The sequence below is a fragment of the Rhamphochromis sp. 'chilingali' genome, assembly GCF_963969265.1.
Source record: "Rhamphochromis sp. 'chilingali' genome assembly, chromosome: 8".
Classification (NCBI taxonomy): domain Eukaryota; kingdom Metazoa; phylum Chordata; class Actinopteri; order Cichliformes; family Cichlidae; genus Rhamphochromis; species Rhamphochromis sp. 'chilingali'.
Genome location: NC_137935.1, coordinates 5,303,347 through 5,405,488, shown reverse-complemented (window position 1 = coordinate 5,405,488; position 102,142 = coordinate 5,303,347). Strand labels below are relative to the sequence as shown.

At 41.7% G+C, this 102,142-nt stretch overlaps 5 protein-coding genes across 13 annotated transcripts; 4 read left to right on the top strand and 1 right to left on the bottom strand.

Annotated features, from left to right (window-relative positions):
- The first annotated feature begins 347 nt into the window (after window positions 1-347).
- On the top strand, window positions 348-8,410 carry LOC308401636 (uncharacterized protein). The gene is made up of 4 exons (XM_080889939.1): window positions 348-3,951; window positions 4,932-5,296; window positions 5,457-5,526; window positions 5,641-8,410. Exons 1-4 carry the CDS (start codon window positions 3,555-3,557, stop codon window positions 7,233-7,235), a joined length of 2,427 nt encoding a protein of 808 aa, XP_080746065.1. The 5' UTR covers window positions 348-3,554; the 3' UTR covers window positions 7,236-8,410.
- Window positions 8,411-9,887: 1,477 nt separating this feature from the next.
- LOC308401637 (uncharacterized protein) lies at window positions 9,888-14,859 on the top strand. Of its 3 annotated transcripts, none has more exons than XM_080889940.1 (4): window positions 9,888-10,078; window positions 10,638-11,145; window positions 11,992-12,066; window positions 13,130-14,859. In XM_080889940.1, exons 1-4 carry the CDS (start codon window positions 9,950-9,952, stop codon window positions 14,596-14,598), a joined length of 2,181 nt encoding a protein of 726 aa, XP_080746066.1. In that variant the 5' UTR covers window positions 9,888-9,949; the 3' UTR covers window positions 14,599-14,859. The 3 variants fall into 3 exon arrangements, with proteins under 3 accessions (XP_080746066.1, XP_080746068.1, XP_080746067.1); XM_080889942.1 differs by lacking the exon at window positions 9,888-10,078 and adding an exon at window positions 10,226-10,257; XM_080889941.1 differs by lacking the exon at window positions 9,888-10,078 and adding an exon at window positions 10,268-10,509.
- A 404-nt stretch (window positions 14,860-15,263) lies between these two features.
- LOC308401173 (uncharacterized protein) lies at window positions 15,264-21,931 on the top strand. Of its 2 annotated transcripts, none has more exons than XM_080889294.1 (8): window positions 15,264-15,698; window positions 16,414-16,512; window positions 16,594-16,795; window positions 17,061-17,131; window positions 17,331-17,453; window positions 17,866-18,145; window positions 18,617-19,362; window positions 20,361-21,931. In XM_080889294.1, exons 1-8 carry the CDS (start codon window positions 15,531-15,533, stop codon window positions 20,625-20,627), a joined length of 1,956 nt encoding a protein of 651 aa, XP_080745420.1. In that variant the 5' UTR covers window positions 15,264-15,530; the 3' UTR covers window positions 20,628-21,931. The 2 variants fall into 2 exon arrangements, with proteins under 2 accessions (XP_080745420.1, XP_080745421.1); XM_080889295.1 differs by having other exon boundaries at window positions 15,356-15,686.
- A 3,016-nt stretch (window positions 21,932-24,947) lies between these two features.
- On the top strand, window positions 24,948-84,422 carry mark4b (MAP/microtubule affinity-regulating kinase 4b). Of its 5 annotated transcripts, none has more exons than XM_080888574.1 (18): window positions 24,948-25,372; window positions 50,907-51,104; window positions 52,080-52,133; window positions 65,634-65,682; window positions 65,767-65,832; window positions 67,775-67,845; window positions 68,087-68,143; window positions 68,366-68,602; window positions 69,048-69,167; window positions 69,330-69,429; window positions 69,761-69,870; window positions 70,159-70,348; window positions 70,445-70,665; window positions 71,106-71,209; window positions 75,254-75,532; window positions 76,734-76,816; window positions 80,936-80,980; window positions 82,634-82,847. In XM_080888574.1, exons 1-18 carry the CDS (start codon window positions 25,331-25,333, stop codon window positions 82,696-82,698), a joined length of 2,091 nt encoding a protein of 696 aa, XP_080744700.1. In that variant the 5' UTR covers window positions 24,948-25,330; the 3' UTR covers window positions 82,699-82,847. The 5 variants fall into 5 exon arrangements, with proteins under 5 accessions (XP_080744700.1, XP_080744698.1, XP_080744699.1 ...); XM_080888573.1 differs by lacking the exon at window positions 24,948-25,372 and adding an exon at window positions 28,716-29,790; XM_080888572.1 differs by lacking the exon at window positions 76,734-76,816 and having other exon boundaries at window positions 24,951-25,372; window positions 82,634-84,422.
- A 1,746-nt stretch (window positions 84,423-86,168) lies between these two features.
- On the bottom strand, window positions 86,169-91,170 carry ckmb (creatine kinase, muscle b). 2 transcript variants are annotated; one of them, XM_080888577.1, is made up of 9 exons: window positions 91,018-91,170; window positions 89,509-89,621; window positions 89,200-89,296; window positions 88,616-88,770; window positions 88,228-88,360; window positions 87,955-88,126; window positions 87,355-87,478; window positions 87,065-87,254; window positions 86,169-86,738 (listed from the first exon to the last, which is right to left on the bottom strand). In XM_080888577.1, the coding sequence occupies exons 2-9, from the start codon at window positions 89,599-89,601 to the stop codon at window positions 86,560-86,562; spliced, it is 1,143 nt and encodes a 380-aa protein (XP_080744703.1). In that variant the 5' UTR covers window positions 89,602-89,621; window positions 91,018-91,170; the 3' UTR covers window positions 86,169-86,559. The 2 variants fall into 2 exon arrangements, with proteins under 2 accessions (XP_080744703.1, XP_080744704.1); XM_080888578.1 differs by lacking the exon at window positions 91,018-91,170 and adding an exon at window positions 89,987-90,005.
- Window positions 91,171-102,142: the final 10,972 nt, after the last annotated feature.

The following is a 102,142-nucleotide window of genomic DNA, read 5'->3' as shown; positions in this document are numbered from 1 at the left end:
CGGACACAGGAACGCTGCTGGGCTGCAGAATGAAAGATTCCATCTTGTGTGTCTGTGACTTAGAAATTGTGACGGACTCCTCCTCTCTGCTTTTTATTCTCCTCCCCCGCTGCAGTCCCTCCCACTAAAAACTTTTTTTCCCAACAACAGATGGCGCTCTTCCGGAGGTTTCCCCCCTCCCTTCTCAGGATGCAATTCGACACGCTTAGCAACAGATGGCGCGCTTCCGGGGTTCACCCCCCTTCTCAGGATGCAATTCGACACGCGGGGGGTTTCCCACCCCCCTTCTCCGGATGCGATTCGTCACGCTCATTACACACTTCCGGGGGGGAGGGGGGGAGGTCAAAAGGTCGTGATTAGGGCCATCAATCACTTCGGATTAAATTTTGTCATAAGCTGTATGGGATTATCTCTCTTATGTGCAAGCCAGAGAACATTTGAGTTTAAAGTTCAAACTAAAGTTTTCTTTGTACTTAATGTTTTGATTAAAATGTGTATTGGATTGAAATAATTGTTTTTTTCCAAATTCTCTTGGCATAATTGTTCAAATTTCCAGTTTTGGTTTGAATTTAACAATTAAAATCAATAATCATAATTAAGTATTTGTGTTCATATTTTAAGATAATCTAGTCAAGTCAAGTCAAGTTTATTTATAGAGCACATTTAAAAACAACCAAGGCTGACCAAAGTGCTGTACAGTAAATACAGATAAAAATACAATAGAACACAATTTCGTAATAACACCTCGCTGATAAAAATAAAATAAAAATATATAAAACAAATAAATTAAACCTTTCTAAAAGCCAATGAAAAGAGGTGAGTTTTAAGAGCGGTTTTAAAAGTTTCTAGGCTTTTGGAGAGTCTGACGTGAGGAGGTAAACTGTTCCACAGTCTGGGTGCAGCCACAGCAAACGCCCTCTCTCCCTTTGTCTTTAATTTATACCTGGGAACATCTAAAAGCATCAGGTCGGCTGACCTCAAAGATCTCCTGGGGCGATAAGTACTAAGGAGTTCTGACAGGTAAGAAGGTGCAGTGCCATTTAAAACCTTAAAAGCCAGCAATAAGATTTTAAAATCAATCCTAAAGGCAACTGGGAGCCAGTGGAGAGAGCAGAGAACCGGAGTGATGTGGTCTCTTTTTTTTGAACCGGTCAACAGGCGAGCGGCAGCGTTCTGCACCAGTTGAAGGCGATGTAGACAGGAACGATCTAGGCCAGCATAGAGGGAATTGCAGTAGTCTAGCCGTGAAGTAATAAAAGCATGGACCACTCTTTCTAGATCGTTCCTGCAAAGGTAAGACTTGACTTTGGCTAAAATCCGCAAATGATAAAAAGATCCCTTAACTACAGAGCTGATTTGTTTATCAAGTTTAAAAGCATTGTCAAAAATAACACCAAGACTCTTAATGGAAGAAGTGCAATCGGAGGTTAGGGGTCCCAAAAAGTCAAGAGAGAAGTTGGGATCTTTAGGAAGCCCAAACACAATGACTTCAGTTTTGCTTTCATTAAGGTGTAAGAAGTTAAGAGTCATCCAAGTCTTAATGTCAGACAAGCAGGAGAGTAGCGGCTGCAAAGAAACATTGCAGTTCAACCTCAGAGGGAGGTAGATCTGAATATCATCGGCAAAGATGTGGAAGGACACATTATGTTTACGGAGCACATTGCCCAGAGGGAGCAAGTACAGAATAAACAACAGGGGGCCTAGTATGGACCCCTGAGGTACGCCACAGGTTAAAGGAGCTCTGGGAGATGACAGTTCACCAAGGTGAACAGAAAAACTCCTATTATTCAAATAGGACTGGAAAAACTTTAAGACAGTGCCCTTTAAACCGACACAGTGTTGAAGGCGGGATAGCAGTATGTTGTGATCAACAGTGTCGAAGGCTGCTGTCAGGTCCAGGGTTACTAAGACAGCAGCACAACCAGAGTCAACAGTTAAAAGCAAATCATTAAAAACTCTCAGAAGGGCGGTTTCTGTGCTATGCCGAGCTCTAAAACCAGACTGGAACTTCTCATAGAGATTGTTATTGTCAAGAAATAGCTGGAGCTGCGTGAGGGCGGCTCGTTCCAGTACTTTAGACAGAAAAGGGAGGTTGGAAATGGGCCTATAGTTAGAGAGTAGGGATGGATCTAGATTAGGCTTTTTAAGGAGAGGTTGAACAACAGCGTGCTTGAAGGGTGTTGGAAAACAACCAGAACTGAGGCAGGCATTGATCAGGACCAGAAGGAAAGGTCCGACTGAGTCCAGAACCTGCTTCAGAAGCCGAGAGGGGATAGCATCGGTGGAACAGTTGGTAGTCTTAACCTTGCAGACTATTTCATGCAGCTGAGAGAGAGAGATTGGTTCGAACTGATTAAAGGCAGAATGGCACAAAGACAAAACACAGGGATTGGAAGGTGAAGATGGAATGACAGACTGCAGGGAGGAAATCTTGTTTACAAAGAACTTTAGAAAGTCATTACAGGTAAGTTGTCACAATCTAGTGTGACAACTTACCTGCCGATGGGGCAAATTGTCACAAGTGCACATTCTCCTTTCAACAGTCTACAACTCCGTAATGAGATAAGATATGAAAATGTAATCAATACATCATATGTGCCCGAGACTTCCGTCTTTCATTTGGTGAAACATTTATTACGTTGTGATGTATGGTGCTCAGTAAAAGTTAGTCAGTGTGAAGAGTGTGACAACTTACCCCGCTCTCCCCTAAGTGTCCCTTTGAAATTTACATCAACAACAAGTTTAACTGTTAACAGACCCAAATGTGGTTTTCTTATTGTTTCTCTGCACAGTGATCAATGAGTACAGTTCACTTTAAATCTAAGATTGATGCAGAAAAGGGAAAAGTGGGGAAATATGACGTGGTCAGAATTTAAGCCTTCAAAGTGCTTTTTATGAATTAAAAAAGGAAATATCATTTTAAGATATGTAAATGAGGTAAGTGATTCGACAATGATTTTATATCTGAATGTGTTTGGAGAGATCCTAAAATGCACAAATATGAGTACTAGCCTAATACAAATAAAAGACGTATTTTGGCATCAGAAACTACAGATTATGCTTTATACACTTAAGAATTCGGGTCTTTACCGTTCCGAAAAAAACCCACAGTTATTATTTTAAAATTTTAAAGATTAATTATGTTAGTTCATTCACTCAATTTGAATGTGTTTGGGGCTTTTATGCACAAAAGTGTAAAACATTCACTTGAATATTATGAATTAATAAAAGCATTATCTCGGAAATTCACTGAAACTTTTAATTAAAAAAAGCTGCTACTTTTTATTTTAGTTATTTTAAGTTAGAATCTTAGTTGAATAAACGAGAAGTAGATAGAAGGGGCTTTTATTTTCTAAGCGTGTGTGGCCCCGGAGGCGGAAATGCAACACGGAAGGTTTTCAAAGGTGCACAGGGAACGAAAGGACGGGACGGTTGATACGGAAGAAGGAGTTTTGTGTTTTGAGTCCAGCTGGACCCGGTTTAACCCCTCACTGGGGCTCAAAATGCGCTGCGGAGTTTCGGACACAGCAGGCGGAGAGTTCATGTGAACAAACATGGAGCCGAGATTCGGCAGCGAAGTGGCGTCGATTGTGGAAGTGGCCATCCAGGCGACTCTGTCTGTCTTCAGGGATGTGTTGGCGAAAGAGGCGCCAAACACGGAGTGGGAAAAGGCGAGGATGGGTGAGATCCAAGAGATAGAGAAGTCTTTGGTGGTGCAGATCCACAAAGTGTTTACGGAGTTCTCCTCGGAGCTATTCGAGGAGAACGAGGCTTTGCGGGCCAAAGTGGAGCAGCTGGAGGACGTGCTCCAGAGGAAAGCCGGGCAGCTCGAGCAGGAGCTGGAGGCCAGAGTGGGGCAGCTGGGCAGAGACATGAAGCAGCTGGAGAAGGAGCTGAAGACCATCAGCGAGGGCCCGACTCACGTCCTGCTGCAAGACGGCTCAGTGATGGGTGAGAAGCAGTCACATATCAACTAATCGATCAATCATTCTGATCGAGATTGATTTCTGAAGGATCATCTTTGAGTTGGGGGGTATTTTCTCAAATTCACCCGGGAAGTTCAGATCACATCAAGGGCCAGATATATGACTATACACACGCTACGCATTCTCATTTTCTTTTTCATGTTTCGTTTTTCCAGATGGGGGCCACTAAAAATATTGGGGTGGCACACCAGAAACATAATTTCCAGTTTTATTTTGCTGTTGTCAAATATAGGGTTAAGATTATGGCAAAAAAGAAAGAAAAGAATTAATGTCTAGTTAATTTCCTGCTACAAAAGTTGATATAGCTGAAAATGTGTACATATGATTAAAGTTTTAACCCCACATGCTGTTAGTTTAGCACACGAGCTTCAAACTGGGCCTCGAGGCAGAGTCCTTTTTTAATTGGTGTGCTGATTAATTGTGCAATATGCAGTAAAATGGCAATTTACAATAAGCCAAGTGATTCGGTTTCTAAAAGTGAATCACTTGTACATCTGATCCACTCAGACACAGTTTTAGTAGCGAGGCTTTATTCTGTCTCCTTTTTGTGTTTATTTATCTCAGGATTATAATTCTGCCTGTTTATTTATGCTGTTAATGAATTTAAAACCATGTCTCTTCCCTTTGAACTCAACATGTGGTTGGAAAAAGGGAATTTTGGAGGGGACACCAGTTAATCATGTAGGTAAACATTTATTTTAAAGCTCATCTACAAGGGCAGCTGTTCCTGATGTGGAAACCTTATTGTAACCTTCTTCTAGATCGAACCTCTTTAGCAAGTCATCTCAGCTCGAGTTCAACTAAATTACAAATAAATTAGAGTTTTTGGGATGATGATAAACATGTTAAACATAATGTCGATTATCATATATTTCATAGAAGAAGAAGCCAAGTAGTCAAGTGAGTTCATTAAATAACAATGTGTAACTTTGTCTTTAAATGCAGGAGGTCCAGTGCTGTCAGTGTCCACCAGTCCAGACGCCCCAGAATCGGCTGCAGAAGAATCAAATCCAGACCCGCTGCCCATTTCTGCAGGAGCTGCTGAAGTCGTCCCCACCTCCACGGCTGCATCGGTGACCGTCCCCAAACCTGCGGTCGCCCCCATGGTGCTCGTGGGCAGAGTCAGCTCCGCTCCCACGGTGCTGTTGGTTGGTGCCAGCCAAATCGTAGCGCAGTCATCGGCCGTCTCAGAAACGACGGGAGCTGCAGCAATCGTGCTCAAACCAGCGGCCTCGCCGGGCTCTACACCTCAAAATGTCCCCAGTCCCGACTCCAGTACTGTCAGCGGTCTCGACTCGACACAGGAGAAGGTCGGATGTTTCTGTTTGACACATTCATGTCTCCATTTGGAAAACAGTAGATCCTAAGGCTTGTCAGCTGCATTCACAGATTCAGCGTGTTAGGATGTTTTAGTTGAGAAGCTTAGAAAGTCTTTTCATGCAAACTCAGATTTATTCTGTTGTGTCACAGAAGTCTTTGGAAGGAGGAGCTTCTGGGAGGACAAGACGAACGAGAAGAGCACCTGCTAATAGTGAAACAGGTACCGGTGTTGCTTTCAGATGTGACTATAAACATGTTGATTTGAGATTTAGGAGGGGGTTGTGTGGGTGGAAATGGATAATAACAATCTATACATTTGCGCCTTAATTTCCAGTTTCCGTTGACAACGGCAGCGAGGAGAAACAAAGCAAGTCAGCTGAAGAGCCTGGCAGACGACTGAGAAAGACGGATTCGCAGACAGCGAGGCGGTTCTTCTGTGAGCACTGCGACCTCGGTTTTCACTGGAAAGGCGAACTGAAGAAACACATGAAGGTCCACAAGAAGCCTTTTCCTTGCGATCAGTGTGGCAGGAGTTTCCTAGAGAAGGCGTCTCTGGAAAATCACGTTTTGCGCCACGAGGCAACTAAAGCCCCGCTGCCCTTCCCGTGCCCTCAGTGTAAACGATCGTACAGGAAAGAGGAGTCGCTTCAGAACCATCTCAAGCGTCACCAGCGGTCGAAGCCTCCGAAGCCATTCTCCTGCGATCAGTGCGGGAAAACGTTCAGAATCAAGCAGTCTCTGGAAAACCACCTGTTACGCCACGAGAAATGGAAGCAGCTGCTGAAGTGCCAGCTCTGCGACAAGACCTGCAAGACGTCGGTTCAGCTCAAGTGTCACATGGCCGTGCACTCGGAAGAAAGGCCCTTCAGCTGCGTGACATGCGGGAAGGAGTTCAAGAGCAAAGACACGCTTCGCTTCCACCAGATGGTTCACACAAACACCAAAAAGTATAAATGCACAATGTGTGAGGAGACCTTCAAATATGCCCACTCGCTGACTGTGCATAAGAGGAAGCACACAGGCGACAGTCCCTTCGTGTGCTCCGTGTGCAACAGGTCGTACAGGACCGGCACGGCTCTGAAAAGACACAGTGTGGTCCACACGGGAGAGAAGCCCTTCACCTGTCACATATGTGGAGCGAGGTTCAGCTTGAATAACAACCTGAAAAGGCATCTTCGTATCCACACAGGAGAGAAGCCATTCAGCTGCCAGGAGTGCGGCAAGAGCTTCTCAGACAACAACAAGCTCAAGTCCCACATGCTCATCCACGGCGCCAGAAAGCCGTTCATGTGCGATCTGTGTGGGAAGACCTTCCTCTTCAACTGCAGGCTGCAGATACACCAGAGGTACGTGCACGCCGACAGGAGCGAGCAGTCGGACGGCACGCAGAATTTCTTCCAGACTCGACGGCAGAACAAGTCGCTGGTTAAACCGTACAGCTGCAAAATATGCCTGAAAGGTTTCAGCGCCGCGTGCTCGCTCAAACTTCATGAAAAAGGCCACAGCGAGCACAAGGAGTTCAACTGCGGCATCTGTGGGAAGTCCTTCCACAACAAATACTCTTTCAGCTATCATCAGCGGAGCCACACGGGCGAGAAGCCGTTCGTTTGCGACGTGTGCGGGAAGCGGTTTTTCCACGCCGCGAGTCTGAAGCAGCACGAGCGCATTCACACGGGTGAGAAGCCGTACAAATGTGACCAGTGCGGCAAGGCCTTCAGAACGGACGGGAACTTCTACAGACACATGCGGATCCACACGGGGGAGAAGCCGTTCGAGTGCGTGTACTGTCAGAGGAAGTTCCACCAGTCCAATCAGCTCAAGTCCCACCTGCAAATCCACACAGGGCAGAAGCTCTACTCCTGCCAGCAGTGTGGCCGAGGCTTCTCTGATTCACGGCAGCTCAAGAAGCACAGCTGTGACGGGTCGTAGGTGACGTGGGGCTGCTATCACCTGATAGCAAGTAGGACTAATAAATGAAATGGAGGCATTAGTTACCCATGGCCCGGTGCCTTTTTGCTTACAATTTTGCTCAGCTGAACAAAGCTGTTTTCATACATGAAGTCCAGAGAATCAGGCGGGGCGTCATCTGTAGTTTAACTGCAGCACTGAGCAGGAAATTATTTGCCTCGCTTTTCTAGAAACTCGCAGTTTAGTGAAGCAGACCGGACGCCTGACCTCCATTCACTCGCTGTGAATTCACTGGACAATTGTCTGCTCTTCTCTCACATGCACCCCATCACACATCATGTGGACTCTATACTGCACAGACTGCATCAAGCACCTCCATCAGTTAACCTCTTCTTCAACCACCTGGTCGTTGCTTTTGGTTAGCGGTAGGGTTGAAGTTTGTAACATCTGTATGCTTGTGCAGCTTAACCCTAATCCTACTGCTAAATAACTCTGCGGTGACCTTGGTGGTTTTTAACAGCGCCCTCTCTGTAAATTCTTGGTTAAAACTGTCGAACATCAACTAGAACAGTTAACAAAATGTTAAAAAAAACAGCTGTTATGACTTCATGTCTGAAACATCTGAGTACTGTGTTAAAGAGGGATCAGCTGGGGTCGTACTTTTGTGTAGTGTGAATTTGTACCATGAGCCGATGCAGCGACTAAACCAGGCAAATCATTATGAGGCAGTGGCAGCCTTGAAAGTGCAAAGCCTCTTGAGGAAAATGTGAAATATCGAAAGTTAGAAGAAGAGCAGCTCACGTCTGAAAGCACAGTGAGACAGTGCCCCCTGGAGGTTGGTTACAATTTGCACATGGGTATAACAAAAAGTACCCAGAAGAGGTACTGATCTTGGCATGTCCTTGGTTAATAGAGTAGACATTTGAATGTTGCCGCTCTTTCTAAATGGTGCCGGCAATATTAATCATTTAAACTAACGTTATCTTTTATTCATTTAATGCCAGTTAGCTGTTGGGTCTCACACGGCACTGTATTTCAGCTCTCGACGTCTCTCTATGACTGAAAGATGGATGGCAGCCCCGCTAATCAGCACAGTGCTGTACGACTTTGTACTACAGGAACGGTTATATGTTGTGTCAGATCAAACTCTGTTTCACTGGGGCGATGCATAAGCACATTCTGCACAGGCATGGTTTCACAGGTTTCACAGCCACCTCTGGATGAATCTGGGCTTTTATTTTGAAGGTACATTTATTGACTCACCTGTCAAATCTGTTTTTAAAAAATTGCTACAAAAAGCTTTACAAGCTCGGTGTTTGCTCAAGGGTTCAAGCCAGAGTCTGTTTTCTGCTACCAGACAGCTCTGAGTTGATTCAAAATGCAAACAGTAACTCTAGATATAACTCACAAGTATGCTAAACTACATATTTGCTACAGTAATGAGTAAACACATGTGGCTGCTGGTGTACAGCTGTTGATTGGCTCTTTGGACCTCTGGCTTTGCAAAATCCTCCCACTAATTTTTGTTAAGGAACTTTTGACTTATCCTTATGCAGCAAGTCTGCAAAAAAACTGAGCAGAGTTTTACACGGTGTACGGTGTCACACATTTCAGTGGCATTTAAATAATTTGTTAATTGGTTCAAATGGCTCTTTAATACAAATACAACATTTGTAAGATTAATGTTTATATTCATCCATCAGATTAGTTGACTAGTTGTCTTCTATTCTCGAGTTTAATCAACTAGGAAATCAGTTGCAAGCTGCAGTGCATGTATGAAAACGGCTCCAGTGTGACACAGAAATAACTTAATAAAATGTACTGGGAGAGCTGGTAGGGTTACCTGTGATTGAAGAGGTATTAAAGTTTTGGTGAAATCCTGGACCAGCAACTATGTTAAAACCAACTAATGTTAACTAATCTGGGCATCAACAAATAACTTGACTAAAGGTTTATGCCAGCCTAATATAATGTAAGACAGACACTGATGTAGATAATTGTCCTTGTGTTTGCTGATATCAGCTGATACTGATCTGTGCATTCGTCCTTATGATGTGGGGAAAGTGGGTGTGAAAAACAGCTATAACACTGGCACCTCTCACCCTTTAGATGTTAGGGTTAAGGGAATGATTAAGCGTGATTTAATAGCTGTCAATACGATATCAGCTTTTTTATCAGTAGAGGTTAGCAGTATTGTTGTGGCATTTATGTTTTGTATTATTATTTTGTTTCTTTAACCTCAGCTGTTTAAAAATCTGGTGAAACATGAAAGTTACTTGTATGAAACCTAAAATTTGAGATATTAAGGTAGATTACATCTTCAAATGTTCTGAAGGTAATGTGGGAGTTTGCCAGTTGAAATTTAAGTGAAAATTTGGGCATTTTAATTGATTTTTTTTTTTTTTTTTTTTTTTTTTTTTTTTTTAAGAATTCTTAAAGTAGTAATTTATGTTTTGTGAATTCCCAAAAATCCCAGTGAAAGGTGTAATCATTTTTAAAATAGAAGTCGAAGTGTAAAGTGACTTTCTAATAACTTTATATTTCAGTTCTCTGAGATATGTCTATTTTTCTTGCTCGAAATTGCAATTAAATAACATTTGCAGTCAAAGCGCTTTGTATGAGTTTTATTTTGAAATTTCTACAGTTGCACTACTTCCATTTCCTGAATGAATGGGGCTAACACAGAGGCAAGTTCTCTGCGCTTGTAGCGAACAGTTTTTATCCTCAGAGGGAAAATGTCAGAAAACTTGGTGTTTTATTCAGAAACAAAGTGTATCATGGAGACTGTTATCCGGGTCGCTGTCGATGTTATTGGAAATTCCAAAGTAGAAAATGACGCAGAGGAACAGACTATGAACCGTAAGGTAAGTCAGCGGTTAGTTTATTATCAACGCACACCAGATACGCTAAAAACGCCAGAGACGCTGTGCTCGGGTGAGAGTGGACGGATGGAGTAAAATCACGAAGGGCAACGACGCCAAGCAAAACAAAGATGGCGGACGTTCGTCAAGCTGAAGCTAGCTAAAAAAAAAAAGCCCTCAAAGTTGTTTTTGTTTTGTTTTGTTTTTTTTTTTTAATAAAGTGAATGTTATCGTAAGATTACAGGAGCCGGATTATAGTACTAGGTTTAAATCTTTGCGTTTACTTTGTTCAAATATTTCCAGGGCTGCGCAGTTAGCTTTAACTTCCGGCAGTTTTTAAAACAAGATTGTAGTGATTAAACAGTGATGTGCTGCGATAATTCTCGCTTTTCTTTCAAGATTTACTTATCACGCAGTCAGGGATAAGTAGTGAAGTAATTGTGATTATGGTTTTTATCATAACGCTTCATACAAGCTCTACTGATGTTGTGTTTACACTGATAACATGTGCTTTGGTTTAGTTCCTAAATAAACTTTGTTTCCTCTGTTTTAATCCTCACAGCTGGATTTTGACAGCACTCTGGAGATGTTAGCATGTGAGGCAACAAGAAAGATCAGCACCGTTTTCTCCCAGGTGTCTTTGCTGCTGCTCGCTGAAAACAGGACTCTGAAGGCCAAAGTGGGACAGCTGGAGAGTGAGCTAAAGACCGTGACTGAAAGCTTTGAAAATGCCAGAGTGTGGAGAGAGAACGTCCTGAATGGCTGCCCAGTCCTGTTTAAGCAGAGCGGGCAGGTCTTTACCCTGAAGCCACTGGGGAAGTTAAACATAAGGACAGATAAAGTAGCAGAGGGAGGCAGTGGTTCTTCACCAGCTCCTGCTGGAATTCAAAGAGTCGGTCATATATGTCCTCCTGCTTCTGCAGCTCCTCCAGGGGTGCAGGGTTTCACAGGACCACCACCTCCTGCTGCTGCTGCACGAGTGCAAAGAGTCAACCAGACATCTGATGCTGCTGTGCAGAGCGTCTCCACATCATCTCCTGCTGCTGAAGTGGATGGTGGACACGATGCTGGTAAGTTTCCATGAAAGGTCCCAGATGATGAAAATATGGGTTATTTCTTTTTTTTCAGTGGTACATCCCATATTGCTCTTCAGACTCACCCTGCATGCTGCAGGTGTCTCTCCTAGAAACACAGAGTGGTTTTCAGCCTGCAGCAAGGGTCATAAAAAATCTCCCAAATTTAAATATCCTAGCAAAGTAAGTTGGGACATTATCTCCAATCAGATAGCTTTTATTTTTTATATTTGTTTGTTATTTTGTAGCTTTGTCACTGTGTGACACAGACCAGTGGTGGATTGGAGCTTTGCCTTTAACTTGCTGAACAGGTGCGTTGATAAAGTAGTCTTATTGATGTTGATTACAGTAACAAGTGCTGCTGCTGTCCTTTCAATAAAAGGCTTCACTGTCTCATCACAGCTTTAAGTGGTCCTGAATGCTTTTCCCAGTATACACACATCTATTTTAGTCACAAATCCCTGTGAAATGCTTGCACTGTGGAGTCCTGCACCATTGCCGCAGACTTCCTGCTTTCCACTGCACCAAGAAAAGCCTTGTTATTTTATTTTGAAAACATGGTAGTGAAGCAAGAAAGAAATTGCCTGCTAATAGACAGTTTGTTTCACAGTTGACATTCTGAAAGCTGATCGGTGGATACATTTGTTGATGAGATACATTGAGCCGCCTGTTGTGTCAAATCCTGGTTCAAGGTGTAAATACGAGCCCTGAAAATCTTACAACTCTCGTCAGCTGCCAGCTAGACGGGCTTCCTGCACAAATTCAGTTTGAAAGGAAAACAAATTTTCAACCTGCAGCTGATTTCAGCCATGGTTAATCTGTCTTTGTTTTCATTCTGTATAGATTCTTCAGGTTCAGAAGGTGGAGAGGCGATGGAGGAGCTGATGGAAGCAGTTTCTTTACCAGGCAATGGACCGGGTGAGAACTTAAATGGTTAATATAGAAATTATTTTCAGTAAAACAAACTAACAAAGACTCCGATAATGTGTGATTTCAGATTTTAAATTAGAAAATAACCAGAAACATGACAAATTGGTCGTGGGTGAGCGTTCACACTAAGAGCAGTTCAGATCAGATCTTCAGACATCCCCTGTGCTGAGTATAAAAAGGTCCAGCGTACCCTGCATGGGACCTGTTTACTGTGGTCCTACCCACGAGCCTTTGTGGGGTAGAGGGGTCTGGTTTTAGCCCATGGGGCCGACAGGAAGGGTTGTAGGGTCTGGTGATTTGTGGATTGGGTGGAGGTGGAGGTTATGGCTCTCTGATCCCTGGCTTCCAAAATCACCTTGTGGCACCTGGAACATCAACTCCTGAGCAAAGGAGCATGTGCATGATGTCAGGAGATACTGACAGGATATCGTTGGGCTTATCTACCACCCAGATAGGTGGTAGAAGATGGTTAGATGGCTGGATGGATGACTTGTAATGCTGTGGGGCTGGGCATCCTAACCTTAGACAGCATTAAATTAGCCTTTGGGTCTTAAAAGTAAAGCCAGTGTGCAAGCTGCTAAAACTTAGTCTTAATGGGAAAACTTGGGTTTCCCGCTCTGTGACATCTGTAAAGACTTTAGTGAAGTCCTCGTTTATGAGCTTCAGGTGGTCAGAAAATGAAGGTAACTTTGTAAATTATTCTCATTATTAAAGTCAGACGGGAGGCCTAAGGAGCTTGGAAAGAAAAGCGTCTCCACCATTTGACCCTAGAACTGAAGACGCTTCTCGGATGAGAGGTGAAACGTCTTCAAGCAACTTAAAGAAGTCCAGACGCTTTTCTTTCCAAGCTCCTTAGACTACGATGACCTGGATGACTGAGAACCTTCACAGACATATTGCCGTCAGACAGGAGGATTATACAGAGTCTGCTCATTAGCTAACAAATCAATCACGAATGTTTGGCCGTGATGATTTCACAGTAAGAAGTGATGATAAATGAGCTTCTTCTCCTGCATCATATGTGTGAACTTCGATCTTTCCTTTTGTTTAGACGCCACAGCAGATTGTACCTGCGCGGACTCAGCGGAGCCCAAATACACCGAGAGCCAAAAGCGTCTGGAAGCAGAGGTTTTGAAGAAAGGCAGAGTGTTTGTGTGTGACATCTGTAACAAGACTTTTAACCGACTCTTCCACCTGATGAAGCACATGAACATCCACAAAGAGCAGCGGCCTTTTACCTGCGACCAGTGCCCGAGAAAGTTCAGGAACGCAGCGACTTTTGAGTACCACCTGCTGCGACACGAAGAGAAGAAGTATGCCAGCTATGAGTGCGAGCTCTGCCAGAAGAAGTTCAAAACAAAAATGGGGCTGAAGACGCATCAGGTGGTGCACACGGATGAAAGGCCGTTCGCCTGCTCCACCTGCGGGAAGGGCTTCAAGACCAAATACAGCCTAAAGTCCCACCAGCTCGTGCACACGGCTGAGAAGCCGCACAAATGCTCCGAGTGTGGAGAGAGCTTCAAATACGCCTTCACGCTTCAGTGTCACAGAAGCATCCACACTGGAGAGCACCCGTACAAATGCACGGTGTGCGGCAAGGTTTTTATAAAGAGACGATCGCTCAGGACGCACCAGGCGGTCCACAGAGGGAAGATGTTTACCTGTGAGACGTGCGGTGCTGGCTTCACCCTGCCTCAGAACCTGAAGAGACACATGCACATCCACACGGGCGAGAGGCCGTTCAAATGTAAGGTGTGCGGGAAGGGTTTCATTCAGGCCAACAAGCTGAAAGCACACATGCTCCTTCACGGCGCTTCAAAGCCGTACATGTGCGACCTGTGTGGGAAGACGTTTCTGTACAACTGCCACCTGAGGAGACACCAGAGCGTAACTCATGACGAGAAGCACGGGCAGGTCACGAGGAGACGGGAGCAGGGCAGGCGCAGAGTAATCTACCGGCAGGACAGGACGATAGTGGACGTGACGCCGTTCAGCTGCGGCACCTGTCACAAGGGCTTCGACACTGCGTGTTCCCTGAAGAAACACGAGCTCATTCACACGGGTCACATGCAGTACCGCTGCGACCCGTGCGGGAAGTCTTTCTTCTACAAAGCCACCTATGACTACCACCAGCGGGTCCACTCGGGAGAGAAGCCCTTCGGGTGTGACGTGTGCGGGAAGAGGTTCATCATCCGTCAGGCGCTCAAGATCCATAAGCTGCAGCACTCTGGAGAAAAGCCGCACAAATGCGAGCAATGCGGCAAGGCCTTCCGCATGTACACGAACTACCAGAGACATCAGCTGATCCACACCGGAGAGAAGCCGTATGAGTGCGAGGTCTGCGGCGTGAGGTTCAGGCAGCTCGGGCACGTCAAGTTTCACATGCAGACCCACACGGGGGAAAGACCGTACTCCTGCAGCAGCTGTGGACTTGGATTCTCAGACTCAAGGCTCCTGAAGAAACACAACTGCAGCGAGAAATTCCAGAAAATTTTGGGGGACGCACTCACAGCGTCCTGATGGCGTCGACTCGAGCAAACCAGTCATTGTCCACAGAGCCAGATGAGTGATGCATTCTGGGAGCGTTGCTCAAGGCTGGGCCATTATTCAGATTTGTATTTTCTTCCATTTTGCCTTCCAGTGATTGTGATATAGTTGGCAGTCTTTTAGTGATCTCTCAGCACGATTTAAAATATGAAAATTTTGTATTTATACATTATATATTTATATTTTCACCTGGTTTAAAGTCTGTTTTCCTACAGTATTGAATAAAATGGTCAAGACAACAAAAATCTCTCAATTGACTTTTTTTTAAAATTTTGAAATTAAAAACAGTGTGATCAGAAGCACATACCACCGCCTCTTACCCGTGTTTGCTTAATATAGCTTGATAACATGGAATTATATAAATGTTTACAACTCTGTTAACTTCAGACTGTGAATACTCTGACTGTTAAAGGGTAATTTTAACGTTTTAACGTCTCTGCTGATCGTGGAATTGTAAGTGTTGTAGTTACTCACTTTGACCACTGGAGGGAGGTTCAATGTAAACTCGATGCTATACCGTTTCCGTTAGGGCTTTTCGCAATAGAATCAAACATGGTATACGGTATATTGAACAAATAGGATGGATACATTTTTGTTACTTTTTTTTTTTATCCAAATAACACAATTCAAACAAACAAAATTAGTGTGGCACGTTTCTTGCAAGTTAATGCAGTTAAAGCTGACAATATAAGATAAATGATATACAGTCATTAGCATTTAAACTGAAAAGACAAATTAGAAACGTGTGATTTTATTCTGAAAAGTATGAACTAGGAAACAGTACTTGGCTTCGTGTTGTGAATGATCGGCATGAGTTTTTTTTTCACCATAACAACAACAGTGCGGCAGCGCAGAAGTTTCATGACGCATTTGTAGATGCGAAATAAACATCACAATCAGTCAGCATGGCGGACCTGGAGCCGCAGGTTTGCGCCATTTTGGAGATAATGGTGAACGCGGCGGTGTCAGAGATGAACAAAGTTATCGGCGCCTCGGATCCTCCGCGTCCACAAGAGACATCGTGTGTGGCCGAAGACACGCACGGGTCCCCGGAGGATAAGGTACAGGATAAGGTACAAGGTGGTTTACGGTCGTCAGGTATCCGGGCCGGTTCTGGTCCCCGCATTGGTCCCGGTTTCTCCCGAGCCGACGCTTCCTCCAACTGTCGTCCAGACAACCGGCCGAGCATAGAAATAGAAGAGCTAGCAGTTAGCTCCGGTTAGCTGCGAAATGGCAGCAGGGTGCCGCGCTGTCCTGCTGTATGGAGCATGTGTTTAGGCTAAACTTCGCGTAAATATGAGGGGCTGGTGCACGAAGTCTGGGAGAATCCACCTCTGGGCGCCATTTTGGGTTGGGCAGCAGGCCCGGGCTTATCTATCTAGTGTATGTCTAGAAGCGCCTCAGCTACAGGTTTCCACAGAGCGCAGGATCGATCTATCAGCTGATATCTGATCAATAACACACTCTTCTGTGATCATAATGACTGCCACATAGTGTTACCCTGTTGTGCGGTTTTGGGGTTTTCCTTGTATACTTGTGATCCCGGGATCTGATTGGCTGATCAATATATCACATCAGTGTTAGACCTGCTTTTTCAGGTCAGGACAGGAAAAGTTTTACCATCTTGCAGCGTGACAAAGTGCAATGTCCTCTTCACTTCATTACATTACTGAACAACGCTGTCTCAGATTTTCTGATTATCTTTCAACTTGGAATATTTAATATACCTTCCAGAATGAGTTTAAATCAGGTTCATTATTTGACAGTGGCCTGTGTTCTTCCCATCAGGTGATCCAGTTGAGCGTCTTCATGTCGTCTCTGGCTCAAGAAGCTGTGGAGAAGATCTGCCAGCTCTTCCATGAATGTTCCTCTGCGCTGCGGCTAGAAGTACACGACCTTTGTGCTTTATTAATTCATCCACCCACTAACAGTCCAGCAAGAAATCCTAAAGTAGTCCTTGTTTTGTAGGTGACGCAGGGTGTGGCAGAGATCGAGGACCTGAAGAGGAGACTGGAGGTCGCGGAGACGGCGTTGAAGCTGGCGCTCGAGGGCAGCGGACGTCAGAAGGACGTGGAGGAGCTGACGGAGGGAGGCAGCGGGCAAAAGGAGGGGAGGGTGGACGTTGAGGTTGTTCAGCTTGAGCAACGCTCAGGGAGGAAGAGTCGCAGAAGTGAGGAGTTCTTCCTTTTAAACACATTAGTTAGCTTTTGTATTCCACAAGTTTTTAGAGAAAAATATTTTAAATCAAACTGCATCAAGTCAAAATCAGCTGTGGTGTTGTTTTAAAACTCAAATTTCATGACTGAAAGGAAAATATTTTTAACCTTTTCCCCCTGATGTCATTTCTCTTGCCATCTCCACTCTGTCCCTGTTGTATTTGACGAAGCAGAGGTGACCACAAACCGGTTCTGATGTTTGTCTTTTGTTCTGTGTAGGTGTGGTTAGCAGGGACGCCGGAGTGAAGAGATCGCCCATAATTCATCTGTGGAAAGGCAGAACATATGATGTAAAGTCTTGCGTTGTCCCGCCTCTTCTTCCCATTTCTGTTTCTCATCTTCGCATCACTTGAACATGTTTATTCACTGTTTCCAAATTGCATAGATTAGTCAGAAAATCTGACCAACTTAAAAATAAAGCAGAGCTGAACATCCTGTGTGGAGGGATCCTGCCAACCTAAATTTGTCCTCATCCTTTCTTCTGGTCAGGACAGCATCCAGCCTGTTATAATAAAAGAAGAAGGGTTTGAGTGCTCAGCCGACCGGATGTCGTCTGACTCTGGTCAGTACAGAGATGAGTTTTGGCAGGATGAGGACGACCCTGACTACCAGGTTGGCTTCATTAATATGTTTTTATATTAACTTGTTTCTTTTTTCACCTTGCAGCTATATTATTTCATTGCATGTGCTTTTAAAAATAACTTTTATATATGCTTTTAGATACAAGTTTTTATTTTGTTGTACTGTATTAAGAGATAAGTCCAATTTAATGTCAGCTGATGAACATTTTAGACAGAGTTGGGTTTTTTGGCATATTTCTTCACTTATACTAACACCCTTTTATTTAAATAAGAATTTATGATACCCAGAAACCTTTCAAGCACTGGAAACAATTAGTTTATTCACTGCAATATTCATCGCCCATAAAATTGAATGAGCTAAGGTAACATTTGATGAGCTAAACCTGACAATCAACAACGTTTAAACGAATAAACATTTAATCATCCCTTTTCTTCTCTGGCAGGCGGAACCAGACGATCCAGATGATGCTGACCCAGGATACACCACCAGATCCAAGCGTGTTGCAAAGGGAAAGTCCCACCAAGCTCAAGCAAAGAAGGAGAGTCAGAAGGAGCAGCCTCTGAGCTGCAAACACTGCCGGAAAACCTTCACCAAGCTGCTGCAGCTCAAAGCCCACCAGGCCGTCCACGGGGCGAGCGCGGAAAAGCCCTTCCAGTGTTCTCAGTGTGGCCGAGGCTTTGCGTTCCAGCGAAGCCTCAGTGCTCACATGTTACTGCACACAGGTGAGCTCCAGCTTTATCCTTCATACTAAAGCAGGCACAGTCTGTACGACGTACCCGTGCACACCGTGAAGGCAGGTTTGTTGATGAACTTGGAGCAGGAAGAATCCACAAGCTGACTGACGTCCATCACTAACACACTCTTATGTCTTGGTGAAATTATGTATTGGTAAAGTTAAGTTAAACTAATATTGGCTAGTTTACAAAATCAAGAAAATCTTAGGGAGACAACAAGACAGCCGACATTTAACTGGAGTTGCTAGGCTAGACAGCTAATTTAAATCAGTGTGTTGATTTTTGTGGACTCCCAGAAATGTTTGGTCATGCCTCATGTAAAGCACGTGACTGTTTTTGGAAAATTGTTTCTTTACACTGATGAGAATAATGAGACTTATTCGGTTAATCTGCTTAAATTACATCAGAATTTACTCATCGTTGTTTGTTGGTGAGCGTGTTTTGCTTTTCTGCATACAGGTGAGAGGCCACACACCTGTGATGTTTGTGGGAAAGGTTTCACCCTGAAGCAGCTCCTGAGAAACCATCAGCGTCTCCACGCTGACGTGCGGCCATATCGCTGCGAGCAGTGCGGTAAGAGCTTTTACCGGGCGCACGGCCTGAAGATGCACCAGATGGTCCACACTGGGGAGCGTGCCTATAACTGCCAGTACTGCAACAAACGTTTCACAATACAAGGAAACCTGCAGCGCCACCTGCGCATACACACGGGCGAAAAGCCGTTCAGGTGCGAGACTTGCGGCAAAAGCTTCAACCAGGCCGACACTCTGAAAGGCCACCAGCGGATTCACACCGGCGAGCGCCCCTTCAGCTGCGACACCTGCGGCAAGCGCTTCATCCAGAAGAGCGCGCTGAAGATGCACCAGAAGACCTCTCACGTGGACGAGAAGTCGCTCGCCTGCGTCGCGTGCGGCACCACGGTGGCCTGCGTCGACTCGCTGCGCAAACACCTCCAGACGCACGCGGCGACTATTCCGTGCACCTGCGTGCTCTGCGGCCAGCGGCTCAGCTCCATCACCGAACTGCGCTCGCACCAGCAGCATCACACGGTGGACCGGCCTCACAGCTGCGGGCTCTGCGGCAAGAGTTTCAAGTCGTCCAGTTACCTGAAGATTCACCTGAAAACGCACAGCGGGGAGAAGCCGTTCTCCTGCGACATCTGCGGTCGCATGTTTACACAGCAAAGCAGCCTTAAGTCCCATCAGGTGGGTTTTTGCTGCTTGTTGCACAAGGTGAAACTCATTCATGCAAATAAGTCCTCAACATTAGGACGGACACCTTAGCAATCTGTCAGCGTGTCTGAAACCCAGACTCCAGCCCTTTAAGCTGCAAAGAGTGTTCAGATAGAGAGTAGTGCTTGATGATTTTGGCTTCCAGCTGTTATAAAAACTGTGTGATCAGGATATAGTGATTACTTTTTTGCATTAATTTTTGCAAAAAAAATCTGCTCTCCAAGCAGAGCTATCATTAACAGCTGCTTTTAAACATCTCTGATATGGTCTGCTTTCGGCACAGCAGATCCAAGGCACTAGTTAACTAACGGCTTTCCATGACTCGTCGTAGCTAACGTGCCAGTCTCCTGAGGTGCAGGTTTGCTGCTTCCGTTATTGTGTGGTATCTCAGGCTGGCAGGGACCAGTGGTTGCCCCTTGCGAGATGGGTTCTGTGGATGAAAACAACCACTCTTCTGGGTCTAAGTCCCCACCAGACAACTTCACCCGCGCCAACCTTATTTTTCCCTTCTCCCTTTGCTTTTCAGAGTTCATTAAATGTGCATTTGCTGTTAAATAATTGAGATTGCAGTAGTTATAAGTATAATTGGGATTATGGTTTGTCCCATACTTGAGCCGAGGGTGAACTGCAGCTGCATCAGAATAATGAAGCTCATTATTCATTAGTTATGATGGAGATAAAAAATAACTCTTTGCTTTGTGGTCCAGTAATCAAGGTGTGGTTAGAGGCCCAGATTGAAATGCTACACCCTGAGTAACCCCGTAAAGTGACAGATGATTGTTAGAATTAAGCAATACCAACCTGGTCTGAGATTAACTTCATGTGTATGTTTATGAGTACACTTTGTGTAGATGTGTTGCAGTTCCACCTTCTGCAGCAGCTGTAGCTGAACACGTCTGCTGCAGTGGAAAGAACCTTGTGGGTAATTTAGTAAAGATTTAAACATGTTGTTTCAATGTTCTCTGCCAAAGGTGGTCCACACAGGAGAGAAACCTTTCAGCTGCGACACCTGCGGGAAATGCTTTAGCAACACCGGCAACTTGAACCGACACCAGCGCATCCACACGGGGGAGAAGCCGTTCAGCTGTGACACGTGTGGGCGGAGCTTCAACCAGGGCAACAGCCTGAAGGCGCACCAGCAGATTCACACCGGGGAGAAGCAGTTCATGTGCGACAAGTGCGGCAAGAGTTTCTCCTACCTGAGGAACCTGAAAGACCACAAGTGCTTCTATGTCTGAAGCTAATCTGTGAGGCGATGTCAGCTCCTGTAAGCTGCAGTCAGGTTAGCTGGGACCGAGTTAACACTGAAAGCGATTTTGGTGATTGTAAAGCTGGCTTTCCCAGATTTCTTCTGTCACTGCCAAGAAAGTGATGCAGGTAGATACGGCGTGGAATTTGTAATGGTGGAAAAACAATGTGAAGAGTGTTACAGCATCTGTCTGTGAGAATAGCTGACAAATTGCATTTCCAACGTTAAAACTGAACGGACAGAGAGAGTTTTAGCTCCTGATGTGAGTGCATTTATCACTGAACTAAGAAAAGCCTGGGTCAAAATGATCTTCAGCTTCTTGCCTTTTGTCAGCGTGATGTAACTGAAAAGCCAAAAGCAGATTTTTACCACCACAGTTGGTATTAACGAGCCACAGAAACAGCTGATCCTTATTAAAGACGAGGCATTTTGCAGCATTTTGCCCTTTGGTAATGATTTCTTGTTATCGCGACTCACTCGCAGATGGACGGGCCAGATGCTTCAGCTCAGTGTAACATTTAAAGCTCTTTGCCAGGGAGACTGAAGTTTGGCTTTTCTTACCTAGCGAACACATTTTGTATTGAAACGTGAGTGAATTTGTACCAACTCACCGATAGTGCTCGCGATGAGGATGGGCTGTGTTTACATTGCATCACGTGCAGCACCACCACAGCTCCTTTTCACACGTGTGAAAGCAAGCAAGTTTCACTATGCATGAGCAACACGTGCTCGTGCTTTCAGAGGTAGCATGAACGGTTTTACTTTCCACAGTTACAGTTCTGTCGAAATAGGATCGCAAGTCATTGATATTTGGCGCTGTGGCTCTGTTTGAGGTCTTCCCGTCCTTCCGCACATATACATGGAAAGCCTAAAGGCATTCAGTTTGACTCTGTGGCCTGTTAGAAAAAATGCTGTGCTCGGTATAGCGGTAATCTGTGGGCAGCTGTTACATTATATTCCTCATCTGGGCTGTATAATGTGTAAAAATGGGACGTCTGATCTCGTTGTGCGGCTGATATTTATAACGGTGCAACTCAAAGAGTGCTTTTCTGTCTTTTTCTCTTTTAACATCATCTCACATGATGACCGTTACTACGTAAATGCCTTGTATGCATACAAAGAACCGGTGTGCTGAGAACATAACAGACTGAAAGTATTATTTTGTGAAAATACTTTATTTGTAACTTCTCTTGTGGAGATGATATTCACTCAACCTTGTAACTGAGTTCAATTCATAAAACAGTGAAATGTAAACATGCTTCCTTTTTGTCTTTCTTAATGATTAAAGAGCTTGAAATATGTTTGTTTTTGATCAGAAAAAACAGTTTTACAGGAACACATGCGTCGCCTTCACATCCTTACTGAAAGAGGTATTCAATTTAAAGTTTCTGTTGCCTTTGAACAAGAATACTTTCAAGTCAAGAGCGGAAATGCAAAGAAAATAATTATATATAATAATTTTCAGAAGAAATGTTTCTTAAACCAAAACAGATCTGAGATCAATTCAAAACTGTTTCTCTTAGTCTTAAGTCATATTAATTAATAATCCCCCACTGATCCAGTTTAACTGTTCATGAATAGATTTGTGTGTAGCTGATGTGGTATCCCACAAATAATTACAATATTTAGTAATTTAAGCCGATGTTCACGTTGCTCTGCTGGGCCTTACTATAACTGTGCTGTCATCTAATCTGTTCATGAATAGATTTAATTTTTTTTTTTTACTGTCTATCCTGGCAGGACGTCACAGAGCAATGAGACTTAGAAGAAAGCTGCAAACTGCACCATCCTCAAGATGTTTGGCTTTGTTGTTGTTATGTTCACCTCTTTGCCAAGAGGTGGCGCTACAAACTAATATTATAGTCCAGATAAATCTATGGAGCTTCTTGGATGGCACTCATTTCTCCTCAGTGTTGCAGAGTAGGTCCAAAGTTCCTTTTCAGTTCTCTTTCGCCTTTTTGAGGGGAACTTTATTTTCAGTTATTTTCCTAAATGAGTGAAGAGGTGTCTTTCTGTTTAATTCTTCCTTACGTTTCCAGCATTTCATCTCTAGCTTTTAGGTTTAATTGCAAACAAAGACTACACAACACATTTGAACTGTTTAACCCTCTGGGAAAGCAGAAAGCGGGCTTCATTAGCTACATCATCAGGGTTTCTTTGGGGTTTTTCACAGACAAGAACATTCAGCCTGTCGTGACTGCTTGTTAAAAACTGCTCTTTCTGTGAATTTACTGAGAAAGACCAGTGTTGTTCCCTGGTGGCTGCTTTTCATTGTTTCATTGGTACCTCCTTTTAAATCCATGTAAATGACGTCAGTGTGCACATTTAGCAGCTGGCTATGAGCTCCGTGCTGCACCGACTGCCTGAGCAGCCACAGGGCTGTACAGTAGGTCAGACTGGCTGTAATCCCTTCCAGATTACAGTCCAGGGTATCGTGGGAGGAAGTGTGGGGGATTGGCAGAGAAACAACTTGTTACAGCTGGCTTCCTACCAAAGAGGAGATAAGGAGAGTCTGTTTGTTTTGCTTCTCATGTTTGGGTTCTTCTTCTTTTTTTTGAACGCCTTCAGGTTTAGGAAAATATTTTATTCAGTAATGTTTATACGCTGATTTAAAGAAGGCTGAATATTTTTCATATCACACATGGGAGAAATCACACCTCCCAGTTTCACAGTTTTTAAAATATTGATTTTTGATCATTTGTTAATATTCTCTTTTTGTACAGTCTGTCAATACACCTCAGGAACAAATATTTATATTATAATATACACCTTATATAATACATGTTATTACATGATATACATTTTATATGTTACAATGTGGATTTTAGGGGTTCTTTTAAAACAATAATCAAATTTAGTGAAACAGTTTTCACTAATTTAAAAGTGTATGTTTGTACTTAGTATAAATGAGTCTTAGGTTTGCAGAAAGAACTCCACACTGTTTTGCCTTAAAGTTCAAAGAGATAATTTGGACTTGATTGATTGATTGATTGATTTTTAATCTTAGAAAAGTCCTGACTATGATGTTTGCAGATCACATTTTAGTGAGAGTTGGGAGCAGGTGGAAGAGAGTTTGGGGAGGTGGAGGTATGCTCTGAAGGGAGGAGAAATGAAAGTCTGTAGAAGCAGGACAGAATACATGTGTGACTGAGAAGAAGTTGGAGATGCAAGGAGCACAGATAATGTAGAAAGTTAAAGGAGTTTAAATACCTGGAGTCAACCAACAAAGCAATGAGCAATGCACAAGACAGGTGATCAAGTGGGTGGAGACGAGTGTCAGGGGTGATTTGTGACAGAAGGATAGCAGCAAGAGTGAAGGAGATGATGGTAATGAGACCTGCTATGATGTGTGATTTGGAGACAAAAACACAGGAGGTCGAGCTGCAGATGAAAATGCTAATGTTTTATTGGGAGTGAACAGGACGGGATTAGAAATGAGTACATCAGAGGGACAGCTCAGGCTGAGAGGCTGGAGACAAGGTTAGAGAGGTGAGGCTGAAATGGTTTTGACATGTGCAGAGGAAGGTTGGAGATTTATGGGACAAAAGGATGTTGAAGATGGAGCTGCATCGCAGGAGGAAAAGAGGAAGACCTCAGAGGAGGTTCATAGATAATCCACTGTGACAACCCCTAAAGCAGGGGTGGGCAATTCCAGGCCTCGAGGGCCGGTGTCCTGCAGGTTTTAGATCTCACCTTGGGTCAACACACCTGAATCACATGATTAGTTCGTTATCGGGCCTCTGGAGAACTTCAGGACATGTTGAGGAGCTAATTTAGCCATTTAAATCAGCTGTGTTGGTTCAAAAATTCCTAAAACCTGCAGGGACACCAGACCCTCGAGGCCTGGAGTTGCCCACCCCTGCCCTAAAGGAAGCAGCCGAAAGAAGAAAAAGAAGAAGCACATAAATCTTCACCTGCAGAAGGAATTCCTGCAAAGTGCTCCTCAAAGGATATCGTACCATGATGATATAAACATGAGAAATTTCACCTTTAACCTTTGGGATCAAAAAGAAGCCTGTATGACTGCAGAACTGTGCTTCTATCTTGTCCTTCTGTCTTTTTTCTTGCTTTAGACCCTAGACTCCAAATCTTGGGGGTTATCTACTGGTTTTTGGATTAAGATAAGAAGTAGGTTAAAGACTGAGAAACAATTGGGTTATGAGTGATGTTGTGGTAGTTCTGATGCCCTCGGGGCGAGCATGAGTCCCCGCCTGTATTGATCCCTGCTGACGCGCTCAGAGCAGCACAAATCACTAGCTGTTATCCACACACACAAACAAGCCCATCACGCCACACAGAAACACATTCACACACCACCACCGCCACCTTTTCTGTAGCCCATTAGATATATCGACAATTCCACATTCACTTTTGTTTTTGTCTTCTTTTTTTTGCTCTAATAGGTTTATGCACAGCTGACCGAGCAGTAACACTAATGCTGCCGGTATACTCTGTGACATTGCGTTGAGTACAGGCTCTCCATGGAAATACGGACTGCTGCTCTGGTTGTTCTTTCCAGCATCGATTCGCGTGCAGTTGCAGCAGCAGCTCTGCCTCTGTTCTCCGAGGGATGCCAGTGAATGTGCCTGTGTGCCGCTCACCTTTCCCTTACAGTATCAGGCCCTCAGTCTGCAGGGGCTCAGGTCACTGAAGCGCTCAGTCTCAACCAGGAAGGAGCAGTGCTGAGGAAGGATGAGGCCCTGGGTTCGCTCCAACAGGTCCAGATCAGTCCAGGTAAGGTTTGTGCTTCTAATTCAAAATGTAAACACGTGACACCTTGGGAGATAAAGATAGTCTTAACTGTCTTAAATTAGAGTAATAACTAATGTAGTTTAATGGAGTGTTCAAAAGAATGACAAATTACACTACAAGCTTTAGTCAGCGCTGCTATTAGACTATTCAGAAAACTCCTGATTAAAGTGTACAAACATCAGCAAAAAAATAAAATCAAAATAGAAAAATAATACTCTGTCCAATCCCATCCACACCCTCTACAACACAAAGGTCATAGTAAAGATTAAAGTGTTAAAGGAGAGAAAAGAGTACTCCTTTAAACGGCTTTACCAAAAACTGAACTTTACAACCTTCATGAATGCAGGCTTTGCTGCAGGACTTAGTCTGCATTAGCTTTAGAAAAAAAGGTGTTTGGGCTCTTTCTGTGAACACACTGCAGCAATAAATCTGCTTAGCAAAAACAAACAGCAGTAACCGGCTTTAAACTGCACACATCCCCCTCCTGGGCAGATGAGCTCATTAAATCCTGAATTATATTGTTTGGTGCATATATCTGTTTTCATATTTAATTTGCAAGCTTCCATAAAAGTGTCGGGTTTGAATTCTGCTGCAGATGCCTCTCTTTGCAAATCTTTCCTCATTATAACTGCGGCGGTAGAGACGATTCACAGTGGAGGTAAAGACGCTTTGATTGAATCAGCATGATACGAGATAAAACGTGAATTTAAATTGAAAACAAAACAACACAGTGTACTGGTGATCATTGGGGTTCAGTGTAGAGAAGCATAAGATGGGCTTCTCTCTCTACGTGTGATCAGAAGTGAGCTGGGCGATGACCATGTCATGTCCTCTAAAGACTGTGTGAGCCAAGAGGTTTAGATGCTTTGGTTTATACTGGAGGCATCCTGGCGTGCTTACCTCTGGCTCTAAGCATAAAAACTCCTCAGATCTCCCATTCAAAGTTTTGTCTACTATTTGTGCATATATGACATTTTTACATCATAGGGATGACAATAAAAGGTCTGCAGTACAATTCAAAGCCTCCACTGTGGGGTAGAAAATGCCCTCAAAACCAGTAATGAATCAATATAATGCTGTAGTGCACTGCAGCTTGATTATGTAGAGGATAACATAGAAAGTGATAATATTTGATTTCCTGGGGTTTTGATTATCTGTCAATGAGCTCTTAAAGGGGGCATGTTTTCAGGTTTAGTATGAAACAGTTTTATTTGCTAATAGTTCTTGTCTGTTAATCAATAACAGCAAAGATATAACAGGAGACGTGCAGCAGCTGTTCCTTTCGATTGTTATTTTTTACTTGTTTTTAACAATGAGCAGACCTGCTGTTTAATTCATACTTTAAATTATCAACAAATGTTACTTCCTTTGTGATTTTCAGCAAAAGCAGAAACAGATTTCTGGTAATATTAGCCTGCTCTCTCTGTCTCACACACACACTCACACACACACACAAGCATGTCTGTATGAATGGAGTAATTGTGCCTTCATGCACACTGGGGGGGAAGGGTGTTGTGTTCTGATGCTGTTGGAAACGTGGTGTTTTGTTTTAGCTTTGCATGCACATGAAACACAGAGCTTAACTTATCTGGGTAAATATTTCAGCCTGCATGATCAGTGTCTTCAAATTTCAAGCAACCACAGAAATAAGGCTGGTGTATTATTCGAGCTCTCATTTACAGCCAGAAAGGGGCATAATAGGTCAGGACTAGTGTATAGGATGGTGACCTCAATTTATCAGAGGTCAGTCACCATAATGTGGTTCAATGACTTTTTAGGAGCCGTATCCTCGACATGGTCCCCAAAATTTAGGGTCCAGTTTCTGCAAAGCTCTGGCTTTTGGAAAACTACAGGCTAGAGGGATTAAACTTTGCCTTATCCCTATTTATTTTTCACAGTCCTTTCTCAAGTGTTTCCCTCTGCCTCACAGAGGCTGGCTGCAGATTTAGATATTCAAGAAAACAACAAATCCACCAGTGTCCTCTCACTTGTGCCAAACAAACACACATTTCTGTGCCTCACATTGAAAGGCTTGGAAATGCAACAAATTCACTCACTATTGATTTATAGTCATTAGTTAGTGTGTCTGTGGGCCATGCACATAAAACAGCCCTTTGTATGTTGTGTGTAATTTGTTAAAACTTACTTTAAATATACTTGTTATCTAATAAATGTTATTTTTAAAGGTACTTTTTGTAAATACTATCTATACAATTTAACCCGATCTTCCACCACCAGGGGGCGGTGTTTCACAGGTGTGCTTTTGACTTTCAGTTTTTAGCCCTGCCTTTTTTCATAATGACTTGCCTGATTGAATCGCTGCACCGTGTTCTAGTATAAATGAGCAGAAGTACCGATAATGACTCTTCCACAGTTATCAGCAGTTTTAATTATTCTTCAATGGCTGCCCTTTCTTTTTTTTTCTTTTTTTTTTCTTTTTAGAATTGATTTTAAAAATTTACTTGTTTCATTTAAAACACCGCATGTCTTGCCTGCTGCTTCCATAACAAAGAGAGGTTTTCAGCCAGAAACCTGCTTAATTTCCCACCTCACACTTATTAGTTATTATCATATCATATTGCTTTAAAGAATTTAAATAACTTTTACATTTCTTTCTGACTTCTCTTTTGTTTTGAAGGTTTAGATTATATATACTTAAAGATGTCATTTCTTAGCTCACGAGTTACTTTTAAGAGTTTCTCGTACGTTTTGCGTGGCTCTGTTTCAAACTTAAATGGTGGAACTTTTATTTATTTATTTTTCATTTTGTAAGACGCTATAAAGGATGTATCTACGCATTATGAAGTCACCCACTGGTTTATAAAGCCCAGAGCTAAGCATTTTCACCACTGCCATCTTAGTGTTTTGAAACTGGATGTGATATGTGAGTGGTGAACCTGATTGTAAAACTCCACTATCAGTGAGTCGTTAGTCGTGGGCCTATGTGAAACACAGAATGGCCAAACCTTTTAATTTTCTATGCAATATGAGATGAAAATAGCGACGGAGCCCATAAACGCACCAGGAAAGAGTTCACTGAGGTAAGGGTTGTCTCCTGCTGGTCATTACAAGGAATGCAGATAAAAGACACTTTTCAGGCCTTTTCTAATCAACCTTTATTAACACAATATATAGCTGTATGGGACATAAAGTCATAGCGGCTGTTTTCTTAAATCCTGCTGATAGCTTTTCTTCATCCTGGAAAGTTTACCATGGGTATCTTTATTTTCCGAGCTCTGATAGATTGCCGGAAGACAGATTTTTTTGCGGGGTCTTGAAGGCAGCTCGACAGATGAGAGAATAGCGCGTGTCTGTGTGCGCGTGCGTGGAAGGCAGCAGCCCTGCCTACCGTTGACGTTCCCCACTCTTTCTCTTGTCACTGTTTTTCGGGAGGCGAACTGGGGGAGAGGTCCGCTCTTCTCTCGTCTTTCTTAGAAAACAGATGGTGTGTTCGTGACCCGGCGGAGACGTATCTTCGCCCTCACACGCCGGCGACTTCTTCAATTACCGCTGCAGCACTTTTAACCAAATCAAAGAGGAGAGGAGCCAAGGGCGGACTGGACAGAGAGGAAGAACCAACCATAGGACTCACACACTGGGAGGCTGCACGTCCGCCTGCTCTCTTCAATACATTGATTTATTTAACCGGGCCCTGAACGTCTCCCGGCGTCCAGAAGTGCTGCCTCAGCCGGTTCCTGCTTCCTTTTAAACTGACTGCGTCTTCGTGGACTGTCCCCAGAATTATTCAGCAAGCTAACAGGAACACACAAAGTCCCCTGCTTTTTTTCTTCTGAATTCAGACCGTGGTGGCCAGAGGGACACTGAGTCCTCGCCTCTGTTTCCTCTTATCAGCCCCTATCGGTTGCTGTGTTTTCCACCGGCTGTGCGCGCTTTCCTCCTTTCTCAGCAGAAGACGATGCAGGTGGAGGTAAACCGGTGACCACAGGGGCTGTTTTGTTAACTATCCAGCAGCGTGTCAACAGAGATGAGAGGATAGCGTCTGGGAGGGGATTTGGGGGAAAGCGAAGCGCTAAGTGGGGGGTTCAGTGTTGGTTTTCCTTCTTCAGATGAGGCAGACACACCATAAAGACATGAAGTGGATGTAGCCAACCGGTTCAGTTTTTTTTTTAAGCATCAGTTTAAGCTGGATCACTGTCTTGGTGATCTGTGCTGCCTTCACGGACTGTGACAATGAGGATTTTATGAGAAGTGAAGCCTTTCCCCCTCTATCTACATACAGCCAGGCTAGTCTGGGGTGGCATTTCTTTCTTTCTTTCTTTTTTCACCCGGTGTGAACACAACCCAGACTTTTTTTTCTCTCCTGGACGGCGAAGCTCACTCAGGGACAAAAAATGTCTTTACGCACAGCACTGCCTGGGAACGAGCGGAACCCGGACCATGTAAGTAGATAATTAAAAACCATAGGCGTCTGTCTGTGAGAGGTTGCACTTAGGTTTTTATTATGCTTTTCAAGGAGCTGATCATAATAACCCCCGTCAGCCCGCGGGCCCAGAGATTAGTCTGCCATGTGCAAAGAGCAGCTGCAATCAAGCAAGGCGACGTAGACGCGCTAATCTCCCCTAGCTCATTTGGGACAGGGTGCAGTTGGACACACATGCTGTCCAGGATGGAGATATGAAGATTAGACTTTCACCTCCACCGGTGTTTTCATTGCGCATGTTTACCCCCCCTCAGCTCTCAGCTGATCAATAATTAATGCATCTGATGCAAGACCACCCAGCCAACCCTCACCTCCACTCCATCACCTCCACCCTGTCTGGCCCGCCCAGTTTCCACTTTAATAAAACCGCGACAGAAAGCTCAGTGGGCAGCTCAATATTGCAAAATCTGCTGTGTCAGGCTAGCCTGGTCCATCCTGCTGATAGCCTTCTGTGTCTGTGGCAGCGTGGGATTTTGGCAGACTGTGTTTGAGTTGTTCTTGATTCAATTTTTAGTGTTTGTAAATATTCTTGTAATTACTGTGAACCTCTCTAATGTCCTATGACATCAGTTGAGCAGCTGTGCAGAATATCCCCACCTCTGTCTCAAGGGCACCCAGCTCAAAGCAGCTTCTCTTTTTGGATGTGAAGGTCTAACAAAGACCACTTCCTCTTAGTGCAGCTAACAAAACACTGAATACTTCCTTTCCTGCTTTTTAAGGTTATTTAAAGTGTATGCTGTCACTGCCTCAGGCCCTGGATATCTTTTGTTTAGATAGGTGCAAATATTTCCAATACCAGTAGTGTCTCTCACTGAATTTTCCTGCATCCAGGGTTCTCAAAGTGCAGACCCGAGGCCGGTGGTGGCCCTTAGTAACAAGGAATGATAAAGCATACACAATGTTTCCCACATTTCACAGAGGGATTGTAGGTATTGGTAATAAATAATTATTGCAAACGTGTGGAAGATTTGGACTGCTGCACTACAACAATAAGAATGCAAGACCTTTAGAAGTGTAGCTAACAAACGACAGCTTTTAAACATGTAAACTTGAAGGGTTGCAGACGTGTATCAGTAGCTACTGATGAGAAACCTGCTTAGTGAAACAGCAACTGACATCCCAAGGAAGTTAATGTTAACAGCATCCATCCTCAGGACACTCAGACATAATAGACAAACTTTAGCCTAACTGACTCAGGATATATCAGAGGATCAGACTCATTCCAGTGAAAGGAGCTGAAATATATGATGCTGAAGTTGGTGGAGAATGATATACTGGAATCTAGGCAGTTTAAGACCTGAAGTTAGGCTCACAAACAGCATTCCTGTGAAGGTGTACAAATCTTCGAGCATTCAATGGGCGAATTAGACTTTACTTAGATGCAGTGCCTCTATGAATTGACAACAAGTGCATTATTAGCAGGACTGCAGCCAAAGATCATTTTGGTAGTCGGCTAATCTGCCAATTTTTCTTCGATTAGTCAACAATTATTTCAATAACTCTTATCTCCTCTTCCTGTGGGCAAACCTGTTCTAGGCTCCAGTGCCTCACCTCCCCAAGTCTACCCACCTGTGAATATCACCCTGTTCTCTCTCTCTCCCCACAGATTAGCTACTTAATGTTAGGTGGAAAAGGTTTGCTATAGTATTAATGTGTGTAAAAACTAAACAAACAAACTAGGAGACAGTGTAGCTATCTCTGTTTATTGGTTTACAATCGCATTTCACTCATTAGCTGCCAAAAAGAGATTTTTCTGCCAAAAACTGATTTCTAGTATTTGCCAAATATTAACTGCCCGTATTTAAACTGCTCTAAATAACGTTTTGGCCTATAATTTGTGAAACAAATGTCAAATGACCTATCAAGTCATCTTGAGCCACAAACAGCATTCCTATCAAAAGGTGGAAGCCCAAAAGTGACGTTTATATCCTTTATTTATCCAGTTAAAATGTCTCATTGACGTTAAAAAAAATATTTTTAAGAGTAATCTGACCAAGAGGATCGCAGAAATTGCAACAAATATAATAATAGGTTTAAAAAGATGTCTTATGTGGCCAAAAAGAACCGGATTGGTTTGAATGTAGGTACAATAACACATAAAGTCATAAGATACTTGGAAAACAGGTAATTTTTACATTTTATATATAATCACTTTGTAAATCATGTTCACCAAAGTCCTATTTACCAATATAAGTAAAGACATGACACATAAAAACATTGGAAATCAGTTTTAAGCAGATGATCATTTTTTGGCACAACAGCGGCGTTTTTAAATGCTTGTGCACTGCAGTAGTGCTGTCTCTGCTTTGCACTGTCTGTCCTGATGAACAGAATTAACTGTTTGGGATTTCCTTACCTGGATCATTGAGCATGCATCAAGATCTTCTTCTTCGTTGGTATTGAGTGCATTCTTGGCAGATGATAAGGGCGATAATGGCCACCATAGCTTCCTGCAGTATATTACAGTTACAAAAACACATTTATGTGGTATAGTATATGACGCATCGACAATAAAATTCTGCTTCCGCGTCATCGAGTATGTTGATGAATCGTTGTAGCCCTAATTTTTAGTAGCATTTTTTTTAATCCATCCAAGACAACACTGTTATTGATTCATAATTATGCAGTCCTCTTGCTCTTATTTTAAAAGAGGATGCTAAATTGAACTTGCTAGTGTCTCCAGTCTAGTCTTTCCCTGCTGGGTGGCTTGTAAGGATGTCGTTGCTCTGAGCTGTCTTTACTGTCCGATCCATTGCTCAGACAGATTTGAAGTCCATTGTCTTGGATTGCAGCTGCCGGCAGTAATCTGGAACCTGCACCATATAGAAAGATAGTACACTACACTAAGTTCACAGAGTACCACGATTGCAAGCAGCAGTCCAGGACCATGGACTTTGAGTCCATAGACTGGATAAGAAACTAACTGGAGAAGCAGCTGACTAGTGCTCCATCATTTATTGCCCCAGTTTATATATCATTTTATAGCATATTAAATTATCTAAGTACAGTCAGTGGGAAACACTGATGTAGCAATGTAGAACCAAGGGAGTGTTGCTTTTAAATGTCACTTCCTCTGTTCTTGCCATCTTAAAGTACTTTTGTGTCGAGACGTGTCTAGAAATACTTCCTTGCTAATGTTTAAAAATTAGAAGAAGATTAAAAATGATAAACCATTCTCTGAACAGAAGCATTTCAGACACTGTAAGGCAGCGGTCCCCAACCGTTTTTGGCGCCACGGACCGGTTTATGCCCGACAATATTTTCACTGACCGGCCTTTAAGGTGTCGCGGATAAATACAACAAAATAAAACTAGTACCGGTACCAAAAAAAGAAGATTTAATCATAACACACGTGAAAAAACCGAGTTAACGATAAAACGATAACAAAATAACGCTGAAAACCGATTTAAAAACCCTGAAAACCATACATTTCACATCTGAGCCTCAACTCTCGCGGCCCGGTACCAAACGACTCACGGACCAGTACCGGTCCGAGGCCCGGGGGTTGGGGACCGCTGCTGTAAGGGATCGACTGCTTGTGACAAATAAAGCATTCATTCATTAGGTCACTCTGGTTACGATAATTTATTGCACAACTCATTCTGGATTGTAGCAGTTAGGTGTTTATTGTTTATACCGCTTGCTGGAACGCTGAGGTACTTTTAGAGGTGGCAGAATCTTCTTTGACTTTTATGCAAACCTGTTGTAGCTGGTTTGGACATTTACACCACATCCAAATAATAAAAATTCAAAAACATTAAAGTTAGATCGAGGCTTGTGTTACAATAAAGATTAAGACTAAAGAAGCTCAGTCTTCACATTGAGGAGAATCTGTTTTGTCCACACTGTGAGATACCAAATAAAAGCGAGAGCCACTGGTGGATTCTTTCCCCTGTTTTTTAATAACTGCAAGAGTCATAAAACGATTTCTCCTGAAGCAGAGCAGTAAACTAATAATAGAGCCTGTTAAATGCTTGATGCAGTCTACTCTTGTCAAAAATGATCCTTGTAGAAATGCATATGTAGCATTAAAGCTGGTGAGAATTCAGCATTGCAGGGAATAAACCAGAATGATTGCTGTCCTTGCTCAAACACAAGCCTTTTGTCTTAGTAACCTCACCATGGCTACAACATGGGGTCCTGCACACCCCACCCCCACCTTCCCATTATTCCTCACCCTCTCCTGTCCATTTTAACACACACACACACACACACACACACACACACGTTCACTCGCCGACTTTGTGCCTTCAACTTACAGACCTTATCCCATTTTGATTTATAGCGACGTCCGTCCGGAAGCAAGTTTAGCCACTTGGCAGATATCTCGACAGTGCATCCTGGCAGCTGTTTTAAGGCCTTTATCTAAATGAATGGTCAGACATCAATAACTTATATTTCAGGCTTCACTGCATCTTCGCAGTCACCCGGGTTTGCTCGATTATAGAAAAAATCCCAGTCACAATTATTTTGATCAATACTGAAATCATAATTGACAGGATTACTTACAGACTCTGGAAGAATAGAAGAGTTATGGAAATTTCAAAAGTGGATTTCTTTGTTCTTTCATTACAATTTCATTAGAAAGAAAATGTTAACTGAACCTAACGTGCTGCAGCTTGGCAGGAGTTTCCTTGGAAATAAAACGGTCGCTCTACAAGAAAACAATAAGAACATATTTGACAACAAGCCAAAATTGTAATTGAAATTAAACGTTATCAGTTTGCACAGCCCTAGAATCATCATTCAAATCTGCTGAATGATGCTCGATTATTGTGCTTGGTGCACCTTCCTAGCAAAGTAACTACATGTCGACACAAATCAAAAACAGCTGCCTACAACTAGATCCGCTTGGTGTTAATATGCAGTGCAAACACAATATGTTGATTAGCACAAACATAATCACAGTTCAACACAAGGTAATTGGCAGTAAGTGTCTCTCACAAAGCTAATGCACAAGCTAGCGTTCTTCCAATATAGACATATGCCATTTTCCCATTTTCATCGCTCTGATAGTTTAGCTCCATCACCTCTGAAGTCTTTCTCCTTCCTGTGTTGTAGTAAAACTGTTGTTCAATATTTATTACCTCCAAGTCCAACAGGATTAGCCCTATTTCACTTGTGATTGCACCAGCGCACAAGTATAAACGCAAGCAGTGATGTTGCTCAGTAGGTGTAGGGGCTGCTGGGCTTTGATGCAGAACTCTAAACCCACCCAAGAACAGTTTCCAACACTGATTAATTAGAAATGTTGTTTGTGCTTCGGATCTTCACGTTGAATGCCAGATTTCATTACAGGGTAGTTACAGATGGTGGTAGAAAGACAAATAAAAGTAAATGGAAGTTTTGAATGCAGCACACATGTGGTTGAACATGTTGGTGCATGTATTTGTGTGTTCTGCATGTAAGACAGGAAAGTCTCACATGCAAAAGGCTCCGAGACCATCACAAATGCGCAGCGCATGATATTATCATGCTGTGGCTTCGTCTTCTGAGATCATCAACACCACATTGGCTTATCATTCAGTCACATCACACATGACACGACAGTCTGCACTTTCACGCCACGCTCTGCAATTTACATGTTCTTACTCTCTGTTCTCTGCTTTGCTCTCTTCTCTTGTTCAGTCCTGTCATTTCCTTTAACCTCCCCGTGTATATTTCTGACTCTGTCGCAAAAGTCACCGAAACCAGAACTAATACCTGACATGTCCTCCATCCTTTTCACCTTTATACCCCAAAGTTAAAAAAGTCCCTGCTGCTTTTTGTACTCTTTAACTGCTGTAAGTCCTTATAATTACTCTTCTGTATTTTATTGTCTTGTGCTTTTTTTTTAATCAGAAAATTGCTAGTTGTACAATACTTCAAACCTGAACAAACCAAACCAGAATATCCATAAGGGCAGGATTATGCTTCTCTGTAGGCTGTGAACATTTTAGTAAAGAATAACTGACAGAAGGTACGTCAACAGTTTGCAGTAGGCGACATGAATAGCAAATAATTTCTAGGGTCACCTTTCAGGACGAATGAATAAATTACATTTTGCTTTTTACTTCCACTCTTATTTTGTGTGCTATGGATAATTGAATTGTTTTCAAGGACGTTGTTAATATTTTACATCTCTTTGTAACTTACTGAGCTCAGTCTTGAGCTTATTGTGACAGTTTTACATCTTTAATCTAAGGGTACAAAAATAAAACGACGTGAAGCAAAAACGCACTGATATAGCACTTTTCCCCAGTCAGGCAATCATGCATGTATTTGACCAGTACAAAGAAGCCAGAACATGCAGGAGCAAGCTGCCAGGATTCAAATCCTTCTTGCTATAGGCTTGTATTTAAATGAAATAAGGAAATGACAAAGCTTTAAATTGAAAATTAATATTTTCACTAATATTTTTGTTAAACTTATATGAGGTGTTATTAAAACGTTCCAATAAATCAACGTGATCTGTTTTGAAGTTGCATCTGTGTCAGTGTTCATCTCCCTCTGTAGTTTCCTTGTTTCCACATGCGGGTGACTTAACCCAACCTGCTAAACCTGCATCTGCAAACGGCCTGTGAGAATTTTCATAGAATCTTAAATTTTTTATTTAATCACAGGATCTTTTCTCCTCTTTAACTTTGTTTTGCTGTGTATTTGTGTTTTTAGAAGAAAAGGTTTCGTGGGATTATCTCTTGAGTTTAGAATATTTTAAAATCTCAACAGCGAAAGGTAATTACAGGTGTAATAAACGGGTTTTAATAAACAATAAACAGGTTGCATTGCTCTTCTTAATGCTGAACTGTGGGAATGGGCACACTTTTTTGCTTGGGGCTAGTCATAAGGTTTTAATGTGTGTGAGAGAGAAGGAAGTCGTATAGAGGGTGTGGGTGAGTGCTTGTGTGCACATGCACAGCTGTGTTTTCTTACAAAAAGGCCAACATGTCTTTCAGTGCACGACTGCAGGGCACGGCGAGGCTTTTGTGTTTTCCTGGACAAGCAAAAAGATTCAAGTATTTGCTGTCCAGACATGTTACCCAAAAACTGGCACCCTCCTTTGATGCCCACGTTGGCATTCATTTCACCTAGAAACACTCCAGATACAGTCATAAACAGCCTTAGGCTTTAAATTATCTGGTCCGCCGAGGCCAGCCGAACCATGCATGATGGGTATGAAATTAAGCGGGCTGCTGTTAAATTGCTTGCCCAGTTTTATAGAAAAATGTGAAATAGTCATGAGAACTATTTGTTTGTGCTTATAGATATAAACTGTCATGTTGTTTTGTGACAGCACAACTCTGAAACTGAAATTTTTCAATAGGAGGTATATTTTGTGCACGTAGCACATATGTTGCCTAGATTCTTCAGCCAAGACGTGTCACTGAGGCTAACCGACCTTTAAAAGTCACGAAAAACTTTTTGTTTTTACCAAACCACAATCTTTTTCTAAACCTAATCAAGTTAATTCCCAACCAAAACGAGTCGTCTTTAATAGCCTGACCCTGACATAGTTGTTTTTATTGTCTGAGCCGCTTCCAACAGTAACATATTTGAAATTAATGACACTTTAAAAATAAATGAAAAACAAATGAAATGGAAAGATTTGTTATTCTTGTAGCACTTTGACTGAGGTTTCTTGTGTGAGCAGCAAAACCCCACGAAGCCTCCGCATGTGGACCTTTCTGCCCTTTAAAAGTGGAAGACATCATTAGTACACATGAAAATTCATGCCCAGAAATACAAATCTGCAGATGAAAGCTTGTGATTATAGCACAAGGTGCATTGAAACTCTGTACTGATCGCAGTGCCTTGCTGATGTTTACTTTTTTGTAACCTTGCCAACTGAATCCAACTTAAAGGCGTTTTGGATTACAGCTGCAACAGCGGACCCAAAAGGTCAGAGAAGCAGAACACTTGGAGGGAAGTTTCCAGCTCAGATCCCTGGAGACGTGATTGAGTTACCCTCTGTTTAGCCTTAACAGCTACAGCAATGTTGCCCATGAGCGGGTCACAGAGCCCCCAGTTTCCCTGGTTATATTTTACAGCGTACAGTAGTAAACAGTGAAACTGCAGAAGCATGAGTGTAAAGCAGGGCAGCATCAGGAAAAGAGCTTAAGAGCTTACTGGACCTTCCTGAAAATGGCTTGCTCAAGAGCCTCTCAGTGGCAGATTTTTAAGGAAAATTTAAGGATTTGCATTCCCTGCTCACATTACCGGCTTAGAGGCTAATGTCAATAGTATTTATCTGTTGTTTTTGAATTGCATTTTCTAAATTACTTTTCAAACACCCAGTGTGCCATTCAATGGGCCGTATGGTTCCTGTTGGTTTCATTTGAGCAATTTCTGAAGATTTTTTGGGGTTTCATTTGTGCCCATAGCTACTGTTAGAAATGTAAAATCAACAAAAGCTACCTATAGTCTGATAGAAATGTAGTTATTTAAAAAAATGCATTGAAGATCATCATTGAAAAGGTCTTAAATTAACGCTGAAATGGGGAGATAATAATTGGGATTAGCTTTATGATCATTCCAAAGAAGGGACGCTGTGTTAGATGCAGGTTAAAGAGCCTAAGCCAAAAATAATAAACACAGTGATTAAACTTTGCTGGCACCAAATCCAAAATTAACTGTCTTGGCATTTTGTCAACACAGATTGTTTTCTCTCCAGCAATTATGTAATTCTAGTTAAGTGGTTAGGCAACAAACGCTGAACAGGTGGCGTTTTCTGGAGATCAGGCTACCATGTGCAGAATGACACTTTTCACGGAGCCTATGCTAACTGCCAAACGCTCACAAAACGAGACAAGCAGATTTGCACAATTACAAAATCTGAACCAGGAGACAAGAAGAAAAGACACTCAGATATTCATAGTCAGAGCACACAGTCAGGCTGTTGTGTTCATTGTGTAGAGGGCCTCTTCGGCTGTCAGGTGTCGACTTACTGTCCTCAGTGTTTCTCCTCAGGCCTCAGCTGCTGCAGTTTAACCAAAAGCCCTTTTAGTTAACAGCCATCCAGTGTTTTTCAACCAGAAAGACCAGGTCGCTCTCCATGAGCTATAACTGCAGTTTTAGTGCTCGCTGGGAGGTCTCATCAAATTTGCAAAACTTGTGTGCCCCTTGAAAAAAATAATTTCATGCCCAATTTGGGTGTTCGAGAGGAGCCATAGAGCGAGCTGGATGTTTGGGAGTGAAGGTTCGTGTGATGTGTCATTCAGCTGCCTTCTTTGGCATCTTTTTCCCACGCCTGGTCAAATATCAGACCTAAAATATGAAACTCTGGTGGTTTCTACACAACTAACAACAGTTGGTCCTCATGTACTTAAGGCAAGGAGTCTGAGGCTATTCCCGATAGTTCTGGCCCTAAATTAGTGCTTCAGTTAAGAGAAGTGAGAAATATATCTGTCACATTTCTGGTGGTTTTTTTGGTGGAAGGCCAAAAACTCTGTGTGTGCTATGATGTCTTGTTTACAGATGAAACTCTGCTTACCAACTTTTTAAAGTTATTAAAAGCTGTATGTGATTATGATGGAATCACATGATTTGTGTGTGCATGTGATAATGTTTTAGTAACTAAAGTAAAATATTCAGCAGTCCAACATCTCTAGCTCATACCAAAAGTAGTTGGTTTTTTTTTTTTTTTAAATTGTGGTCAGTATAAACGCAGAGCCTGTGATGCAAGCTTTGTCACAATACTTCCTGTTCCTCTGTGTGTTTTTGTTTGAGCTAAGCTGACTTTTTTGCATTTATCATCTGGTTATAGACAGAGAGCTAGAAGTACATTGCAAGTGTTGTCAATAACTATAGTATGACTTCCCCTTGGCAGTGTGGTTAATAGCTTCCTGCAGCAGACCATAATCTCAAAGAACACTACTACTAACATTGACATCCATTATTTCACCCGCTTAGTCAGAGGGTCTGCAAAATTGTTGTCTGTGAAGCCAAACCAGCAATTACATTTAATTTAAGAGATGTTACCAAGCAGGTCATGTTTCTCTCCGATCAGTGTGCATGGTTTCGTGTTCTAGACAAATTGCTTTGGGCATGAGGAACAAACATAATTGTGAGAGGTTGTGTAGGTCTTGTAATTTTACATTAGGTAACAAAAAGGCCAGAAACAAAGACTGAGCTGTGGGAATGATGGAAAAGGGAGTGGGTAGAAGGTACTGAACAGAAATTAAGAGGTCAACTGTCAAATGATTAAGAGGACCTGACTCAAAAGTGTATGCTTATTTGACATAGACTGGTATGAATGTGGAAGTATGCCGCAAACTGTGAGTAAGACGGGCTGCTAGTTTCAGATTACAAGTTGTCTTGACTAATCCAGTAATGATCAGCATCATAAGTTTTATGTATGAAAGGAAGTAAATATTTCATACGATTTGCCTAGTTTTAGCAATTATCACTCCCACCACTGGTGGTGGTCAGAGGGCCCGGTGGCGCCAGTGTCCGGCAGCCTCGCCTCTGTCAGTGCGCCCCAGGGTGGCTGTGGCTACAATGTAGCTTGCCATCACCAGTGTGTGAATGTGTGTGTGAATGGGTGGATGACTGGATATGTAAAGCGCTTTGGGGTCCTTAGGGACTAGTAAAAGCGCTATATAAATACAGGCCATTTACCATTTTACCAGAGATAACACTCGATCGCACTCATCTCTGACATTACTGAAAAAAAGCCTGATGAGCCGCTAGCTCAGAAAATGAATTAAAAATTAAAACATTATTACAAAAATCTTTCAAATGGAAACTATTATTATGGTTTGACTTCTATTCTGACTTTCACCCTGTGTACTGAACCTTCCATTATTACATGTCCACAGTTTTTGCTTGAGTAATACTGAATACTGCCGTATACTTAAAACTAATCTTAGTAGTCAGTGTTTCCACTTGGGTGATTCCTTTGGTGAGGGTGGGGGGCTCCCCAGCTTTTCTATTTAGTACACAAAAAAACAGATGATACAAAAGTTTCTTCTGTTGCCACCTGGTAACATCTGGTTGCTATGGAAAAATGTGCATTCTCTGACCTGTTGGTGAGTGGTTGCTGGCTGTTGCTAGGTGAAATTGGTTGCAAAGAGGTTGCTGTACCATAAACCTGCTTGTGATTCCTGTGATCACTAGCAGATCGCTGCGGCTGTCGTTTGCGTGGAAGATGCCGACTTGTCTGAAAACACTTTTAGATTAATTAACACATGTTGGGAAGTTTTCAATGTATTTGCAGTAGGCTGTCATGAACCATGTGCTGTTTTCATCTCACCGTTGTACCTCCCTTACTGTGCATGCTCAATCCCTCAGTCCTACCACAAACTATGAGAGAAATGAATGAGATCATACATGACTGCAAAAAGCAGCAGAGAGACTGACACTGTGAGGACATGACTGAAATGGACAGTAAATTTTTTCCCAAAGGGAATTGTGCCTTTTCTTTGCATTTATTGATGTAAATTTATACAGTGATGCAGGGTTTAGAGAGAGAGGAGCTGAGGTCTAGCCAAGGAGTGACTCATCTCTTTAATCCGCTGCTGTTGATCCAAACAGAATAAATCTGACCCTTACTCAGCCTGTACTGATGATTACAGAGCAATGTGGCACATTTCCAGAGGCAAAAAGAAAGCGTGTGTGTACATTTGCAGTCCTGCCTTGTCCAGACAGAGGAATCCAGTTACATTTTGCATACTGTGGGGTCAGATGATGTCACACTGGAGGAAGGAGGCTGCATTTAACCCACAGTGTTGGGTAGTTGTCCTCTTAATATTTGTGCTGTCCGCTTCATGTAGGGGATGATATTTAAATGTCTTCTCTTAAAACCTCTCCGAGGTATTTCAGCCTAAGAGGGTAATGGATTTAACAAAAGGGGCATTGTGGTGCAGAAAACAGTAATTTATTCATATTCGGTTTGATTTTTTTTCAGCACAATTACTGCTTTTAGTGAAGACTTGGTCATCACAAGATGACTTTTTTTTTAAATGGGGTGTTTAATAACAGCCAGAGTAGCTGACACTTAACAGGGTAGTTAACATTGTCTTGATTTTTCAAATTAAGGTCAATTTAATGATGATTTTAAGCCTTAATAAGTGTTATAATCAGGGGTGCACATAAGTGGTCCGCAGGTGCGCATTCGCTGTCAAAATAAAAGATGCGCACCAGATAAGAAGTTGCAACGTGCGTTTGCGTACATATAAAAGGCACTGTTTTTGTCCGCTAGAGTGGGATTTTCATGGCACATTCTGCACCACATCTCTGTGCGTTCATCATTTGTTTGAAGCCAGCTCACCTCCTGCATCCACTTTTCCGAGAATACGTGCTTCTTTTGCGGTTCGGACTCCTTCTGACATTTCTTTGGAGGTGGAGGAACACCAAAGTAGTTGCTTAAAGGAGCTTGCTTCTTGACATCTTTAAGAGTTCTAACCAAATGTCTGTCCTCCTCCAGAAAAGCTTATGTACACGAACGCGCATTGCAACTTCTTATCTGGTGACAGCTAAGACAGCAAATGTGCACCTGCAGACCACTTATGTGCACCCCTGGCTATAATGTACTTGGCCTGACCCGAGGGCCCAAAGAACCAGTTTTAAGCGTGTAAAAATAAGAAAATGCAAATCTCAGTGGAATCAAATCAGGCTGCTCTGAGTGAGACTGCTAAATGCCTTGCTGTATTATTGTATTTTGATCATAAATCAGAAGGTTAACATTGGACTTGCCATAAAAGACAGAGAGGGAGAGGAGCAACACTGGTCTGACTCAAGTCTGGGCTAATGGTATTGGTAGGAATTTTAGTGACTGTGGCAGAAGCCAACCAATGTCTATCTGCTTCTTTGCTTTAGTCATCCGTGGATAATCTGAAACACAAAAAATGCTTTAGGGATGTTCTGTTTGAATATCAGTCATTTATGTTGTTTAAGGGGCAACATGTGGAAGCAATGCTTATTAGTCACAGCGTGAAATAGTTGTGGGTTATTTAGACTCCCTTTGAAATAAAGTCAATTCTTCTTTCCGCTCTCATTTATTCCAAAAATACACACATTTTAGTCCAGTTTGACCTTCATCTATTCATCATACTCTTCTCTCACACATTTCCTGCCACTCTTTATCATCTGTTTACTAGTACAGCAGAAAGTGTTACAAAATGATTCATGAAGAAATATCAACTCCAAAAGATTATTTCCTGCGATGAACACAACACGATGGTGGTGACACAGTATAAGTGCTGAAATGTTTGAGTAAGGACTGATAATTACGCTACATAAATACTGTCAGTATTAAGTTAATTAGAACAGAACTCTTGAGCTTTACAGCATAGCTTTGAGTGTTGTGAAATAGATGAGCCATTAGGAGATTTCTTTTGTATATTGATATAGACTTAATATATGCTTTTTATAAAATGGAGCTGGGTAGTCTTATCCATGATGAGGGTGTTTAACCCTAACTGGCAACCAACACTGAATGGACATCAGCTAAACGACAACATTTGCCTCGACTTTCTTTACTTTTATTCTTCCGGGCTTTAGTTTTACTAACTTTGCCATGTTGTTTTTATATTTGCGTATAAAATGGTTGTGTTGTTCCTTCTCCACTCTTCACCGTGCCTTTGCCACCAAGACTTGAGTCTTTCACGCACAGATATCTATGCCTCGTGAGACAAAAATGTTTAGGAGAGGATGTAAATGACTGTCTCTGCAAGTCCACGGTTAACCACCCTCTATGTATGTTGCAGTTTGCATCATTTTCTAGCTGATTTTAGCTCTTTGGTTGACACTCTTATTTATCACACTCTCATATGTCAACGTGTATGGTCCCTGAGATTGTCATCTGTTAGTGCAGTACTGTTATGAACGGCAATATCTTGGAGTTTTGGCTTTAAAGTACTGGTTCCTCTTTCGTTCTCAGAAATAGATGCAAGATGACTAATTCGATTTTCGCTCCTTTTTGTAAGCCACACAAAATGCTTCCTGCTTTTTCAAACAAATCCGATCACATTATGAGGGAAGTGAAGCTCCAGCAGCTGGTTGAGCTGAAGCTCCATTGCATCAGACAGCTTGTCTGTTATGGTCACTGGCATGGGTTTTTTTTTTTTTTTTCAGCTCTTTCTTCCTTTTGGGGCCTGCCAGGAAATGCTCGCTGAGTGTTGCAGCTCAACATGTGACACGTCTGCTGTCATCGCTGTGACATCTCTGTCTCCAGAACAGGATGTGATGCTGGTTAAGTTCATGCAACTTCCTGCTGCTTTTGACACACACTCCTGATGGATGAGTGAGATGTGACAGGTTTATACAGGGATCCTGAGCTCTTAGAGAGGAAGAGGAAGACTGTCTTGCGAGCGTGGACAAAGCTAATATCTTTAATGTGTACTCCCACTAGCAGTTAGACTTAAAGTGTAGATTGCCGGTTGCATGAGAGGAATGTAGAGCTGCCAGTCAACCTCAAATTATATGATCTGGGGCCAGTTTCACAATAATAGAGTTTACTATGGCTTAGATAAGGGAAATATACTTAAAATAGATGTGTAAATTCAGACCTTAAGACCTTAACTTTCTTAAGCAGGAGCACAATTAATAAGTAAATAAAGATACTTACATCAAAAATAATGGCACACTAAGTAGCTTCTGCAGAAATTGTTAGTCTAAAAAAAGGAAGAGGGACTAAGAAGCCTAAAAAATGCTGCTGAGATAGTGGGTAGTGTAACCCTCGTGTTGGTACTTTCTAATGGTCGAGTGGTTTATGTAGGCTAATTTTGATGTTGGGTGCAGCTGCTTGACTAATCATTTAACGCAGCTTAAAGCAGCTTATTTCAGTAAACACCATAAATTGGATTTGATAACAAAGTAGTGTTTGTTATGTGTTTATTATTCTTAGCAACACATGATGAGTCATGTTGGGGTTTTTTGGGGGGTGCTTCTTCTAAATGTAAGGATATAGTTAGCTTGGCTTAAAATAAGTCAATCTTTATTTTTAGTGGCCAGAAACCAGTGCTCCCCCAGTTGAATTCTCGTTGAAACAAATGATAGCATAAGGTCAGTGTAGACCACATGCTGTGACTCAGTTATCCACAGAGAAAAGCACTGCCTTGGACTAATGCATAGGAAAAGTCAAAACTGTCTCGGTGAAACTAGCACCTGGTCGGCTACATTCAAAACAACCTATTGGAATAAAGTCATTGTGGGACTTTCCTATCACTGCAATAAGTATGTATTTCCCTAAACTGGTTTGTTTCTTTGTTTCCCTTTAAATACCTTTAAGTTTTTCCCTCCTACATAGTTTACAGCTGAACATGCTTTAACCTCTCGGGCAGGACAGGGAATCTAACATATCCAACTCACTGTTACTGACAGCAATTTCTCTTTCCTTTTTTAGCATAAGATAAGAATCCTTCTTATCTCTTTGTTTTTTTTCTGTTATGTTATGGAGATGACGTGTCTGCAGTCATGTGTAATAGAGCCAGTGACGTACCAGTCTGAGGCCGAGAGCCTCTGGAGCAGAAGAGGAAGCTGTAGTGTAGGTCACTGTGTCTGTGACGATGGCTGAAGGTTACACCATTCCTCTGCTGGGCATAAGGTCACACATCCTGTCTTTACTTAGTACCTCCCTACCCAACACACACACTCAGAGCAAAAGTAAGTCCAAGACACCTCCCTCAGGGTGTGGTCCATTGTGTGGAAGCACATTTGTATTCGTCATAGTGGGTGTCTTGACGTAGTGTTGCCTGCCTCGCCTTTACATTCCTCCAGTTTAATTTAAAACTAATATAACAGACCACAGAAAAATCACATTTTAATTCTGCCTTTGCAACAATGAGCTGAGTCTTTTGAGTTATTTATGAGTCCCGCTACAACATATAAGCAATAATCCCTATAACAACAACAACAAAAGTTTAATTTACAGAAGAGAAACAGCATCCAGAGAAATGATAAACTAGAAAAGATGACAGGCATGTTCCACGGAGTATAAAAGAGGAAAATGTTCCTCAGGCAGATTAGGCCCATATTGAGAGTAGATGAGATTCATGAGTTTCCATTCATCGATTCATATCCATTTTGTTTGGCTCTACTCCCACACAGATCAGTGCAGATGGAAGATAACTCCTGTGCTGTACAATAGCCAAGCCAGACATGCAAACGTGTATGCCACCGCAATGCCACCACATACCTGAGCGAAAACTTACCTCTTATTGCAAACTAAAAGTGGTTTCCTGTGATTTGTAGCTCATATCTCTGTAGTTTTTCACAGAAAAAGACGGGACCAGAATGCTGCAGATCTGCTTAGAAAAACCAGTTAAATGTGTTAGTGTTAAATCATTTTTTGCTCTTGGTTTAAGAACAGATCTTTGTCTGCTTTGTTGACACCTGATCATGATCATCATCCTTCAGGCATGTCACGCCATCATAAAGATCTGAAAATGTTGAGAAACTGCACAAGAGGCTGTAGTTTTATTTTATCTTATTAATTATAAGATAAAAATTATTCTGTTATAGCAGCCAGCTTATATTAAACTAACACAAAATCTAATAAGAAAACATCAGCCAAAAGCAAATAGCTCCACAAAATCAAATTACTCTATACAATAAAATGGCTACATGAAGTAAATTAGAGAGTAAAGCAGAAAACTGCAAACACCAGATCATATTAAAGTGTCAGAACAGAGAGTGTAAAGTGTAATGAGCACTGCAGGTTTGGAATAAAACCATTAAGGTGCTCGGACATACATGTGGTGTTGCCTGATGTGGGGAAAATGTCCTGCACCTGTGTATATAAGCTGATTATAGACGTGGATGACTATGCATAAAGTGTAGAAATTTCTTTAAACAACTTTTGGCAACTTTTCAAGCTAAAAGTCGGCGTCAGATCTTTCGGCATCATGTCAGGCCCTTTGGCAGCTACGCTCACACCTTCAGCGCATTGTTGTTTAATTGACATCAAGCTGTCATTCGTGTAAGCCACACATGAATTTATAGGAAAAAGCTGGCATGCTTCCTTTGTTGAGTCATTGACAGGAGCTTTGCCTGTCAACAGTGTGTTCCTCTGTAAGATGATGTCAAAGGAATTATTCAGAAAGTAACAAAGAACATTTCAGCTTGTTTTTTCTTCATAGAGACTAAAGTGTAAACTGTAAAATGAGAGACTAACAAAACACCAGAATCTCACTCAAGGAAACTGAAGCACAAACTTCTTTGGTGGTCTTTAAGAGTCAACAAGCTGTATTGTCGGATAATTTAATTAAAAACGCTTCAAGAGGCACCAACAGTACACAGTGGAGCAGTCCACTTTAGTGACTAATTTTACACCTTAGCAGCATCCAAGTGGAGTGAGTTCTGAAAATAGCTTCCCACTATGCAGCTGTTATCAGCAGGGTTCAACGCTTTTTTGAACCAGACCATAAATGTGCTTTTAATGGTTCAAAGTTGGGAATTTTAATACTGGGATCTGGGGATACCCTAAGGAGTTACCCTAAGGATCATTAGAGGAAGTGGTGTTTTTGGTACTTTATCATTTTTCAGCTCCGGAGTATGCATACTGGACAGAAGCAAAATCTGATTTTGTAATAAGGATAAACATTGTATTGGTTTAACCTCGCATACGTTCTTGCTACGATTTAACGATGCAGAACATGGACACCAAATCTCAGTGCTTTCAGTCTACAAGGACAAGGTGCAGCTTGTTTGCTGAATGTGCAAATCATTTAGCAACAACCACCACACACACACACACACACACACACACACACACACACACACACACACACACACACACACACACACACACACACACACACACACACACGGAGCCCTTCATCCATCTTCTATATCAAATGTCACCTTACACCCATACTGGAGGGGGAGGGTGGAGGCATTAATCGCCCCACTCCCCACCCTATGATATCTTTGCTGCTGCAGTCTACCAGCAATATAGACTCCATCACATCTTGCTCAAGCACACACACATGCACGGGCCTGCTTGTGAATGAAACTGCGTGGTAATCAGCAGGATTGGGTGAATCGATAGACTGCACTCCCTGAAGATGGGGAGATGGCGAGATGGGAGTAGTGTGATGGAGGCCACCGGGATGCTCAAAATGATGAGAGGTCGCTGAAAATGAAGATAGCGTCGTGAGACAAAAGAGAGGGCGTGTCCGGGCATGGCGAGGAGAATAGAGGGAAAGGAGGCAAATTGATTTGTCTGGGGGAAGGGATGAACCAGAGGAGAGAGAGGAGGTGAAATTAAAGGGGGGAAGGGAGAGGAAGAGGAGAAAATGAAGGAACACATTTGCTTGGTGGCTATGGCGTTTTAAATATCATATTCCAACTCTTTAGTTATAATCCTTCAATAAAATATTAGTTTCAGTTTGTACTATTTTGGTCCGAACCTTGATGTGTGATCAGCTTCAGAAAGAGAGATGAAAGAATATCAGCTGAGGGCGATTTTTATTTGTTTTCTGGTGTACTGATTAATGTTGCAGACAGTCCACAATCAAATTTATTCTTCTAAACAATAAACTCGACATTTTGTTTTTTTACATGGTAGTTTAGCTTTTAATAGTAATTTCTTCACATAGCATATGAGCTAGAAACATCTCCTTTCTTCATTTACAACCAGTTAATGCCCCCCAGGGATGTAGCACATTTCTCAAAAACCTGCTTTTCTCTTTGCCTTTGCTGTTTTGTATTAGAAATATGATGGAAAAATGCCTCAAGTGTTTCAAAAAAATGCATTTTGGAAAGCTAATAAAATCTAAGAATGGAAGTCCACAAAGAGAACGACAAAAAGGAGGCGCGATGAAAGCTTTTTGATGTCTGAGAGATGCAAACGGGTAAAACAGGCTGGGTTTAAAAGGTCCTAACAGCAATAACCGCAAATGGTGATACAGTCTGAGGTGGAATCACAGATCTTCTTGACTTGAACCTCATTTGTCTGCAGATTCTTCTTAGGCAACACTCTGCCAGTGATATTGCCTAATCTAGAAATTTACCAGTGATTCACAGAATATGTTAATCGTGATATTGCTTCTGTGGAAATATACTAACACGGCAACATTTACCAGACAACAATTATTCTCAAACCCATGGAAATGTGAGTTGGCTCCTGAAACGAGAAGCAAATATGTTCCTGCACTACTGAGTTGGTGGAAATAGGGTCGGCTGTTGAGTCATCTAAAAAAACAGACATGATTTTTGTAGAAATCTTTGGGTTTTTGTTTTTTTCTTTTTCTACATCACTTAACATCCATGGTGCTACAAGTCTCTGCAGTTTCTTATGACATGTAGTTTTGAATATTGAGTAATTCTCATTTTTCTAAAAGGTCTCATCTGACAGGGCTGGGCATGAACTTTTTCTGGCACTTTTTACTTTTTGCTTGTCCAGGCAGAGACGCCGCTAATCTGGGGTAGAAATGAAAGCAATTCATTTCAACTGAATTTAAAGAAATCAGGTGGGAGAAAAGAATTGCTGTCTCAGACGAGTGAACAGATCTTAATGCTGAACTTTGACATCTGTATGGAGTACTATGCAATTTATTTGAGCTTTTTCATTTTTAATTGATTGCAATGACGGGGCACTTTTTCGTCCTTTGAAAATAATGCTAATTATTCATGCTTTGCATGAAATATCACCCTGTAACACAGTGAGTAATGAACATTTAGTTGCTATTTACAGTTTTCCAAATGAAGCGGTCTATAGCTGGAACATTTCCTGATGGCTTTCACAGAGAAAAGTGGTGATTTGCTAAATATAGTGAAAAGTGTAGCAAGTCATTTGCAGGAAGGACTGAATCTCATTCGCCTTTGAGTTACAAGGTAAAAACTGATACAACTGTCAGGAACAAGGTTCTGCATCATTAATTGATTGTGAAAGTACTTTGTAGCTAACAAACAACATTTAATGCTGAGATTTTACAATAGTAATGTTCACCCTTCATTCCAGATGTTTGTTTTCATTGTAGTCAGGTCAGGTACCTGAAGCTTCCTCTATTTTCTTGTTTCTTTGTTCCGCATGTCATCCTTACTGCAGATGGGTATTTATGTGTCCATTCAGTGCTCGGGAAAGCAAATGGAGAGATTAAAACTTGAAGTAAAGCGGTCAAATAAAACCGACAGTCAAGTCTGGGAGATAAAACAATAAAGATAAATGATCAGAATACATTTGACTCCAATTGAAATATGAAACATGATCAATGTAAAGTCAGTAGAACAAAAGGCCAATGATAATAAGAATAGCGCTGCACTCATATTGCTGGAGTAGAGTTGGGTCTGGCTGACACACAGAGCGTAACATTTGTCAGACCTATATTACCTGTCTCTCCCTCATCACTGTGAGAAAATGACAAAGGGTTGGTTGGTTGGCTGTCGCAGTTACCCTGCTGTTTCACTCACCAATCTATTCTTTAAAGGGTGATTAAATTCAGACTGTTGTGGTAGTTTTAGATATGAGCATGTTGTGAGTATCAACAGACGCTCAGGTATGAAGGCCAGATCGGTTTCCCACCACCATCATTAGGAACACGAGTCTAACGTCACTGACCCTGCAGCCACACGAGTGTGCTGAATAAAAACATCGAGGGGTGCTGGGTGCTCTTTCTTTTCAACTTCTGGTGTCTGGTACAGGCTTGCAGTTACATAGTCAGTGTCACAAGGTATCTATAGGCATGCAAATCATTTGGAGCTTGTGACTCTCTTTCACTCTTTCAACATCGGTGCAAGTATTTTAAATACGTTCGGTCTGCTACTAGTTAAATTTCCACTTAAATAATAATTTAGCCAATTAAAGGTGAAAAAAATACTTAAAAAATCAATAGGTATAAAATTTAATAGGTATATTCCATCTACTATGATTTATTTTCAAGGGAGAGCTGCACAACTGAACTGTTTTGCTTGAAAAATTTAGGGTTTTTTTTTTTTTTTGTTTTTTTTTAACCATTCAGCTCTAATGTTGTTTTTATTTAACGAACTGTGAGTGGGAGTCCTCTTTCAAGCAAAATTTGTTTTCTCTTACAGTTAGAGAGTATCACATCTAAGATTTCACATTGGATACAGTTCTTAAGATTCCACTGTGTTGTTCATTAAGAATGAATGGTGTCAGTCACAGTAGTTTATGTATTTATCTCTCTCTTTCTTCAGCATACCTCCCTGTCGGCCAGCCGCTCAGAGAAGGGCACGGGCTGGTCAAGCCGCTCACTTGGTGCCAGATGTCGTAACTCCATCGCCTTGTGTTCAGATGAACAGCCACACATTGGAAACTACCGACTGCTCAAAACCATCGGCAAAGGCAACTTCGCCAAGGTTAAACTGGCGCGACACATATTGACCGGCAGAGAGGTGAGTTCAAAGAAACAAGAAGGAGAGAAAAACAATGCACAGAAAGCAAAAAGCAGAAAAAATCCTGATAATTATTACGCTGAAGGGCAGCCGTGCACAGTGGCTCATATGAGGCTAAAAGAAAAGAGTTTAGGGGTTGGAGCAGAAGTAAATACTGCAGATCCTTGCAGCGCAGTCAAGGCCTTTAAACCTTTTGAAGAAAGACAGTGTGTGTGTGTGTGGGTGTACGTCCATGTGTTTAAATACACTGTAGTCTTTCTTCTCATAAAACCCTTGACCTACATTAGCTCAGTTGATAACTCTGGGCTCAAGAAACTTTGTGTGTCTGCCACTGGCTTAATCATGTGATAGCTGCTGTTTCCACCCACATAAAGCAGAAGACAAATATGGTGGTTTAAAGTTGTACTGGTATGTCCGGGTCAACACATGCTGTTAAACCTCTTGCTTTATTAAGTAAGTTTTAGCTTTTATGTCTTTTCTGTGTTGTAAAACATGGCGTGGTTTGAACTCTTTGGCCTCATTACAGTTTGTTTTGATTCACTTGTATTTTCTCATTTAAGACTATTGGATTGTGTTGTGCTTGCTAGTAGTATTACCCAATGCTAAAGATTCTTCAGATTATTCTAGTTCAGGGTTTATTTAGTCCAGAAGCTGGAGTAAACTCATCATCTAAGCATATTTTTCAGTAGCCATCAAGTGTCAGACTGTCTTGACTGTCAATATGGACACTGAAGTGGCTGATAATAAATACAACTCAAAAAAACAGCAAATTAATTGATTAAAAAATGAAAGCAGTGGAAATTAGACGGGAAAAGCAAAGGGCCACGGATCGGACTCGAACTGCTACATTTCAGCCGTGTGGCATGCGATCACCTACTCAACCAGTGAGCTATGCTGGCGTTAAATAAGCCAGTTTTTGTTGGGCAAGTGTGATAAATTCTCTGTATTTATTTTGTTTTTGTTTTTTTCTCCCAGGTTGCAATAAAGATCATCGATAAAACACAACTGAACCCAACCAGCCTTCAGAAGGTGAGTGACACATTACTGGATCAGCCGGTGTATATCAGTTTAATGAGCTGGCCACTTAACGTTCAACTGAACTCTAGATTTAATTGTTGTAGTAAGAGTGCAGGATTTTTTTTCTTTTTAACCTGTGGCATCCTGTGTGTGCTTATTTGTGATGCCTTAGATTAAAACTCTCAGTTGAGCTTTGTGTGCTGTAGTCATCTGACCTTTTACCTTTTGGTTGTTATGCGGTTAAAATGTGAAAAACACAAAAGCAACAGTTCGGGGAGAATTTAAGCACTGAGGCATCTGCGTTGGCTTTGTCAGTGGTTGCAGGGAAGATTCATCTCTCCATCTTCAGCTCTTGCAGTGCTGCTTGATAAAAGGCTTGCCTGTCCAGTTTTATGGGTTATTTATATCTTTTGTGAACTCGGTATAGTATATTCATTCAAAGAAGCCAGCGAAGCAGTGACTTTTGCTTTGTGTCATTGTAATGCATCCGTCACATGTGCACTCAGTCCTCCAGAACAAAGCCGGACAAAGACTTGGAGTAACGTACGTCACCGTATGCTTCTGTGGTGACATTTAGGGTTATGTATTAACTACATGCGTTGCATTTGTGTCCTTAATGAGATTAAACCCTTTCCTGTCTCAGCTCAGACTGCTTGCATCTATTTGTGTTTTTGTGTGTGGTGCATGTGTTAATTGAGCACAATCTAATGAAACAGAATCGACCACTGCCTCAGGGCTGTCTTCTGTTTTCAAGCAGTGAAAGTTGCAGTATTTTCTCATTCAGCTATGATGGTGTTTAATAATACAGCACTGAATTATTAATGTCTTCACTGAGTGCATGATTTTATTATATTTTGCTCCATGTGATTTTATTGTGGTGTTGACCTCTTAGATAGTTGAGCAGTAAAGTTAATCATTATTCACTGGACTATAGTATCATACCTCCATTGTCATAATATCTAAAGCTTGACTGGGTAGCTGCTGTGACGTCACCCAGTGGTTAATAAAGTGTGAACTTTCACCGTTGACTAACCAATCAGCATACAGAAATATTCCTCCTTTCTGACTCCTGTAATGACCTTAATTTACAAAATTAGCTTCATGTTTTATTCAGTAAAACCAGAAAGTCGTGACTGAGCCCATAAATCATCAGGAGACTGTTTACCAAGGTCAGAGAGCAAAGGAGCCCAGGGCTGTTTTTCCATAGATTTCTATATGACTGCAAGTGTTTGTGCTACCACATCAATCGCCCCCTGTTGGTCACTTTAAAAAAATCAAAATGCAGATTTAAAACACTTAAGCATTGGCTATTTTTCCAGACCCAGAGGCTGCGTCCATATTTTTTACTGCCTATGCTAATGTCAAAGCTAGACTGTGGTTTAGACATTGGTTCGGTTATCGGTTGCATGTAGTACTAATATGCGGTTTTCACATGTGAACTCCAGACAGTGGCAGCTGAATCAGCTTTGCTTTCCCACATTTAGCCAGCAGATAGTTAACATCAGATCTTTTCTCACTAATGGAAACAGTTTGATTTAGGTGTTGGTTATTTTAGGACCACTGGCTGTGAATTCACCAGACAATCAATCAGACATCACATGGACTTAGTAGTATGAAGCTGGCAGGCTAAAGACAGTTGACTGTCTGGTCTCACATGCAGCTTCACCATTTAATGTCTAAAAATTGCTTAATTAAACGTTTGTAATTTAAAAAATACAATGAGTACTATAAAAAAAAACTATGGGTTGTAAAACGTGCTGCTAGTTTTTGTTTGCTCTGTTCTGGAAATGTTAGTTGGTTAAAGAAATGTGCTACTTATTTCTTCACCTTCAGACATCTGAAGTAGGAAATCGTTTTAATAGACTAAAGAAGCAGAGCTGTACCACAAGCTTTTATTCCCCAGATTGGCAGCAGGTTTTTCTGGCTGTTCATTTTGTCATTTGCAGGTTTAACCTTGTGTATTTGTGTGATGGACTCACAGCTGTAAGAACCGTTCCCAGAGTTTAACAAGGGATTTCTTTGTATAGCCTCAACCCTGCTGACCAACCTTTGTCCTTGTTCAATTATGACTTTACTTTATCGTGCACAACAAAAAGCACACTCTCTCACCTCATCTGGATCAATACTGCACCACATACACACATACAAACTGGCCTATTGATGAATTCTCAGCTGGTTAGGTAACTAGTCCAGGCTAGGTTTGGCTCAACTGATAACACAAAGTTGTGTTATTGGTGACGTATGGTTGTCCGTGACTATTGGTCCACTTGGCCTAGATTCTGGCCAGGATGACTGATTGATGACGCTGCTTCTCCACTTGTCAACAAAATGAAAACATAAGTTAGTTGGTATCCCAATCCAAGTCCTCCTATCAGTAATTAAAGGCAATTACTCTGTAAAATTCACCAATTTATTAACAAAAATTGGTGTCTTTTCTTTTTTGTTTTTCAAAAATGTACATTAGTATTTGGTGAAAGATAAATAACTTTATTAGACTGCTGGTGGCTTTCCTTTTGCCTCTGACAAAAACCTTTTTTTCAGGGGCTGCAAATAATTCCTCAATGCAGCGAAAAAGACTGTGTGTGAATCTGGGGGATGAATTTGTGGATTGTGTGTGTCTGCTGGGAACACAGACAGTGGTTTTGCTGAACAGCAGTCATGAGAATGGCCGGGCTTTCATAGAACAGAAATTGCCTTCGGTTCCGGTGGTGATACGCCGACTTAATCACACCATTTATCTGCTCTTCAAGTGTTGAATCTCAGATCCTGGTTTTATAAGGCGTGGTTCAGAGCTGTGTGTGTGTGTGTGTGTGTGTGTGTGTGTGTGTGTGTGTGTGTGTGTGTGTGTGTGTATTCTGCAGCCTGGTTGTGGTGTAGTGCTGCATAGCGCAGCTGTATCGGGGCAGGGGCTGCCCGTTACGTCCTGTCCTGTCAGCATTATTGTAGCCGGTGTAGGACAATATGCATGCTGCCAGGTGACACTGTCACGATATCTCTCAATCTCTTTCTCTGTCTGTCTGCCACGTTCCCCCTCACTCACTGACTGCCCGTCTCTTTCTCCAGTTATCAATTTCTGTGTGTGCTGAAAAAGTGTTGAATTTCATTATAAATCAATTTCAATGTTATGTTTATATAATATAAAGCTCCAGCTTATGATAAATTAGTAATAAGTCGAACTTTGTTTGGGTTGGACAGTTGTGTTGTTAGCAAATATAAAATTTTACTGTTAACATTTACAGGTCTTAATAACCATAGGGGAATAACCTTTGGTACTTTTCAACATTCTTGACCCCTCATAACTTCCTAAATAGGGCTGCCACGATTAGTCGACTAGTCACGATTATGTCGACTATTAAAATCGTCGACGACTAATTTAATAGTCGACGCATCGTTTGAAGCTTTGTAAGATCACAAAGGACGCAGGAATGAGTAGTAGGATTTAAGAGTGTAATAACGGCCTGAAACAGAAGATGGCAGCACTGCATGTACAAGGATGCCAGCTGCCGTTAAACCCCGAAGAAGAAGAAGCTGTGTCCCAGAATTCATAGCGCAGCCCAGCGCAGTTGTCGACAATGGCGGCAGCTAGTTAGTTTTAACTTTACTCTTATTATTCTTTCTGGGTCACAAAATAAACGTTTAACATATTTTCAGGCGAGAATGTAGCTGTGTAAACCTCAAATATCTGCTCAGTTTATCAGGACACCACATATTTTCAAAAGCGCTCCGACGTTTTCGGAGACGTCTGTTACCCACTAGCTCGTTAGCTAGGCGGGGGCAAGGCTAACTAGAGCCGTGAGAACACCGGACTCCCGGCAAATCGTTTTCAAACCCACCGCCGTCTTTCGCTAGTCAGGTTAAACATATATATAAGTCACTTAGATAACTTAAAAATGTTAGTTTGGCTTTCTTTAGTATTTTATTTGTTCCTGAGTAAATCGGTTTGGCTGAGATTAAAGTTATAGTTTTTGCACAGCTAAAACTGTCAAGCAGACAGCTGATTATCAGAAGTGTGAGACGCTGGAGAATATACTCCGGTGTCCTGTTATATTTTAGAAAGCAAGGAGTTTATTAAACTTCACCGAAACAATCTGCAAATTTCATTAAAAATTAATAAACTACCATCTTGTCTTTATTTTTAGTTAGCACAAACACTTCAAGCTGTAAGCTAATGATAGTTATATAAGACCAGATGCTGCTGGTGCAATAAGCTGTACGCTGTACGTCCAATGGATGATGATCTGATTAGTCGACTAATCGCAAAAATAATCGGTGACTAGTCGACTATCAAAATAATCGTTTGTGGCAGCCCTATTCCTAAAGACATCAAATATCCACAGGTATTAAAATGTTGGTTTAAAAAAGGCCTTTTATGTGCTGTAACTTGTTTTGATCAGCCAGTTATCACATCTGGTGGTAGGCTCTTTAGGCGTTTTTACCAATGAAGACAGATCAAACATTCAGGGTGCCGGGGTTTCTGTTACTCTACGTCACTGAATTGGTGCATTAAATCGAAACTATAGTAGGGGAGACCGGGGATAGTTGTAACGTGGGTCAGTTGTAACACTTCCAATTTCTCCAATCAGGGCTAAGTTTCAAATGATGTGACTCATCCTGTGCATGCCTAACTCAGTTCTGCTATCACATGTGAAAAATCAGCACATTTTGTCAAACACAGACAATTTAACATGAAAAAAAGTAATTTGTATACCAAAAAGTAATTTTTTCTACTTTATTTCAATTTCTAATAGCATTATCTGCTTTGCAGTTAAACTCATCAAACTTAAATTATGTTATTTGTATGTCTATGGGGATATATTCTGTGTAGGTCTTTAGTGCTAGTGTTTTAGCCGTTGGCTGTAATGTTAGCTAGTTCATGGCTATAGGAGTCTGGGTCAGTTGTAACAGCAACAGTCTGGGTTAGTTGTAACAATAATGCAGATGTTACAACTTACCACAATATTACTTTAACTTATATTAAACAAGTTGGGGCAATGACATCAGCAGAGAGAGGTTCACTGGTCGCTCTTGTATATGCGGTTAATGCCATTGGCAACACAATTCCTCCACTGTTTGTGTTCCCACACATACATTATGCTGACCACTGTGTCAGAGATGGACCAGTAGGAAGTACTGGTAGTGGAAATAAATCAGGATGGGTGCAAGAAACAGATTTCCTCATCTTTCTGAAGCACTTTGCAAACCACACCAAGGTAAGCCATGATAAAAAGTAATGGAATTGCGATGCTGGTGAACAACTACATTTTTTCAGCTTCATTGTTATGTTCAAAATTGGTGCAAGAGTTGTAGGTTATAATGCCCAATGAGCCAATGAGGCCAAACTCAAGGAAGACCAACCAAAATTAATGAAATATTCAGTTGCAGAAAATTCCATAATTTGTCTTTTTGGGGGGTTGGAATATGTTCAAAAGCTGGATTTCTGCATTCTGTCACACACACACACATAGCTACATAAATGGCTCTAAGTGCATTCATGTGTTGAATAAACAAAGATTACATGTTAATGTTTTGTTAGTACCCTTATTTCATTGTGTTACATTTCACCCCAGGATATGTTACAACTAACCCAGACTATGGGGTTAATTGTAACATTTCACTCTTTGTGTTTGAGGCCATACCATGCAATGGGTAATTGTGCTGCAGAGAAAATAGCTGCACTATTTAATAGCAGAGACATGTAAATACTTTGCATTACATTTTGAATCCACTACCTTAAAAGAGCTTCAATTTACAGACAGAAATGTCAAAAATGTTACAACTATCCCCGGTCTCCCCTATGTTCATGATATTGATGTTCAGAGTTGGTTATGATTTTGGCCTTAGAATCTAACTTGAAGTGGTTTTACTGATTCTGAAGAGGTCAAGTTGGGAGGGCCTGATTGATTTTCCATGGAGTGACACATAAAATGGGAACACTGTAAATAATGTTTTTCATTATTTTTGTGGATAAAAATACATTTTACTAGCTAAATAATGTGGTTCATCAGTTGACATGGTTTAAGTTTGGCGAATGTCCTTGTGAAACTAGAAAATGTCAGAACCTTCACCAATATGTCATCCTTTAAAGGAAAATAAGAAGTAAAGCCGTAGCTCAGAGTGAAGAATATTTGTCAATATTAATCAGTCTTTTGTCTTCCATGGAAGATTGATTGAGTCGCTTTAGTGTACCTAGTGGAAAAGCACACAATTTGCATTTTAATTTTGACAGAATTAATATTCAAAAGTTGTCGTCTTCACAGTCGAGTTGAAATAGAAACACGCACGGGCTTCTTCCAACGCTTTAATTCTCTCCACGAAAGCTCTTCGCTTCATCTCGGTCTTCCTAGCAGCTCACGCTGCGGTGCCTCAATCTATGTTTTGTCAACTGTAGCTTTATGCCTCACTTACCTCTCTCTTCTCCCCGCTGCTCCACTTTCTCTTTTTTCTCCTCTTCGTCATCTCTTTATTTTGTTCTCTTTACTGTAACACTGCGTCCCACTTTTCCTGCCTTTCTCCCCGGGCGGTGTGTTGCAGTAGTAGCTCTACTGTAATCACAGCTGTACTCTTTGCCATCTGTAGTCTACAGTACACTTGTTTAAAGCTACAGGGACACAGGCACTGTCATGTTATGAGACTTTAAAAAGCGTATCCTGCTTCTAGAGAACTGCCAAATTTCCACCTTCACTTGCAGCTGACACACAACAGATCAACCACATGACTGATGCAGGCGTGATAAATAAAAGGATTAAAGCAACAGCTTCAGATTTCATCAAAATCAGATGCATATCTGTCCAACTACCTGAAGTGGCATTGATATATTAATGTGCAGTTAGACAAAAAACATTTAAGCACTGCGTCCTAGACCGTTATATCTCAGGGCGTCTTCTTACTGTTGTAGATGTTATTTATTTTCAGTTACTCTCTGTGGAGCATTTTGTAACTTTAAGAAAAGTGCTGTATAAATAAAGTGTGTGGTTATTGTTAATATTATAAATCCAGGTTTTCTGTTGTTGTACCCGCAGGCTGTGGCCTTCAGCAGATTGCAGATCTCTGCCAGTGTTGCTTCTCTGCAGAGCTTTTCCAAATTACAAAGCTGCACCCTCTGTAAACAGTTTATGTTAGTTCAAAGTTTTAGGTGTTTATGGTCTTAGAAGAGATCGTATAATGAGGTGGAAATCATGATGCCAGACTGAGTGTAGCAGAACATTTACTGACATTTAAAACTGCACATTGGCAGGAAAAGAAGAAGGTCTTCCAATGATTTTTAGATGAATCTCCTTGTGAGTTTTTGGCTGTGGACTCCAAACAGTCTTGTGTTTGTGTTCATATCTTTGAGTTCTAATAGCAACATACAGGAACAAATGTCATTGTCCTTGTTTCCCCTGTGGTGTGTGTCGTTGGATAATCACCCAGACTATGCAGGGCCCCACAAAAAAGATTGGTGTTACTTTAAGAACAGGAGAATTTTGTGGGCAGCCGCTCAACTTTGTGAGTGTGCAAAAAGTAAAATAACTGTTTGAGCCACTATCTAATGCTGTGAAGTATGTTTTGTCCCTTGCCCAGGCCCCTTCAGCCAGGAGCTAAATTCCAGACAGGCAAACAAAAGAGGCCGTCATGTAGGGATGGGGAGGTGGGGGTGGCTTTGGGGCACTGGAGCAGGAGCAGGGACCCTAAGAGAGACAAGATACAGAGCGCAACTGAAGACAACAGACGGTGTTTGTATAAGACTACATGGGTTATAACAAGCAGATAAAGCCACTGTCCAAAACACTCTCGGCTCTGCCTTTGTATGCATGTGTAATGCCATTATCTGGATTGCTACGCTGCATATTGTTCCTGTGTGGGTGTCTGCGCATAATCATATTGTTGCTGCTGTATGCATTGTTGTTATTGTGCCGGTCTGTGATGGGAATAATTAGACAATAAAGGCACAAGAGGGCGGGCAGACCAAAAGCAGAAGGTTTTCTCACAAGTGCTCTCCCTCCGCTTACTGTGTCTGGTTTAGACAACCTCTATAAAACTATATGTCTCTGTTTTTATTAGAGCTGAGCCAGGATTCCTGTGATCTGGGTCAAACACCAAGCAGTAAAAGGCCAGAATTTAACTCCAGCGTCTCTTCATTAATGATTCATCTTCTCTTATCAACAGCCCTGAGAGCTCCTATTACTGCTGTGCATTCAGTGAATGGGGGGACTGGGAGGTGCTCATTTAGCAGGAGTTTAGTGGGAGCTTTTCCTTCAGGATCAATGATACGCAAGGTCAAACATGTATGCAAATGTTCCCTGGCAATGAGCAAAAGAAGCAAAACCCTTTAGCAGTGCAGCTTATTAGACTGTGTTTGCTTTAAACCGTGCTACACAAGCAGCCACGCATGCTGAAGTGCTTCATTAGCTTCAGGCTTTTTCTCAGATGTTTGCCTGGACAAACTTGATTTAAAATATCTCTAGCAAATCACTTTATCAGGTCCAAAGTTGAGATTGTTTATAGACATGTTTAGTTATCCAGATCTGAAATGATGCTGCTGCTATTATTATTATTATTATTATTATTATTATTATTATTTCTTCATCTGAAAGAGAAAACACTTGGAGTCCACACACATCAGCTGTTACCTCAGCCTTTAAAGCAAAAAACCCAACTTCATCTCGTACAATGACCAAACATTTTGTAAACGAGGGGCAGCTAATCAGAAATTAAAGTGGTTACAAGAGCTTGGCCTTAAAGGGGAAGAAACTAAAACACCTTGTTCTGAACTGAGGAGCTGCACCAAGATCCAGTACAAGATGAACAATGATTATTTTGAACTGTGAATCATGCAAAGCTTCTTCAGTGCAATCAGAAAATACAAATATGAAGCTGGACATGAGAGAAAGAAGTTCCCCTTAAGCTACAAGGCTAAAGTGTCTTTTTAATACATCAGCAGCAACAGTATCTCAACAAACTGTTGCTAACACATCAGGAACACCAAATGATCTGTAGTGTTTTGTGCACATGGACCGCCTTTGATCGAACTGTGCCGTGCTGAAGGGCAAAATGGCATTAATTGTGTGTTTTTGTTTGAAGAGGGCTGGTGCCTAAAAGCCTGTGGGCGTGACACAAATGCAGTTTTTGAATGTGTTTATTTCACGCGGACAGCTCACGGTAATGGATTTCAGTATAAAATAATACGATGTAAACATGCCAATTTGAGCTGAACTGTGGGTTACGTAAAGCTTTACAGTTAATATACAGGGACACGACAGAACGCACATAAACACACAGACGATGCATCGTGCTAAGTTTTAGAGCGAATAGTTCCCAACAACAGACTGACGTCCATGTTTCATGGGCTCAGGAGCGGGGCTCTCTCATTCAGAGTGTTCACACACTCACAGATAGAGGGTTATTCACAGCAAGTACTCTGACGTGGGAGTGGAGAGTTTATTCGTCACCATCATTCTGCTGCTCTTTGTCTTTCACTCTCTTCCCTTTTTTCCCCTCAGATTCTCTGGTCTTGTGATTGGCTTCAGCTGACGAGAGGAAGTGTGTTTCATGGTCTGAGTTCTTTAGTGTGTTAAACTGTACACCCTGCGGTGGATATTTGAAGGGGCCAGTTATCAATACCTCATTTCTCTATTTCAGCTTGTTTGCTTTCTTTCTGCTCCTTCGCTAACTCTGTGTGTGTTTGTGAGAGCATACTTGTCCGGATGGTTAGGGGGAGAAAACAGACACCCAGCATGGATGAACTGGTCAAAGGCTAATAGACTTGGCAGACCAGACACATTAATCAAAAGTGTGCAGTACTCCTCACATTATGAGAAAGAGTAAAAATCTGTAGCAGTGGGTCATTAAGTTGCTTAGTGTAAATCCTCAGAAAAGCAACACTGAATTCTGTGTCCTGGCAAGGAGAGAGAAATAAAGGGTGACAAAAAATGCAGAAATGCATTTAAGAAGAAAATAAAGCTGCTTAGAAAAAAACACAAGGAGAAGGCAGGGAACGTGAAGGCTGCATTCAGAATGCAGATTAATTTCCTGTGTAAATATTTGCATTTGGCGAACAATTCGCTTTCTAAACCTGAAAATTTTAGACCCAAAATCAATATTTTGCTATAAAAGGACCATATGGCAGTAGCTGTGGGTCTGTGTCTTCGCATGTGTTTGGCATTTCATGACTTCCCACAATCCCCTGGGCAGCAGGAGATCCAGGGATTATTACCTGGGTTTGCATGGCAACTGTGACGCGGAGCCATCACCGTGAGAGAGACCCAGGAAGTGATTAAATGGAGTATGAATTTAAGAAGGCACACAAATATTGAAATTAATTATGCATTTAATCACAATCCAAAAAAACCATTATAACATTACGCTAATTCTTAGTAATCTTCAAAATGGACCTAAAGTGCAATAAGAATCTTCATTATTGCCTCTACAGCAGCACAGCTGAGGATTAAATGGATCAATACTGGTGACTCAGCAATTTCCTGGCCAGCTGCTAAAGTCTCCTTTCACACATACCCCCATTTTGGAAACAATTCCCAGATGTCATTCACATCTTTAAATATGCAACATCTCAGCAAGCAGCGCTCACAGATTGATTTCTCACTTGGAAGACCGAGCAGGCAAGAAAAAGGAGAGAAAATGTGGGAGAGCGAGGGTTAGTTGAGTATGGAGGAGAAGGAGAGAGGTGAATGAGTGTGCCGGTGAGGGAGGATAGGCTTAACTGATAATACTTCTTAAAGCTCAGATGAACAGCTGATGCACGGTGCACCTAATTCAATTACACACACTCCCACTGGACTCACTGTGTCTGTGTTTATGACAATGCAGCTTCCCATTTTAGGAGCACAGGATAGATAAAATATCTAACAGAAGAAGAGAAACTCGTGTTAATAACACATTAGAGAACATCCTCTGTGGTTCTTATGTGTGAATGCGTCTCCTACACAGCGTGGCTCTTTGCCACACACGTTCACATCTGAGAGCTGTTTCTTCGAATCATTAATACAAATCTGTTAACAGTTGCACTTCATTATCAATTGATTAGTCTGTCATGTTTCTTTTCCAATCAGTTAGTGTCACAGCCTTGGTTTTATCTTAAGGTGACTTATTCTGTGTGACCGAGGATCCAAAACTCAAAAAAAGTGAAATTTCAGATGTGTTTATGATTTAGTGTTGTTAGGTGTTTTATTGCTTTTTATTCATATTAATGCTTTCTGTTTTATGTCTCCTTTTCCTGTTGTTTTCAACTCTGTTTACTGTCATTGCATGTTTGACATTCATATCCAGTTCTTCCTGTGTGTCAAAGCGTAAACTCTTAAATTAGTTTAACACTTCTTGCATCTTGGCTGTTAGCTCTTTGTCACACTTTTGACCAGTCGACAACAAACAGGAAGCTTCTGTGTTGGCTGCTCTAATGCGAATCAGTCTGTGAGTGGACGTCTTCTTATGTAGGCAAACCAAAGTGTTTATTTTCTTCTGGGTCCACTGGCTACGAGGAATCTCTCCGACACAGGTACAGGCACGTAAAGCACTGCTGCCTCAGGTGACTGTAATGTCGTCGGGGAACGTTTTTTATCGCAATGTGAAAAAGCAAATTCCTGGGATGCATGTCTGTGTAACCTCTCAGTCTACCAGGTCAAGTAGTCTTGAGAGCTTAACACCTCGGCTCATGTGAAGACTCGGATGATCGATAATGGGTCGATGACCCTCAGGACCACCTCTAAAGGGGACAACCCCGACCACGGGCTAAATACTTGAGACTCTCGATGATTTGTTTTTAGCAGTAAACCAGCCTGCTGTAAAATTGAATTTCTGTGAATCTGCAGCGTATGTAGATAAATGTACACAGACTAATCCCAGGATTACTGCATAAGTAATGGTTTTAAATTGAGAAATGTGTTGTTGTTTTTTTAATTCTTGTAAGTAAGCAAATGTCTGTTAAAGATTTATGTGTAGAAACCCATTGTTTAGTGTGTAATATGACGGAACGGTGGAGAAAGCAGTACAAAATGTCAAATTATACGTGTATTCATACTTGCAGAAAATAGCCGGTATGCCATCTGAAATATCCTTCGTTTAATTATGTATTGTTAGATGAAAAGATGCTGAGATTCAAAATGGAATTATAAGCCTGAAGCTGACGTGAAAACATGAGTGGCGTTGGGTTTTCTGTTCGATGAAAAGTCAGAGAGTGAGAGGGCGAGATAAGGGAGGAGCGCGTTTCCCAGGGCAGCTGAGGTTCTGCGACCAGAATGAAGGCATCGGAGCATTCCTGTTTTTGTATTCTGGTTCTTTTCACTGGCTTTGCTCTCTGTCTTTTGTTCTTTTTCCATGCTTTCACTTTTTTCACTCATGTGTAATATTTTCTCAAAGAATTGTTAATGAGGCAGGTTTGCGGCAGCGCTCTGAATAGGGAAAATGACACAAACAGTAATATATATGTTTCTATACCTCTGTTTAGTTTAGCATGTTTTCTTAGCTTCGCTGAAACACTCCTGTCAGTGAAGCCCCATTCCCCCTTCATAGTTAGAATCTCTCATTTTGTCACGAATAACAAAATGAAACTTAACTGATGACTGATGAATGGAGTTAATTGCATTTGTTCAGTGTGCAGGTGGTTTGTTTGAAGTTTTCTCTGATGTTGACTCATTTCTGTGGTGAAATGAGTGTTTTTAAAAAAAAATTTATGACTCGCCATTGGGATGTCTCACTGTGAGTCCTGGCACATTCTCTCTGTAATCTTTTAAATGGTGTTCCCAGTCAAATGCATTACTTTAATGAGATGGAAGGAAAACGAGAGAGAGAGAGAGGGTGATTGCATAAGAGTGGCAGGATGAGGCAGCAGTCTGGAGCTCAGTGATGGATTGGGAGGGGGGTAGGGAGGGTCCTCAGGGAAAGCCACCCTGGAGAGGAGGCCTTATTGTCAGCCTAGCATCAGTGGGACGCTCCCTTGGGTGACCCCGAGCACTAGTGGTCAGAAAGATGAGCGTCTGTGTGTGTGGGTGTGGGTGAGGAGGGATAAGATGAATGATGGGAGCAGTATATACACCAGCTGTGAACTGTATGAACTAACTGTTCATTTGGAGAATAAATTAGAGTAATGATGGATATACCTGAATTCCTGCCCTTTTCTTGACCTGACCTCAGCTACAAACAAAATAAAAGTAGTACTTTGAAAGAGATTCAGATGTAGATTAAATTCATCAAGTTTGATGTAGTTTTAATTGCTGTGTCTTCTTTTATAAGTTTATTATTGTGAAATCTATAAATAGCCAGATTAAAAATAGCTGCGATTCTGGCAGTTTCCTCTGTATCCTCATTAAGTGTGTGTTGTCCCTATGACAGGTTAAACGGTTCATTTAAAATTAATAAAAGCATTTTTTGATTTTGTGTTCTTCCACAAATAAACGGCTCCTACTTTGGTGTTATTTTCACGGCACGATTGACCAAAAGCAGCAGTTTAAATGACCTTCATCCTTTACATACGTTTGCATCATGTATCCATTTGAGATTTCTTTTTCTTCCTCTCCTGTTCAGGTGTTTCGAGAGGTACGCATCATGAAAACTCTGAACCATCCAAACATAGGTGAGTCAACTCACACAACTTTTTGTTCTATATGTATGTTTCCACGATGGCCTTTGCGCTGAAATCTTTCTCTGTGTATTACAGTCCAGTTATTTGAGGTGATTGAGACCGAGAAGACACTTTACCTGATTATGGAGTACGCTAGCGGAGGTGAGTGACACCATCACCTCCCTCATCTGCATTGCCAAGTATAGATTTGTGCCAATTAGCTTCATTACTTCTGAACTGTACAGTCCAACCAAAGAGATAATTAACTTAGAGTATTTACTCCATTTGCATTAGTGAGGTCTTGCTTCACTACTTTAATGTTTTCTCCTCCGTCTTTTTCGGAGCTGTTCCTCTATTCATCTTGCACTCAGCCATTGTTCAGCAGTTTCCCAGGCACTAATCTATTTTTGCAGCGTCTTTTTTTTTTTTTCTTCTGTCTTCGTGATCCCTTAATCTCTCTTCCCTGCTCTCTCTGTATGTTGTGTGATCTCTTACTTACAATGCCTAATAAGGAGACATCAGCTCACCAGCAGACATGCAGCTCAGATCAGCTCAGCCTGCTTCATTGTTTAACAAATTAAATGTTTAGAGGGAGGACGGGTAAACAAAATGATTTCATACTTTGTTTCCCGAATATAGTGTGTCCAATTACTTTGCTTATATTATGGCGCCTGTTGCTCGGTCAGGCCTCTTCCGAGGCAAAGGGGGCCCTCGGGCCTCCGGCCTCTAGGCCTGCGGCTCGGTTCACTCTGGCACAGCAGGCTGCCGGCAGAGCCGGCGGGCACGCCGGTGCAGCCCCCTCTGGTTTCTGCTCCGTGGCTACTGGGTGACCCCTCGTCTGGGGCTCTCCTCAGCTCTTCCCAGGAGGGTGGCACGGATGCCCCTCCGGTGGTCCTCCTTGGGCTCTCGCACTCTGGGGCCTCTGGATGTCTGGAGCCTGGATCTCCTCCATGCCTGCTTCATGCCCTGGGGGACAGGGCTATGGCTCTCTACACCCTCTAGCAGATCATTACATGGGGAAACCTTTTGAATACAAGCGCGCTGATCCACACAGGTGTGCACACGGGTGTTCACTGTTCATAGACATAAACTACACCTTTCTTGACTGCTACTTCAAGGCACATTGTGCGCTGTCGGTCCTGCGTGCTGCACAACAACATTCAATATTTAGTATTTACTGCTGTTTACACTTAGCTAGATTAATGCGATGGTGTTGTGCTTAGTATGTTGCTCTGTTTTTTGTTTTTTTTGCTTGTTTTCTTGTCTTTTTCTTTCTCCCTTTCCTATCCCTCAGTCATGTCTGTCCCGTCTGTAACAACTGAAAATAAAATAAAATAAATAATAACAACAAAGGTCGATCAAATGGACCAATACGGCAAGGCCGCGATGGCCATAAATGCTCTAAAACACGAGATGGCCCAGGGTCCAAAGCCAGGCTGCCAAAGGGCTCTCTGGATGGATCCGCAATCTGTGAAAATTGCTGAATTTAATAAGTCGAATTAATAACTTCTGTGATGTTTTAAATGCACTGATGCTGCTTTTGGTCCCTTATTCTCAAGGAGTCACTACAGCAGGAAACGGCACATATGATTTGACAAATTTTACAAATCTTTTCCCCTCCTGATGCAACGCTAAAGAGATTTTTGTCTCCTTCTGATTTTGAACCAAATGTTGTTTGGCACATTTGTAAACCCACTCACTACAATCCTCAAATTTTAATGCAGTCTAATGATAGTAGATTGAGTGTTGAAAAACCTGAGAATTATTTAAGTACTGCTAATTTTTTTTTAAATCATTCTTAGTCTTTGTTAATGGGTGGTTCATTAAATAAGAACAATAAATGGCCTGTATTTGTATAGCGCTTTACTAGTCCCTAAGGACCCCACTGGCGCCACCAGGCCCTCTGACCACCACCAGTAAGAGTCTTGCCCAAAGACACAACGACCGAGACTGTCCAAGCCGGGGCTCGAACCGGCAACCTTCCGATTACAAGCTGAACTCCCAACTCTTGAGCCACGATCGCCCAACAATTTAACAGTCCGACTGGTGACTTCCACGCCCACTTTAAATACAGGAAGTTTTCAATGTTTTTGTGTTTTTTCAGGGGAAGTGTTCGACTACCTCGTGGCTCATGGCAGGATGAAGGAGAAAGAGGCCAGAGCCAAGTTCAGACAGGTCAGTGAAACTCCACAGCTGGCCTCAACCGTATGTCTGAGTGTGTCACAGCCTAAACCTGATGCACAGCTAGTCTTTCAGTTTTAAAGGATTTATCAATTTATTTATGAATTTAGTTTAGAAAGCGGGCATTGGCATCTTTGAATTGAGCTTGTAGTATAGGAGCCATTCATTTGAAGGACAACATTAGGTTCAGTTATGTTCTCTTGTATGAGCTCATTTTGTATTTCTGTCTCCTTAGATTGTTTCAGCGGTGCACTACTGTCATCAGAAGAACATTGTTCACAGAGACTTGAAGGTGATTACCCAGAATCTTGGCACAAGATATTAAAAATTCCTCCTTTTAGATAAGTGTAAATTATTTACAGAATTTACTGAATTACCTGTAACATTTTCAAAGCTACAAAGCTTAATTTAGGCCCAAAGTGTGTTATAGATTCAAAATAATAGTCAGTTATTCTTGAGTTTATGAACCTTGTCTGTATTCAGAGTTTTCTGTTGTCTACCATGTTTGCTGCAGGCGGAGAACTTGCTTCTAGACGCCGACTCCAACATTAAAATAGCCGACTTTGGCTTCAGTAACGAGTTCATGACGGGTAATAAACTGGACACGTTCTGTGGCTCCCCGCCCTATGCTGCCCCGGAGCTCTTCCAGGGGAAGAAGTATGACGGTCCAGAGGTGGACATCTGGAGCCTGGGGGTAATTCTGTACACGCTTGTCAGCGGGTCCCTGCCCTTTGACGGACAGAACCTAAAGGTGGGTGACATCAGGCCAGGGTTTTTCAGATTGAAATGTCATTTGAGGTGGCTCAGAGCTTACAGCCTTATCTGTTTGATTTTTTTTCATTTATTTTTTATTTTTTGAGAATAATCCATCACGGAGATGTTTTTGTGCATTAATTTAGATACAGTCACGTGCCTCTGAAGCCCAGATTATAGGAGAAATTTAAACAGTTTCGCAAAAACTAACCTTGTAGTTTACATTTACAATGTTAACTAGTTTTAATTTGTCTGAAGTCATTATAAATAGCTCTTAATCTCAGTTCTCTCTACATTTAGCCCATTTACAGCTGCAGGATCACATAATGTACAATTCTGAAAAACAATAAACTTCCATTTAATTGTGTTATTGTTTTTTTTTGTTGATGTCTTAGTGCACCTGTAGTTTAAACTAATGGTGTCCGGATGTGTGTTGTGTTCAGGAGCTGAGAGAGCGTGTTTTGAGGGGGAAATATCGCGTGCCCTTCTACATGTCAACGGACTGCGAGGGAATCCTTCGCCGCTTCCTGGTCCTCAACCCCACCAAGCGCTGCTCGCTGGAGGTGAAGACAGGTTTATTGCACATTTAGTGGAATAAATCCAAGGCGCATACACAGAAAATATCCAAAAAGAAAATATAAATGTCAGATTTGTGATGTTTTTTTTAAATCAAACATGGCAGTTTTAAGCTTTCTGTGTTTTCTCTCATTTTCTTTCATGACTAGCAAATAATGAAAGACAAGTGGATTAATATTGGCCATGATGGCGATGAGCTGAAGCCTCACATGGAGCCTGTGGAAGACTTTAACGATACCGGCCGCATTGGTGAGAAATATCTTAATCACTAATGTTTTCTTAATAATTTAACATTAAATGATATCTTTTCATGAGGTTACTGAAATGAAGGGTTAAAGAAATATTCAGTAAGGTCCTATAGGCAGAGTTTTTATCCCTAAACCTTTGGAGGCATTCCTCTTTATTCAGTGGGAGGTTAAGATAAAAAATAATAGTGGGTGCCTTGATGTTCAAAAGTGGAATACTATAGGCTAAGCCTCTTAAGTAAAATGTCAGTACAATGTTACCATTTAGCACCATAATTTTAAACTGTCCAGAACGTTTCGTTGTACAGAAGTTCTGAAGTATTTTTTTGTTTTAGATGTGATGATTGGGATGGGATTCACCAGAGAAGAGATCAGAGATGCGCTGGCCAATCGAAAATACAATGAGCTCACTGCCACATACCTGCTGCTGGGACGCAAGACGGAGGTAAATCGTTTCCTTTGCTCCTGACCTTACGATGAAGCTGTTAATAAGCTGTCATGGTTAATACTTAGATATTATGCTTACATAGCAGTAAAACAGGGTTGAGAAGATAGTTTTGGTGCCATCGCTTCCTAATTTGTTTACAGTTGTGATGTGCTACAGTCATGACACCCAGACTAATTAAGACTGACATATGAACTGGCCTCCGTTGCTCTCGGTTGATGAAGATCAATGATCGAGTCCAGTTGTAATTTTATATCGTTTGTGTGTCTGTGCATGTCTGTATCTCAGACGGAGGTCACTGACTCTCGGTCTAGCAGCACTTTAAGTCTGGCTCGAATCCGGCCCGGCGGCATCACCAACGGAACAAGCAAGCACTCCACTTCTTCTTGCTCCTCGGGTGCACAGTCTTCCTCTTCTGGCCATAAGGCACAGCGCAGTGCCTCCACGTACCACCGCCAGAGACGACACTCTGATTTCTGTAAGGCAAACTACTGATGACTTTTATTTGTTTCTATTCATCTTGAGACTTTGAATCTGCATAAATTTAGCTCACTGAGAACCTTTGCTCTGTTAGGCGGTCCAGCTGTTCCAGGATCAACACACCCAAAACGAAGTCCCAGCGGCGTAGCTGAAGGGGCGGGGCTTAGAGAGGAGCGGCTGTCGATACGCAAGCCAAGCACCAACACTGTTGGCTCCCGTAGCATCCCCACCCCCTCCAGTCCCATGGTTAGCTCTGCTCACAACCCAAATAAATCTGAGATACCTGACCGGCGTAAGGAGGTTAACTCAACCACGGTAAGCCCAAAAGGTTTATGTGCGGGTGGGAGGAACCGTCTAGTGAATCTAATCTGTCACTTTTTAACCCCCTTATCAATACAACAGATGGCAGAGCCCTAACACCCCACCTAATCCAATTACCTCAGATTACAGCCCTTTAAGGCTACGTTAAAATAAATATAATGGGAACCAAAAATAAAATATCCTCCACAGACTGGAGACAATCAGAGAAGTAAAACTATTACATGTTTTGAGATAAATCATCAAATTAGAAATTAATCATGAGAAATGAAGAGCATAGTTTGCATGCAAAGGGTTGAAGACTGCAGTCAGAATAATCTGAGATTAACTCTTTAATGTTCTCCACGGCAGATACAGGCAGAGCTCAGAGGTCAATCCAGGGCAATCTTTGTTTTCACATAATCTCACATAATTTACAGGCTTTTCTTCTCCTCCAGAATAACATCCCTGCTAGTGCTATGACTCGAAGGAACACGTATGTGTGCACAGACCGATCCAACTCTGATAGACACGCCCTGCTACAAAACGGCAAGGAAAACAGGTGAGAGTTGCAAATGTGTATATGAAGTATAAAATCCACCCAGCAGGTACTAATGAGATCTTTCAAAAAGCAGACAATTTGTTTCTTCGCTATTTCCCTAGAGGCCTCTTCTGAAATCATTTTAAACTGAAAGGGGGCAGATTAGCTTTATTTGCGTGAATTTGGACCACATTCAGTAGCATTCATGTATATCAATATATTTATTAGTAGAACACAGCCCGATAAATCGCCCGCACTTCAAACCTCAGATCAGAATTTTGTTTAAATATGATAAAAATCTCTGGCTTCCATTTACACACTGTTAGGTCTGGATAGCTACACCCTCACCTCAGTTCAGACAGCTCTAAATTACACCCATTTTGTCCCTGAAGAGCCTTAAAGGCAGTGAGTTAAGTATAGAATTGAAGCTCAGGCTGGTGATTAAATGGCTGGTTTCGCCGGCACATTGCATCTTCACATTGCATCTATTTTAACTATTTTCAACACTTTGGGAAATGCGTTTGTATTAATTGCAAGTACAGTGGAACATGTCACTGTGATAAGTTTTGTAAAGACCGGTTTGACTGGTACAGCTTGTCCCCTTTTAGCACAAAGCTTAGCATGTTTCACACACACATTTTGTCTCTTCAAGACAGGATGAAGGGCTTAACACTGCACATCAGTGGCTTTGTCTTTGTTCTGTGTGCAGCTCTGTGTACCCAGTGTGAACTGTCTGTTGTTACGACAGATGGTTGTCTCCTTGTCGGTCTCTGAGCATGGCAGTCAACGTCCCCTCTCTTGCTGTGTCTGTCTCACTCTACTTCACTCTCTCTCTCTTTTCCTGTGGTCACTGTCTCACTTTCAGTCTGTCTGCCCTGTTTTCTGCGCCTCTGTCTCTTTATCACGCTTTAATTTTGTCTCTCAGAGGGAGAGCCTGAAGGTTTCTGTCTGCTGTCTGACCTCCAGTAAAAACAAATTTGCACACACGGGGCAGTTAGGGGTAGGCCAGGCGAAGGGTGTATCAAGTGCATACAAGTTTTCAGATCTTAGTCAATCAAATCAGTGCACAAAAAATGAATGAAGTGTTTGTGCAAATCATTTTTGATAGGAGGGGGTATCATATGATGGCGACAAAGAAGTAGTGAATGTTGGTATGAAAAAAATGCCAACAGTGTGACATCAGTAAACTGCACAAACGTGTCTACCTACCATCATGCTTTTCAAAATAGATACGAGGAAGAGGGTTAAAAAACAAAAAACATCAACTGGTGATTTGGATGAAACGCTGAATCACTGCTGTTCAGGAGACGCTTACTCTCCTGTGAGCAGAGAAGATGACACACCCCACACTGTTCGATTTAGGCATTGCACCGAGGCAGCATCCTCTGCTGTAGCTCACTGTTATGATTTAACAGGATAAATGTCTGCTCTAAACAAAGGAAGGTTGAGGAGAAGAGAAAGCAGAGGGGGGAGGAAGAAACGGGAGAGGAGGTGAACAGGAGGGAGCAGCAGGATGAAGTGAGGACTGGCGTTGCACCAACATAACCCTCCATTTGCCTCAGAGGCCTTGTCAATGTGATGCCATGCCAGAGTGGTTGATGGGAAAATCACGTGCATGGAAGAACAAACACACGCACAAATTGTACATGAAAACTGTCTAACCTGTAGTCCTAAAAGATCAGAATAAAAGCCCAAAACACTGCGCATGTTCGGTACTTGAATTTACGTGACTGTTCGTTTGTTGATTGCCTACATCAGGTCCTCCGCTGAGCTCAAACTATGTGTGAAGAAGCTGTTTTCACAAATGCGCTGCAGCCCTGAACATTTCAAGGCCTCACCTCACAGAAGTGCACGTGAGAGCACAAATATCTGATGCAGTCAGATCGAATATTAGCTGATTTCTAACCTGCCAGCAACCTAGGACATCGGATTCTGGGGATTGATGTGTGAGCAGGGCGGGTAATAGCTGAGTGCATTTACTGCTAGCAAGTGGGCATCATGTGTCCTGCCTCCTGCACGCTCTACCAGGGCAACTCCCTTACCTAAAGCACACAAAGTATTTGCAGTAATGACAAAGCATTAGGCGGGTCATTTCCTGGGGCGTGCTACATGTGAGAAAGGGAAGCTGTGTCCCGGATTCCTCAGACACTGTCCAAAGTTCATGTTTGAGGTCAGCTTGTGATAAGACTGGAAGATAAGGGACTTCATTATCAGGACATAATGCAGATGCTCTTTGGTATATGAAAAGAGCAATGGGTCAGCTGTAATAATCCATGTATACATTAAAAACAGAAATCAGAGGAGTTCCTCAAACTCTGGGATGTCAAACTTATTTTACATTTTACATTTTACAGCCCATTTTTATCTTAAATGGGTCAGACCAATAAAACTCCCCTATCTGTCAATGTAAACAACCTTAATTACACGTTTAATCCTCAAAATATCTCAATATAGGAGGGAACATTTTCAACAGTATGCCTCAGGTTTGTTTTTGTTTTTTTTAATGGTGACCCCTATTATAAAAAAACTGAAATGTCTGTGACCGATTAAGATATCTGTAAACCTTTAATTGTTTAACTAATTCTTAATTACGTTGGTATTATACCAATGGCCAGAGGGGAGGTCTTCATCAGTAGGAAAACTATTAAAACCTCAGAAAAAGTTTATTTTCCAGAGCGATCCACTGGGTGGGATAGGAGTCTTTGCCAAGCCCATTCTGGTCCCCGGGCCTTAAGTTTGACATCTCTGCTTTAACTAATCAAGCACTGACATTAGTTTGAGGCACTGGTGAAACTTGTGTACAAAACCACACACAGCTACAGAACAGAAAATTTATTTTTTTCAACCATCCCCCGTCCCGCTGTCCTCTGCTCTCTCCAGCCCCCATGTGCCCCCTGAGGTGAGTCTCAGTAGGCAGCCAGTTCACATTGACGCTAAACGATTTTGCTCTGCAACGGCTGCGCTTCAGCTTAACCCATCTAATGGCTCTGTCCCACTTGAACCCTGTGTGTGGGTGTTATCTAGAGCGTTATGAAAAGCAGCCTCAGGCCACCAGCCAGCCTGAGAGTCAGGGGTGGAGAGGTGTGTGTGTGTGTATGTGGTTTATGTGCGTAGGTGCATAAATGTGTGACAGGAGAGGGGAACTGGACATGAGGTAGTGGGGCATGCAGGCGCTCACAAGAGAGAGAATATTTTGGGTTAATTTTCAGGTTAGAAAACAACCTGTGTGAAATGTATGACAGCTAGCTCTGCTGGTCTTTCTGTCTTTTACTTTTAGACTTTATTTCAGACTTTTCATTTTTCTTGAAAAGTCTGAAATAAAGTCTGTTTGCGAACAGCTCATTATAATTTCACCTGTTGACGTCTTTGATTTGAATTGTAAAATCAAACCGGACAAATAATTATTTTTAAATTGTTAGGTTGTTAAATATACTCAAGGATAATTCACCTTTTATCAGCCAGCCAGTTATCAGTGTCCATAGATTTTGTTTAATACTGCAAACTAATGATGGAGCTTGTCTTTAACCCCAGTTTAAGCCATGAAGAAACCCAGTTACGTAATGATTGATTAAGTGTTTTTAAATGCACTTGGCATGTTAAATCCAACTTAAAGCCATAAGTCTGCTAATAATCTGCACTTGATGTCAAAAAATCCAAATGAAAGATGAAAAATACTTATTTTGCTATCGAGTGTTTTCTGCCACCGATTCATTCGAGCCTTTGTTTGTCACAAACACATCAGTGAGTCACATCACTGCTCGAGGTGGCGTGTTTTTTCAGTGAAGATGGGTCACACTGGTCTATTTGGGGTCTGAAAGTGAAGTGAAAATGCGCAGTTTTGCGATTGTTGCCTAACACTGGCTCAAACAGCCTACGCTGCAATTATAATGTGAATGTAACTTCTCTGGTTTGATTCTGTTTATGTTGAACGCGCTTCCTTCCAGATGTTTGGAAAAGCCGTAATCAAATATGTATAAATGGTTTGGTGCTTGTATGGTTCCTGAACAGTTGCACTTGTTCTAATAGTCTAACTTGCAACTTCTCCACCCTCACCCACCTCTCCAGTTCCACATCCCACCGCCTCCCCCCTGCCTCCCCCTCTACCCACAGCATTGCAGGTGCCTCTGGGACCTCCTCCTCATCCTCCACGCCTTCCTCCCGTCTGTCCCGGGGATCCACAGTGAGGAGCACTTTTCACGGAGGGCAGATTAGAGACCGCCGGCCTCCCTCTCACGCTCCTCCAGCGTCTCCTACGCTGTCCCACGATGCCAGCCCACTGCCCCATGCCAGGACCCGGGGTACGACCAACCTGCTCAGCAAAATCACCTCCAAGCTGACTCGCAGGTAAGAGGAGAAGCTAGATGTTTGAATGTCAAGTCTTACTGTTTTTGAAAGCTTTAAGTAACAAAGAAACAGGGAGTGGACGGGGCTAACTGGTAGAAACACAGTGGCTTGTTAATAAATCTGCACGTATTTTTGTTAAATGTTTAGTAATACTGCTAATCGTTGTGGTAAAGTGACAGTACAGGCCTGTCTGATTATGAGCTTACAACTAGACAGTGTAGTTCTGCACATGAAGATCATTTCGATAACCTTGCTGCCTGTCACGTCTCCTTAACCAGTACTAACCTACCAGCCTTCCTTCTCTAATAATTCAGCTTTACAGGCTTCAGAACTTGTCCTCCGGAGTGTCAGACCTGGGTCTAATAGTGTTCAAATATTGTTCGCCAATTTAATTTTCTCACATTCAAGATTCTCAGTCTTTTTTTTTCGCCACATCCACATCTTCATGGAAATATCCACCCACTGCTAACCACAGATTCAAACATCACAGAATACTAAAGTTACCGTTTACTGCACTAATTCATGTTTAGTTATTTAGATTTGACTGTGGGGGCTGTGTAATGTTCCAAGTGTGTACATCTTACTACACTACAAGACAAAATATGAATTACTCTGTCCTGAAGAAGTAAAGCTGTCTGCATGTAACAGTAAACCAACAGTAAACACACACATCCACACAATCCTGCGACATCGATGGACAGTATATGAAGACCAGTTTAAATTTATAAAAATTCGATTTTATTCAGCATGGTTACCTCCTTTTTTCAGTTCCTCCCATGAACTGTATTCCTGAGGCACCTCCGCCTTACTGCACCTTAGTGGCAATTAAAGCTAAAAAGGTAAATGATAACCTATCTGACCCAGGTCTGCGCGCTAGGTGGACACACTGTATGTCTTTCACGGTTGTTCTTGGCTGCTTATTGTTGCTTTATCTGTTTGTTTGTTTGATTCTTTAACCACTTTGGCTTTTTCTTGCCAGTCACCTTCCAGTCTTCTATCCTTCTTTTCTTGAACTACAGTACCTGATGTTGAATTCTTCACCTCTTCTACCTGTGCTTCTTACTGTCACTCTGTGTTGTCTACCCCTTCACTTGCTTTTTCTTCCACTCACATCTCTCTTTCAAAAACTTTCAATTTTCCATTTTTTTCCATTCCTCTCATCCTCTCTTCACCTCCTTCTCTTCTTCCTCTCTCCTCCTAGGGTCACTCTTGACCCTTCTAAACGTCAGAGCTCAAACAAGTCCATGTCGGGCTGCACCCTCCCGCAGGGAACAAAAACAGTTAGTAAGTCTTCCTTTCCCATGTTTTCTGGCTGCTTCTGTCCATCTGACTGTCTGTCTGCCTGCCAGTGCTCAGTCATCCCCTCTACCCCTCATTCACTGTTGCAGTCTGTTGCAGGTCAGAGTTTAGTTATATGAAGTTTTATCTGAGGCAAAGCTACTCTAAAGGTAGTAATTAATATAAATAAGTCAACTGTCTCAGTCAAATATTTCCACTAAAATTTATATTTTAGCTTCATGGTGGTAAAATCAAAATTTTGATTTTTTTTTTTTAAGTGAAGAATAGTTGATAAAGGAAATAACATAAGCAGGTCTTAAAAAAATCTTAGATGGCCTTTGAAGTACTATCCAAAGACATGTATGCAAAACGTCCGGCCCCACCAGTGGATTCAAACCCAGAACCAGTTTGCAGGATACGTGTGAGAGAAAATATGAAAAAGCCTAATATGCAGTTGGAATTTGGGTATAAAGCATATTTGTCTTGTATATCTTGGCTGTTAAAATACACAATATGCTTATAGACTAAACGCGGGGTTCTTGTGAGCATTGAGTGTGCATGTGAAATGCTGCCTTTCTTTATGTTGGTCAGCACTATTTGATCTGCAGCATCGACATAACTGCTCAAAAGTTCTTCGATTTATTAAAGACATTTTTATTTTTGTAAAATCTCTTTATTATTTATTATTTTCATTACATCCATCTTCTTATCTGGATCAAGTCCGATCAAATCTTTTACTTAAATAAATGAGTACTCAAAACATAATAGTGCATAACTTTGGGCTACGTTGTGTTTTCTGGTTATTCATTGTGCATTCATACATAAAACGGATAAAAACAGTTGTTGCTGCATTAAAAGGTTTTTTAAAAGTCCCACGCTTAACTTGCTTACCATGCAGAAATTTGTTGTGATACATCTTCTCCTTTTATGTTACTTGATGTGCTTATTCACCCATGCTCGGTCACTGTTTGTACACACTCGGTTTTATGTTTCCATTAACTGACGTAAAAGGTTATAAAAATCCAGGATTCAAACTTCCCTTTAGAAAGTTGAAATGCAGTAAGACTAAACTCTGCAGATGTGTGACTTAAAGTTGTGGCCAAGTCCACTGATGAAATGTTTGATGGTTGCTTCTTCCAGTAGAGCAGCTTTATCTCAAAACCAGCGTGTTTGTGTTTCTAAAACTCTGATCAGCTGCTGTCTGCTTTAGTGTCTCTTTGTCACTCCTCCCATCTCCAGTGGCTCAGCTTTAGGCTGTAGCACTCACTACAGGCTGTAAACAGCACAGCACCATTACCTGCTTCTAGCAAAGCACTTAAAAGCAACAAAAATGTGAATTATTTCTATTTTAAATGTATGTTTAAGTTTTCCTTTTTACTGTAGTATGGCTTTAAATGTTACCATCAGGTAGGATGCTAGGTCTTTTAGCTATTATAGCTAGAAATCACTACTCACAAACAAGCGCATGGACAACACGCACACTCTTGTTCATGCAGAGTGTAGAATAAACAACACTATGGAGATGTGTGTGTATGTTTGTGCGTTCCCTGGAGTATGAGTTTATTGCAGATCAACTGCACTACTTTGAGTCACAAAATCAACACCATATGTTTGTCCATGCTGTTAACAAATCATCAGTCGTGCAGCAGCAGGGCTTTGGATTCTCAGAGAAAGCAGAGAAACCAGGACAGAAAGGAAGGGGAGTGTATTTTATACACGAAAGACACAGGGGGTGAAGGAAGAAGAGCTGAGATGAAGACAGGCAGGTTCTATCCCTCTGAAAAGTGTGAAATATGGTGCGTTCCTGAATGGGTTTTAGCAGCAACGTATGTCAAAAATATCACTTTTATCCACTTCTAGATAACTGTCTTGATTTTTTCTTCACATCTAATGTTATAAAATATTATTTCAAGTGTTTAAAAAGATATTTTTGACATCAGTCCACAGCTAAGGATTCTTTCTAGAGCAAACAAACTGAGGAAAGGTCTGAAGGGTTTTTCAGGTTGGTATTAGACTAGAAGGCTGTGCACAGGATGCACAGGACGTTTTAATTTAGACTAAGGCAATGTGGAGATTGCTGTAATGGTATACAAGGTGTCAGAAAGCTAATGGATCATGCTGTAACTGTTGACAATTAATGCGATACAACAAATATGTTGAACCGTGACTGTAAATGTACCCAGCGTGCGTCTTAGCGCTCCGCAGGAGAAGAGGCTTGTAAGAAGCATCTGGGCCTGCTACAGTCATCCTAACCGACTGACCCAGCATCACTGCCGTCTTAAACCAGGATTAGTTATATAACCACAGTTTATCTGTGTCTTAAACTGGGATTGCGCGCAGCTCTCCCTCACGATACCAGCAGATTGTTCTGTTACACTGCCGCAAATTGTCTGTCTGTCTCTCGTCCCAGTTTCGGTCTTTTTTTCCTCTCCCTTTTTGCGTCCTTGTCCTCTTCTTTTTGTTCTGCTTCTCTCTCCCCCACACAATCTGTTTTTTTGCAGTTTACATACTTTAGCGTTTGCACACAGTCACTGACTCACAGCAGAGTCTGGTCAGTCTGCCACTCCACACTCGTTGCTCACAAAACACTTGAATTCCTTCATGAGGATGCGATGCTCCTTGTTTTGGAGGAGCAGGAGTGTTATTCTCGTTCTTTACACAGACAAGATGTCAAGGTCATAATCTTTATAGAGCACCTCAAAACTCTTCAATTATAATGGTCAAGTTTAGTGTTCTTAAACCTAAAGAATTCCCCTCGAGATATTTGCTCAATAATTACTTGGATAACTTTTTCCCGTAAAGGTGTATCCCAGTGGTTATTCCTGGGGATTAGGACAGATCGCTCTCTACTTTTTATTTTGTGTGACGCAGTCAAAACATTGAACTACGCAATCTAAACATTTGTTTAGCCCTGATTAAAACCTCTGCACCACAACAGCTCCTTAGTCAGAGCAACGGTCATCTTAGTTCATATTAGGTTTCATTTTTCAAACTTAATCTGTCAGTGAAAACTCACTGCTGGCTCCTTCAAAGTCACCCCCATTTCCAGGAATAGAGATCAGGTTGCCATGCTGGCGGGAAGGAAGCCATCAGTCAAGTGCGTGAATAGCAACAGTGGCCCCCGGTGGACACAGATGGGATCTGTATTAACCAGCCCGTCTGTGTGAGTGTAATTGTAGCAAATCATGTGGTCCTGGAGACGGCACAAACTACAGGAGAGAGCAGACAGAAAATCAATGACATGCAGCTATTAAAGAGGGTGGAGGAGAAGAAGAAGTGCTCAGTGCATCATGGGAACTAACTAACTATAAGCTTCATCAAAGAGGAAAGTTTGAATCCTAATCTTAAAATTAGAAAGGGCTTGGTCTCCTGAATCCGAACTACAGATGAAGGCTCTATGTCATAGTGTCCTATATCTACTAACCGGAAGACCGGTGGTTCAATCCCTGGCTCCTCTAGTCTGAATGTCCTCAGCGAGACGCCGAACCACAAATTGCTGCTGATGCATCCATCAGCGTGAGAGTGTGGGTATCATATAAAAAAAGAGCGTTCACAGAATAGAGCACTGTCTGAATGTGTGGTCTGCATGAGTGTGCGTGAATGGATGCATACGACCGCTCGCAGTGCAGTAGGAGTAGAAAATGGCAGTCTATTTGTCCAGTATAAGCTAAAACAAAAGTCGTGAAATGCAGTCGTAAAGCCTGTGAAAAAGCTGTCAGTACAAATGTATCTCATGAGTACCCTGCTGGCATCTTGTAACTCACTAATTTGTGCTTCTACCAGCATTAAAGTCTGCGTTTGCGTGAGTCGTGTAACACAAACTATGTGTTGAGACCTGGTCTGCTGCCATAAATTCACCCCCTCGGCATTTGTTCATCCTTCTCACTCGTTTTGTCGATTTTTGTGGTTTCACATCCATCCAGTGTTTCAGTGCAGTGAGTGCAGGTCGGTGATCCATCTGTGATTTGAAGATCATGTTCTGTGTCGTGTTTAGTGGATTGGTCCATTAGCTGTGCTGCTGATTGACAGGAAATGGGGGTGGGGGGTGTAGAAGGGGAGGGGTTGTGTGAGAAAGCGGTTGGCCGATTGATTTCTAACAGATAAATTTTTTTTTTTCTTCTTGAGGGTCACAGACGAACCTGAGAGAATCAGCAGATCTCCGGTCACAAGGTGAGTAAACATGTTTTAACCAGTACAGGAAATAAAGTTCCAACAGAGGCTATTTTTCACACGGAAACATGTCGAAGCACGCTGGAGGCAGAAAGACACATCGTGCACACTCACTGAATTCAGGGTTCAGTTAGCAGAGCCATGTTTTCACCAATCACAGGTTCACATGTGATGCAGGTTTGCAGCAGTAACCCTCGATACCCTACAAAGTGTTTTTTTTCCCCTTATGCAGCCGAAACAGGTCATGAATAATGAAACGCATCAGGCTATTTATAAGAAAGCTCAGCAGTGTGAGTGCCTCTGTCACATTTGTCGCCAAAGGTCAACGCTTGTGAACTGTTACAGATAAAAGGTGCTTCGCTGCATTTGTTAAGGCTTTAGTTACCAATTATTTTTCAAATTCAAATTATTAATTAAGGAAATTATCCCATCCATGTAGTGTAGATTAAGGAGAGAATCTTAGGCTTTACTGTTAGGTATAGATTAAGTTACTCAGCACTATAAAGAATAATTGAAATTTGGTTTGTTTTTTTCAGTGTATTGTATAATGACCTGCTCTATTCCCTCTCTACAGTCTCTATAATGTGCTATAGCACATCTAGATCATCTTAAAGTCTTTGTCAAGTTTAAAGGCAAATACAAAACTTGATACATCATGTAAAGTCTCTTCCTTGCAAGCATCTTAAATAAAAAATAAAAAGACGTATGTAAACCTCTGTATCAGAAATGTGACCTGCTATAAATGGCTGTTACTGCTGTCTATTCTTTTCTTCATTTATTTGTTACTGAGAGGCTACAGAGATGAAATCACACTCATGCTGTTTCATATTATTTATATGAGACATACTTTAACAGAAATCATGGCCAGCATACAGCACACAGAGATATTTTTCACCTCTGGATGAAATTCAAAAATATTTTTGTCAGTAATCAAAAGCCACATGAGACCACTGAATCATAGCTCAGAGGTCGCATTCATTTCTTGTACTGTAATCTCTGTAAACTGAGTCTCGGTCTCTCTTTATTTTACTCAAACTGGTGTGCGCTCCCTCTCAGCCTCAGCTGCTCCAGCCCAGTCTCAGGTTAAAAACAGCAGGTAAACCAGCTGCACCAGGCTAACATTAGCAAACGGACTGTGGTGGTAGATGCTGAGTGTGTCTCCCTGTGGTAGATAATAGAACTATAATGCTGGACTAATAGAAAATGCATTAAATTATATTTTTTACCAGCAGGTTTTATGCTGTTTGTTGTCACTTGTTGCTCCAGAACAAGAAGTCCATTACAGACGATAATTATTGATTACACTGAACACTGACCACTTTCATGTTACTCATTATAAAACATTTTTAAAGAAGAAATGTTTATTTTCATATCTTATTTGAACAGCAATTATGTGTTAGTGTAGAAAATAGACTTTGACTCATCTGTGTCCTAGGAACAGAATCAAAATCCAGTGATGTGTGTGATATTAATTGTCTTTCTTCTCCTCCCTTCCCCCTAACCACTCATATTCTCACACAACCACACATTCAATCACTTGTCTTCACACTTTACCATTCATCATCCTACATTTAAATCTCTTCTTCTGCCTTTGCTCTTCTCTTAAAAACTTTCCATCTATCTCCTCCATTTGCATCACCCCTCCCTTTTCAGTCGCCATCTATCTGGGCATCAGAAAGCGGCCGAGCCCCGGACCCCCCGATGCGGCTGGGATGTGAGGGTACGGAGCCCCCGCGACCCGGCCGAGGTGGTGCTAGCGCTGCGTGAGGCGGCACAGGGCTGCGGCTGCCAGGTCCACCTGGCCGGGCCTTTCCTCCTGTCCTGCACCCACGGAGCAGCCGGGGCCCGCGTGGCCTTCGAGGCCGAGGTCTGCCAGCTGCCCAGCGGGCTGGGCCAGAGCAGCGGTGTAAAGTTCAAGCGCCTCTGGGGGGCACCGTTAGCCTTTAGAGACATTGCCACCAAAGTGTCCAAGGAGCTGGAGCTCTGAGGGCAACCGGGGGTGGGGCAGATTGACAACGCACAGGACAGGTTAATGAATGATGAGGGATGCAGAGGAGAAGGGTCACAAGCCCTCTTCTCTTCATCCCTGGGCTCCACCTCAGCTGGCGTGGCTAATGATGCCTCGCCTCCGCCAAAGACCCTCTTCTTCTGATGCCACCAGTCACAGGCAGACAAATGGATACACAGATGTGGATAGCCCACCGCTGCAGGCTTATGATGACCCTTGACCTTGGAGCTGTCAGTGACCTACAATCCCTGCTTAACACCACCACTATAAAAAAATGAGCCCATAGAGTCAGACTGTTTTTGTTTTCATGATTTCATATTTGATGATGATGATGGGGATGGTGCGAATGATGGAGCTGAATAAGTTGTTGTTGTTGACATTGTTATTCCTTTTGTATCATATTTGTTGTCATTCCTTTTTAAAGAGCTGCTATTTAAAGAAATGTTTTCATTTTTGTGTATTAAGTTTATTTTCTTTCTTTAGTGCTTTTAAAACGGGCAGACATTTGGCAAACGTCACATATTTAAGTGAGGGCGTAGTGTGACCTCCGGCCTCTAGAGGGAGACATGCAGAAATGCAAAGACAAGCGTTGCAGAATTTCTGCCCATCCATGAACAAAAGTGGTGTTTCTGCTCATTTGGGAGTCTGACGTGTTTGTATCATTTCAGGTAAACTGCTTCTCTGCCTGCTGGGCTCATAGCTGGCAGGTGAAGCGCTTACAGACAAGCAAAGCTGCCTAATAATACAGGACCAACCTGATTATTTAAGCGTTCGCTCTGATCCTTAAAAACAAATACAACTTCACCAAATGTTTGTCCTTTAAAGTGCTAAGTTTAATGTGTTCCTTGCAATAGAAGAAATTAATTTTAATACCTAACAGGAAGTTCCTGTATCCATGTTGGTTTCATCAGTTTTATGTTGTATTTTTCTTAAAAAGACAAACAAAAACAACAAGCCAATCGGAGTGCATTATTGTGACACAGACACACAAGTTAAACAACCAGTGTGTAGGATTTTGTAGCATCTAAGAGTGAGGTTGGGGAAAACATCCTTACAACCACATGTTAGGCTCTCTCTTAAGCCGGTCTTTGGGTTTCTTAGTCTGACCCAGTTGACGGTTCGATGCTCTGGATGCAGGACAAGCTCTCACTGTGTAGATACAAATGGCTAAAGTTAAGCTAAAAATGTGCAATGCGTAGTTACATGTGCTTATACACTAATGTAAACATAACTATGAATGCCATATACATTTCTGCTAATGGAGCTTCGGGACTCCTACGCACTGGTCCTGATGAAAGTAGTTCCAGTAAATAAAGAGTAAAATGCATTTAATGAAAATACATTTTTGCCCATCAAAATTTTAAAAAGGAATACTTCTTTAAAAAAATGGCAACTAAAAAAATCCACTTCCTGTTTTACCAGGCTAATCCAAACACGATTCTGACAGTCTCCTGGATCACTCATGACCTGCTCAGGGTTTTGTTTTAGCCACATGCCACACGAAGTCTTATCAGTTCACCCTGGAATCGCTGTTTTCCCTTCACCTAACCATAAAGGCTTGAGCTGGCAGATGCTGAGAGGTTAAAAACTTGGTCCATTTTCCAAAAGTGATGACTCATATTTTTAATAAAAACATTCATAAAAGGAAGAAAGAGACCTTTAGGTTTTTTTCGTCATAATTTTATCCCCAAACATACTGTAGTGTAGGAGCTGATGCTTCACTGGGTAGTTAACAGTACGAAACAGTATCCCAGCTTTTTGCTTCACTTGAGTGTAGTGCAATGCAGACACAAAGCCAAGAATCAAGACTTGAATAAGCACCGATTACGATTAACAGGGCTCCTTGTTTGTTTTATTTTTTTTATTTTTTTTTTATTGCTGTAACCTTTTTGAATTTTGTTGAGCACTTTCTTTTCTATTTTTAAAAACTTTTTCCCCTTTTTTCTTTTTAACATCCCATTTTTTTCTTTCACCCATTTAAAGCCCACTACAAAGAATACTAAGAATCATCCTGAATGTCTTTCTTTGCTTATATGGCTGCTTGACTTTACATGGTAAAACCAGCTGTGACGTCTTCAGGTTTCCAGGTAGATGTGCCACTTGGTTACAGTGACGTTACTGTAACCAAATTAGAGGGAACCGATGTACAGGTACGTTTAAAAAGTACCAAATTTCTGATGAACTCTCAACTCAAATGAAAATCTGTCTTACATCAGTCTTTTTTTTTTGTGCTTTATTACACTGGTTTCTTCTTTGAAACATCTTTACCAAACTGTAGACTTTATCCTCTGTTTACCAATCAGACTGCAGCACTGCTGGAAGGTGTATGACTGTTGACCAACCAGACTTAAGTATTGCTGTAAGAGGTTTTTGACTGTTAACCAATCGAACTCCTGCTTTATCAAAGCTTGTGGCGTGCGCGTTGATGAGGCAGTAGTTTAAAGGGGGAATGTGACCTTGAATGACCTTTAAGAATTCATTTTTCTTTTATAAAAACAACACTTTGCTGCTCATTAAAGATCATAGTTACCAAAATTATACCAACAGAGACTCCGCTTAGCGCTACGGTGATCACACATTGGTGCACGGACACTGATAACTCCAAAATCAAAAGGTTGTTGTACGTCTATTGTAACTCTATAAAGCTACGCAACTATAACTTGTCCTTTTCAAGTATGCAGCATCTGACAAAACACTGGGAATGGAAATGTTGGATGTTAGAGCAGATTTGTGATCTTTCACTACAGCAATTTATCTGTTTCATGGGAGATTTCAGCCGCGGCAGGTCTCCACCGCTGTCTGATAATGTGAAGCTGTGATTTAGGGCTAGTTTTGCAGATTTCTTTTTTTGTTTGTTTTATTTTTTTATTTCGTGTATAACGGAGCCTCGCCCCGTGGGGCTGTTCTCTAGATACGGTTAGGGCCGCGCTTTAAGGCTACAGTTCTGTTGTGTAGTGTGTTTAAAGCCGTCGCTGTTATCAGTAAAACTTAACTTATGGGCTGAAATTACAGAAATGATCGACCTGCAATCCTGCATGTCTCCTTGGAAATAATGTGTCACACAAAAATAAAGACTTTCAACCTCGTTCTTATTTTATGTCTGTTTTGTGATTGCTGCCAGTGAAATTAATGTTCTCTTCTCAGGAGATCTCATAAAGAAAAGATGACATAACCAGGAAGCTTGATTGTCACATGGGGCATCATTTAATAGTCCATTATATTGTACAACCAAAAAAAAATTCCTTTGGTGTGCGTGTACATAGCCATGGTCAGACTATGTATGGATTGATCCCAGGATGTTACCAAGATGATGAGAAGAGAGATGGTTAGAGTTAGAAGAAACCAAAGACAGTAGAGGAGAGGATGAGAGGAGTAATGATGGCAGAAGTAAGAAAGGAAGGAGGATAAAGAGAAGTGGAGTGTCTGTTGACGGAAAGAAGAAAGCAGAAAGTAGCCAGTTGGCCGAAACCAGTAAAATAACTTTACAACAAGGCTACCGCTTCATTTTTTTATAAAATAAAAAAACAAAACAAACTCCGACAGTCATTCGATCGTGGGATGTCTGTCCACTTTACTTCTGGGCGGGGATCATGCCATCAATGGACTCTCCCTTCTCAAGCTTCTTCTCCATCTCAACCATCAGCTTGACGCCATCGACCACCAGCTGGACCTGATACACCTCAGAGGAGCCCAGACGGTCAGCGTTGGAGATGTCGAACACGCCGCCCACAGAGGCTGTGTCCACACCGCCTGTGTCAAAAGATGAGGACAATAAGAACAAGAAGGCTCAAGAGGAGGTGTAGGGGGAGGAGGAGTTACCCTTTAGCCACTGACGTAGTACATGCCATCAGCAAAGACAACTATTCCCTTTTATCAGCTTGTTTCAGAGGCACAGCTGGATGACGTGAAATTAAAGGCTCATTCCCACATCAAGTAATTTTACTGGAACTTAGACACACACACGCGCGCACACACACACACACACCATCCGTCCCAAAAAAGTGACACTGAGGTGGTTGTTTGTACACTAAATGCTTAATATGTCTGTTTATAGCTTCAAAAGCATTTTTCCGCACCTGTGCCACGCTTCTGCAGACGCAGCCTGGTCAGGATCTCCTCAAACTTGGCGTGTGTGCTGAGCTTGGGCAGCTTGACGTGCACGCCACCACGCAGGCCGGTTCCCAGGTTAGAGGGGCAGGTCAGGATGTAGCCCAGATGCTCGTTCCACATGAAGCCGTGGTTGTGCTTCTTGAAGATCTCCTCAATCTGAACGGTGAAGAGTAAGAAATTATTCATCCTACGGTTGTTTAAGAGCCCAGCGAGTCCAAAAAAGGAAACCATAGAAAGTCCTGTTTGTGAGTATTACCTTCTGCAGGCCGACACAGAAGCGTCTGAAGACCTCCTTCATGTTGCCTCCCTTCTGCATGGAGATGACACGCAGGTGATCCTCCTCGTTCACCCAGACCAGGAAGGTCTTGTTGTCGTTGTGCCTAGAGGAATAAAACCCAGCTCAGTTTTATTTGATTTACAGGCAACAAGCAGCACTTCTTAAAGAAATTTGTGCCACACTTGCAGGCTTTCTCTCTATATTCAACCAATAAATTGTTAAGTTGACCTTGAAGATCTCTGTGGATATAGTCAAATGACTTACATCATTTGTAAAGGATGTAAGTTTAAACTGCAGCTTCAGCAAACATGAGACGCTTTAAGAGATGTTTAAAAGAAGAAATAATTGGTGTTTTCTTCATATTATGCAGACAGATGGTAATGATGTCAAAGCTTTGCTGAAGAAGGGCAGATGGGAGAATTTCTCTCAGATGTTTCTAATGTGTTTGTGTTTTCATAAACGGAGAAAAGCTGCTGTCTCGGCTGATTACAGCACGTATCTGATCACCCTGCTTTTTAAAGAGGAGGAAAAAAATAGAATTGTCTTCAGATTTATTGATTTCCCATTTCTGTTTCTCACCAGATGCCTCTGGCGTCAGGCCAGTCGCGGGCCATACCGGCGCAGGTCAGCAGGGGGGACACAGGCTTGTCAAACAGGAAGTGATCAGCGATCAGCTGCTCCTGCTCGGCATCAGTCATGCCATCCAGGGGGTAGTACTTTCCCTTGAACTCACCCTCCAGGCTGGACAGTGCTGAGGAAGGAAGGTGTGCGGCACAAAGATGTCAGTCTGTGAATAAAATGAGTTTTATAAACATGTGGGTTATTCTTATAGGTTTGACATTTAGCGTTTACCCTCGATGGACAGATTCTGGATGGCTCTGCGCTCTCCACGGCTGTTGTGGGGGGGCAGGGTGAATCCCTTGATGCTGCGGCCAGTACGGACACGGCTGGAGAGCACATAGTTGGGGTCCAGGTCATCACCACCCTGGAACACAACGCAGACATTATAATTATGTTATAGTATTTCATAGTATATATTTTGATTTCATTTCTATAATAAATTAATGTGTCTTTCATTGACAAACTCAAAGAAATGAAATGTGGACCCACATTTTGAGGGATGTGGAAGTTAACTTCTAAGTTAGTCCAGTTCAAGTACATCAGCTTTAACACAGTTTAGGGAATGAATGTGATTAGGCTGGTGTAAATGTGGAATATCGAACAACACTTGACTCTTCACCTTCAGGTTCTCGAAGTTCAGGTCGGTCTTGTGCTTGTCGGTGGGCTTGTATCCACCATGACGGTCGGAGATGACTGGGTCCAGCAGGTCCTTGAAGACCTCATAGGACTCCTCATCACCAGCAACGCAGCCCACAGTCATGATGAAGGGGTGACCTTGGGACAAGAAGGAGAGTAGGAAAGATTTTAACCATGCTGTATATCAAATAAAGTAGCAGTAAAATAAAAAGTATACAGGAAATGTCTTCACTCTTAATCTTTGTCCGTTTGGTCAAATTCATTAACACAACCAGCCTGACGAGCAGATGCTGACGAGTCTGGGATGATGTGCTGTGTTGTTGTACAGGTGTGAACTTCTTCAATCTTACAGCCTGACTAACACCACCCGTATTAAAAGGAAACAAAAATTTAAATGCCTTTGAAAATGAAGTGAATCGTTCCTGAACCGGCAACAAAAATGTCAAACTAGGAATGAAATAAAAGTAAAACCTATAATGTCAGTAACCTAATCACAGGTCGTATTTGGTTACAGGTTGTGCTACAGTTATTCATGTCTCGTGGTGCCTGTTTGCCTTTGCTTCTCACCAGGGTTGTCGACACCGGTCTGGATGACATCATCCACGGTGAAGCCGCTGGGGGTGGACTTGCTTCTCAGCTTGCCGTAGATCTCCTTGCTCAGCACCTACAGCAGATAACACACGCAGGTCAGCCATGTGACTCACCTGTCTTTACCGGGAAATCTAAGAGATCCCGAAAGAAGTAATCACCGCATTTTTGTGGCATGCATCTTCACAAAACCCTGAATCATGTCTCGTTGAAACGAAATAGCATCTAAGCCCATGCGTGTGGCAGTAAAGTGTCCATGTTTAGACCATGTCAGAGCAGGGTTTGTACCTTGGCCATGTGGTTATTGTGCTTGGTCAGATCGGGGTACTCGTCGTCCACCGAGAACTTCATTTTGTAGTCGTTGTGGCAGTTCTTCGTCATGGCTGTGATTCTTACTCCACCTGACAGGAGACGGGGGAAAGAGGACAGTGTGCTGTTTTAATTATTTAGGCGGGATCATGCAATGTTTCCCTTATCAGAATAATATGACATCCATGAAAAAAAATGTGTTTACTTAATTTACCAGTTATCACTTGGTGTCTATCTGGTGTGGTTATGTAAGAAAAGTCCGTCTTCCTCTTTGATCTTTTATTTTTTACTTTTTAACTTCTCCCTTAACGTCCCCCCCCCCCCCTCTCTCTTTGTCAGCTGTGCTATGTCCCCCCTGCTCTTCCTTTCTCCCAGACGTCTCACCACCTGTCTCCCCCTCACAGCAAACATTATTAATAGCATAGTCATGCCCCCTCCTCCACTGCACCCGTCCCACCTCAAGCTTATAACGATGATTGGCTTTCTCTCCCATCTCACTCAATTCAACGTAACGTCAGCTTCCAAGGGAGGCGAAAGCCTGCATGGAGTAGTTTTCCACAGAAGTAATTAAGCTTTTAAAATAGCTTTAACAAAATGAAAACAGCAGAAAATATTAATTCTCAGAAATAAATGAGGTTCACAGTTTTATTTTTCTATGCTCTATGATCTATTTTGTTTATTTCATTTAATTCCTTTTTAGCTGAGAAAAAGCAGTAAGAAAGAAGAAAACTACTTTGGTCACATAACCTTTTTAACTTCTGCAGAAATTAATTCAATAACAGTTTAGGAATCTGAAAAGGCAACCGGCGCTGCAGCTTCATAATCAATCAGGTTGTTGTCAAGAATAAATATGCAACTCCTCCTCACTTCTTTCTTTTTCGGTTTGCTGTCAGTGTCTCTTTCCTTGAGGCCGAGCTCAGTTAGTGGAGGTGCATTAAACTGATGATGACACCTGGTGCAGCGAAAAGGTCAAAGCCTGCATGCCTCACAGACGGCTGTGCAAGTTCCATGACTATATCAAGCGCTCCTAAACTATTCAAAGACATACCTCAAGCCAGTGCTGCAGGCGTCAGCAACAGATGACAGATAGACGCAACTGCTGGCGCAACACTACAGCACTACAAATGGATATGCCCTCAACCCCACACTGCTGCTCACGTCCAAGAATCTTTCAAAGAAATGCCTACGTTTCAGGCTACAGTGTGCATCGGTAGAAGAGTATTTAAAGTTTATTTTAGTAGCTTCCATCCCAGAAAAAACGTTTCACAAAAATCCAAGACAGAAATGCAGAGGGGGAGTACGTTTTCACGGCTCGGTGTTCGCCAGCGGTGCGGAACCATTCAGTTTTCTGGTTTCCCTCTCAGACCAATTTTGTTCTCAAAAGGTTTGATCCATATTTAAATGGGAAAAACATCAGAATATTTCCCTTTCATTTACCAAAAAGTCAAACTGAAACATTGCATTCAGGGTTGTTTTTTTTTCTTTTACCTGCTTAGGAGAAAAGAAAGAAGTAACAGATCCCGGGATCAGATCCTATCCACCAAATATAGGGGTCGCCCAGCTCTACCAGGTGATGGACTAAAGTATTTATACTCAGACCTCTGCTGCTATTGGCTGACTGGACTTGGGGTCACCTCATTTGATTGGGTAGAAAGGGTTTTCCGTGCCCGGCTGAGTTTCTAAAAGGCAAGAACCGAGATCACACAACACTGGAGACAAGGGACAGACAAGGCAACAGCTGCAGCGGGAGGTCCAACCCTTCACCTTCTGTCTGCATGTAACTGTTTCATAGCAGCCTGCAGGAAAGGACACGGTTATCTGGAAATACCTGTATATTATATGCATGCAAAGCAGGGAAATTGTGTCCACATGTTCCAAGTTATTTAACCTGGTTACAGAGTAACTGTAATTGAATTTAGATAAAAGGTACAAATGTCAAAATCCCAAAGTCATGCAGGAATATATGTATCTAGCGTTTAGTAAGATACTGTGAAATACTAATTTAGAAGAACATTTGCCTCATCTGTTGTTTTATTTTTTATGTTTAACATTTTTTTATGTTAACCAGTCCTTAAAATATATCTTGGGGGAAGAGTGGGAGGAGGAAATTCCTTAGTTCAACCCTTAAAATATGGAAGAACATCAATTTTTATAAATGATTTTAATTAAAAACATACTAAAAAGTAATTTTTGTTGTCACCAAATATGTTCAGGCTAATACTGTGCAGCCTTGTGTCGATCATGCATGAAGCTTTTAATCTGGTTTGACATGGTCACTTGTTACAGTAAGAGTGGGAGACTCTGATGGGCATTTGAACCCTGCTTTCGTGTTTCATAAGTGTTCTCGGAGCAGAGTGACCGGAGTTCTCCCTGTTATCACATTTATCAGCTAAAATAACCACTTTGTCTTGGATTACATCACCGTGATATTCTGGATTACAGATTGGATTTCACTGAGCTGTGGCCCTCTCATCGACCAATTTGCTAAGTGGAGGAGTCTCCATGTGTGACTTTTAGATATGGGGTACAGCCCCCTGTGTGATGTAGGGATGCATAGTGACAGGCTGTGCAAACTCAAAACATTTGGCAAGTCAGAGAAGAGAAAACCTCTTTACATGTTTATCTCTGAAGATGTGAGAAGTTAAGCGTCTGTCTGCTTCCTGTTCTCTCCTCTGGATTTTAACCAGTTCCACTCAGTATCCTGTCTCGTGTGGTTCAGATTGCTCAGGTCCTGCTCTGTTATGTACAAGCGCCAGCATCATTACCCTCCCAGCAGTAATATGATAAATCTGGGTAATCTACACGTAGACAGATGCTAAATCATCCACATCATGTGACAGAAAGTAGACATTGTGGGGTGGAGCTGAGAGGCGCTGTGACGCAAATGGCAGTCTCGGGTAAGATCCAGCAATAACTGAGATTACGCCACATTTCATATCTCACATATTTCTATGCATTCATATCAAGAGATGGATTACAATTATCCCTTCAATCTCACCAAATAAACCTCCTATCTTCTCAACTAAATGAATAATCAGAGTGATGGGAATAAAAATTGGTGCAATATGTAACAGATAAGTGCAAAAAAAAAAAAGCCTGGAGGAAATTTTAGTACAAAAGAAGGAGATTGTACAAAGCTGCAGAACCGGTTTGGAATCAGCATGATTACATGTTAGCAGGAACACCGACCCTGCATCTGACAATAATCACAGCTCTGCTGACGTCTCTGAGACTGTGGCAGTCATAGCTCATGTTCCTTCCTCTAAACTCTTTTTGGCTGCAGCTTTAACTGTTCACAGAAATTACTTGTAGCATACTTGTAAGTATGTCACTTGTACCATGGTTGCTTAAGCGTAAGCATGCAGTGTGTTCCAGCCTGCAGGACAAATGTTGACCTGCCGTCAGAGCGCACAGTCCGCCTGTGGACATCCGTCTTCCCAGTGAACTAACCGGACACTGTGTGCTGTGTATAAATGTTAATAAGTGTCATTTAATGCGTGATACTTGCCGTCTTCTTGTCTGTGTTCTTATTCTCTTTGAAGAATCGGACATTGGTTTTAGAAGACAAGTAGATTATGTATACATCTCTAGCATTACTTTCTTTGACCTCCATGTTTTAGAAGCAGCTCTTGTTGTCCTGAGAGAGGTTCCTGTAGTAAACTGAGATTTGCAAATCATTTATAAGTGTTAACTGCCCTTGTCTGTGTAGTTAGAAGTGATACCTGTCAGATGAAAGCAACAACTTTTTGTGCTACCTTTGCATCAAGCTGATGTCAGCTTGGCACAGATTTCCTTATATGGTCTTCTTGGGCACTGAGTCTTTGGAAGTGGAAGTGAGCATAGTAGGTCACCCTTAACTTGTGCCTCTGAAATCATTGTGAGTAGCAGTGAATGCACGGTAGAGCCCAGAGTGTGGAGCATTTAAATCAGCTTATTTTGTAGCAGAACAAGTTTGACATTCAAACCTGTAGAGAAAATAAAACCAAAGACGAAACAAAAGACGTTTCTGTTTAGTAACCGTCACAGGGACGTCATACTGTGTTCAGGTTAAACGGTCCACCGGTCATTTAAATGCCCAGTTTTCTAAAAATTTGCTATCACTTGAATATAAATGGATCATCTGTGATTCAGTGTACTTTCACAGTCAGTGTGGAACAACTTTTGTCTTCACACAACACGTTTCTGCACATTTGTGGCTTCAGATTTCTGCAAGAGTGTTGTGTTCATGAGTGCAGGACTTTAGAGAGTCACCCTGAGTCTCTGCTCCTTTGCTCTAAATCAACCAACGGGCTCCAGTTTCACAGCTGTGGCCTGACCATCCACAGACATGGCTTTCCAAATTAGTCTTTCCCTCATGTCGCTGCATGTTGCTCGCCCGCTGTTAACACGCGCTCGCATGAATGAATGTGCACCCACTTATTACCATAACAACCAGTAACAGGACGTCAGTGTGTGCTCTTTAATATAAACAGCGACACTCATGCATAGCTTTTAATTAGTCAGCAAACAAATAAATGTATCCCCTACATACCTCTAACATGAAAAACAAAGGGATACCCATTCATATCTGATTCAATTGCATGAATAATATAATATCTAGCAGCCCATAACTGGTCTCTAAACTCTATTTCACATTTTAATGTGCAGTTTTACCCTCCACTGCATCCTTTCAACATAAATCCTCCTCAATAAAACTCAAAGGTCAGGCTGACTGACGTGTGATATCTGCTGTGTGTGTGGCACAGCTCCAGCATCCCAGTTTAGACTGTCACCCTATCCCCCAGCACTCGCCCATACTGCACTCCACCTCTCCGCCCTCCAACACATCCCCAGAACCATGCAGCTGCCTTGGGGGAAACGGGCACCAAGGACAGTTATGTAAACCAGGAACACTGTGTGACTCATTTGTAATGATTTTCATCTGAAACTCAGAAGCACTTACATACCGAATAACACAATATTCACGTGAGCACATAATCCAAGTTTGTTCGTTTTTTTTCCCCTGATGTTAAAGCGTTGTGTTGTTAAAAGATTTGTACATCAGCTCTGACACTCATGAAGCAACAGGATAAAATAGTCTGCACAGATTCAGTTTGTGTGTGTGCAAACGTGTGCATGCATAGTTGCATAACTTATTATAATCAGTTACAACAGGCTTATATTTTTGCCTAGTTTTAGACTAACACTTAAAAGTTTACTTATTAAAAGTAAAAAATTTTAACATCCATCCATCTGAAACTGGACTGAAAATAAAATAAAAACTGATTTAAAAAAAAACACTCAATATAACAGCTGTGGGCGAAGCATTCATACAAACATGCAAGATCTCATAACAATCAAGGATGTGGCCTTTACCATTATGTTGATGTATCTGTTAGCACTGCAGGTTTATTTGTGCTTTTGAGCAGTTATGCTTCCTGATTCCCAGACATTGTTTTGAGCATTAAGGCAAGAGACACGGAGTATTTCATAAACTCTGTTTGGGTCGGCTTCAGCGTGATAGTAGATTCTTATTCACAGCAAAGGCTTCAGGGAGCAGCTGAGGGCTACAAGCATTCACACATTCACACATGGGTGTTGCCAGGAACAGCTGGCAGCCTAGGCCACTGATGGCATCCCCTGATGCATGTTTGTGATATTTCTTTCTACGTTATTAAACAACAGCTTCTTAATTTGCTGTTGTGGTACTTGTATTCAGAGAAGAGAGATAAATAAAACCCAGAGGATTGAAAGTTTGTGACGCTTCAAAGGCGTGGTGTTGTTTCGAACTTAACCTGAAACAAAATCACCTCTTAATCCCTGGGATAACTTCATTAAGTCTCTCATGAAAGATGTTAGAAATCTTAGGAAGTGGCAGCAGCCAGGATTCGGGATGCTCGTGCCTTCTTAGCTTCTGATCTGGACTAACAGCTTCGAACTAACAAGTCCTGAGCCAGAGGAGCAAAAAATTATGTTAGCAGCTTGCGGCGCCTGCAAATAGACTCGGGCATTTGTAAGACAACTCTGTGGACCTGTGTGGATTGTGTGAAGGTTAAGGCTGTTACACAGTGGAAAGTGCCGGGCTCACTGAAGAAGAATGATGTATATGTATGTTTTAGTTTAGGGTAAAACACTGATGAGGACAACAAGATGTGCACTGAAGAAAAGCAACTGCCTTTTCTTTATCTAGGTGCACTTAGGTTATTTTAAAAAGTTCTGCACGTGAGTAATGTCACCTTCCGAGGTGTGTGTTATGTTCACATAAAATTCATGTTTAATTTAATTTAATTTCTATAATCTTAGTTTAGCTCTTTTTTTAAAATAAACTGGAAGTACAGAATTTACTCCATATGTTAGGAGATGAGATCTTAGTTTTTTCTTTTATCCATGTGTCCAGTGACTGCACACTTACAGGAACACTGGCTTTATTAACATTTGAAGAGCAGCACTGAACAGTCACTGATCATTGCAGAAGTTGCATTCGTGGTGGCCTGTTAATACGCTGTCCTACAAAAATAAAATAAAAACATTAGAAACTATCTGACACATTTAGACGAATTCAAGTCTGAACACAACATGAGTGGAAAAAATCATCACAATCACAAAGAAAATATTTTTCTTGAAATAACTGTGATGAATTTTTACACATCAGTGCAGAAATGTTTCATTATTGAAAAACAAAAGTAGAGATGCTGAACTAAACTAATACGTATGTGGCCGCAAAATGCAGAAAACGCAATAAATTCAATTTTCAATTCATTTCAATTTTATTTATATAGCGCCAAATCATAACAACAGTCACCTCAAGGTGCTTTATGTTGTAAGGTAGACGCTACAATAATACATACAGAGAAAAACCCAACAATCATATGACCCCCTATGAGCAAGCACTTTGGCGACAGTGGGAAGGAAAAACTCCCTTTTAACAGGAAGAAACCTCCAGCAGAACCAGGCTCAGGGAGGGGCGGGGCCATCTGCCGTGTCCAGTTGGGGTGAGAGAAGTAAAGGTAAATACATTTTGAATCAAGTAAAAAATTTATTAAACTTAATAAAGTCAAATGCACTAACTTACTCTCAGTAAGGAGATGATTTGCATGTATGGTTGGTTGAAATTAGAACATTTTTCAGAAAGTTCTTCCTGATTTTAAGAGACTCGTCTGTGTTTGTAAATCAAAGTCTGTCCAGATGTTTGGAAGTGTGAATCCTTATAGTCCAACCTGACACTGTGGCTAATGTATTAAATATATGTCTTTGTATTTTCATTTTATTTAACAGTAGAAAGTAAAAGATTTCTTTCTTAAACTTGCCTAAACTTTAAACACACGAAAATAAAACCTGAAAAATTATGTAAGTCACTGCTATCAGGGGTTGAATGTGCCCTCATGCAGCATCACCGGTTCTCAGAGCGTGTTTGTCAGTCTAGTGTCCACATTCAGTGATCAGTAAGTGATATCAAAACCAACAGAAAATGGACACAAAGCAGGGAGATTTATCGAAGAATGACAGGAAGATGATGAGCCATCACTGCAGCATCACTTTTGTGTGAGGAACACAGTGGGAGGGGTTTTTCTGAATACAACATCATGCAACTAGTTTATACGCTTTTCAGATCCCAGTTTGCGACTGTCTGTGATCTTGGTGTGAATCCTGTGGAGGCTGTGGAGGTGAAGCTTCAGTGAAACACGAGCTGCTCGTGAGGGGAGCTCGAGGGTGAACCATGGAGGTCTATCTTTAGCCCCGCCTGACCGGCCCTCGGATCTCCAGTGCCAGTTCTCCTGATTGAATTGCACTGACTCAGCCGTAAGTCAGGCGTTCCCTCGCTCTGTTCATTCATTCGCCGTCAGTTGAGTCGACGGAGAAGAAGACGGTTTAACAGACACACACCAGGAAACAGTTAATATTTAACAGTTTTGTTGTAAAAGACATTGACGATTTATCTGGGATTAACTCACAGTATTTATTATTCATACTTTTCCTTCACATGTATGTCTTTATTTACTATCATGAACCTGAAAAGGCTTTTTAGGCACCTGCATCTTGTTTTTTTTTAGCCATGCCAGCAGCACAGGGATAGCCCTGTTGGGTGAGCAGGCCACCTCTTTGGTTCACACCTGCTTCATGGATTGCAGTAAAACTTGATATTCAGAAGATGAATCATGTTGACCTTGATGATATTGTCCTTTACATTTCATCTGCCCAGCTCTTTGGTTTCCAACTAAATGAAACATATTTCTGCCCAGTGCTTACTAACACAAATTATACAACCATGCTAAAATGAGATGAGGAATATAGCCTCAACATGCCCTCAGTGTAGAGCGAGCAGATCTGACACATATGTTCTGGCCTTGCCCACGATCGTCTCCCTTATGGTTAAGAATTTTTAACATTTTCAAAGACAATTCGTACATTATGCTCTTGCATAATCAACTACTTCAAAAATCAGTAAAAATTAATCTAAAATAAGAAAGGGGGGAAGAGCGATGTAGCTTCTAAAAACATGGATGTTGTTTCTGAGTCTGCAAATTGATGCTAATTTAAAGTGCTCTAAAGCTGCATTTTTAAAGGCCATCAGGGGGCGACACGTGTGGTTCCTAAAAGACTTCCTATAGCAATCTCTGAGGGAACAATGCTCTGCCCTGACCTTCGTTCACGCTGAGACTGAAGAAGTCACTTGGACGAGTGACGAAATGTTTCTCCCACTGAAAACGCTACGTCCAGATGGACAGAACCTTTTGGGACTTTTATGGGGGGACAATAAAGTATATTGTATGGTATCGAATTACTTTTTTCATTTTTGCTATGTCCTGCTGGGAAAATCCCCATGAACCTGCACTATTTCTGATGACCAGCAGGGGGCAATCGCTGTGGCTGCAAAAGAACAAAGAAGTCCATAGGAAAACAACTCTACTGCCCTAATTGGAGTTGAATATATGTTATCTTTTATGTACAGACACCAAATACCTGTGGAATATCTGCATGCTGAACTTTTTTTTCTCTACCTTAGTCTTAGTCTACCCCCGATCATTTATTTCTCATTTTAAATCAGCAGTGTTGGCCAGACCGCTGTGTGTGTGTGTGTGTGTGTGTGTGTGTGTGTGTGTGTGTGTGTGTGTGTGTGTGTGTGTGTGTGTCCGTTGCATAATTCTTTGAGCATGCTCGTTTACATAGTGAATCCCTGAAGTGTTTTAATGTGTGTCCTTGTCCATGACTGTGCATGCAAACAGGGTGCAGGGACTTCCTTCCTGTCAGCTGCTAGTTGGATCGCCAGCATAAAATACCAGCACCTCTGTAATCCCAGCTTTGATGTCAGTTTCTCATCTACCTCGCCTTTGCACCCAACCCCACCCCCGCAAAAAAAAGAAGAAAAGAAAATAGCATTCAAAAAATATTCAGACATCTCTTGTCTTGTGTCGCAGTCACAGGCGACTCCATATCTGTCATACATGTGATATTTAGCATGTTATGTGTTCGTTAAAAAAGTGTAGAAAAATAATTAAGGATGCAGAGTTTTAATGTTGGTATTTTTAGTGTTGAGGCTGTAATGATAGGCAGTGCTGCTAATGTGTCCTCAGAGCCAGTCACAGTGAGGTGACAGCAAAATGAAATGATATAGGATATCCAGTCATGAAAGTAAAGTGTGTCTCATTAGAGATGTGTGCGTATGAGTATGTTTGAAGATTAAGCCCCTCAATAAAAAAGCTTTCGTTGACATTATATTAAATGATTTAATAAATACAAATTTTAAACATGCCAATTAGAAATGGAACACTTTGCAGAACATTAAAGAAATAAGGCAATGAGTAAAAACTGCTGCCTTAAAGCTGGCATGACTTTACGTTTCGCTGACTCAGCAGCCAAGTCTTAACACATTATTATGAAGGTCATTTTGGTTTATAGAAAGATCTAGAGGGCTGAACTGATTCGGTGGGGCTTAACCTTTGCAGTGCTTGTCCCCACAGGTCCTCAGTGTATAGTTTTAAGGTAACACCAGTGGTTCCAGTGCAGTTACAGTCAGAGAACAGTTACTATTCATAAGCTAAGCCATGAACCAAGGAGAGAAAATTAACCAACCATCAGCTGTCACGGTGCAAAAAGCAGGCTACAAACTGGAAAGGCCACCAGTCTATCACAGGTCTAACACAGAGACCATTCACGCCTACAGCTGATTTAACCTAACATGCATGTCTTTAGACAGGCATGGGGAAAAGATGCATAAAGGCTCCAATCACCTGGTGGAGTCAAGCCCAGGACCTTCTTCCTGGGAAGAAACTGTGCTACCCACCAAACCACCATGCTGCCCTGAAAATAAAGCAATCATTTTCATTGTTTCTTAAGTATATACTTTAAAATGATTGCTTTGTTTTCAGTCGTTGGAGGACCTTTGTAATAAAAGTATATTATTAATAATAACTGCTGCATATGACTTCTTTCTTTTCATGCTTTTGACTATTGCCTCACCCCCAGTCCTTGTCTGGGGACTTACAAATGTGAAAATATATGGCCTAATAAAAATACTCACTTTCCCACAATCCTTCTCTACCTCTGCTGCTCCAGATGTGCATGACTAAGCCCATTAGGTCCTCCTGTGAGTCATGGTAAATCTAAGTGACAATCTACAGTTTGAATTACACATTAAAAGACACTTAAACGTCTCAGTCTGACTCCTCCATCAGCTGGTGGGCGGCGGATCTTTACTGATTCAGTTTCGGAGGCAGGACAGCTTTGCTCTTTATTATTGTGTTTAAGGCTGAGTGGAACTTTCTAAAGACCAAAATAGTGTCGATCATTAAGGCCATTGTGTAACTCCTCTGAGGGATTTCTTTGGTCTCTGGAGGGCGACTTTAAAGGTTGATCACTCGTCTAAACAGCTGTGGTTATATACATGTAACTCATCATCAACATCCCTTCATTTATCAGCATTTGCTTTATTTTTCATAATATGTTACTGTGGTTATTCTTGTATTGTTTTGTGATATTATGGTTAAGTTTAGCTGTGCTGCCTGCAGATGATCAGCTGTAAACAGTTTGCATACATCATTTCCACCTTGACAAACACCAAATGTGGTTTAAAGTCCATTGTAACTAATAAAATCAATTAATTTTAGTAAATTTCCAGTTTTTGCTGTTCCTCTGAGGCTGATGAGTTTCCAGGATGCACTGCAGACTTCAGTGATTACTGGGCTTCCTGTATTAAAGTTTATTTCTTTATTACAGCTGCACAGAATACTGAACCTAAAGTTATGTTAGGAGCCAGTGATGTTAGTAAAACTATTTAAATTAATTCTGGAACTGACTAGCTCTACTTTAAGACGTATGACCTGCGTTTACCTGCAAAATGTCAGCGAAAGACAAACAAAGAGACTGCTTCTAGTTATTCTCACCCAGTCTGCCTTTGCTCCTGTAAACAAGGGTGTGTGAATTTTACATTGTCTCACACTTCCCTCTACACACACAGACCCACACATACACATTTTTCAGATCCTGTTTGTTTGCAGTTGTCTGTTGTTAAGCTGCTGAGCCGCAGCCCCGGTGACTCCCATTAGACCTGCTGTAATGCTCATTTGACTTTAATAAGACTAATGCTGGTTCAACAGTGACCTCTAGGTCTCTCTCTCACACACAGGCACACGCACAGACCACCCAGTTAATCTGACTGAAAGGACGTGCTAATCTCTGACAACGCAGCAACAATACAACAAAATGAGAAAACAGAGGAAGCAAACAGGAACTTAAATAAACCACAGCACCGAAGGGAGCCTGGCTGTCAATATAACTGCGTCTCCATGGATACATAGCAAAGCTACAACCACCAACCTTTTTAAACACGGGACTGTTTTAAGCAGCAAATAGTCTGCATTTTAAATGATAAAGAAACCAAGATCCAAGTTTGTTTGTTTATTTAAATAAATAAATAAGTTTACACCCACAGTTGTCACTTGTAAGGTATAAGAAGAGAAAGTTAAGAGCAGAGAACAAACAGATGACGTAAATATAACGAAATGTTATGTGAACATATGACTGATTTTACTTCAAAAATAACACTATGATGCTAAACTTAGCCTCAGATGTGCATTCATCCTCACTTTACCTTTACCTTTAATTTTTAATCGTTTAAAAGTTAAAGACAAAAGATAAAGACACCAAATTTTAAAATACACATTATTGTCAATATTTTACCATTAATATTAATATTAGAGTTATATTTGACTAATTCATATTAGCTGAAAAAAGATAGATTAGATAGATAGATAGATAGATAGATAGATAGATAGATAGATAGATAAATAGGCAGTTCGTCTCTTCTGCAGATAGGTGGCTTTGTCCTGGGACAGGACGTCACAGTCGCGGTGTATGATGGGAAATTTGGGATCAGGTAAGCTTCTGCAAGTCGTTCAGCAGAGCGGACACAACAAACAGACAAATACCGGAAATCATGCGAGTTTACCTTCAAAATTAAAGCCTTTCTTTCATTATGGATTTCTCTTCCTAAAACGATTAATATTGGGGTTTTTAGAATCAGGGATCAGGGAATACAATTTCTTGATGTGCAATTTCTACAGTAATGTGGAGCCATAATACAGCTTCATTTGTCCATCGTACTGTGGAACCCTTGGGTCAAACACAGCATGTTATG

What these genes read in the sequence shown, in the direction of transcription:
- LOC308401636 (XM_080889939.1), top strand. Translation starts at nt 3,555, where the DNA reads ATGGAGCCGAGATTCGGCAGCGAAGTGGCGTCGATTGTGGAAGTGGCC. An exon ending in GCAAGACGGCTCAGTGATGG is followed by an intron (nt 3,952 to 4,931) that starts GTGAGAAGCAGT and finishes CTTTAAATGCAG; the next exon opens with GAGGTCCAGTGCTGTCAGTG. An exon ending in TCGACTCGACACAGGAGAAG is followed by an intron (nt 5,297 to 5,456) that starts GTCGGATGTTTC and finishes GTTGTGTCACAG; the next exon opens with AAGTCTTTGGAAGGAGGAGC.
- LOC308401637 (XM_080889940.1), top strand. Translation starts at nt 9,950, where the DNA reads ATGTCAGAAAACTTGGTGTTTTATTCAGAAACAAAGTGTATCATGGAG. An exon ending in AACAGACTATGAACCGTAAG is followed by an intron (nt 10,079 to 10,637) that starts GTAAGTCAGCGG and finishes TAATCCTCACAG; the next exon opens with CTGGATTTTGACAGCACTCT. An exon ending in GGATGGTGGACACGATGCTG is followed by an intron (nt 11,146 to 11,991) that starts GTAAGTTTCCAT and finishes CATTCTGTATAG; the next exon opens with ATTCTTCAGGTTCAGAAGGT.
- LOC308401173 (XM_080889294.1), top strand. Translation starts at nt 15,531, where the DNA reads ATGGCGGACCTGGAGCCGCAGGTTTGCGCCATTTTGGAGATAATGGTG. An exon ending in TCACATGTTACTGCACACAG is followed by an intron (nt 18,146 to 18,616) that starts GTGAGCTCCAGC and finishes TTCTGCATACAG; the next exon opens with GTGAGAGGCCACACACCTGT. An exon ending in GCAGCCTTAAGTCCCATCAG is followed by an intron (nt 19,363 to 20,360) that starts GTGGGTTTTTGC and finishes TCTCTGCCAAAG; the next exon opens with GTGGTCCACACAGGAGAGAA.
- mark4b (XM_080888571.1), top strand. Translation starts at nt 29,743, where the DNA reads ATGTCTTTACGCACAGCACTGCCTGGGAACGAGCGGAACCCGGACCAT. An exon ending in CCAGAGCCAAGTTCAGACAG is followed by an intron (nt 67,846 to 68,086) that starts GTCAGTGAAACT and finishes CTGTCTCCTTAG; the next exon opens with ATTGTTTCAGCGGTGCACTA. An exon ending in GAGACGACACTCTGATTTCT is followed by an intron (nt 70,349 to 70,444) that starts GTAAGGCAAACT and finishes TTGCTCTGTTAG; the next exon opens with GCGGTCCAGCTGTTCCAGGA.
- ckmb (XM_080888577.1), bottom strand. Translation starts at nt 89,601, where the DNA reads ATGACGAAGAACTGCCACAACGACTACAAAATGAAGTTCTCGGTGGAC. An exon ending in CCAGAATCTGTCCATCGAGG is followed by an intron (nt 88,127 to 88,227) that starts GTAAACGCTAAA and finishes TTCCTTCCTCAG; the next exon opens with CACTGTCCAGCCTGGAGGGT. An exon ending in TCTGCAGAAGCGTGGCACAG is followed by an intron (nt 86,739 to 87,064) that starts GTGCGGAAAAAT and finishes CTTTTGACACAG; the next exon opens with GCGGTGTGGACACAGCCTCT.